The following is a 144179-nucleotide window of genomic DNA, read 5'->3' on the forward strand; positions in this document are numbered from 1 at the left end:
TAATGATGTTTGATAGAAATAAATAAAATTATCGCATGTATCACGTAGATAATATAATCAATATACTAGTTATTTTCAACATAAATCTTTAGGCGCAATTTCTGAAGTCAGTACGGTAAAAAAAGAAAAATTGGGACTTTAACTACAGTTTTTTTATTGTTTTTATGTGAAATATAAATTAGTATAGCTGGCTTTAGTATTGTTATTTATTAATTGAAATTTCCTATTTTACGGTCAAAGCAAAATGTATGACGTGTGGAAATTTTAAAGTAACAGAAAAGAAAATTAATACCATTCGAACTAGTTCGCATCTTATAAATTCACCAATCCGGTATTTTCAAGATGAATATAACAGACTTCTGGAACGGAATAACACACGTTTGCAGACACTGTTTGCTTTAATGCCTTAGCCGTTTCAAACCATTACAAACTTGAGGTTCGCAAATATTTAATTTCGAATTTATACACAATATTAATCAAACTTCGTAAGAACAGTCTAGTGATATATCACCTCAGAAGTAAACTGGCCAGCCAAGAGTCAATAATCAACATCTATATTTTGATTCACGCAAATTCATTACTGTTTGCCATTGCAATGCCAAAACGAAAATTTTTCACTTGAAGAAATGTGTCACAGTTTTTTCCGAGGAAGGATATTCATATAAAACGATTAAAAACAATAAAACAAAGACAAAGTATACGACATTTCATTATTTTTTCCAATGTTCCCCGTGAAACAAGAAAATCTCACAAAACAAAACGTCTAGGACAGCAACAAATTCCAAATCTAACACTAAACCACACTATGGTAATGTCCTCCTCCGCAAACTGAAGACTATGATTACGAAAGAGAACCTTCGAATCCAAAACGTCATTGTGATGTAATTAAGCACATTTCCTGTTATCATTAAAAATAAATGTAATAAGGACTTGATGTCGATGACGATTCAAGGTTTCCAACCATACCTCGACATTAGCGGCTGTCTTTAAAGACTTTGTTGTTTTTTTTATTTTCGCGCAAAGCTACACGAGGGCTATCTGCGCTGGTCGTCCGTAATCTAGCAATGTAGGACTAGAGGGAAGGCAGCTAGTCATCACCACCCACCGACAACTCTTGGGCTACTGTTACCCATGAATAGTGGGATTGGCCGTTACATTATAACGCTCCCACGGCTTAACGGGCGAGCATGTTTAGTGCGACCGGGATTCGAACCCGCGATGTTGTTTTGTATCGTTCTGTAAAATCATTACTTTTGAGCAACGACTACGACTGGAGAGATATAAATTATCGAACTACAACAACTTATCGATAAAATTTTAGTTCCACAAATAAACAGAATTAAAACATGTTTTACTTGTCAAAATAATGATATTTCAACTGGAAAGACCAACATTCGCCAGCAAATGCATCACGTTTCACCTAATCTACCTTATTCAACAGCAGAAAATGGTAGTGTTCAAGAATAAATAATTGGGGCAGTCATAACTTATAGTACGTACATTCAGTAAGATATACATTTAACGCAGTACTAACTGGAGACATACCGTGTTTTTCCGATAATAAGACCTACCCATAAAATAAGACCTAGTGTGATTTTTGGGGGTAGTTTTAATATAAGCCCTACCCTTAAAATAAGCCCTAGTTAAGAGTGGCAGGAAGAGGAAAGAAATAAAAAAAAGTTAATTTATTAATTAGTTTAATAGTTAGTTAATTAGTTTTGTTTAAGTATTGATCAAATTGAGTTTCTGAACGTTTTTCGTAATTTCTATTTATTTAGAGGTCTTATAATTTTTACTTTGTAACTTCATTTTTTTAATATATCAAAATAAGACATCCCCCGAAAATAAGCCCTAGTGTCATATTTTGGAGTGAAAATTAATATAAGCCCTGTCTTATTTTCGGAGAAACACGGTATCTGTGAGAAAAATGTATTTTAAGATAATAAATTTGAACCTTGTAGCACACAGGGAAATCAGTCTCTGCATAAATACAATCTTTTCACAATGATAAAAACTTCACCGTAATTTTTAGGTAAATAATACGTATTCTCAGGCATAATATGTGCCATTACCCGCTATTAACAAGACTGGCTGGGGTACCCGTACACTGGACGGAAGTTACGTAAATTCATAATTAATGAAAGGTTATCTTAGGATATGAAAAGCTGATTCATTTATATATAATTGAAAAATTATAATCATTCACAAGATAAACCCAAAACATCCATAAAAACAGGAAAACACAAAATGTGATACCCTAAATTTGAATATATTTCTTCATGGATCCAACAAACCTTCCTGCAAAATTTAGTGAAGATCTGTCCACACCCTGCGAAGTATTTACATGGACATACAACAGACAGTCTTATTATATTTATATAGATGGTACCAGTGCATTAGACCTGCGTGTGATATATTCATGACGTAATATTTACACCCTGAGAATGGAGAAAATTAAAATTATCTGTAACAGAAGACGGAGACAAAACGGGAGATTCGTGACTACTATTGCAAATCTAAATGTATACAGAATAAAAACTTTGCGAAGTTGGGGTTGCACATCGCGAAATAACTTTTTTTTTCAGTATCATTCAAGCAAAAGTTCCATTATAGTGTGATGTACTTCCGTATGGTTTTGAAAAGTGTTACGTTTCAAGAATAAATAAAATCAAAAATAACAATTGTAACGTTAAAACGTCCCTTATGTGATGTTATTTTACTGTCTACTGACTGACAGACAGACAACACACTACTGTGTATAATGGTGCGAATAGTTAAAATAAGTGCTCCCTCCATTTAACCTTAGGCTTTTTTTCGAGGAAATACTAACCTTTTGTAACGTTTCATATGCAGACTTCTCTAGGTTCAGAGGTTCCTATTACATGCATTGAAGTTTTGTTTTTATTTCCTACCTTTAACCCTACAAAAGGCATAATTCCTAATCTCAATTTGTCTTATTTATTCTGTAGAAGTTATTGCAAGGTATCTTTATGCTAAGTCTCATTTGGATTGATGAAAGTACGATAGAACTTCAGGACTAAATGTTTTAGTTATGGTTGTCCCATAACCTACTCTTGGAACAAGGCCTAAAGAAAATAAACCAAAATATGCATACGTCCTCCAAATTTCACAAAGGAGAGCTGAATAATTATAAATGTTGGAAAGAAGAAAACAAAACAAAACATTGGAAGTACAACTTCCACCCGCCAAATACTACGGAGAAGACATAATCATCTCTGATCTGTGGGCTTTGTGAGAGCACAGTTGTTTCAAATTTCAGGCCCGGCATTGTCAAGCGCGTAAGGCGTGCGACTCGCAATCCGAGGGTCGCGGGTTCGCGCCCGCGTCGCGCTAAACATGCTCGCCCTCCCAGCCGTTGGGGCGTATAATGTGACGGTTAATCCCACTATTCGTTGGTAAAAGAGTAGCCCAAGAGTTGGCGGTGGATGGTGATGACTAGCTGCCTTCCCTCTAGTCTTACACTGCTAAATTAGGGACGGCTAGCACAGATAGCCCTCGAGTAGCTTTGTGCGAAATTCCAAAACAAAACACAAAGTTTCAAATTTCAAGTTTAGCCTAAAACATAAGCCTAGCTTAGCGAGTTTAACGCTAATTCTTAAACAATTTTCTTTGGAATTTTAACTGAGACTAAATATAGTTTTATATAATCGATCTCTGAAACTCACAATCAGCAAAAGTACCTTTAATAGTTCCTTTACAAATTTTAATAATTATTCCGTTTCAAACGCTTAGCATTTCATTCCTAACTGTTGCGCTAATTTCGTACCTCCGGAAGGAATTTTAGCCTATTACGCACATCAAGATAAGTATCATAACATTATCTGTCAATTCGTTTCGTATAATTATTTTTAAATAAAATTTCACTATATTCTATAATTTATTATGAAAAATATTAATAAATTAGTAATAAAAGCTTGCTTGCCTCTACAAAATGTCACTGGACGTTTTAGGGTATCGGGTATTGTTTATGAAAATTTACTAATTCTCATAAAACAGAAATTTGATCCAGAGATATTCAGAAATATACGTAATTTATAATAATGGATATTTACATTTTGAGTAGCTTTTCATCTGCTAAATTCCCAAGTAACCGACTTATTAGCTACCTTAATTTCTGGAAATAAGAACTGACCGATTTCTAAAAATTGATGGAATAAAAAAAATTGATAAAAAATCTTAATAATTTTAACTTGAATTAAGTACGGTTCGTGCTGAATAATAAAAATAACTAATCATTCACAAATATAGCCACTAATGGAAATAAGTATAATATAGGATTATTATGCGAAAAATATTTTAAACATCCAGTACTTAGTACCACAAATAATGAAGCCTCAGAACATTTGACATACACTGTATTCTATTAAGAGTATCTGAAATATTTACATTTTATAATACAAGGCAAAAAAAACACACAATAATAACAAAAATCAGTTTACTCCCATTATATTCTAATTTTGTAAGTGGGAAATACGGTTAATAAAATTTAAACTTCAAAAAGTTAGCGCAAAAATTAACCATGATATAACTAATTTTTAATCTTTCAAAATATCGTACATCTAATTAAATACTTCTATTCATTTATTTAGTTGTATTTTCAATACATTTATTTCAAAATATCATACTAATAATCAAGGAAAAGTTTAAAAGGCTGAAACGTTTTAAACTTATCTACGCGGTTCAAACTTGCCTTCACCCGCCATATATTAATGTTTAGAACTCTTTCGCCTTGCTCAAACATTGAGTTGTTATGACAATGTTTTGTTGTAGTAATAACATAAATTTTTACGTACTTTCCACATGATTTACAAAAAGTGACTTCAGACTTAAGCGACTAGAACACTTACAGAACGCTAACTGAGAGCTTCAGTTGCACTAAAGAACCTTGGTTTTTGTTGTTTGTCGCAAAGCTGTACAATGGGCTATTTGTGTCCTGCCCACCGCCGTGGTTCCTGATTTATAGGATTTATCTTTTAAATATCAAAACTTTGGTGTGTGAATAATTGTTTCTTTGCTTGTAGTAGTAAAACATATGAATTTTATGTTAACATAATACAGGTAAACATCGATATAAAACGCATCGATAAAGCGCGATAATCAGTTGGGCGCGATGGGGTCTTAGGCCCCAAATTTTTTTGGGTTTCTACAGAGGCCGCCGCTTAATATTACCACTGCTTAATGTAATCAGCCGGTTAATGTGATCAAAAATCAAAAACCAAATCCACTTCAATCTTTTTGTATGGTTTTCACGCCGCATATTGTGATCAAACCCCGGCCTGCATGTAATAATTCCTGGCGCTGTCAACTGCAGTAAAGTACATAATCTGCCAGTCATAGGATAGCTCTCAGTGCGTAGGCAAGAAGTATCAAAACTTTATTTTCATTAAAACCACAAGTCATCCTTGATCGACCGATGGATGACGAAGGATGAGTCATATACACTCATACACTAGTGACAGTGGCATGAAGTGCTGCAAACGATAGCGTCAATGTTGAAACACTCGCACTTCGGACAGAGACCCAGACATCAGGATACAAGCAAGTCAAAGACAGAGCAACTTTACTTTTCACCTGTAACTGGAGCGGCACCCACAAGATTCGACCACTACTCATTGGCAAGTTTCGACAACCAAGATGTTTCCATCACCTCAACATGAAGACACTACCACTTGACTACAACAGCAGCAAAAACGCATGGATGACAGCAACAATCTTTGAAGAATGGTTTCATCAGGAATTCGTCCCAGCGATCAGGAAGCACCTCATAACACAGAAGAAAGAAGAGAAGGCTGTACTACTATTGGATAAATGCCCAGCACACCCGCTGGCAGAGAACCTCACCAGCAGAGATGGAAAGATTACCGTACTCTACTTACCCAAAAAACACCACCAGCAAGATTCAACCACTTGACCAAGGGATCATCGCCAGCTTCAAGAGAGAATACAGAGCTCAACTGGTCAAAGCCATAGTCGATGATATCAGCAACGTACCAGAGTTTTTGAAGAAGATGACCATCAAGGACGCCATCTACATGAGCAGCATAGCATGGAACAAGATAAGCCAGAGCACCATCATCAATTGTTGGAATAAAGGACTCAAAGAAGCAGCACCAGAACCACAACCAGAACCAATAGAAGAAAAAGATGACATTTTCCATGGATTTACAGCAAAAGAAGTAGCAGAGGCAGAAAGGAAGTTTGTAGACTACCAGGATGGACTCCCCTTGACAACCCTTGTGAAGCAGTGGGCCGAGATTGACGAAGTAGCACCAGTTACCCAGCCACCCCTCACAGATGAAGAGATCCAGAAAGCAATAGAGAACCCAGCGGCAGCACCCACAGATTTTACCACTCCAGGTGAAGAAGAAGAAGATGACCCCATTCCAGAAGAACTCAGGAATTGCATCACCTCAACTCAGGCAGTACAGTACACAGAACAACTTCTATATTGGGCAGAACACCACAATCTAGGAATTTGCAAGATACTACAGATCCAGGACCTAATGAGAACTGCGAAGAGGATGCGGAACCAAGGAGATAGACAACAGACACTTTTGGAGGCTTTTGAAAGAAAGAAGACTACTGAGTAACTAAAAATTTGTGCATTTCAACTTGTTTTATGTGCTTACTATATTTTATTGTTATTAAATTTTTTGAAAAATCCGTTTTTGTTTCAGTACTGAATTCGTATTTTAAACTTTGCCATGACATTTTTTTATCTGGTAATTATTTGACTTCAGTTTGTACTTAGATTTTAATAATTAGTAAATAAATTATCAAAATTAATTACTATATGTATTAACTTTTAAAATTGAACTAATTTTAATCAGCGTCTAATCGTAAAAACGATCACATGATTGCTCTGACGGAACTACTTTTAGAATATCAGCCCCCATCAAAGTAATGAATTCGATAAATTTCTTTAGAATTCTGCTTTTTACATTTAATTTCAGTCTTAAAATTGAGTTTAATAAATAAAAATAAATTTAAAAAAATGCTATATCATTGGTGTAAGTAGTTTTGTTTGTTTTTCTTTATTTCACTACAAAACGCGTAAATTTTGCATTATCGCTCACCCCGAGGGTAAAAAAAAATATAATCAAATCGGTATAAGGCGCAATCAGATACAACGCGGTCGAATTTTTTGGACCCCAACTAGCGCCTTATATCGATGTTTGACTGTACATAAGTTATCTCTGAAGAACAACATGTTTCGTTTCAATATGTTTTTAATAGATGGCGCAGTGTGTAAGCTTTTAAAGTGACCAGTTTTATTGATAGGATAACGCCATTAATGAAAGAAAACATTATTTCATAAAACTAGCCAGAAAGTATAAGTTGAGAAAAACATGTGCTATTTATATATATAAGTTAAGTTTAAAAAATGGCTACTCGAGAAGGAATAGAGAAATTAAGATTTCCGATTCTCATCTACAAACAAAAGTGACAACCATAACATATGATGACGTGTTTATGTTTTCATGCAATAGAAGTACTATAAAAAACAATTACTTCTTTTATAAAACAAACAAGTTAATAAAGAAGTATTATTAAAGAAGGCTTACCTGAACTTTAATAGCGTTTTAATTAGTTGTTTTCTCTGTTCTAAAAAACGCACCTAAAATGAACTAGCAGACACTTTGAACAATATATCAGATTACTAGAGTGAGATAAACGCTATACACAATCTGTAGAATACTCCAGACGTATATTACTCTTAACATTGAGGTATCCTAGTTTAGTATTGTTGTTCCATAAGGTCTATAGTCCTTACACTCATATTCATTATGAAAAAAGTGTTCTCACTATAAAGGTTGTTGTTATAACAAATGACTTATATAAATATTGTTCCGATAAATAGTCTGTTTGAGTTTCCAAGCTGGAATGATGAGTTCTGGATTGAGCGAAGTGCGTCGTCGGCAATGAAAGTAATGAATATGGTGTGATTGGAATACTATTCTTACGCACTTGAAAGCCCCTGATGGGCTAGATATAGAATGCAGTGTTGAAAATATATTATACCCAATGATAATAATAGTGATTAACGACAAGTAGAGGTTTCTCGTTGTTTTCATTCTCCCTCTTTTGTTTTTCTAATAGAGGGAATATCCAGATCCGAAAACATACATGGAGAATTAAATGAATGTATTTAATTTCTGTGGTGTGTTATGTCACGTGGTAGACAGACATCACGGAAATAATATATAGATTATAGCAGTTTAGTTTCAAAATATTTTTAGTCAAATATAACAGTGTAGGAATAAGATGACGTTTTCGCGCAAAGTATACACAGATAAAATTAAATAAAATTCTGATAATATACAAAAATCTTGTTCAAGGTATTTCCAAATAACATCTGAGACTGTAGGTCATATCCTTTGCCGTCAAAGGTCGTCGATGCTCCAATTAAATATAATGCACGGATACACTTGATATATTTTCATAATCATGTTTATTGGGTTATATGTGTAATCATATGTACTTTAGATTATATTATCGAATGAAATCACACAAGTATGTAAACAAAAACAACTTAATAAGCAAGATGAGATGCACAACATGTCCTGTGTGATTGTACAAACATATATTTTAAAATATGCTACAACAACTAAATACAACGGTAAACTGAATAATCCGAGATTGATTTAACTGCATTATGTTCTCTATATTGTCACGGATCTTTTCAACTTTGAATTAAACTATATATAATATTTCTTAATATTATAAAGTATTAAGAACATAAACGCATATTTGCCAAAAGTAAAATAACTTGGAACCTGAAGAGACAAGGCATTACACCTGGTGATAAAACTAGAGAAACAAATATTAGAGAAAAGAGAAAACCTTAAAAGCGAACGTGTACGTGCTTCTGTTTAAATAACAAAATAAATTTTCTAAAATCGTAAATAGGTCACTTTTTACATATACATGTATTTCAAACAATACCTTTAAAATATTTATAACAGAAACACTGAAAAGAAACGAGCCCGACAAGTTTTGGTTACAACCCACTTCACTCGATTAGCCTATCATTCTTCAGTCTTTCCGTCACCTCATCTCTTGTTCCACCAGACAGATGTTGAGCTTGCCGGAAGGGCAAGTAGGCTGACTTACACATACTGCTGTCGCATACGCGTATGTTGGACAGTCTCCACGTGAGCAGATGGGATTTAAGATATCAAGACTAGTAGCTCAGTTAGTTGAATGATCCACCGAGACTGCTATGCAAATATGTATTTCGTCAGCCTATTATGTTTGGGATATAAAACACTGTTGAGGCATTATTGATAGTTAGAGCCATTGAATGGAAGTGGTAGTAGTGTGAAGGGATTTGTACTGGAAACACTATTAGCTACTTGTTACAAGCATTGTGTTTTATATTGTAATAACTTGAAAATTTTAAAGATTTTAACTTTCGAGAGTGCAGTGTGAAACGCTGCCGCTGTAATAGAACGATGTCTGTTTTAATGCCAAGCGTAAGTTTTTGTTTTTTGTTGATTTCTTAATAAGATTTTTAGAATTATTAAGTAATTTTTGAACTTTTTCATGTTGTTCTTTCGTGAATTATGAGTCAACGGGCACACACGCTGCAGTAAGCAGATATCACGTGGCGTAAATGTTTATGCCCCGCCCTGCTCGCGCAGGGACGGCACGTGTTTGTGCCGGCGTTTTGTATTTTTTCCTATGATTTAATAATTTTATATCTAAATAGCTGCAGTGGTAAATAGATAGTTAGCTTTTTCTTTCGCTACAGCTGGTAAATAATTCTATAATTATCGCGCTTCTCCCTCTGTTGGGATTTAAGTACTTGTAATTTCTACAGTGTACTCTCTTTAAATGACTTGAGACTTCCAATTTATAGACTGCATACATTCTCAACTTTATGATCACGTTCGTTCTGCCCTTGAAATCTGAAGTCCTTGAACATTGCTTCGAAGATAAATGACAGTTCTATGTCTACTGATTCTTGTTTAAATTCAAGCTTACTATCGTTATTGCAAACGTCGATGTAAGGAATGGAAGATTTAAACGATGACTATTTTATAATAAATGTATCTCGTTCTAAAAGCAGAACTTCGGAACTTTTTAAAATCTTGTTTGTGGCTATTTTTTTAACTTCTTAAATCTTTGTTTCGAATAACTAATGTTGCTCTCGCTGAAAGTATAATTAGGCCTAATATTCATCTTTCTAGGCTTAAACTATGTGAATGGAAGTAACATCGAAAATATCTGCATTTTTAACTTTTCTTTTATGAAATAAAAGTCTAGACATAATTCAAGGTTCAAAATAGTTTGAAGTTTTTTCGCACTTCAGTAGCATATTTTGCATTGACTTGAAGTTGTATTCCTCTTATGCAGATACAAAACGATTCACCTGATACAGAATGTAAGGCACTATCCAACGAAAATAGTGACGTAGCTGGAACATATGAAATATTTCAACGTATAAATCAAATGCTGGATAACACGTTGGACTTGACTTGTTATACTGAGCCTGAATTTAAAAATGATAACCAACTTTCAGGTTTGTACTTGGACCACCATTTAATGTTTGTTTTATGCAAATGAAACAATTAATTACATATACTAGTGTAGAATATTGTCGTAAAGTCTCCAGTTGAGATGAATGCATGTAACTTGCTCTTTTTAATTAAAATTCTCAAACATACCTCTAACACCTTCCTAATATTTCATTTAGGAAAGTGGGTGTAGTAGGTAAAACTTTTTTTTATAATGCTGAAATGAAACTTTTTCCTTTTAATTATTAAGGATTGTTTACAACTGTGATATTAACTTTTTCGACAAGTATTTTTATTCTTAACTAAGTTAACCAAAAAATGGCTTATTGTAAACTTTCATTTCAAACAAAACTACTTTTTTGAACTTGCACTATAATATTCTGTTCATGTATAACCTACTATATAGCTGCAGCTTGTATTATGAAGTTTCATTTGCAGATTCCACAAGGGGAGAACTCTTGGGATTAAATGGAAGAAATAACAGTACAGGTAAACATTTTGTTATTATATGGGAGAGGTAATTTCACTTCTCTCATTATTTGTGTGAGATGGAAGGGAAATATTACATATTTTGTGTAATATACATGTTAACTACCAGGCTTCTCCTGATCAATTGGTTAAAGCAGTTTATGTCTCCCCCCTCCCCTGCTACCAAACATGCTCCCCATTTTGATTATAGCAAGGAGGGACATTTTATGTGAAATAAGTAACTTTCTACTTATTGCCAAACTAGTAGCTCAAAACATTTTGTGAAGAGTGGTGATATCTTGGCCACCTTCCTTCAGTCACAAACAGGTCGTGCTGATACATCTTGTGTAACTTTGTGCAAAATTTCAAACCAAACTCTAGTAACTGAAATGGATTATGTCAACCTATTTTCCCATGTACCTTCTCCAATTTACCTACAAAATAAGGGTGGAAAATCTGTTTCTTCCTTTCCTTTTAGGAGTTGCACATATTACAATAATACTGTATATAGAGATCTAAATATGCATGCCTCTTACATTTTTTTTTTTCATTTGTTTAGCAGGTTTCCAGAGCTCTAGCATTTTAGCTAGCCCCTGCTCCAGTAGTTTCAATTCTGGATTTCTCCAGAACTCTCTACCACCTCGGAGCTTAGCAGCACCAGCTCCTACATCTTCATCTTTCACTAATGATGTTGTAGTTTGCAATCAACATGTAAGAACACTGAACTATGGTAACTTTAAATATCCAGATGTTGGCTCCTCTTTGAACAGGATGCTTCAGCAGGGTTCAACTGGTATGGGCTTACTTCGGCCCATTAGAGCTGCTTCCCCTCCTGTACATCATGTTGGGTAGGTCAATACAGTTTTTTTTTTTTTTTTTTTTCTTCTCCTTAGAATTTTTTTTTTTATGCTTAAATGTGAGCTCTAATGATTCTTATTTGTAAACTTTCATTTCTTTGAACCTGAGTCTTGTCTTCCTTTTTTATAAATACTACTTGGAATTCTCCTGACAGAACAACTTCATTAATGTCTTTCGGATATCTTTTTAAGATGGAAACCTTTGCCTATTGCAATGGTTTATATATATATATATATATATATATATATATATATATATAGTTTTTATATCAAATTAAACTTTTCTTTTCACACAGTGATCAAGGAAGCCCAACATTAGAACAAGCTATCCTCATGGGCTGTGACGGCTTCCGAGAAAACAGAAGTTCTTCACCTACAGATTCTGACACTAGTGGAATTAGTAGCGTCTCGGACTTGAGCAGTCTTTCTGATCTTATGGTAACTTATTTTAACCACTTCCTGTTCTCACTTAAAATCCTGTGGACTTCAAACTTTTACTAACTTGTATAAACAAATGTTCATCTATAGTAATCTTCATAATACCTAAAGACAACTAGTGGCCCAGAAAGAAACTACTGAATTGATTTATTTTAAGTTAAAATAACTCTAAATTTAACCATTGCTTTAAGTCTGTTCATTGAAATGGGGTATTTAAATTGTATAACTTTTCAATTTAGCACTTCTAAACTATGTACTATACAAGCTTGGTCATTGTAATTTTTGTTTTTTGTACTATAAACAGAACAGTCTCAGTCTTGGAACTCCAATTAGTAATCTAAATCCTCTGGGGGCAGTTGGTTACCAAAATGCTCTGGGCAGCAATCTAGTAAATAGGCCAGAAGAACCTCCACTTTTTTCTTCACCTTTCTTTTCTGATCGAAGATGGACAAATGTTAACTCTGTCTTTGGTTACAGAGAAATGGACACTGTTGAACATGCGGCTAAGATTTATAGAAATTCTGCCTGTGTGTATTACATTTCTCTAACTTATTGTAGACTTGTATTTTTTTGAAATGTGATTTGTTAAGGTTTAACTTCTTAATATTCTTAATTAAATATTAAGTCTCAAGAATTTTGTTAGAAATCTACTAACACGACCTGTAATTTGAAAATTCAAATTAAGAATAGAACTTAATTGATTGTGGTCAAGTAACAATTAATATAATTTGCATGAAAAAGGAAATTAGTCTTTTTACTATCCAGGTTAACTAATGGTACAACTTTTGTTCAGTGTTTAGCCAAGCCACCTGTACATGGAGTGGTCAACTTCCTCCAAGAATCCACAAGAATCCAGTATATTCCTGTAAAGTATTCTTGGGAGGAGTTCCTTGGGATATAACTGAAGGTACAATTTATCTCTTTTTAGGACTTCTATGAACTTCTTTGTTTATTCAGTAATATTTAAGAAACCTTAATGACTTAGATAACAAAGGGTAGTGTGAATAAGTCATTTTTACTGTTTCCCTAGCCAGCATAAGTCAAACTTCCACTGAACTCCTTAACTTGTATGTGGTATAATATACCCTTTAAATACTTAAATGGTAAATTACTCTGAAATTTCCTTGCTAATTTCTATTAAAGCTTCCAAAACTTTGTAAAACCTAATTATTTTCCATGACAACGTTTTAACATATCTGTAAACCTAAGACTTTCAAGTGCTGGCTACTAATGATAGTAATTTTGTATTCCATTACCTTTAGAAATTTAACTCAATTTTAAAGTAAAACTTTGCTCTAAAGTGTGTAGCGTACTTTTGAGATCTTTGTCGGTATTGTATGTGCTATTTTTTAATTTTGAGTTAACAGAAGTGTAATTTTCTCTCAGCTGGATTGGGAGAAGCTTTTGCACCTTTTTGGACCAATCAAAATACAATGGCCTGGCAAAGATGGTAAAAATCAAACTTATCCACCCAAAGCTGGTTATGTCTACATTATATTTGATTCTGAAAAGTGTGTAAAGTCCCTTCTACAAGCCTGCACACACGATTTTAGTAATGGTGGTAACTGGTACTTCAAGATCTCTTCTCGCAGAATGAGGTGCAAGGAGGTAAGACATGCCTAATCCATCTAATAGTGAGTTGCTCTATGTGACAAAGTAAGCTAAAGAAACTCAAGTCTTATTTCTCCTAATTTTATAGTCAATTAATATTAATTTATTTATTTTTTTTTTTTTTTTAAACAACAAAAACAAACCAACTAACTTTGTGTTATCAAACAATATTTATAGATACATAGTTTTCCTTAAGATGAATATTTATGTAAACTATAAAGTATACTTGTCTCTTTATGATTTTGAATACTTTTTTCTTTTTTACTTGAAGTTTCCAAGCATTTCTCCTAAATGCTACATGAATAAAGTGGGAAATCCAGTTCTAACTTAAACTACTTTTCATACTAATGAATTTTGTCTTTTTTAAAACCTGTATTTACTTGTTAATATTCATATCTCTACTAAATGTGCTGGAAATCTAAAACTTCCCCCTCGTGTTTGTGTGAAATGGAACACTTTGCAAACGGATTTTTCTTTATTAAGCTGTATGGAGCTACTTTGGCACAGTGTTTTAAACTGAATAAATGTTTCCTCCTTAATTATGCTAAGTTGTGTTTCAAGTTATCTTTTTAACACAAATTTTGAAGTGGCTGATCCTTTTTATAAATACATAGGTTCAGGTAATTCCATGGGTTATTGGTGATAGCAACTATGTCCGTTGTCCATCTCAGAGGTTAGACCCCAGCAGGACAATTTTTGTTGGAGCTCTCCATGGAATGTTGAATGCTGAAGGTTTAGCACACATCATAAATGACCTTTTTGGAGGTGTTGTGTATGCTGGAATTGATACCGACAAATACAAGTATCCCATAGGTAAAAACAAATTGGTTTAAATGATGTTTCTCCTTCTATTTAATGGACGTGTTGGTCATAATTTTTAAATTACTTTTGTGTGCTTGTCTTTTACGGCTTGTACTTAAACCCTTTCTTTCACTCATGATGTACACTCTGCAATATTAAATTGATATAGTTTCTTTTCAGTATTTGGATGGGGAAACTCCTCCTGGTTGCAACTTTCTTACCCCTTAATTTGTTTTTCACTAGGTTCTGGCAGAATTACTTTCAACAACCAAAAGAGTTACATGAAAGCTGTGTCTGCTGCCTTCATAGAAATTAAGACTTCAAGGTTCACTAAAAAAGTTAGTTTTCATGTTTTTTCTACTTTAGTGTTTGTTCTACAAAAATAAACTGAACATCTGGCTTAAGTTTTTAAACTTCTGCTGTGAAATTAGCAGTTAACTTCTGTTTCTAGATAAACAGAAGGAAACAAACATGTCTTTTGTATGTGTACTTGTAACTTGCCTGAAAAATGGATAAAACCTGCTCCTGGGTTCTAAACTATGCTTTTGTTTTATTTTGACTTGTATGCCACAAACTATTCTCCTACAAAAAGGTTCAGAACTTTCTTGCGATTTTATCTAAAACTTTTTGGCTGTCAATATAACCGATATAAATACAGTAATACTGATTGATTTTTTTTTTTTTGGAGTATTAGCTCTTGTTAATTCTTTCAAATATGGATTGTTTTATTTTTTTAAACAGGTACAAGTGGATCCATACTTAGAAGATGCAATCTGCTCCAGCTGTCAGTTGCAGCAAGGACCAATCTTCTGTCGAGACTTATCTTGCTTCCGCTACTTCTGTCGAGCTTGCTGGCAATGGCAGCATTCTTTGGACTCCACCCGAAGCCACAAGCCCTTGATGAGGAATAACAAATCTTGTCGTTTGATATAAGGGGAAGTGTGACCAGAAAATTAACTACACATATTCTTCTTTTTGCAGAAATTTATATGCTTTTGTTAAACTTTAAATTTTTTATTTTGCCACAAAGTAACTGATGTAGTCAAATTGGGCTTAGTTGATGACCTAGTTAATGTTAAAGCCCTCTCGGTTAAGTCTTGTTGTTTTATGTTGGGCACTGTTAACTTAAGCTGTTATGGAGTGTTTTAAATAGGCCTAACCCATGTTTTATGTTGATGTTTTGTTTTTTGTACATAGTTTAACTTCTCCGATATGGAAAATAGTTCTAAAATATAAAATTAACATTTAAACTGCAACCATGGCTCCCAAAATTTATTTGCAAATTCCAAACTTATGTATAATGCATTCTTACTTCTGGTAGCACTCCTGTATCCAGCAATGGAGTATGCTTCTCAGCTAAACTTTATCCACCAGGGAACTTATGTTTGTTTTTAAAACTGGTCAATTGGAACTCTTTTATGGATTATTAATGCATTTTGGAACCCCTTTATATTTAATCTAAACACAAGTGAGCATTTCCTTTAGACCTATTGGAGGGCTTGTTCTCGTAATATTTTTAGACATGCTGTTGGATTCTTGCATTAGTTGGTTACCACTTGCTATGTTTGGTACTTTTTTAATAGAGGCTCTTCATCCATTTTGTATATCTCTTGTAAGCCTTAAATCTTATTGTGTAGAAATTTAAAACAATTTAACTGTAGTGCTTTAAAATTATTGCATTGTACTTAACTTTTTAGATTGAATTCAGAACTTTAATGTTAGTAGCTCATCACTTTTAACCTGAACCTCCCCCTGTAGTTAACGTATCTTTTTTCTCCCAAACTGTGACACTTTTATTGATTTATAATTTTGTGCCATTTAAGATTTCTGTTGCACATAACTGAATGTGTATTTTTGTTGTTTTTTAAGTAAATGACACTTACTGTGCCTTTTTTAACTTTCATTATATTAGTTTAAAAACTTCTAAACTTAACATGCAACTGACAAGTGATATATTGTGTACATTCCCTACTGGGGATAAGTGGGTAGGGGGAAGGATATAATGGTTTTACTCTGGTTTAACTGGACTTTTTATAGAAAAACTATTTGAAAGAGGATAATTATATTCAGGCTCTTCCTCAGCATATTACCATCTACTTCCAATCCATTCAACAAAGGTTTCTTTACCAAAAAAAAGCTTTAGCTAGGGAAACCTTTATGGCTAGAATTCACGTGATAATGACAAGGACTGGCAATGGACAAAATTTCGTTTTCTAACTACTAACTTTCTCCATTCTGTAGTCCTAACTTTAAAATTTTGAACTTTTTATTTTCAATGATTTGTAATTTTTGGTTTCTTGTATAAAATAGCTTCTTCCGTTTTTTGCAATACGGATATTAAGTAGCATTCCTTTTGTTCCCAGTTGTCAATGGTCTTTTAAAAAAAAAAAAAAAAAAATGCCAGATGTAATTTTGAGGACTACAGAAAATGGACAACTATCTTGTTTTTGTAATTGTTTAAAGATTATAAATAAAGCAGTGTATGGGCAAACAGTTGTGTTATTTTAGAAACTCTAACTTTCATCTTGGGTTACTTGTACATGAAATATAAAATGTTGTAAATTCTTTACAAAATATACTTTAAACTTGTTTATGTAACATTTGGCTTATCTCTCACTGATACAATAAATATGACAAAACAACAGTTCTTAATTAAACACCTGTAATTGTTGTTACAGCTGTTGCACAAGTCCTTTTTACTGAGGTACAAAGTAAGTTGCATTTTTCTTTCTTTTTAATACATTGTTGTTTTTCCTATTATCTTTTTAAGGAGTGTCCACAACCGTTTTTATATATATATATTTAATTGGAAAACCTTTTTAAATGCATATAAATGTGTTTATTGTAACAAAACATCCCTTTAGCTATAATTACTAAAGCTTTGTTAATCAAGCCTTGCACATGTTCATTTAAGGTTAATTGCTGCCTTCTAATCAATAGATCACTTACACAAACATTAAAGCTGTTTGTGATGACAGTAAACAATTGGTTGACTATCGAAGTTTGTATTTCTTCCTCATTCATTCCTCAGTAAAAGATTTCTTGGAAGGACAACCTTTCTGCAAGTGTGTTAACAGTTTTAATACTAAACAGTTTTAGTAGTCTTGTCTTGTTGATGGTTGAAATCCTGTAAGCTACTTGAGGCTTGGACTGTGGGTGTACTTAAATTGTTTTAATTATTCAAGTATGCTAATTTCCCTAAAGACTTAATAAAATTCTGTTGGCTCTACAGGGGTAAGGATAGTCCAAGCAGGAAATTGTTTTGGAGGCAAATGTGAATTATTTGAGTACAAGGGAATGAAAGTCATCATGTAAAATAAAGCTATTTTTAATTATAAATACATGTATGTATGTGTCTTATATATATAAAAGATCTTAGACAGGATAGAAAGAGCTGGGTGTATAGAACCTGTTATAGGTTAAGAGAACTTTGCACTATAGACAGTATAAAATAATGATTGTCTTCAGACGTGCTTTTTATACATGCATGATTTATTGATATCTCCTATACTTTCCTGTAATGTACTTTTTTTTTTTTCTTTCTCATGAGCAGACATATCTGGATGATCAGAACAACAGGTGACAAGTACTAATGTTATGTACAATTCTAGAAGTTTTAAAATTTAAAACAAAGTATTGTCTAAACTTGTGCACACACAGGTGTAGCTGTGTGTGTGTGTGTGTCAGTTTTAAAGTTGTGCAGCCCTCAAGTGCCCATTAGAATCTAAGGTCTGGACCACCTAAGCTGAAGTATAGTTTTTGCATCATCTGTTCCTGATGCCAACCATTCCAAGAAGTAATCTTGCTCCAAGGCTTTGGGTCCTTTTTAGTCCTACCCTTAAATGTTAGGGACAAAATCTGCTTTGCCTGTCTGATGCAGACCTCATATTTGCCAAAGTGTTTCACCTCCAAGCTCTTTAACACCAGGTTGAGATACTCTAAGTATTGAGGGGGTGAAATAACTGGTATATGCAGAGACATCAATAATTAAATTAGAAGTAGGTTCCTAGATATGAATGACTGGATCAGTGAGTTAGCTCATCCACCAACTTTCTCCAACCAAAGGTTTCCACATGGTCTCTCTTGTATTATAGAGAATTTCTTAACTGCCGCAGGATTTGCTAGTTACGTCAGTTGGTGCGTACTGTCTAGGCTGCTGGCTAGACCGTATTGTCTGATAGGTTTGGTATACAACTGGTACCTCCAGTTTCTCAACTCCTCTTGACTACAACTGTAGTTGTGTTACGCTGGTTGACGCCGTGGTGGTACATACTGATTCCAACCAAGAAACTTGGTAGCCACTGCAGTCACCTCATGTATTCGTATTAATATCATTTCCTGCTTGTTATACCTGGTTACATCCCAAGACTTAAAATGCCTATCAATCCTCTACTCGTACAATAATGTACGTTGTATGCGTAAAGATATCTCTGAACGGCTGGTGTTGGTATTAACACTTACTGATAAGCAGAGAACAACGTTTCGACAGTCCTAGGTCATTTTAAGTTGGTTTTTGGTAACCTGGAGATGACCTACGAAGGTCGAAACGTTGTCCTGTGCTTATTAGTAAAAACGTTAATACCTGTACCGGCCGTTCCGATACCCACTTTCAGTTAACTGGGTTTTTCGTCATCAAGAATGTATGTGTAAACGTTTTTTAGAACAGAAACTTCTACAAGGAAATTACTTGGATTATAAATAATCTCCAGTGTGATATTAACTAATTTTAACGTTTGTTTTCACACACGGATAAATAATTTTAGAACAATTACGATTTATTCAGTAGGTCATGTTGCTCTGAATTACATATTTCTATCACATTTATTTTAAGCATTTGAATGGATAAAATGTATATTTGAATTCAAACTAATCTCCATTTATTTAACTAGTATTTTTATTAATAGTGATACTAAAATTGAATTTTAATGAGGTTAAACAAAAAAAAAAAAACGAAAAAGTTGTTTTGGAAGAGTATTTTCTTGTATCAAATTTTGAGTTTCACTAATTTTCCGACGAGCATCAGATGCGCAAACTCGCAAGTAACAGAAGATGGAATCGCTAAATACATAAATGCTATGTAACCGATATATCGACAGTTATTTGAAACGTAAAATGACACGTCTGCATGAATGAGAAATTAAAGCATTATTTGTTTGTTTGTTTTTGAATTTCGAGCAAAGCTACCCAAAGGCTATCTGCGCTAGCTGTCCCTGATTTAACAGTGTAAGAGGAAAGGCAGTTAGTCTTCACCATCAACTTTTGGGCTACTCTTTTACCAACGAATAATGGATTGACCATAACATAACGCCCCCACAGCTGAAAGGACGAGCATGTTTGGTGCGATGGGGATTCGAACCCGCGACCATCATATTATAATCCGAGCGTCTTAACCCAGCTGACCGTGCCGGACCAAAAGCATTATTGTAACAAATATAAGGAAGCGCAATTGGCTCAGCTAAGCAGACGAAATGTCCGTCCAATTGACGAGGCTTATTAAGCTCCATTGTTTTCTTTCCTTCACGATTCATTTTGTAGAATTAAAACATGTTTTTCTTGAAAAATTTCTTCACGTGACATTTTTCAGTAAAAAAAACTGGTAAAACTGCGCATTAATTCATTAAATAAACTCGTTTCTTTTACCAGGCAGTAGTATTAACTTGTGACTTTCGTTTTCATAGATCGCTTAACTGACGCCATATTCAGTCAACAAACGATATTAAAGTGTCAATCCTTTTAATTTAGATGTCATACTATATATTATTGCACGTACCACCATTTTGAGATACGTTTTTACTTCAAGTGAGTTTCTCGTCATCAATAATTAATCTTCCCGAACGACTTTCTTGCGCTGTAACAGAACAGAAACAAAATAACCGAAAAATTAAATTCTGTCATCGAACTAGGTATAAAACATATGCCTGTATTTTTCAGTGGCCAATAATCACACTATTGTATTTAGTTTTTACCATCGTTAGTAGTGCTATCACTTTTTGTAAGTATAAACTCGATCAATTCCTAGTTAGCCAAATGTTTTTGATTTCAGTATTTTGGTTTTAGTGTCACTTGCTTTATTAAGAGCTAAGCCTAAACAATTTAAAATTACTTTCAACACGTAGGCCTATAAATTTAAATATTACAATGGTTTTAATAAAAGTAGGTTATTCCGAAAAGGTTTAGGTTTTGATTAGACAAAAAGAAGACATTCCCATTATTTTCAAGGTCGAGGGGCTCGGCAGGGCCAGGTGAGTTAAGACTTTAAACTCGTAATCTGAGTTTTGCGAGTTAGAATCCCCTCAAACCAAACATAGTCGCCCCTTTCAGCGGTGGGGGCGTTATAAGGTGATGGTCAATCTCATTATTCGTTGGTAAGAGTAGCCCAAGAGTTGGCGGCGAGTGGTGATGACTAACTTCTTTCCCTCTAGTCTTACATTGCTAAATTAGGGACGGTTAGCGCAGACAGCCCTAGTCTAGCTTCGCGCGAAATTAAAAAAGCGAACGAGGTCTCTGAACCAGATCCGTAACTTGACCCAAGACAATGAGAGTCACCATGAAGAAGTTAACTTGCAAATGTAAATACAACAATGAAAATAAACATGTTCAAGATGTGGTTGTAAGTGTGGCGGCTTAAGTGTAGCGATTAAGTTAAACCGTGGTTCCAGGTCGGACGAGGGAAGAACTCATTCAAAGATTCCACAATCAATTTCACATAACTATGTAAATCAGAGATTCATCAATTTATTACTACATTGACACTAAAAACGAAACAAAATAGGCACAATAATTTCAATATTTTATGAAACTAAGGGCGCAGTAAACCCAAAGGTGCAGTGTTGAAGTTGAAGCAGACGTATTGCTAGATGATTTCCCTTACAACTCTCAAATTTAAAACTATTTCTACAATGAAGAGTAAATATATGAAAGATAATGTATTCCAGAGAGATTTCTTGTCATTTTTCATTAATGTTTAGTTTTTTGGCTTTGGAATTTATCAAGCTTTTTAAATTGTGGTATTTCAAATTAATCCCAAATCTCCGGTTGTTGGACCGACTTCCCTGTTGACCATCCTACGTTCAGTCCTAAAAGATGCTGGACTGGCTACAGTGGAACGTGTTAAATGTTTTTCAGGGCTATCTAATGATTTTTAGTGTTTTAAGTGCTCAATAAAGCATTATCTTTATCTTTCAATATTGATTAGTCTAGTCTTTTACAACTTGAAGTATTTCAAACATTTTTTATGTAAACTAAACCAATTTCATACCACAAAGTTTGGCATAACTTACATCGTTGGAGGCTTTTCTGCTAGCCAAAAATTACATTAGTTTCCCAGGTAGCGTGAAGCGCACATGTGTAGATAATAAAGAGCTACAGATTTACAGTATGTGTAGATTCTCGGGTAGATGTGTATCTATTAAACAGTCGTTTCGTTCTGGCGCTCGTGGTAGCATTTTACAGAACAATGTTTATCTAAGTTTATATTCATGACTTAAACAACTAATGTATCATCTGATACAAATTTACTGTTAATATTATTATCTGTTTGCAATTGAACACAAAACTACACAATGGGTTATCTGTACTCTTCTCACCACCAGTAGTGAAACTTTGTTCATGGCAGTATACGTCAGCAGACATGTCGTTGTGCTATTCTAATATAATTGGGTGTTGGTAGAGCAGTGTGAAATGTTTTATTCTGGTAGATTAGACCATTTTTGTCTTTTTTATATTACACTAACACCTTCGAATTTCGCTATTCATTATTGGTATCAGTATAATTCTAAGCTGAATTTTTAGGTATTCTTGTATATATTTTGGTTTTAAACAAAAACGTTCGTATTTAAACGGAGGCTAAGCCATCATTTCTCCTTCGATGTACCTACAAGCGGAGCCAAACATAAATATAAACCGCGGTTTCTGGAACCAGGGGCTTGTACATTTTTTTAATTGTTTGTTGTTAAGCGAAAAGCTACACAATGGGCTAATTGTGCTCTGCCCATTGCGGTGTACAAACCCGATTTTTAGAGCTACAAACCTACATATTTACCATTGACTCACTTAGGGGCTTATTTGCAAAGTTGTCATAAGTTTCACTTGAATACTCATTAATAAACTAACGCAGAGGTTACGACTTAACACATCATGGAAGTATATCGTTAATATTTTTTGAATTTTAACAGAAGTTAGTGCTAAGGTCAAACAACGTGTGTGCGTTTTCTTAAAGCACAGCCAGATCGGGCTATCGGCCGAGTCCACCGAGGGGAATTGAACCCTGATTTTAGCTTGTAAATTCGTAGATTTACCACTATATCAGCGGGAAAACCAAACAATCAACGAAGACGTCAGAACTTTGTTTTACCACAATACTTGATGTTATTGAAAACAATGGTAACTTTCTTCCCCCTTCGTAAAAAGAACGAACTCTTATTTTTCAAGTTTGCACTTTGTTGTAATGAGCCTCAAAGTAGGGAAATATTTTTCCATAAGTCCTAAATAATAGGAGAGCGTTACTCTATTACTATTAGCCATTCTTATGAATAGCATGACTAATTCGTGGTTAACTTATTCATGGGTGATGTATTTAATCAGCTACTCGCAGAGTCTAGAATAATTTGTTACACAGGAGTTTGGTTTTTGTCACGGATTTATAGATAATCCTGGTTCAATATATTTACACAGCAGTCTTACTAATACGTTACAGCTTTTCATAAAGATTGCTATATTCGTGTAACTGTACACACAACCACGTGGATCATGTTTGATTAAAGGTAAATCAGCTCTGAAAGGTGCGTGTTTTGCATGAGCACACATATTTATAAACGTAGTTTTCTAGACTATAATAATAAACATACAGTTCAAGTTGTAAAGTTTTATAATAAAACGGAAACATCAATTATTAATAAGGTATAAGTTACATCGTGAATTATTTAAATGTATAGACGGCGTTGATTTGCTCGTGCAACAGTGTAGTGGGTACATCAATTTTATGCGGACGAGAGCTGTCTTCAATAGGCCGAGAGATTATTGTTCCAATGGTAAGACAAATTATTATACACAGGATAACATTTTATCAAATAAGAATACATGGTTTTCTTTTTAATGAAACCGACTCGGCTGTGTATGTTTGATTCATGGAAGTTGAAAACACTTTAAATAAAAACATTCGGTGCATGTATTTAAGGAGCATTTTTTTTATCATTATTTATTACGGGTGTAAGATAACAACTAACTGATGCTGCCTGTACACTAACTTGTCACTTTCCATTTGTGGCTAAGCTACACTTTTCTCCCAAAATGATAGAACAGGGAATTGTTCTTATATTCATGGCAAAGTTACTAATGACCACCTGCTGCCATCCCTAGTTTTGAACTACCGACCACAGCGAAAACAAGCAGTAAGCGACACCCTATCATTCACCATCCATTATCTCTTACGATGCAAAGGCAGCTGAAAGTGTGGATAATGTTTATGGTGTTACATTTATTATAATTGCCAGATTCAAAATCTTTGAGTTAGCACTACAGCAGAACCCCACTTACCTGGACTTTCCACAATGACAAAGGAATATTTTATTGGTGTTGTTGTTCAAATTGTTGTACGTAGAAGATTTCAATTCGTTGTCAGTTAACTTACTCCATCTTTGTTTTACATACCTTAATGTATTAGTTATTTTGACTTTCATTTCCTTTAAACATTTTTTTCTTTCTGAGCTATAAGGATTACAGCGTATTGTACACGTAGTTCAAAAAATAAAGGTCTCCATAGTTTAACCATAAATGGTGAGGTTGACGTGGGTCGTTACAGTTCGTAAGAAACAAGACAGGTGGAGCTTTAGCAACGTAACAGTTGGCATTAATTATATTGACAACTAAAACTAATTCAAAACAGAAGCACCAGGGCAACAATTATAAAGATTTTTAGTCAAGTGTTTAAGAACCTAAAAATCCTGTACACTATTTTGTCACGCAAACTGTAGTAGTTTAAGTGCATAAAAAACAAATGTTAAAATACTGAAATATGATATTAAATTTAAATGCCTTCTAGAAAAAATGAAATTTGGGTTTAAACATTTAAGAGAATAAACTTTATCAAAATAAAAATGGTGGAAGAACTTGCTGCTCTTGTTTAAACTTGTATGTTTATTCAGTATTAGTAAACTTCCTTTGATAAAAACCTGTTGATGACAAATTTGTTGAAACATTGTATATTTATAACAGTTTCTTTCACATTTGTACATTTTCAAGCTGTCTCTAAAGTTTTTCTAACTGTAACAAGTTTGTATTCTCCACTTTTGTGTTGTTCTAAGTATTCTCTTCCTGTCAGAAATGGTTTTCACTTCTGTAGTTATAAATACACTATACTGTAATTAATTCCCAGAAATCATAAACTAATATAGTAGCACTTAAAACTGATAGTAATATACTAAATGAAACTTGAGAAATACAGAGCACTATTAACCACACAGATATTGTTTTAAAAACTTATATTTGATTTAAAAAAAACAAACTTATAAGTACAAAACACACAGTTTTAATCACATATTATCTTGCATGTTTATAATATTGATGACTTATACAAACAAGATGGTAGATTTCTGTTTTATTTATTTTCCTCAGCAAGGAGTAATCTGACTACTAATGCTTTCAAGAACAGTTTAGTTCAGTAACTTTCACTATGAAAATTTTGAAAGTTCAGATGTACACGTGAGAAGCTGCTCTTCATCTCGTAGCTGCTCCTAAATGACAGAATAATGTAAATCACATGAAGGTCTAACATTACAATAAATCTACAATTAAAAACAAAATTCTGCCATTCACACTAAACTATATAACAATGACATGCTGACATGCTGAAATTAGTGAAAACTACAGTAAACTTAAGCAATAAAGGAATACTGTGAAAATAATAACAGCTTAAAATAAATTATCTTCAAAACTACCCAAACACATCTGGTGAACCATCATAAACATTGACTCCAGGTGGAGACAATAAAAATGGACAAGAACACAAACTGTAGAAAACTTTGATATCTTTCACAGGATCTCTAGTTCTAAGAACTACTGGGTATGTTTCAGAAAAACAGTATGCTAAAATGACACACAGAAACACCGTCTGCTGCTGCTTCTGTCAATAACCTTATCTATGGTCTTTTAAAGACAAACAGTAAATCAAAAACCAACTTTAACTTCAAAGAAAACGAAAACAATGACTATATTTAAATAAAATTAGTATAATCAGGTGATGTCCAGTTCTAATCCACAATGAAAAGTTTTTTTTTTTTTTTTTTTAAATTTCATGCAAAGCTACATGAGGGCTATCTGTGCTAGCTGTCCTTAATTTAGCAGTGTAAGACTAGAGGGAAGGCAGCTAGTTATCACCACCCACCACCAACTCTTGGGCTACTATTTTACCAACAAATAGTGAGATTAACTGTCACATTATAATGCCCCCATGGCTGTTTGGTGCGACAGTGATTTGAACCCGCAACCCTCAGATTATGAGTTTAATGCCTTTACCCACCTGGCTATGCTGGGCCTAATGAAAAGGTAATATTAACTATTACTTTATACTAGAAGTTATGATTTAAAGAGTAAACCACTTACTGATCTAACAGTAACTTATAAATACTATGTTGAACATATAATGCCAACATAGTACTGTTTTAGAATCATCAAAAATCTATACTGAAGTTAAATTTATTGCAGTTTTTTTTCATCCTTTATGAATTATATTGTCATTAGAATCACTGTTGTCATTCCAATACAAAGTAGATATGATTTTAAACCTCCAACAACAATTAAGTTATAATTAATTGTTATCTTGTCTTTTAAAATAACTGAGACCTCTCTGGGCAAAAAACTTTACTACAGAACCTGTAATGGTTTGTCTAGTAATACATAACTCTATATGACTTAGCTGTTTATCATTTTGAAAAAGGACTGGCTGTCATCTGGAAATAATATTCACATTTTTGTGAGGACTTTCTATACATTAATAACTAGTCTGGCTTTTCAAACTGCAGAATAAATATCTTAGCAACTAACTAATTCTCATAACAATACACAAGTACTGGATCAAAAACTAATACAAAGACAAAAATAAAACAAAACCAAGCAGTAAACAACCACAGACTTAGTCTTCCCTTGAAACGAAATTTTAGATCTTTTATGAAATGTTGACAGACTGTACTTGAACCAATTTTTCCCATATCAACTTTTGAGATTTAAGTTTTCAAAACTACAAATATAATATTAGACACTAATGGAATGTCTGTACTGTTAGAATTATATACGAAGCATCTGTATCTTAAACTATATAATTGGAACTTAAAGTTGTGGTTTACTTTTGCAGTTCAAGGACCTGTTCCTTATTGAAAATACATAAGTAAATGGAGAAAGTTATGAAATTCTTCCATTCCAATACATCAAGGAGGTAAAGAAATATATAATGAATAAAACACAAATGTTACAGAAACAATAGTCATTACTGATAAACCTGTTCATACATTGATGGCTGTATTTTAAATGTTTTTTTACCCACAATAATTAAACCCTCATTTAAAATCATTTAAAAAAAAGCATAGTTATTAAAATTTAATTGTATTTCTTTAAAAAAACAACAACTAATAGTTATTAAAATTTAATTGTATTTCTTTAAAAAAACAACAACTAATATTTCCTTGTGTGCCTCTATAATACTGAATCATGTGTAGTTAATCTAAACAGCATAAGTAAACACACCTGCCAAAGCTTTGTGTCCAACAATTACTGTTGATCAGTAAAACTAGATAAATAATTTATATCCTAACACTCGCCTCAGTTAATTTAACATATTTTCTGGTGTCTTCCATTTCTTCTTCATCTTCAACCATCTGTTGGAGCTTTCTTTTATAACTACAGATCCAACATACAATACTCAGAAGCTCTTTCTGGTTGTCAATAACAGAAGTATAAAAATAATTTTACTTAACTTATAATAGAAGACATACAATAACTTTATTTATTATCTTTATCTATAACAAAATATTTGGAAGAGGAACACAATATTTTACACACCAAGCCAAGACTTTTAAACCAAAACAAAAAATTTTTTTCGTAAATACAAACATCTGAACAATGACTCTAACATTTAATCTAAAACATTTACCAACATTTTGCAACTGTTCAGCACACATGTTGGAAGAATGCCTTTAAAATTATTCGAGATTTTCTAAAAAAATTCTATAAATTTGATTATTATTCTATCTCTAGAAAGTTAACTTAAGGAAGACTATATAATTCTTGCCCATGTCCACTCACAGTTAGCTGAACAAAATATATCTGAATTCCTGGAATCTCTTAAAAACTAAGCAAATTATTACTTTTAGCTGAATTATCTCTCTTTCAAACCAATCTTTCTCAATTCAATACTTTTCTAGATAAATAAATAAACAAAAAGAAGAACAACTTTGACTATTTTTGTTTTCAAACTTAATTTAATGTGGATAAAGACTTTACAACTTAATAACAGGTTAAGCTGAAATGTCAATAATATTGAGAAAGGACACTGCATTGTCATAAATAATGTGGTAGTTATTGTTAAGTATAATGGCTGAAGGTCACAAAGTAGCCAAGATATCAAGTTTGAAAAAGTTGCTACAGTTGACAGTTATTTTCTTAAGTTTGGTTGATTTGCAGCTGAAGGTGATACTATATAGCTAATGTTATATCTAATAAATTTGTAGTTAGGAGGTCATATGGTAATCCAGCTGATTAAATTTTGACAAACAATTGATTGCCTAGAGTATCACATCTTCCAAAAAGTTTTCTGGGAACAAGAGTTTATTTCATAATTAGGAATGTACGTTGTCTTTGTGTCACATTTAAGTGTGAAATTTGTTTTCAGAGCATGTTGTGTGTGTCTGTGGTTAACTTTCACTTTTCAGTTTCACCTTCTTCAAACATTAATCAACTCTTGTGGTAGATGTAAATCATCATGTATAGATGAAGGAAACAGAAAATGTTTCACAACCTGACAGTTTTTTAATAAAACAAATTCTTACACTGAGCTGTCTGGATTGTTTTCTTCATTTCGACACTTCTCAAGTTTCTTCTCAATTGCTTTAATTTTATCCTTTGGAGGACATTCAATGTTTTTAACCATCATCCAAATATCTGCAAAGATGAAAAATACAATTTTATACATTTGCTAAAAGAAAGAATTAGAGAATCATGTTTAATAAAGAAAAAACAGATAAAACACCAGGAAGATGTGAATTAATTTTAAATACATCCACTAATTGAACAAATAAAGAATCTGTAATAAATGTTATAATCTTTAGTTTTTGACACAGGTCTGTAGGTTTAAGCTACATTGATTTAAGAATTATTTTTCTTTTCTGTCATGTAGAGATTTTTTACAATTGGGGAAGGAGTTGGTTTGTTTTGAATTTTGCACAAAGCTACACGAGGGTTATCTGCGCTAGCCATTCCTAATTTAGCAGTGTAAGACTATAGGGAAGGCAGCTAGTCATCACCACCCACTGCCAACTATTGGGCTACTCTTTTACCAACGAATAGTGGGATTTATCATACATTATAATGCCCTCATGGCTGAAAGGATGAGCATGTTTGATGTGATGGGGATTTGAATCCACAATTTGGGAAGAAGAAACTTGCTTAAGATATCTTGTTTACAACACTGAACATTTTGTATTGTGTGTGTTAACAAAAAAAATACAAACAAACTGAAGAAAAGGAAAGAACACTGATATCAAACACACATGCATCCTTATTTACCCCTAGTATTTTGTAAAATATACATATCTGAGACTCAAAACTATGGGTCATGGTCTTTTTATGTAATGCATCTGGTACACCTCACTTCAATGACCAAGAGTAATTAGCCATCATGCTATGTTCCACCTTTCCTGTTACCTCCTCTCCATTCCCCTGATGGGGCCAAGATTTTCAGGGAAATAGTCAATATGCAATTGTAAGAAATGAACTTTCAACCTCATATTATAACCAAACTCTGAATTTATTAAACTTGTTATTGACAGTATTTTTGTAATTTGGACCCTTACTGTGTCCAAAAATAATTGGCCACACAGATAGTTGAAACATTTGTCATCTTTGCCCACAACTTCCACAAACTGCTTCATCAAGGCCAGTTTTAGGTGAAGTGGAGCTAATAGGACTTTCTTTGTTCAACCAAATTTTCACATTAAATAGTTTTTGATCCTGGTATCAGACTGACTTGGCATAGTCATTGCTTCTTCCTCCAGTGTTTATTTTGTGCTCTTCTGTTCCATTCACACATACAAAAAGTTTGTTTGTTTTTTGAATTTCGTGCAAAGCTACTCTAGAATTATCTGTGCTAGCCATCCCTAATTTAGCAGTGTAAGACTAGAGGGAAGGCAGCTAGTCATCACCACCCACTGACAACTTTTGGGCTACTCTTTACCAATGAATAGTGGGATTGACCGTCACATTATAATGCCCCCATGGTTGAAAGGGCAAGCATGTTTGGTGTGATGGGAATGCGAACCCATGACCTCTCAGATTATGAGTCGCACATCTTAACCCACCTGGACATGTCAGACCAAAAATCAAGAAAACTTTGTATGCCTTATTGTTGACCAAACAACATACAAAAAACTTTATAGTCTCCACAACGTAGTCAGCTATGTTCTTTGTATTTGACAATATCAAGTAAATTTGAGGTTTTTTAAGCTTCTTTCAAGTGAACCAAATGAACAATAGGAACAGTTACAGCTGTAACTATTGTGAAGACCTATAAGACATCTTTTGGAGAGAAATAAATGAACAATCACTACTCACTTCACTCATAGAGACTACAGTTCTTGGCATTGCAAATAAATCAGCAATATTGTTGCAATAAACCAGTGAATATTCTTGTAAAAAGTATGAAACAAACACTTTCTTATGATTTCTGTACCAGTAAAATAATGTCTCTGGAGAAAATAGGTTTTTAGTCTGATGCCTGGGTCTCAAAATATCTGAAGAATCCTTTGGAAGGCCCAAATCTCTCAGCGAATCATCATTCACCTTGTATAAAAAGTTGTGGTTCACTATACATTTTAGGTTGAAAACAATTGCTATCATCATTTCTGTTGACATGAGATCAAACTGTATCAACAGTCTCCAGTGGAGTAGCTATAGGTACATGAGCTCCATGGGAAGCACACTGAAGAATCATAGGAAATTCCTTTTTATTTCATTTGTTGAGCACATTAAATGAGCAAAAGTAGCAGTCATCTCTGTGGTTTCTAGGCTAACACCAAACCATTAAATTGCAAAAGGTAAAGAATTTTTCCTACCTTCAGTCTATTTTCAACTTTGACACAAATGATACAAACATTGTGTAGAACTATCATTTGTTTTGGTCTTCAAGTTTTATTGCAAAATGTTGAAAATACGTTTTTTTTACAAATTCTGTGATGTTTTACCTGTATTTCTTTACAAGTTTACCACAAATATATCAGAATATGTTTGGGTCATTTACACAACCTCTTGTTGCAAAAAGTGACTAAATAAATATTGTTCAAAAGAAAAAAAATGTCAAAGTGCATCCACAAACATACTATCCAGAAATGACACATCATGTGGTCTGCTAACTATTTATATACTAAAGGGTGCGTTTCTCATGGGTGGTAGAAAGATTGATTAGTCTTAAGTTGAGCTAGAGAAATCTATAGCCAGTAGTTGTCATCATTGTAAGCATAAACAAATTTGTTCAAATTTGAATGAAAATGATTCATTTATGTAAGAGTACATACGATGTTTTGTGAAAAATCTGTACTTGATGAAGAAAAATGGGCTATCTTCTGAATCAGTGTAGAACATGTGGAATGTTCAAGACAAAATTATTGCAAGTCTGTTATTACAAATACCATAATGCATTGAGAAGAATTATTAAAACTGAACTTTTAACAATATTATTAGGGTTTTAAAATTATACAAATTTTAAATTAATCCTCTACAAACTTCAAAACATATATATACATATTTCTATTGTAATACCCAAGTTTTCTAGAGAGAGACCCATGTAGTCCTGAAAAGGTATTAGAACGTGATAGTTAAGATAAACAAGGACAGGAAGTGAGCAAAATGTTACAATATTGGTAAAACACTTTGAAGCCAACTTTGAAACTAACAATCAATATTATTTACATTAGACAAAAACTTATATGACACTACTTTGAATATAGATTACATTGTATCTATGGGCTAGAAAAACTAAAGTGAATCTCATCAAACACTAGTTTTATAGATTACATTGTATCTATGGGCTAGAAAAACAAGTGAATCTCATCAAACAATAGTTTTATAGATTACATTGTATCTATGGGCTAGAAAAACAAGTGAATCTCATCAAACACTAGTTTTATTGATTACATTGTATCTATGAGCTAGAAAAACAAGTGAATATCATCAAACACTAGTTTTATTGATTACATTGTATCTATGGGCTAGAAAAACAAAAGTGAATCTCATCAAACACTAGTTTTATAGATTACATTGTATCTATGGGCTAGAAAAACAAAAGTGAATCTCATCAAACACTAGTTTTATAGATTACATTGTATCTATGGGCTAGAAAAACAAGTGAATCTCATCAAACACTAGTTTTATAGATTACATTGTATCTATGGGCTAGAAAAAAGTGAATCAAAACACTAGTGAATCTCATCAAACACTAGTTTTATAGATTACATTGTATCTATGGGCTAGAAAAACAAAGTGAATCTCATCAAACACTAGTGAATCTCATCAAACACTAGTTTTATAGATTACATTGTATCTATGGGCTAGAAAAACAAAAGTGAATCTCATCAAACACTAGTTTTATAGATTACATTGTATCTATGGGCTAGAAAAACAAAAGTGAATCTCATCAAACACTAGTTTTATAGATTACATTGTATCTATGGGCTAGAAAAACAAAAGTGAATCTCATCAAACACTAGTTTTATAGATTACATTGTATCTATGGGCTAGAAAAACAAAAGTGAATCTCATCAAACACTAGTTTTATAGATTACATTGTATCTATGGGCTAGAAAAACAAAAGTGAATCTCATCAAACAGTAGTTTTATAGATTACATTGTATCTATGGGCTAGAAAAACAAAAGTGAATCTCATCAAACACTAGTTTTATAGATTACATTGTATCTATGGGCTAGAAAAACTAAAGTGAATCTCATCAAACACTAGTTTTATAGATTACATTGTATCTATGGGCTAGAAAAACAAGTGAATCTCATCAAACAGTAGTTTTATAGATTACATTGTATCTATGGGCTAGAAAAACAAGTGAATCTCATCAAACAGTAGTTTTATAGATTACATTGTATCTATGGGCTAGAAAAACAAGTGAATCTCATCAAACACTAGTTTTATAGATTACATTGTATCTATGGGCTAGAAAAACAAAAGTGAATCTCATCAAACACTAGTTTTATAGATTACATTGTATCTATGGGCTAGAAAAACAAGTGAATCTCATCAAACACTAGTTTTATAGATTACATTGTATCTATGGGCTAGAAAAACAAAAGTGAATCTCATCAAACACTAGTTTTATAGATTACATTGTATCTATGGGCTAGAAAAACAAGAGTGAATCTCATCAAACACTAGTTTTATAGATTACATTGTATCTATGGGCTAGAAAAACAAAAGTGAATCTCATCAAACACTAGTTTTATAGATTACATTGTATCTATGGGCTAGAAAAACAAAAGTGAATCTCATCAAACAGTAGTTTTATAGATTACATTGTATCTATGGGCTAGAAAAACAAGTGAATCTCATCAAACACTAGTTTTATAGATTACATTGTATCTATGGGCTAGAAAAACAAAAGTGAATCTCATCAAACACTAGTTTTATAGATTACATTGTATCTATGGGCTAGAAAACAAAAGTGAATCTCATCAAACACTAGTTTTATATACATTGTATCTATGGGCTAGAAAAACAAGTGAATCTCATCAAACACTAGTTTTATAGATTACATTGTATCTATGGGCTAGAAAAACAAAAGTGAATCTCATCAAACACTAGTTTTATAGATTACATTGTATCTATGGGCTATGAATCTCATCAAACACTAGTTTTATAGATTACATTGTATCTATGGGCTAGAAAAACAAGTGAATCTCATCAAACACTAGTTTTATAGATTACATTGTATCTATGGGCTAGAAAAACAAGTGAATCTCATCAAACACTAGTTTTATAGATTACATTGTATCTATGGGCTAGAAAAAAAAGTGAATCTCAAAACACTAGTTTTATAGATTACATTGTATCTATGGGCTAGAAAAACAAAAGTGAATCTCATCAAACACTAGTTTTATAGATTACATTGTATCTATGGGCTAGAAAAACAAGTGAATCTCATCAAACAGTAGTTTTATAGATTACATTGTATCTATGGGCTAGAAAAACAAAAGTGAATCTCATCAAACACTAGTTTTATAGAACATCTCATCAAACACTAGTTTTATAGATTACATTGTATCTATGGGCTAGAAAAACAAGTGAATCTCATCAAACACTAGTTTTATAGATTACATTGTATCTATGGGCTAGAAAAACAAGTGAATCTCATCAAACACTAGTTTTCCCATTTGATCTATTCCAGTCTGTATTAACAAAGCATTTAAGAAATAATAACACAAATGTTTTAAGAAATAATAACATTTGTGTCAGTATTTGCTTCAGTAAAACGAATGTTCAAATTATAACAGTGAAAATACTGATGACTGATGAAGCCTTCATGATAAACACTAGGTTTTTAGTTACCAGTATAACCACAGACCAACATCGTTTGAAAATGTTGCATTTTATTTCTATGGAAATTAGATGATATAATATGAACACCATTACACAGAATACCTGCATAAAAAACATACACTTTGGTGAAAAAAATTATACTAGATATTACTGATTCAATAAATGGATCTATTAAATCAAATCCTTCATACTGGAGAACCAAGAGTTTCATAAACTTACTTCTAATAGCTTCTTGAATGTAAGCCTGTTTTTCAGATGGACTGTCTCCAAACAGTATTTCTGTTATGTATCTATTAAAAAAAATAACCATAGAACTGTATCAATAATAGCATTTACAACAGAAATAGTTTTGTTGCTGTTATTATATCACAAAAAATATTTAATATATAATGTAAATTTTAAAAGTAAAACCTTAACAGAACTTATATTTTGAATTAGTTCTACATGTTATCTTGAAACTAGTTGTAATTATAACATATTTCTCATAGTTGAACAAAATGAGTTACTGAACCATATTACTGATCCTTCAGAATGAATTTGTTTAGAGAACACATAAACCCCAGGAAGCACTCATGTTATATGCTTTCTTACTCTTTTCTAATTAACTTTGTGTTTTCTCTGACATCATGAGAGGATATACAAACAGAGAGAGAACAGTGAGCAACCCTCCCCTCTTGCAGGATAGTTTACTGTAATGAAGATATAGTTCACACAATGATCAGTATTGTGTGTTCAGATATGAACTTGGTATGTATATTCCTGTATGCAATTTACTAATCTAGTTAAAAAGTACAAAAACTAGTTTTAAGGTGTCAAGACTAATCATTTGTATTAATTCATAGACCTTTAGAAATCAATGTGCATATTTGATGTCATGTAGTACTTTAGAGATAAGAACATATATTAAAATGAAAAGGCTAAAAATAATTTCTTAGTACATGGTAGAATTCTTTACAAGTCATACAATGAAAAGCAGAGATGATTTCCTAGCATTAGTTTATGATAGTAAATATATGATGACAGGTTTGATAAAGATGCTGCTTCACTTAATCCCATTGTTACATTTAAAACTATTTAGCTCAGTTTTAATAAACTCTTCCACATAATTTTAATACTATTAAATATATACATATTTCAATTATATCAAGTTTCCTCAATATTTAACTTCTGCATTTTATATGCTTAGACTTTATATCAGTTAGTATTACACTGAGGATACTACAGTATTTAATAAACACGTTAGTGTGTAAAATGCAACTATGAGTGTCATTACAATAATTAGCTTGTTCTGTTTAATTAGGAATAACCTAACTGCAGTTTGTAAAAACAAAATATATAATATTTTCTTGAGAAGTTCAGCTAAGCAAAAATAACACAAAAGTAAAGAGTTGGTTTGGTTTGTTTTTAATTTTGTGAAAGCTACACGAGGGATATCTGCATTAGCCATTTCTAATTTTGTCTGTCATGTTACAATGCCCCCATGGCTAAAAGGGCAAGTATGTTCAGCGTGACAGGGATTTGAACCCAACAACCCTTGGATTACGAGTTGAGTGCCTTAACCGTCTGACCATGCCAGGCCTTCAAAAGTAGAGTCGGCACTGCTTGTGGCTATATATGACACAAGTAACTATCAACACATCATTAATTAGTCTTAAAATTTCTGCAAAGCCAAATGAGAGTTGTCTGCACTAGCTTCCCCTAATTTAGTGGTGACAGACTTCATGGAAGGTAGTCAGTTACCATCACACACCACCAATTCTTGGGCTGCTCTTTATCAACTAGAAGTGGGATTGACCACTATATTATAATTTCTCATTACAAAAAGAGCAAGCACTTTTTGGTGATGAAAAATTCAAACCTACAACCCTCAGACAAGCACCTTAACCTCCAGGCCATTCCAGGGCTCGTTATTAATTGAAGTGTTTGAGACAACGTTGTACGGTTATCAATAGACACAAATAAAGCTGCATAATAACCGAAAACACAACTTATGTAAACATTAGCAAACTTGTACAAGAAATTTTGTTACTATAATTATCAAGGTAATACCATTTTTTCAGTAATAGATATTTTAAAAATACATTCAACATGGAAAGCTTGTTTGTCTGTAGTTAAGCACAAAGTTACACAACATACTGTATATTTTGCTGTGCCTTCCACAGGAACCAAACCGTGGTTTCTAGCATTGTAAATCTGGATAACTATCTCTGTGAAACTGGGGTCCCAAAAGCAAAAGATTCAAGACAGTACGATTCAACAAACATTACCTTTAAATAAATTTCAGAAATTAGACACTTCATGTACATAAGAATATATTCAATGAGTAAATACAAACGTATAACATGGGCCATATGCTATCTACTTCCATTTTTCACCCACAGGATTTTAAGGCATTCAATTGGACAAAGTACAATTTCCTCATGGCAGCAGCTACAACTAATAATCTTACATCAAACACATTTAATAATGGCCAAAATCTGCTGTAAATAATCTGTATTTAGTATCTCTTTGCCTGGATCTAAAAGTGTTTACAATAACAACTGCATTGTTACTGAAACTATTAACAATGTTTGCCAAAATTAATTTGTTTCTTTGCTGATAATATATATATTTTCAGTAGAGGTTAAAGTCACATTATAAATATTTTACTTACCTTTCCAAATTTTCTTTTAGTTTTGTTGATGCATAAAGAACTGCAGCTAAAGCAATCTGAAAGATTATAAAAGTACTTGTTTTGGTTACACTTGTAAACACAGGTGTCTCTACAGTATTCCAGAGAATTCCTTACAATAGTGATTCCCATCTTTCTTCCTACTGGAGACTAGCTTATTTCTACCTCTGAATTTCACGGACCACTTCATACACTATTCATCAAGTACTTTTAAATTACATTGTAAAACATTATATTTTCTAGATTTATTTTACACAATTTGTTTCCAACCATCTTAAAGACCGACTGTTATCTTTCTGTCACCTGGCACCAATTCATGGTTGAGAACCATTGTTCTACACAAGAAATTCATCCATATCATGTTTAACATGGTATATTACTGAAAGCACATTAGAATATCACTTAGACTAGCCCTAGATGTCTTGATAAAGTCAGAAACCTTTAACCAATAAACCATTTCCTTCCCAGGATAAAGAAATACTGATTAGGTAAGTTGCATATGTTTTTATCTATATTTTTGAACTTGGAGAGAACAGCATAGTATACTTGTTTATTTCTTCACTCTACATGCAAAATATTTGGTGTTTAAAAACGATTTCAACATGTATATGTAAGATATGAAATGTGTACTATTTGTTTGTCATTTCTGTTTTACACAGCTTAGTTTATTTGTGTTTGAATGATGGAGATATAAATTAAAAATAAAAATACAACACACTCATGCAAGGGTAAATATATTAAATATTTAACCCTATGAGCAGTTAGTTGAAAGTGTTTTTATTGTTAAAACATTTAAAATTACCTTTCTTTTCTGTTTAGAATTAAACACAAAACTATACAATGGGCTATCTGTGCTCTGCCCACCATGGGCATTGAAACCTGGTTTAAAATGTTACACATTACCTGAGAAGGGGCATAAAGCAAGCAAGCATCAGTTGAAAATGTTCTGTCCAGAAAATCATCAATGAAATGTCGGAATCTTTCGGGATCGGTCACTTCTGGACATCTTGTCTACAAATTAACATTAAGTCTTAACAGATGTAAAAAATAAGACAAACTTTTACTGTAAATATCTCCTTGCAATTTGTCTTTCTTGAATCATCAAAAGGAAGATAGTATTTTAGCAAATGATCAATCAACCATATATTTTTCCACAAATATAAAACAAACTAAAATTGTATTATTCTCATAACCCAAAAATGTGTTCCGTTATTAAAGTACCCACTACAACTTTTATAAATGAAAACCCGCCTTCACTATTCATTGTTTAGCATGACAATTATAAAAATGAAATTCCTGCATATTTTTCTTTCTAGTAAAAAACAAAAAAGAAACAAACAAAATGATGCAAGCAAACTTAGAAAATGACCATGTTTACATTGGAAATTTATTCTTTACAAACCTTTATATCAATCAAAAACCCTTCCACTGGCCTGAATGGGTTATGAATTGTTAGGTGGTAATTTAATTGTTGCATTAGAAGTAGTTCATTGTTTAAAATAATGTCCGACGCTTTTACTCTGTCTCCTTTTATGTTTGCCACAAACTGTGTTATTGACACGTTAAATTCTTCCACTTTGCAGGCTAGGTAGACACAAGTTGCCCTGATAAAACAGAAAAGGTTATTTTGTCTTACAGTTCAGACAAACTTTTGTTACACAATAAAGCAACATTTCCTGAGGAACCAAAGCATGATAACGAAATGGTTTGCAAAATGTTCACCTTTAACTAACCAGTTTTAGTTTTTTTTACTGAATACTCAGATAGTGTTTTAAAGTGTATATACGTTTCATTCCTGGAGAAGTAATAGCTTATTGTTATTACTTGCTTCAAACTTTAACCATGTCAATATGAAAGACAAAAACAAGAAACCCTATGAGCCAAGCCCTTTAGAATTATAGACCTTTATTCATATAACCACTACCATTTTACCCCTGATAAGAAATGTCTACCTTTTGCAAGTGCTTGGTTTATAAGGTTTCTTATTTTTGTCTTTCAGTTGTTTTCTTAGCATCACAAATAAATCGCTATGCATTAATTCCAAAAATAATCTTTGTTATATTCACAGCTTTACTCCTAACAAGTGTTGTATTAACATAACAGTGGAATGAAATAATCTTTCTTATATTTACAACATTACTCCTAACAAGTGTTGTATTAACATGACAGTGGAATGAAATAACTTTGTTATATTTACAGCTTTCCTCCTAACAAGTGTTGTATTAACATAACAGTGGAATGAAATAATCTTTGTTATATTTACAGCTTTACTCCTAACAAGTGTTGTATTAACATAACAGTGGAATGAAATAATCTTTGTTATATTTACAGCTTTACTCCTAACAAGTGTTGTATTAACATAACAGTGGAATGAAATAACTTTGTTATATTTACAGCTTTACTCCTAACAAGTGTTGTATTAACATAACAGTGGAATGAAATAATCTTTGTTATATTCACAGCTTTCCTCCTAACAAGTGTTGTATTAACATAACAGTGGAATGAAATAATCTTTGTTATATTCACAGCTTTCCTCCTAACAAGTGTTGTATTAACATAACAGTGGAATGAAATAACTTTGTTATATTTACAACTTTCCTCCTAACAAGTGTTGTATTAACATAACAGTGGAATGAAATAATCTTTGTTATATTCACAGCTTTACTCCTAACAAGTGTTGTATTAATATAACAGTGGAATGAAATAATCTTTGTTATATTCACAGCTTTCCTCCTAACAAGTGTTGTATTAACATAACAGTGGAATGAAATAACTTTGTTATATTTACAACTTTACTCCTAACAAGTGTTGTATTAACATAACAGTGGAATGAAATAACTTTGTTATATTTACAGCTTTACTCCTAACAAGTGTTGTATTAACATAACAGTGGAATGAAATAACTTTGTTATATTCACAGCTTTACTCCTAACAAGTGTTGTATTAACATAACAGTGGAATGAAATAACTTTGTTATATTTACAGCTTTACTCCTAACAAGTGTTGTATTAACATAACAGTGGAATGAAATAATCTTTGTTATATTCACAGCTTTCCTCCTAACAAGTGTTGTATTAACATAACAGTGGAATGAAATAACTTTGTTATATTTACAACTTTCCTCCTAACAAGTGTTGTATTAACATAACAGTGGAATGAAATAACTTTGTTATATTCACAGCTTTACTCCTAACAAGTGTTGTATTAACATAACAGTGGAATGAAATAACTTTGTTATATTTACAGCTTTACTCCTAACAATGAATTAACTTTCATTCTTCTTGTTTGATTTTTATTGATATTTAATCTAATTGGACAAACTATATAAATAAACTGTGATAATGTTTAATGGTTAAATAAAATATTAATAATTATAATACATTAACCCCTTAAGTGTCAGACTTTCAATGGTTAAATAAATTAACAATAACAATACATTAACCCCTTAAGTGTCAGACTTTCAATGGTTAAATAAATTAACAATAACAATACATTAACCTCTTATGTGTCAGGTTTTCAATGGTTAGATAAATTAACAATAACAATACATTAACCTTATGTGTCAGGTTTTCAATAGTTAAATGAATTAACAATAGCAATACATTAACCTCTTATGTGTGAGGCTTTTAATGGTTAGATAAATTAACAATAATAATACATTAATCTCATGTGTCAGGTTTTCAATAGTTAAATGAATTAACAATAACAATACATTAACCTCTTATGTGTAAGGTTTTCAATAGTTAAATAAATTAACAATAACAATACATTAACCTCATGTGTCAGGTTTTCAATGGTTAGATAAATTAACAATAACAATACATTAACCTCATGTGTCAGGTTTTCAATAGTTAAATGAATTAACAATAACAATACATTAACCTCATGTGTCAGGTTTTCAATAGTTAAATAAATTAACAATAACAATACATTAACCTCATGTGTCAGGTTTTCAATGGTTAGATAAATTAACAATAACAATACATTAACCTCATGTGTCAGGTTTTCAATAGTTAAATGAATTAACAATAACAATACATTAACCTCATGTGTCAGGTTTTCAATAGTTAAATGAATTAACAATAACACATTAACCTCTTATGTGTAAGGTTTTCAATAGTTAAATAAATTAACAATAACAATACATTAACCTCATGTGTCAGGTTTTCAATAGTTAAATGAATTAACAATAACAATACATTAACCTCTTATGTGTAAGGTTTTCAATAGTTAAATGAATTAACAATAACAATACATTAACCTCATGTGTCAGGTTTTCAATAGTTAAATGAATTAACAATAACAATATATTAACCTCTTATGTGTAAGGTTTTCAATAGTTAAATAAATTAACAATAACAATACATTAACCTCATGTGTCAGGTTTTCAATGGTTAGATAAATTAACAATAACAATACATTAACCTCATGTGTCAGGTTTTCAATAATTAAATGAATTAACAATAACAATACATTAACCTCTTATGTGTAAGGTTTTCAATAGTTAAATGAATTAACAATAACAATATATTAATCTCTTATGTGTCAGACTTTTCTTGAATATTAACGAAAAAATTTTTATCTGTTGTTTTTGTAGCAGTCTATATTTATATGTAAATGTTAAGTTTGTACACAAAATGTACTTGGTAAATAAATGTTACACATCTCTATTTATATATTATTTTAATGAAACTAAAGAATAGGACTGCTTTTCTCCAGTTTATAATCCATACTAAGAAAATATTTTAATAAAACTCAGCACAAACAATTTTCAATGTCATCTACTCAGCAATGATAGTAAAACAAAATTTGTGAATACATTCCAGCCAACTTATTAAGAATAAGTCAAGAAATTGTTTGTTTGAATCACCTCAGGAATTAATATTTGTTTTTAAATAGAGGATGCATGAGTTTTCTCAGTCAAGTCAGAGAAAGGGTTAAAAAGTAAATCTTAAGTTAATTACACATTATCATACCTAGAAAAACAATTTCAATAATTAAAAAAATCTAATAATACAAAATTTGTCAGAAGATGCTTACAAAGTATAATTACTTCTAGTTAAACAGACGTTTATGCCATAATTTCCTTGTCATTTCGAGGCTCATGGCTCGGATGCTTTTTGTCATCAATTACTTCACACAATGGTTGGAAGAAATACTTACATGATGTGCTTTGGATGGTAATCCATCACCGAATTATGAAGATAAAATCGTTTGAAATAATTAAGTGATGTTCCCTGTAAAAAAAGATTATTTTATTAACTAATGTAAACAAACTTTACTTTCACCAATCAATGCTAATCTGGACTCTAGTAAGCAGGGGCATAGATTTTTTACACCCGATAAGGGGATGATTTTTGCAACCACTTATGTGGACTGTTCAATATGCAAATTGGTAATCTCTGACAACATGAACCTGAAAGCTGTTGCAGTCACAGAGTAATCTTATTGCCATGATACTTGCATGTATACTTAGGCCTATTGACTGATACTTACAAACTATCGCTTAGATCGAAAAGCTTAGAAGCACGCCTATATTAAAGATGCACATTTCGGCTACTGTAAAAGCCTACATCTAGGCCTAATTATGTAATTCGATTGGTAAGATCACGAGAATCACAAGAACAAACACACAATTTGTAGGCCTGTGATGCAATAAAACAATTCAATAGGCCAAACTGTAGGGGGGATGATTGTATGCACCATACCCCCACCTAAAATGAAGTGAGGATGTACACCCCGATCCCCTCAGGATCTACGCCCCTGCTAGTAAGTGTTACAAGTACACAGTGACATCGTGTTAGGGAACTCTTATGAAAAAAGTGGATTTTTGTGGTCTGACATCACATTATCGTGACTTATCTTGTCCCAAACTAATTCCCCCATCCCTGCCACGCAGCTGTAAACATTTTTTTCTTTTCTTTTTACTTACTAGAAGAACTGCAAGTTGTGTGTTGAGTATGACATGGCAGAGAATGAATAAATACTGAAATATCTATCACAGAATTATAAAGTATTATTAAATGCTGTCACACATCTACTTGTATTTTATCAAGTGAACTTGATCATATCAAAAGCAGACAGCACAAACAGCAGGTCATAAATGAAAGTGCCAATTGTTTTTATGATAGAAATGATAGATTAATAAATAAATGGTTAAAAAACACATCAACCATAAATAATTAAATGAATGAATTTCTGTTGATAGACACTTGGGGATGTTGGTATTTAAACTATTTTAATAAAAATTATGGGCATGAATGTATGCGCTTTAAAATTTTCATGGTGGGCTCTGTACAATATACATGCTTTTTTGTCTACACATTTGCACATGTTAAGCATCCACACAACTTTTAATACAGCATGTGCATGTTCTCAAAATTCAGTAGACTTTTAGTAAAAATTACAAGTATCTTGTGAACACAAAATCAGATTTTTAATGAAATATTTCTACGAAAGATTTACTTGCAAAAATAGTCTCTTTCATTACTAGTCTGAGTGCAAAGTGATTTCACGTTGCAATTAAAAATATTTTTTCTCCCTCCCCAAAAAATTGGCTGATGTCTTATCTTAGTTCTTTGTTTCCAAAATTGAACATTAAAAGTTAATCTGCATTGAATGAATTGTGATGTTTTTGTATCAATAAAACAGTTTTGGTGGCTGAACTAAGACATTAAACTGTTATGACTTTAAATGTGGCAAATTATGTTTAAATGTTTAGCAGACCTTTTTTGTAATATACCTCAAGTGTAGAATACAAGCCACTTTTTTCATGTGTTTTCTAGAGTCATAGCTTTTATAAACCATTAAAATATTGAGGGTATCATATTTCCTTAAAAATATTTAGTAAACAAATTCCCATACATTTTAAAAGTATGGAGAGCGTATTAAACCAACAAATCTGTTTATATTTCTTTACTTACTACAACACTTCTTGGCATTGGAGGTTGAAACTTTTTGCAGAAATCTCTTAACGTGCATTCAAACTGTTTACACAACATCCGTTCTTCAGCGGGTGTGAGGAAACAGCTAGGTACTACGTCATCCTAGAGATAAACAACATAATAGAGAATATACTTGCACTTACCAGAAAACAGCCAGGTACTATACCATCCTAGAGATAAACATTACATAAAATATACTTGTGTTTACTGGAAAACAGATAAGTACTATACCATTCTAGAAATAAACATTACATAAAATATACTTGTGTTTACTGGAAAACAGATAGGTACTATACTATTCTAAAGATAAACATTACACAGGATATACACGTGCTTATCAGGAAACAGCCAGGTTCTGTCTATCATAGGAGTAAGCAAAATTACTCAGAACATAAATAAAATTGTTGCAACTCATTCATCATGTCCATAAAATTGAAGAAAATTACGGTAAACTCATCATTATGACCCTGGAGTTTATGTACATATGTATCTAGATTTAGTACAGATCACTATGTTTTCTCAACCATATTTTGAATACTTTAAATTGTGTAATGAGTTGCATTATGGCATTTCTGTTTCTAGGTTTTGCAGAAAACTATGTCCATAAGTTATGGAATGTCAATTCTTAGAAGTACTGACCTGTTTTTTATATTATTTGTTTCTACTGGAGTCCACATATTACAAATATACTGTGCAGTTTTTACACTTTTGTTCAAGAGTAAAAAAACAATAAAACAATTTGGTAAAAATCACTCAGTTTCTACACAACAAAAATGTAGAAGCTCTGTAAGAAATGATAGGATTAATTAAACTTTTCTTTAAATGTTTGTATGCCACTTGTGTTATCAACCAACAAAATAATAGGCCCACAATAACACGACCCATAATTAGTTAAAAAAAATGAAATTAAAAACTGGTCTGTAATTCTGAGTTCAAACACTTAAAATGACTGACTGACATTTTAGTTTATTGTATCATATGACCCTTGTACACCATCACAGAATGAATTTACTTACTCATATTGCCAGTCTTAATGGTACCAAAGTCAGGTTCAATTTAGCTCTGGTATTAAGTCTTGGGAAAACAAACTTCCTTAACCCTAAACATCCTCTCACAATCACTGTACCATCTTAGACAATGATTATATTGTAAACAGTTTCATCATTATCCCCACAAGATAAGCAATGTTATATTCTGGCTTGTACTGATTTGACTTCAAAATAATTTATGATTAATTGTTGGCAATAGCCAGTATGGATACACTTGCATGCACTTATTTGCCCTACCACCACCACAACATCCTCCTAAAGATACTAACATAAAATATGTTGTTGTTTTTTTTGTCCTTGTTCATGGGACATCTGATTGTTAGTTACTTCAATCCATAAATACTGTATGGCAACTGTCAATCTTCTGAACTCAAATGTTAGCAGTACTATGTGACAATCAGTGCTCTTCACACACTTTTATATTTTCTCTGTTTCTGATGTGTCTTCTTTTAACTTCACAAGTTTTGTTTTCTAGATGTCTATGAGACATCTATGTAAGTCTGACCACAAGTGAACAGGAACATGCAGAACTCACTGGATTCATGGAGTATCAATTGGCATTGTGCCTTAATGGTACAATACATCTTGGTTGTTTTTCCACAAACTCAAAGATAGCAAATATGAGCCTTTTGTAAAAGCATATTGAGAAGAACAGTCCTGTTATCTAGTGTATCACACTAAACATGTTCATATATAAAATGTTATATATTTGTGTGTGTTTATGTGAAAAGTTTATGGTGAAAGCTCTTGTACAGATGACAGCATGTTTATTGTTCTTTGCATGCCTTACTCTTGAGTTTCCAATATTTGAACCGTTCAAGCAATAAACCTCTCTTACAGCAAGTAAATGAATAGCAGTAAATGCATGAGTGACAAGATACTGTCTTTAATATAAAAGTTTTGGATGTTTCTTTGAGGTTTAAAAACCATTCTCATATTAATTTGTGGATGATTTATCTTGATAAGTTTTTTTTTAGTAGTGTGTACCAGTGAGTAGATATGGTAACACATGGGTCACAGGACACAAACATTTTGTGCTAGCTCTTTTCGGTGCTCTATTCATAAGAAGTTACACTAGACTTTTTTTAATCACTCTGGAATAAAGCTCTTAAAATGAGAGTCTAACCAAGAAAACGTTTTTTTGTGTGTGTGAAAACTCTCAACTTGAAATAATCTGTATTTAATAACTTTCATATCCAGAACAGGTAATTGTGAGTTACTTTGTACTTTAACAGTAAATTGAATAGTGGTATTTTGTTTATTTAGGTAATCATAAAACAGTTTTGCTGTACTTATTTACTGAAAAAAAACCCACAAATGTATCATCTATGTATTTTCTGTATAAAGCTGGTCTGTATTTTTCCACATTTTCACATGAACTGGAACTATTCATTTCCTTGCTACCTTGCTATAAGGTATATTGACTTGACTATTCAAACATTAGAAACACTGATTGAGGAACATTTGAAAAACAGTTGTCAAGTTGTCATCTGTACAAGAGTATGAATAGTGGTATTCCTATTCAGAGCAACCACTTTTCAATCACTGATTCAGTCAATCGTTAGAGTACAGTTGGGGTCAAAGAAACCATCAAGACTAAGATTAGAGATTAATTTAAAATAGATATCAGTACCATTAATGAAGAAAATGTATACAAAAAATCAAATAATTCAACAAACAATTAAATCAAAATACAACTGGAATGAAACCACCACTAACCTTTTCACATCTTGGGTGAAATGGAAAACCTCCCACCTTCATATGTGCATGAGCACACACACACACACACACACACACACACAAATAACCCTATGAAATCATAATATAGCATGCACATAACAACCTCTATGTAGGCTGATTGGTGTGTCAAGCAAAGATGGAATTGGGGTTAATTGGATGAACCCTTACTGGTTGCAAGATAAAGATGCTAGGGCAAGCAGTACTTGTCTTTAAGATGTCGTTTTGCACTCCTTTAATGATCTCATGCACTGGCACAGTATTGTTTGTGAATAACATGACCATATTGTAACATTTTACAATTAGCACAATAATATAAATCAATACTGTAAAAATGCCTAATATTTACACTATATACATCTTTTCCTACTATGTTCAGGTATTGGGGCGACATCTACAGGTACAAATACAAACATATATCAACTCGGATTTTAAACAGTGGCAAAAAAAACCCTTAAACATCATGTGATGTGCAAAGCAGTGAAAGGGTTAATTTAGTTCAAAAACATGAGTCAATCAACTTTATCGTATACATTTGGAGAATGTAAACATGAACTTCAAATAGTATCTTGTGAAACAAGTAACTTATTTCATTAAACTTATAGATTAAAGTAACAAGGAAAAAATACATTAAACAACTGCAACTAGAAAACAGAGTGCACATAGTTTTGCAAAAAATAAAGAGAGAGAGAGAGAAGAATTATTCATTGTAACTTCTTTCTTTCCAAAATGTCAGTCAAGACTCCTCTAATAATACTGGCATTTGTGGCAGTTTAAAAAGTGAAGCTCTCATTAACTGGTGTCACATATGCACTAGTAAACAAAGATAGTTAAAAATGAATATATGTTATGTTGTACGACTACAACAGAAAATGTCAATATTTGGTTATTTTAAACAAAGACAAAATTCCAGATGGGATATTAAGTATACCAAATACACTGAGCTTTGTTTCATATTTATTTTAGGGCTGCTGCTAATTTCATAATCTGTGAAAAAAATTTAGTAGCAGGTGAAAACTAAAACTCATCTGAGACTCAAATATTTAATTTACAGAGCTAGTTAGGTTTCACTATAAATATGTTTAGGCAATTGATAGAAAGTAAAAGGAAAATGACAAGGTACAACACCTTGTTTTTTTCAGAGCTAAAATAACAAGGTTTGAATTCCCTTGAACTCAGACAAACAAGGCTATCCCCTATATTCAAGGTTTATCAGAAAGCCAGATAGAGAAAAATTGGTTGTGTCCCAAATATACATGTGGGTGCCTCAAAGAACAAAGTAACAAAGGGCTTCATATGTTTTTAATCTATGTAAAGTTTTACCTGAAGAGTAAGTTAAGGATTGTATTTGATTCAAAACAATTGACTTTATAAAATGAAATAACTAGGTTTACTTATCTTGTAAATAACCATGATGAGAAAAATAAGCGAGTCAGTATAAAAGTGCAGTTTGAGTACTGCTTAGCTTCCATGTGGTCAAAGACAATAAAAATGGTGTACAAGCAGCAGCGAACACAGAAGCTGTAGAGGGGATTCTGCACGCAACCACCGAACCACAAAAACCATAGCAGAGCTCACACAGTCATCTGATTTCAAACCCTCTGTATATATAGGAATGGAAGGATGGTTCAAAAGATGTTCAGCCAACAGCAGACAGTACTTACAATTGGGAGTATCTGCTTTTCTTAGATGACTTACAGACAGGTCACATCTGGAGATTATAAGAAGCCATGGTGGGATGGGCTGACCAATGGATACAGCAATGTTATCCAAGGACAAACCAAATTCATCCAACTGTGCCCAGATATGAAGGCCAAAAGGAGCAATGGCAGACCTCTATTCTGAAAAAGTATGGCCTACCGAGGAAAGAAAGCACAACCCTAGGTGGGATGTTTTGGTAAGGAAAGAAATTTCGAAACATACAGTAAAGACAGTTGCAAACGGCAAAGGTGCAAAAAAGGTTCACGAGACTCTATAAATAAGCTCTGAACTGAGGAAGTGCAAAACGTCCCAGTGCAAAGCCAAAGTCCTTGATGATGGATAAGGTCTAGCATATTTAAGACTGATGGTCTGGCAGAGCCATAGACCAATGATCCATAGTCGAGTTTTAATCGAATAAGAGCACGATATATCTTTAGCATAGAACATCAATCCACCCCCAAGTGGTGTAAAAGAGGACATGGAGGATGTTCAGTGCTCTTGTACATTTGACCCGTAGCTGCTTGATGTGTGGTATAAATGTCAACTTTCGGTCAAAGATAAGTCCCAAAACTTTGTTTCAGAGACTAGAGGTAGCACAACTTCACCAATACGGAGTCCATACCCAGTGGCGACAAACGTGCATGCAAACGGTTTCAGAGAGAGAGGAGTTAAAGCCATTTGCTGTGGTTCATTTCAGTAAACAATTGAAGGCATTCTATAGCTGCTGCTCAGTATACCTCATGTTTGACGACTGACATGAGATGTAAAAGTCGTTGACATAGAACCCGTTTACAACAGTGAGAGAAAGTTGTTCAGTGATGGCATTAATTTTTATACTGAAAAATACTCAGTACACAGCCTTGTAGAAAAGAACGGGAAAGTGTTGAACCCACACTAACTCGGAATCTCCCGTCCATTAAAAGGTTTTTAATAAGTATGAGCAAATGGCCCCGTAACCCATATAAATGGAGGTTTTGCAAAATGCCATACCTCCATGTTGTATTATAAGCCTAATGTCAAAGAATATTGAAACAAGATGTTCTTATTTAAAAAAAGCTTCTCTAATTGACATTTCTCAAGTTGAAACAGGTGGAGAACTGTCTTCAGAACCCACACTTGGTGGATGAGAGGAGGTTGTTTGGTTCGAGGAACCAAACAAGACGAGCATTAACCATCCTCTCTAAGGTCTTACAGAGACAGCTCATCAAAGCAATTGGACGGTAGTTTGAAGGAATCTTGGGATCTTTCCCAGGCCTTGAGAAAGATAAGATAATAGCCTGACGCCAGGCATTAGAAAAAACATTCTCTTGCCAGATCTGCTTAAAAATAATCAGAAGAATAGCAAGAGAAGCAGGACATAAATGGCACAGCATGACATAGTGTACATCATCAGGTCCAACAGATGTACTGCCAGACTGATGAAGGGCCAGTTCGAGTACCATCAGTGTAAAGGGACGATTATAATCATAGAGACAATCAGCTCAAAAAGAAAGAGGTGATTGCTTTGCTTTAGTCTTGATGGCTTAGAAGGTGGAGGAAGAAGCAGAAGTGCTAAATACCTGGCAAAAACTTTCACCTAGAGTATCGGCAATGCTCTGGCTATTAGCTACTTCTTGGCCATCAGAAAGCAAGATTGAGAGTGGGGACAGAATGATATTGCCCACTGACCTTTCGTATCTTGTCCCATATGACTTTGGAACTGATGGTAGAAGATATGCTAGTTATGAACTTAATCCAAGATTCTTTCTAGCGTTGACGTCTTACCCACCGAGCATGTGCACAGGCCTGATGGAAAGTGATGTGGTATGAGTGTGGGATACATCTATGGAAAGTATCCCAGGCCCGTTTTTGAGCCTTCCATGCCATGTGATATCTAGGATTCCATCACAGACAAGGATATTGTGGAAAACTTGTCAAGGTTTTAGGAATACAATTAGCAGCTGCTTGTATAATACAGTCAGTTACTGCTGCCAGTCATCAATTGATAACTTATAGACGATGACAGGATCAAGTTTTATAAGAGCAGTGAAAGAGAGCCAGTTTGCATGATCCAGCTTCCACTGGGGCACACAGATCAGGTGGCATAGATCATGGCCAGTCTCTCTCAAAATTATAGGAAAATGATTTCTGCCTTGTGGATTATTGTGATCCCTCCATCAAAAATGGGAGAATAATGAAGGGGAGCAAATTGAGAGATCAATAGCAGTAAAGGACTGACTAGGTGCATGAAAACAAGTAGAAGAACCAGTACTGAAAAGAGAAAGGTTGTGATCAGAGAGCATACACTCTACAGAGCAACATCTCCTTTCAACATCAGTATTTCCCCAGAGGGGATGATGTCCATTAAATCCCCCCTGGATGAAAAAGGGAGACAGCAACTGTTCGATGAGAGCATCAAGGTCTGATTGATTATATGTCTCTCCAGGTGACAGATAGAGAGAACAAACAGTGATGGTATGACCCAAGGAAACACGAATGGCAGGGCCTCTAAGGGTGTATTGAGTGACAAAGACAGGGTGGGCACATGCTGATCAACCAATAGTGCCACCCCTCCATGCACTTGTCCATTACACAGCCTGTCATTTCTGTACAAAGAAAATCACTGAGAGGCAACTGTATAGGTTTCAGAAATGTTTCCTGTGAGGAAAGACATACAGGATGGTAGGAAGCAATCAGTGTTTTGATGTCATCCAGATTAGACTGTAAACATCAACAGTTACATTGTATCAAGGTGGCCATTTTTACTTACGTGTAGGTGAATTGGGTGGAGTACCCTTCTGTTTACAACCACATCTTTTTTCTTTACTGTCTCTACTCAAGGGAGGTCTATCAACCTCCATGGATCCTGCCCTGGGTCGATTGGGCAGGTCTTTGCTGTTGGAAGAGGATTCCAGTGACTGAGGACGTGAACGAGTGATCACTTTGTATCTTGAGGTGGGAGAAGAAGATGTATTCGAGGAAATGCCTGTACCTGGAACCAAAGGAAGTGTATCAAGGGATTTGTTTGGAATGTATGTAAGGGAGAGAGAGATGGGTGTTGATGTTGATTCATCTACTTTTTTAACCATGGAGGTCCAAAGACTTCATTTGTTTTGAGAACGATTTTTTTGGAGGCACAGAGAGATCTATCTTCACTCCTACTGTAGTTGTGGAATAAGTGCAGCATCATACATCTGAGATGAGGTGATGGACAGCAACATTCGAGCCTCAGGATAAGTAATGTTATAAATCATTTTCAAATGCTGCACCTCTTTTTCTTCCAACCATTTAGGGAAAAAACAAAAGTAGGATGGGTGAGAGCCATTGGAACTGATGCAATTATGGTCCATTTCACAATCATAGGCATTGTGGTCCTTGCCACCACAATGAGCACAAGTCAAGGAACCACGACATGATGTCTTCAAGTGACTGAACTGCTGACACTGGAAACATCTGAGAGGGTTTGGAATGACATTTGCCCTAAAGGTTTGTCTCAAAGAGAATGTAGGATAAGAAAATGAGGTACAACAGGTGTTACAGATGTTGAACATTGCTACTCAGAATCTTCAAGACATGGTCATTCACCTATGGACTGTTTTTTCACTATTTTAAGTTTTTACTTGGAGAATCCATAATAAAAAAAGAATTTTCAGTGCCCCCTGACCCAACCCACCATGGAGCCCTACGAGGGGTGCACTAAAATGTCAAACAAGGACACTGCAGCAATGCCAGGGTTTTGTGAGCACTATACCCAAACACCAGCATCAGATATAATGTCCACAACATCTATTGAGAACATCCAACAGTGGTACTTGGCTGACCCTAACCCAAGTGGACCAGCCAAATGATCAAATGGGGGTTACCTCAAGGCTGCCTGTCTACAGGAGTTCAAGGCCAAAATGGCATGTTTGGTTTGGACCCCTCAACCACCAGGATCCTCTCCTCCCCTTCACTGGTTGCCACGCATAGCAAACACGTGGGTGGATATTTGTTAACAATATCATTAGGCTTAGCTAACTACATTTATATGTATATTAAACATTGTTTGAAACTGTTTGTGATTAGTGTAAGTTAATAACAAAATAAAGAGAATTTCTCATGTTTCAAGAAATATCAGAAAGTAAACCAAATTTAAATTCTATAAAAGCATTGTGTAGATGAGAGAAACTGCCTTTTATGATGAAAGTATTACTTGTTTATAATTACTAAAAAAAGTTATAATAGGAATGTATTATTCAAATATTTATTTTTTTAAAAAACTCCCTTCATTTCCAATTGTAAGCAAAATTTTCTGTTTGTTCAAAAATACTGAAATGTTTCACAATCCAAAATTTGGTAAATTTCAATGTTAGTATCACTTAGTTTCTCAAAACTCTACATATTAATTTACAAATTCTGTTTTGAAAGTATTTGACCAAATTAACAAAGCAATATTCAAAATTTTTTCACAAACCAAGTAAAAACATTTGATAAAATCATTTGTGTTATATAAAAATGACTTCAAAATTTACAGAATAACAAGTGACAAAAATAAACATTCTATAGTGCAACCAGCTGATAAAGAACCTCCTCCGTTAGGAAGTAAAACTACATGTACTTTAAAACACTGAGATTAGTTTTGATTTCAGAAATTTCACTGAATCATGTTAGTCAAAGAATCTCACCTTTGTACCTCTCCTATGAGCATCAATGAATCGTTTATTTGCTTCATCTCTTAACTTTGCCAGTTGCTGTTCACTGGTAAACAGCCAATACTTGCATTGTGTACTACTTGAAAACATGTTTCTTAAAAATTGATGCAATCTCTGTAAAACAAAATATTTTCAGCTATGGTATCATCTGATACAAGGTTTTAACAGTTATGACAATCATGACAAATAATCACCCTAGATTACAGTGTAATTAACTGTTCAGAAAATCTGTATTTAAACACAGGCTTTTGAACAAGCAATTGCTCAAAATAAATAACAATACATTTTGATTTCACTTGTAAAATGGCCCCATATTAGGAATCTAAATTTAGATTCTTTAGAGGTAGAAACAACAATGTGTTTGCAACTTAGTGTGGAAACTGACTTTTTGATTTGTTTGTTTTAAAATCAAGCACAAAACTACACAATGGGCTATCTGTGCTCTGCCCACCATGGGTATCAAAACTTGGTTTTTAGCAGTGTAAATCTGCAGACATACCACTTTGTCACTGGAGGACCTGATATTTTGAAAAAAAAAAGATGCAGTGTTGTCAACATACTGTAAAATGAAAACTTTTCTTAACCCAAACACACTTGTAAGTATTCTTTATAAATAAACATTTTTTTTTTAAATTGGGGGCTAACTTGTTTGAAACTACTTAACAGTAACTGCTACACAAAATAGCATTGTTTAACAGTTAGAAAAATTTGCATAGCATTACAACAGTCTTGGATTAAAAAAACAACAGATGAAAATAAATGCATCATATTACCTGAAATCTTGAAAAAAACAAACATCTTTGAAGTTAATTATTATTTGTAAAGAAATGTTTCAATTCTATATCTCCATGAATTCCTATCCTTGGAAATCCTATTGTACATGGTTTTTCATTCCTAAGCCTATTCATTTAGTTTATTTTCCTACTGAAAATATAGTTATACTCTAAAATAGAAATCACACCTTGTTTTCAAGTACATTATATATACACACACACAGTCTATATTTTAGGCCTAATTCTGTAAAAATATTTTTTTCAGGAATATTATTACTAAACTGAACATTACTTACCTTTGTGAACTATGCAACTAGAATTGCGTAAGTTAGAAATAATTCATAAAATCTCATATCCAGGCTTTTTGTTTGGTGTAAAAAACACAGACAGTTTGCACTACACAAAGGTAATTTAAAATGTAATTAGGCCTAATATAGGCTGTCAGTATAATGTGAAATGATGGAATTATTCCATGCTTATTTATGTATTTTAGTGATTTCCAATCTTAAGCCTCAAATTTAAAAATTCAAGTTATTTTTATTTCACAACTAATTTAAAAATAGTTATTCACTGATCTTAGATACCCAATTCTAAGCATTTTTAAACATTTACACCATTTCAAAATGCACACTAGATGTATTCTAATACAAAAAATATACATGAGCACTGAAAAAAACCAAAAAAAACACCTGTTACAAATTACAGTAACTTACCGTTGCACATACATATAATTTTTAATACGCTATAATATTTAGCTTGACTTAAAAATAACACAAAACCCATTCTTACTGCATATATGTTTACACATTTTAATTTGTATAAATAGTGTATTTTTAAAGTATAAAAATTCCAGTAATGTAAAACAAGTTCCATTATTTACTAATGTCCCACAGCAAGCTGGCTCTTCAAGTTACTTTTTAATATCTCGGTTATACAAGTATAACATTAACATTTTTTATATAGATTATTAGACCTATTTACAAATAAGTATCTATTATTTCAGGTACAATTACTTGAAGTTTTACATCATAATTCTCACAGAATTCTTGTGTTATAAATTTAAAATGTCTTGTGATGAAAACATATCATGATTAAAAACTCTAAATTTACTGTTTGGCAACTTGTTAATAAGAATGTTTATTGACCTCTCTAATGGCATTAATAAATTAAGTACTCAATGATAAAGTATAAAATATAATGGAATATACCACGATAAAGCTGAAATAATTGTAGCAAAGAAAACAACTTACAAGTGACAAACAAGATTTTTTATTTTGAGGTGGTAAAAATAAAATGTTAAGAGGATGCTCAATAAATGAAAAAATCTTAAATTTATCTAAATTTTTAGTAAAATGGTTAAAATATACCAAATATAACACTTTACAGAACTGTATTTTGTAACTGAGCCAAGACAAGTTTGTTGTACACAAAAGTTGAAAAATAATATGAACAATATGCCCAGTCTTTTTCAGATCTTGTCCCCCCCCCTGACACTTGGCATCCATACGTACTACCAACTCTATACAAGTGCAAGTCGTAAAAGAATGCAGTTTCACGTCCCAAGAAACACGCCATTACTATATTAATGGTACCAAATGTTCATTACATCGTTAAAATCTAAATGTAGAAAGACAATGTTTGCCACTTTTACATTCTAACTTTAAGTATAAAGAAATGAACCACGACTTAAATCAATTTATTTCTTCTGACATAATCATGTTATACATGCTCTACCTCATACCTCAGTTTCCACTGAAACATTACAAGAGACCCGCTACTAGCAGTAGTACACCAACCAACCACTGAAATTAGTGCTTCAGTATAACTACAAAATTCAATCTTGGATTAAGAAACGTTCTTATGGAGGTGCCTAAACCTAAAATTAAAAGTAACAAAAGTAAAAAATGCTGATTATTTAATTTATCATACGTTAAACTTGCAATCTAACAGTTCAGATATCAGTGATAACTTCTAAACATATTTACATGAAAAATGTGCAATTTCAATTAAAACACCATTACCGTTTAATTAGGTATAATAATTAGTAATCCATTTAGAATTTGCTTTTAGTGTATTTTGAGTCCTATACATTTGTGCAGTAAGTGCGCCCTCTTTAGCCTTGAAAACCTAAACTAAATAATTTTGTAATACCTAAATTGTTTAAAAACTATTATAATTAAAATACACACAAGTTGACTAATAAAGGTTAATATATGTTTCAAAAAGATTTAAATACATTACCAATAATTCATGAAAATTAATTTGAACATTAATCGAATGTTATTTTGTTAAGTTCGTGAATATCAAAATTGTAAGTATATTTAAGTGCGAAAGCCTCTAAATCTGTTCGTGTACGGTCTTTTCCACCTTGAAGTCCTCCAATGGCAGATTTGTTTTTGAATTTCCCACAAAGCTACTCGAGGGCTATCTGTGCTAGCCGTCCATAATTTAGCAGTGTAAGATTAGACGGAAGGCAGCTAGTCATCACCCCCCCCGCCAACTCTTTGGCTACTCTTTTACCAACGAATAGTGGGATTGATCGTCACGTTATAACGCCACCACGGCTGAAAGGGCGAGCATGTTTGGCGCGACGGGGATGCGAACCCACGACCCTCAGATTACAAGTCGCACGCCTTAACGCGCTTGGCCATGCCGGGCCCCAGTGGCAGAGCACAGATAGTCCGTTGTGTAGCTTTCTGCTTAATTACAAACAACAAATACAACACACACCTTCAAAATTTACCTCAGAGTAGTCAGTTAAAACCCACTAATTGAAATTCAAAGAGAAGTTTTACACTGAACTGTGATCAAATTTGTTGTACAGAAAGAAATAACTTTTATTACAAACTAAAATAAAATTTTACACACAGTAATGTGAAAAAAATGTTAGGAATAGTCAAGAATTAGATTTCATGTTACTTTCAAAGAACAACGGAAGATAAATCACAAATAAAACATCAAAATTGTATTAATCTTCACATAACTCAGTGAAAGTGTTTGAGTTCAGCAAACAGTTAATGTTTTTTGCGTCTCTCTATTGCTTCATCATCTGCATTGTTGCAACATATTTAATCAAAGTGTTCTTCAGAAAATTTACTCCAAATGTCTCTGATACACTTCAATAAGGTTTCTTTGGAAGCAACGTTTTGCAAAGTTTTTATCTACCATATCCCAGATTTTCTCAATTGGGTTGAAAACGAGTATCTTTGAGACATATTACACCATTTGAATGACTCCAGCATTACATACTTCACTGTACTTCATTCAACTAGAACCCTTATTACATACTCTTGGTACAAGTATGCTGGAATTCTAAATAATGATAAGTGTTCTCACCCTGACTCTTTCAGTTGTCAACAGGGATCAGTGAAGCATTACTATAATGCTGAAGTTTACATTTAGTAACGGCGTGGAAGAATTAGCCCCATAAAAAGGAAAGATTGATAAAGTATTCTCTTGTTCTAAAATTTTGCACAGCACTGTAGAAAAAAACTAAAAAATACAAAGGCAGCTTATCTAATGAATATGCTGAATTGTTAAACGACGTGGAAGACCTATAGTAGCTTCTTTAAATAATTCAATGTGCTCCCCCTTGTAAGTTACATTGAACGTGAGATAAACAAAGGCAATAAATAATTAATGCAAGTTTAATTAAGATTAAGAAATGTGCGAATACTTAAACTAAGCTGTAACGTTCTCGAAGGTTAAGGTTTCTTCCAATATAAAGTTTCTGTTGAATAAAATTAATTAAAACCGAGTTAAAGAACACCGATCACAAAAAGCTCACGTTCTTATTTTTTAATTTCCTCATCTATAACACAGATAAAATGCCTTTTAATTATATATACTATGCAAAAACATCAGGCAACCTGATAAATGTTTAAGTAAGCAAAAGTGGCTTGGTTTGGTTTTCGCTTGTATACAGTGTCATATATAGGCAGGGGCTAGAAGGGGTTTAGACCCAGGGCTCATGATCTTAGTTGAGATCCCACTGATAATTTTATTCCATGTAAAATGACTTAAGAAATAGGGTTCACAAAAGAAAGTAATTATTTCTTGGACCCACACATCCTTAAATCCGCCACTGCTTGTTTACATATTTCTAATTATCATCTGAGGCTCATATGCTGTGATGTTACAGTTGTGGTAGATGTCCTGTTTACTACAGTACTTGATATAAGAGCTTTAATATTGCGCACATAACTAAATTTAATAATTATTTACGAATAAGATATTTTACATGTTTAAAATGCGTTACCTTTTTCTCGAGATCCATATTTACAAGAAATGATAAAATTGTTTTCTGAAGATCATTTACTGTTTAAATGAAACAGCAAGTGGATTGCCGTTATGGTTCCCCAGCGGGACAGTAGCAAATATATAAACTTACAACGCTAAAATCCGGAATTCTATTTCCCACAGTGGACATAAAAGATAGCACAAAATGGCTCTCCCCCTAAAACAAATAATTTCACGCAAAGCTACACGAGAACTATCTGCGCTAGTTGTCCATAATTTAGCAGTGTAAGACTAGGGAGAAGGCAGCTAGTCATCACCACCCACCGCCTACTCTTGGGCTACTCTTTTACCAACGAATAGTGGTATTGACCTTCACTTTATCGCCGTCACATCAAACATGCTCGCCCTTTCAGCCGTGGAGATGTTATAAAGTAATCCGCGACCCTTGGATGCTATATGACGTATGAAAACTTTAAGATCAAAACACGTAATTCTATTCTGAGTTACCAGGAAAGGCGTTGGAAAGTAGTGTTAGAGAGAATTTTTTTACAAAATATATATATATATTATTTTACAAAAGGCTTGTAATGTTTAGTAAAATCTTATCATGTTTCGTAAACACATACGTAGTGAGTTTATAATTAAAGCAAACAGTTGTTTTGTATAGCCTCACAGATACAGGGCGTTCAATGACTACGGCCCGGCATGGCCAGGTGGTTAAGACATTTGACTCGTAATCCGAGGGTCGCGAATTCGAGTTCGCGTCACACCAAACATGCTCGTTCTCTCAGCCGTAGGGGCGTTATAATGTAACATTCAATCTGACTATTCGTTGTTAAAAGAGTAGCCCAAAAGTTGGCGGTGGGTGGTAATGACTAGCTGCTTTCCCTATAGTCTTACACTGCTAAATTAGGGACGGCTAGCGCATGTAGTCCTCGTGTGGCTTTGCGCGAAATTCAAAACAAACAAACCAAACAAATCAATGACTACATTGCTGTGTCTGACAAATACCACACTGTCATTGGGCACCGTCTCATAAAATAAAAGCATGTCAAAACAATTCCGCTCTAACTATGCTTTAAATATCTTAAGCTAATACAACCACAGGGTAGTATTTTTCTTTGTTCATACCATTAAATTCACAAAATAATATTACATGAATTTCTGCAACTAGTTTCTTTTAAAATGAAATTTCAAATTCACTGAGCTCCTAAAGCTCCAAGTCGAACATTTTGACACATTTTCTTACCCCTGATGAACTTGGTTTTGTATACAAAAACAAACTACCGCTGAACATAGAAATATCTATCATATTCTTCAAGTCAACTTGCGACAATAAGAGAGCTGTGAATTGTTGCAATATAGTGTTAGGGACAGCTGTGAATTGTTGCAATATAGTATTCGGGAGTGACGTGGATCGTTAAAATATGGTGTGTGTGGTTGTGTGTTTTCTTATAGCAAGGCCGCATTGGTCTATCTGCTGAGTCGACCGAGGGGGATGAAACCCCTAATTTTAGCGTTGTAAACACGTAGACTTGCCACTGTACCTGCTGGGAGCTACAATATTGTGTTAGGGAAAGCGGTGGATTGTTAAAATATAGCGTTAAGAAGAGTTGTGGAGTGTTAAAGTGTAGTGTTAGGGAGAGATGTGAATTGTCACAATATAGTATTAAGGAGAGCTATGGATTGTTAAAATATAATGTTAATAAGAGCTGTGGAATTTTACAATATAGTGTTAGGGACAGCTGTGGAATTTTACAATATAGTGTGTGTGTGCTTGTGTGTTTTCTTATAGCAAGGCCGCATCGGTCTATCTGCTGAGTCCATCGAGGGGAATGAAACCCCTGATTCTAGCGTTGTGAATCTGTAGACTTACTACTGTACCAGCTGGGAGCTACAATATAGTGTTACGGAGAGCTGTGGATTGGTAAAATGTAGTATTGAGTTCTTAAAATATAGTGTTAGAGAGAGTTGTGGATTATTACAATATAGTGCTAGGAACAGCTGTGGATTGTTACAATATAGCGTTAGGGACAGCTGTGGATTGTTACAATATAGTGTTTGGGAGAGTTGTGGGTTGTTACAATATAGTGTTTGGGAGAGTCGTGGATTGTTACAATATAGTGTTAGGGACAGCTGTGGATTGTTACAATATAGTGTTTGGGAGAGTTGTGGGTTGTTACAATATAGTGTTTGAGAGAGTCGTGGATTGTTACAATATAGTGTTAGGGACAGCTGTGGATTGTTACAATATAGCGTTAAGAACAGCTGTGGATTGTTACAATATAGTGTTTGGGAGAGTTCTGGGTTGTTACAATATAGTGTTAGGGACAGCTGTGGATTGTTACAATATAGTGTTAGGGAAGAGTTGTGGGCTTAAAATATAGTGTGTGGGAGAATCGTGGATTGTTACAATATAGTGTTAGGGAAGAGTTGTGGACTTAAAATATAGTGTTTGGGAGAGTTGTGGATTGTTAGAATGTAGTAGTGGGGAGTGATGTTATTTTGTGTAAGCAGCTACATTGGTGATTTTACGTCAGAATTATTAACATTTGGTGAAACAAAAGTACGAAATCAATTCAGCTAGAAATAAAATATACACATATACCTGTGCAGTATAAACGGGTTCTTTAAAGATCTGTGAAACATATTTTGGAGGCTTAAACCCAACGTGTTTCAATAACTTTGGTTACTTTATATATAGCAACAGACAAACAGACTTACCTAATTATAAGTTAATGCACGACAATTTTACGACAATAGTATAATGGTGTATAAAACCACTCATCACAGGTAGTAACATCATCACTTTCATGACGCATCCACAATTTGAATTGTGTGGGGAGTATTTTATGTCGTGATACAGATTCAAATTCGGTTTAGTAGCTCTGTTATCCCAAACTTTAACCAGAAGGCCAACGCTCGCCATTTTGCAAGTAAAGTGCAGGGCGGACGTGAGATTAAAATTATTGATAAATCAACTGGCTTCCCAGTGGCTCAGCAGTATGTCTGAGGACTTACAACGCTAAAAAGCGGGTTTCGATACCCGTGGTGGGCAGAGCACACATAGCCCATTGTGTAGCTTTGTGCTTAATTCAAAAACAATAACAGATAAATCAAGTGATGCTAAGATTATTGATAAATCAGATATTAAACAAAAGTAAAGTTTAATATGGAATTCCCTTCTGACCGAATATTTTTGAAGAATTTTCTATAATAAATTTGGAAAACATGGTTATTTTTAGCACAGCTTGCACAAGTACATTCTTAAACGTAATCAAAATTTACGTTTATAGGATTCATCAAATCTTATAAAATAAGTAAACAATGTTTAAAGGTAGTTAAAAATAAATAACTAAATAACTGTTTGATTCTGGGATTAAAAGAAAACCGAAATGAAAAGAGACTTGTTTTGGAACTCCGAATGAAGTATATACTTAAATAAAACTTTATTAAGGGCTTAGAGTAATCATATACCAGTAAAGCATTTATGGAAAAAGCCTGTAATTTAGATTTGAGCTAAAAACCTATGTGTCGAAATGCAAGTAAAGGAAAAGAGATAGCGCGCTTCCTGTCAGAAAACTGACATACTTCCGATCTGCTGTCTCTTTTTCCGGCTTCATCTAACTTCTGTCAGGGTTTGTTCCACGAAAATTATCTCAGCTTAGTTACGGTAGGTTGAGATCAATCGCAAGAGTACGCTTCCTCACGTTATCGTTCTATTGACTAGTTTATATTTGAGCCTCAGGGACATCATTTTATAATTTAGGCCTAGCAAAGTGCGTACCACTCAGTCATCATGTCGATGCGAGTTCTGTTCATTTTTGTTTTACTTCTTGTTGGATATTCATTTGCTTTTTCAATTAAAAGAGGTAAACGATTTATGGAGTTTAATGTTAATGATTATTTTGATAGATTATCTTTCGCGAACTACTGTAGGCGTGTTTTTTTTCTGTGATAAAATTATATCATTTCAAAAATTGAACTATCAAAATTATCAAATTCATAAATAGATGTTCAAGCTGTAGTAATAGTGTTATGAAGGTTAATCAACATTAAAACATAGCTTTTGAAGGAGATAAAACTTTTTTTTTTAATTTTGTTTGTTTGCATTTTAGCTGCACAAGAGTGTAGCAGTTTTTAGCGTTCACATGTTACGTAGCATGTTATACGGAACAGTACTATAAAATGGTTTGAAGTTATTATCATTGTGATTTGGTTTATTTGTTGGACCAAGGGTGGTCATGTTCATTGGATGCGATAAAATACTACGTTTCGTTTGCTTGTTTCAAAAGTTCGCGCAAAGTTTCATGAAGGCCATCTGTGTATAGCGGATTTAAGGTTCTGTGGGCCCAGGGGCTGATCATTTTTGCGGGACCTGTATCACATGTAATTTTAAATAGAATAAAATTATCAATGGGATCCCCATTAAATCATTGTCTCTGGGGCTAAGCCTCCTTTAGCTCCTACCTAAATACGCCACTGTATAGCAGCCCCTAGTTTCGAATTAATTTCAAACTAACGGGCTAGAGGGAAGACAGCTAGTTAACAACACTCCCCGCTAACCTTTGGGCTACTTTTTTACCAACGAAGGGTGAGACTAACTGTCCCATTATAATGTAACCACGGCTGAAAGAGCGAGCATCTTCGGTGGACGGGGATTTGTACAAGCGATCCATACACTTAGAGCCCCTGTCTAAAATTTAGATTGAGAACACGTTGATAATGTGACACGACGGGTAACGAACTGTAATGAAGTGATTGGGTAAGTAATTTTCAAAATGTGTTCAGAAGATCTTATTTCGAAAGCTCTTGTATCACCAGTTTAATACGCTAGTGAAATATCTTAATTAAAAATGGTGCTCAACTTTCTTTCTTTAAAGTTCTAACGAGTTTCTTAGTGGTGCAGAAAATTCAAACAGGAACCAAGCAAAGACGAATTGATGCCTTTGGAGATCACTCCTCGGGACATCTGTCACATAGAAGTTCGTGAAATGGCTACCAGGTCCATTAATTTAATACTAGACTTGTTTCTAACACCGTATTCTAAACCTTAAAGTAAAGTGTCAAACTGCTTGGAATTTCTGATTTAGTTAGAAATAATACGGACCGTATTTAATCAAGAAATTAGTACTAGTAGAAAAATGATTAAGAAACCATGTTATGTTGTATAATTAATAAACTGCGCTTAATTGTAGAGTTATGGAGCGTTAATTGTGGAAACAAAGTCTCAGTCATCGACTCTCTTTGTTATCGACATTTTATATGTAATAATTATTTAAAGTTACTACAATTGATACCTTTTGTTTCAAAGATTTTACAGACGAGGAAAGGGAAAATTTATTAGACAGACTTTTCCGAGATTACGATGGTCATGTCAAACGATATTCTGAAGATGAAGATGAATTTAAAGAAAAAGCTCGTGCAAGATACGTGACTTATCCAAAAGGGTTCTGGGGTGCGTATCGACCCCAGAAGAAACGATTCAACGATGTGAGTAAGGTCGTATAATACTGGCATCCTTTCTGTTTATTACATATAAACTGAAGAAACGCTAAGAAAAAAAAACAAAACTGTTGGAATAATCAGTTTCTGTTCTGTTCCTTTGATTTTGTTAATAATTACCGCAACGTTTCCGTGTAATTTAAAAGGAACGTGGAGACAATGATTTAAGTAATTTATTATATTAGTTGCCTTTAATTACATTCTAACCCAAAAAGTTCTTAATTAAAGAAGCATACCTAATGAAACTCACAACAAGTGAATCTCAAAGCTGCTACCTTGAGTAAATTACCGTATTAAATGAAATAAAAAATTGTTAATAATTAGAACAGCGCACCCTATTAAACTCACAAAATCGTTGATATGAAAACCATACTTCCTTTACATGTATGTTAAGAATAGATGACCAACTTTTCTACGAAGTTCCTAAACATTGTTTCAAGATATCTGTTGAATTATAGGCTACTTTTTATATTATTAGGAACCATCAGAAAAGGAATTATTGAAGGAAGTAAGAAAACGACTAATTAATGGTAGGTCTATCTATCTTACCAGTAAGTATAATATAAGTTATAGGAATATTTATAGCATGTGATCGCTATAAACTAATTGGTAATGACCAAGTACTGATGTATTTAATAAAATAAAGGTGCCAAACAGTAAAACTGACAGTTTTTAACATTAAAAATTGGGTTTCTATTCCCATCTTAGGTATCCCATTGTGTGATTTTATGATTAAAAACGAAAGCAAATAGAGTGAATATATCACAAGTATAAACCCCTCACAAACAACTCTTAAAGTTTTATTTTAGAAGAACGAAGACGTCTCTGGTAAACATAAATGTTTGTAACGCTAAAATTTGGTATTCGATTTCTGCGATGAACAGAGCGCTGATAACACATTGTTGGACAGAGCACTCATAACCCATTATGTAGCTCTGCGCTAAACTGAACAATATTCATCTGAGGTTCAAAGACCTTCCAACACGTGGACGATGTTGTAATTGAGCACAAACTTACAAAGTTTCAAAAATAAATTTGGTTTGTTTGTTGTAAGCACAAAACTACACAATGCACTTAACCTACCAAAAGTATAGAAACGTGGTCTTTGGCATTATAAAACTTCAGGCCTATCATTGAGCCCCTGGGGGAAGGGAGGCATAATTTTCGGATCAGAACGCTTGATTACTGAAGCATAGTCGTGTCAGTATATCTATCTACAACAGCAGTTGCTGAAATAATAAAAATATCTAATTTTAAATTGATCACAGTATTTCCAAAACGAAATTTTAAAATAAATAACACCAGGATTTTCTGATAAAACATTCGAATCTACATTTTTTCCCGTGAATGTCTGGTTGATAAACATTAAGTAAAAAAGGTGAAAGCTGTTTGTAGCATGTCTTGATTCATACAAAGATAGACAGAACAAGTTGTTTGTAGCATGTCTTGATTCATACACAGATAGACAGAACAAGTTGTTTGTATTCACGATGTCAGAAAAACACGTAAGTTTAAGAAGTCTCGACACAAAATCATTAAAACCGTATAACCTCAGCGCTTTCGACAAGTGGACCTTTCTTCAGGGATTAACTGTGTGCTAAAATAGAAATGAAACATGAGATCTTCTAAGCGGAAATTTACAAGGTTGGTAACTGTGAGACAGAAATGTACCAGGTTGGTAACTGTGAGACAGAGCTGTACCAGGTTAGTAATTGTGAGACAGAGATGTACCAAGCTGGTAGCTGTTAGATTAGACAGAGCTGTATCAGGTTGGTAATTGTTAGACAGAGCTGTATCAGGTTGGTAATTGTTAGACAGAGCTGTACCAGGTTGGTAATTGTTAGATTAGACAGAGCTGTACCAGGTTGGTAATTGTTAGATTAGACAGAGCTGTACAAGGTTGGCAATGTTAGATTAGACAGAGCTGTACCAGGTTAGTAATTGTGAGACAGAGTTGTACCAAGTTAGTAATTGTGAGACAGAGATATACCAGTTTGGTAATTGTGAGACCAGGTTAGTAAGATAATAGTTCTGAAGAAGAGTAGGTAGCAAGTCATATAGAAAATTCACAAGAGAGTCATGTGATGAGTAACTCATTTCACATTAGTATTGTATGTATTAGATTGACGTTAAAGGAGTATAATTATCTCAAGAAACCATGTTTTTGATATGTCAGGTTTTCGTCAAAAATATAACTAACAACGTGATTATAACAAATTGATAGATGACAAAAACAAAACAAAGACTACAGGTTATATCTTATCGTGATTATGATCTGGTAAACACTGCTGTATGAGAATGATTATCGTGTATCAATTTGGACATTCTCAACATTTAGCATTTCTTGATAAAGGATATGTGTGTATTCGTACTGTATTACTTAATTTAATTATTAATCAGAAGAGCATAATAAATTATCTGTATGAAATATTGGGTTAGAACAATGTTAAAGTCAAAACAACAGAATGGGCTGTCTGTGTTCTGTCTACTGTGGGTATCGAAACTCGTTTTTTAGCGTTATAAGTTGGGTTAAAATGCTTTGACGTACCCATTTAATGCACAGGGAAGACATAAGGGTCGCATTTGAGCGCCGAAACCATGTGTTATTTTCTGGGGTTAGGTTCCAGGAATGTACAAGCAAGATTTGGTGAAAATCGGCCCAGCGGTTCGCCAACTATAAGCAAACACACGAACATACAAACTTTGGTTAAATAATGGTTTATAATGTGTGCGTTTTAATTAAAACATCGACCCGGCGTGGCCAGGTGGTTAAGGCCCTCAACTCGTTATCCGAGGGTCGCGAGTTCGAATCTCCGTCACACCAAACATGCTCACCCTTTTGGCAGTATAGGCTTTATAATGTGACGGTCAATCCCACCTATTCGTTGGTAAAAAGTAGCCCAAGAGTTAGCGGTGGGTGGTGATGACTAGCTTCCTTCCCTCTTGTCTAAATATAGGGACGACTAACGCAGATAGCCCTTGAGTAGCTTTGCGCGAAATTCAAAACAAATCAATTAAAACATCTTACATTTAGAGAAAAAAATAATTGAATTTGTAATAGTTATGCTGTTATAGGCACTCTAGTGGCAGGCAAGACGGTATCAAATATTTTAGTGTTCATGTCTTCTCGTAAGAACTTCCTCAACATGGGACGCTGAAAGTATTTATACTCATCAATTTAAAAATAATTTGGCCAGATAGTTCTTCAAGTATTTCGTCCACAATGTCGGTAAATGCCGGTTTTCCGAAACGTTTTACATGTTTGAGCTTCACTTGTTACGCTGAAAAAGTAAGTACTACGAATTAAAGTCGCAGAGATGACTTCAAAGTTCAGTCCTCGGGAACAGCGAAAATATCTGTTCATTCATTCATGTGTGTCCCTAATTTAAATTACGAGAAACAGAAGACTAATCCCGAACCTCAATGCTATTATGTGATACTGACGCTCGGTTATTGCGTCATTACGTACATTTCGCGAGTATGGAAATTTAACATTTAGGTTGTGTTTTTGGAATTAATAATTAAATTAGGTCTGTTTCTTTTGAGTATTCGCGCAAAGCTAAACAATGACTATCTGCGCTAGCGGCTCCTAATTTAGCAGTGTAGGACTAGAGGGAAGGCAGCTAGTCATTACCACCCACCGTCAACTCTTGGGCTACTCTCTTACCAACAAATAGTGGGATTGACCATAATATTATAACGCCCCCACGGCTGAAAGGGCAAGCATGTTTGGTGTGACGGGGATTCGAACCCGCGACCCTAAGATTACGAGTCGAGTGCCTTAACCACGTGGCTATGCCGGGTCGACTACAAAGAAGACAGTCAACAACGCCCAGCGCCAACTGTTGTGTTGCTCTAATGATGGGATTGGACCTTTACATCTTAAATAACGCTTTAAAATGAGAAAGTCACAGACAAAATTTTCACTGGTGTTAACAAGTTAGTTGTGAAAATAAAGTTCACACTCAGAAAACGTAGTCATATGGTTTGTTTTTGTTGAAGAATAAACAATTTAAGTTTTGATATCATTTAATTTGTATATATTGTATATTTGTTTGAATTTCGTGCAAAGCTACACGAGGACTATCTGCGCTAGCCGTTCCTAATTTAGCAGTGTAAGCCTAGAGGGAAGGCAGCTAATCATCACCACCCACCGCCAACTCTTGGATTGCTCTTTTACCAACGAATAGTGGGATTGACTGTAACTTTATAACGCCCCCACGGCTGAAAGGGCGATTATGGTTGGTGCGACCGATTTTCGATCTCGCGACCCTCGGATTACGAGTCGAACGCCTTAATCCACCTGGTCATGCCGGGCCCCATTTGATTTGAACTTATTTATATCAGGAGTTAAGATGTGCCAAATAATAATAGGAAATATGAAATTATGCTATAATGAAATATTATATTCACTGTTGTCGTTTTTAGCGTAAGGCTACACATTAGGCTATCTGCCGTTCTTTTTCATCGTGGGGACTGGAACCTTGAACTTTACCGTTGTAACTCCGTAATTACCGCTAACCCTTTGGATACATTCAACTAAACCTATTCCATAATGTCCATAAATATACATATTAATCCCATTTTTATTTTGTTTGATTATAAATAGTTTGAATTTTCTGGTACATTTATTTATTGAAGTGAAAAATGAATCTTAGTAGAATTCGAACCTTCTAGATCTGATTTTTCTTTCTTCTAATATTTTAAAAAATGTATGTATAATTTTAGAGCCTCTAATAAAAGTGTTTTACGACGTAACGTACTTAAAGCGAAGTTGTATTTGAAGGTGAAGATATGAAAATTTAAAATTAATACGAAAATACAGTTTGACTACATAAACCAATCCCTAAGACTCGAAGTTAAAGTAAGTTCATGATGTGTGGCGCAGTTTTACGTATTTTTCTTTTTAACAGTAACCGCATGATATTTGATAAAATAAGCCTATTTTGGAACAAAATTTAGTGACCCTTACAGGGGAATTTAAAGCTATGTTACTTATGGCTCGCGCGTGCATCGAAATAGCGTTACTTCGTTTTGGTTTCGTATGTTTAAGTTGTTCGTGCTAGTTCGCCGCTAATGCATGAACTTCTCACGTTCTTGAACTGGTTGAAAGTATCACCGTTTTCATTTTTCAGAAGTCCAGAGAACTCTTAGTGACATATCTACGTGTGAGTATATTTTTTCTATATTTTCACACGTACCTTTCTAAAATAGTTTACAATTTTTAAAACCGTCTATGAACTTCAAATATTAAATTCATTAAAAAGATTGATCACAGTATTGAAGGAATATTGACATTTTCAACGTAAGTACGTTCTTTGTAGTAGCTACTCAGTGAAAATGATTTTTTTTTGTAATAAACATCTGAACGTAGCAAAAAAATATAAACTAAACTTTGAGTTATAGCAAAATTGTATCAGTATAATTACATTAACAGCTACAAGTAAGATAAATTGTTGTTAATCTTTAAAATGTTAATATTGTATTTTAAAAATATTTTTATCGCAGGTAACTCTTTATTTAAACGTATTAACCAAATTATTTGTTACGTTTCGGATTTCTTGTAATTTCCACGTCAGTGTCTCTAAAGGTCTTTAGTGATGACCTTTCTAATTATACCAGCGTTTACCCTTAGTGATTAATTTGGTTTGATTTTTCTTCTTAATTGCTAGTTAGGGGGCGCTCAACTCGCTATCTGAGAGTCGCGAACTCGGATCCTCGTACGGAATATGCTCGTCCTTTCAGCCACGATGAAGTTATTATGGCACAACCAATCCAACTAATTCGTTAGTAAAAGTGTGGCCTAAGAGTTGACGGTGGTTGGCGTTTACTAGCTTTCCCTCTGGTTAGCCTGCTAAGTTTTGCTAAAGTAAAAACAAATAACAAAATATTCAAGTAATTGAAAACATTTCACAGAAAAGTTTCCTGTTATTAAAACAAGTGGACTTGTTTTACCGCCACATTGGAAAAGTATGAAATCCATTGTTTAAAACACAGTATTTTATTTAAAAAAAACACATTAACATCTCATATAATTATTAATGGAAGAAGATAAGTTTCTGCGTTTGGACAAAGTTTAGAAGCTTAATTAAAATGTATGTATTTAATATTATCTGAACTACTTACTAATTTTGTCATAATTTCAGCACTGGGTAAACGAACTAGTACGATCAATGACATTTATTTGAAAATGCTTTCGGTTACAAAAACAAAACAGCTGTTGTTGTTTTTACAATGTTTTGAACACTATTTAAATATTTGTTTGTTTTTAAATTTTGTGCATAACTACACGATGGCTATCTGCGCTAGCCGTCCCTAATTTAGCAGTATAAGACTAGAGGGAAGGCAGCTAGTCATCACCACCCACCGCCAATTCTTGAGCTACTCTTTTACCAATGAATAATGGGATTGATTGAACCATTATAATGCCCCTACGGCTCAAAGAGCGAGCATGTTTGGTGTGACGGGGATTCGAACTCGCGACCCTCGGATAACGAGTCGAGAGTTAAATATTGGGAAGTCAATTTCTACTCATATATTGATTTTCGAGTTTATTTTTTGTAGATGAACGTGTAATGAAAGAAATAAAAGAATCAGAAGAGGTAAGTTAAAGAATTTTAATTACTATTTGAACGTCGGATGTATTTAACGTGAAGTCACGTTTCTTTAGAAACATTTAACGAGACGTTTTCATGTGTGTAATGGCTCATCAACAAAGATGTAACATGTTTTTAGACCTTAGAGCTCTGTTGTTTTTAGATTTCAGATTGACGCAGTATTAAAATATGAAGCCTTTATTTGCAACTAGCGAAAACGAATCGAATGTCTTATTTCTTTGTAATCAACATTAAGCTATTAAACAATAAAATAATGTTAACTTGAGCGACTCATGTTTCGTGTTGGAAATACTTAAAGAAAAAAACATGAAAAAATATTCTGAGTTTGAGGAACCACGAACGATGTTAATATTAAATATTTTATTTTCCACTAATATGGGTTAAATAAATGAAGCTGTCTAACACGGTTTGTGCACTGGATATTTAACTTGCATGAATCGAGACTGTTCTGTCCTTCTTGGACCTGTTTTAGGCTTCAAATAAACTATCTGGATAACAATGGACTTAAAAACTAACATTTTATTTTCTCTTGAATATCTTAGCTTTGATATTTAATTTTATATATTTTGTTGTTTGAAAAGTGTAATATTGTAACTACACAGTCCATGGACTGTAGCTTGATGATCATGTGACTCATGGACAATGATCTCGTGATTCCACATTCTATTGTCTGTAATTTCGTGATCTATTACCTGTAACTTTGTGTCTTTGCTGTCCAGAGACTATAAATTCTTGATTATGTAGTCCACACGTCATGACCTTGTGACTACCCAGTTTATGGAGTTTAATTTCGTGAACCTGAGTTCTTGAACTGTAACTTCGTGTCTCTGCGGTTCATGGACGATAATTTGGTGTTTCTCTGATCCATGGGTCACGATCTTGTGACGTCACAGTCTCTGGTCTATAACCTCGTGAGTGTGAGATTTATTAATTGTGACCTCCTGATTCCACTGTCCATGAACAATCGCAAAATAATTAAGTGCTAATACAGGAAAATTGTTTTTTCTTTCAAATTTCAGGATGAAGATGTGCGGAACTACGCTTCAGGTAAACTTGTTTTTGTTTGGTTTATTTTTTAATTTCGCGCAAAGCTACACGAGGGCTATCTGTGCTAGCCGTCCATAATTTAGCAGTATAAGACTAGAGGGAAGGCAGCTAGTCATCACCATCCACCGCTTACTCTTGGGGTGCTTTTTTAGTGGGATTGAACGTAACATTATAACGCCCCCCACAGCTGAAATGGTAAGTGTGTTTAGTGTGACTGGGATTCAAACCCGCGACCTCCCTGTAAGTAAGTGTCTCGAGATAAATTAGAGTTGCTGATTGGTTTATTTTCCAAGTTTCAGGACACACAATCTTCATCTATTTTAATTTGTTTTCAGCAAGTTTCAAAATATTGATTTCTAAGAGACTCAGCTCCCTTTCTTATAACACGAATTATCAGGAGTTTAAATGTATATGAGATCTGGGGTTTTATTCCTACAGCGGCGAAGTGCAGATAGCCCGCGTTTAACTTTACACTAATAAATTAACAAAATACGAGTCAAACAGGTGCCAATAATGCCTTCTATGTAAAGATTTCCAATAATCTGTTATACTTTCGCATGAAACCCACCATAATTTATGATAACACAAGTTAGAGATCAACGTTTATATAATTGTACTTTGTTTAATTTAATACATTGGTGCGAATTACGTCGAAAACTAACAGATATGGATGCTGTTATGTTTTAAAACAAAAAACTCCAGTTGTATTTGTTCTTTATATATTTCAGTAAATTAAAGTAAAAAAAATCTGCATTAAAAAGTCATTTTTTAACCAAAGTTCTTAACTGAATATATTTTACTTATACAACCTTGTGACGTGATGAAAATTATAATATTAGGTTGTTCAGAAATAGATGCCGTTTTGAACTGCGAAACTTGGAAAAGTATAAACCAGTGTTGTAAAACATGCTTTAATTAAAGTAAGCATCATTTGCTTCAACACACTTTTGCCAACGTGTAATGATGCTGTTTATGCCCCTGCTGTAGAAATCAAAGCTTCTATGGTCAATGAACTCCTTGAAAGCTTCTTCTGCAGCTGCCTGGTTTTGAAAGTGTTTATTGTTCAAAAAATTATCAAAGATCCTGAAAAGATAAAAATATCTTGGGGAAAGTTGTGGGGAATAAGGTGGATGAAGCAGAACCTTGATTTCCAATTCGTCCAATTTTTGGAGCGTCATCCTTGACAGGTCTCATAACGCCGATTTTGTTGATCTTCAGTCAGCTCATGCGGAACCCACTTATCCAACTTTTTCATCTTTCCAATCGCACTCAGGTGGTTGACAATACTTGATTTGCTTATGCCTGGCTTTTCTGCAAGCTCACGTACTGTTGTGCGAGGGTCTGTCTCAACTGCTTTCCTTAACATACCTTAAGGATGGTTTCCTTACACGACCTAGATGGTTTCCTTACACGACCTTTGTGATCTTCAAGACTTTTATCTCTATGTCGAAATCAATGGAACTAACGTTTAACTGTACGTTCAGTAACAGATTCATGGCCAAATGCCTGGTTAATGTTCCGTGTAGCTTCGGTAACTTTTCGTCCAAGTTTGAAGTCGTAGAGAAAAATCAGACGAAAGTCATTCTTGTCCATGCTGTCTTTGGTGTTGCGAAACTTACTCTGAGTGGAGTTTGGAGCTTACATCTTGTAAGCGACAAACGTTAGATTAAACCAATCAACGATAAGTTACTAAGTAATCAGCTTCTAACTGTCATAGTGAGTATTCGGACATTCATTTACGGACAACCTAATACAATGAAAGGAGTTTTGTACATAGGTCTGATAGCTAGCTTATAAATATCTGTTGAATATAGTATATTTTAATTTTTAATTTAAGGTATATATAAATTAGAAAAAAAAATGAAATATATGAGACTTATAAATCTCAATATTTTTTTCTTTTAAATTTAGACGAGGAAGCAGCTGAAGAAAAGGTAAGTCATCCAGATAATAATGTTATTCACTTTCATGGTACTCGAGTTGATCAGAACGATCTTCATATGTAGAATGTATAAGATTAAAAAATACTTGTATCAAACACAGGCCTAGCATGGCCAAGTGGTTCAGGCTCTGGACTCGTAATCTGAGGATTGCGGATTCGTATCTCCGACACACCAAACATGCTTGCTCTTTCAGTCGTGGGGGCGTTATAATGTTATGGTCAATCCTACTATTCGTTGGTAAAAGAGTACCCCAAGAGTTGGCGATGGGTGGTGATAACTAGCTGCCTTCTCTCTACTCTTGCACTGCTAAATTAGGAACGGCTAGCGCAGATAGCTCTCGTGTAGCTTTGCGAGAAATTCAAAATAAAGAAACAAGAAAACAAACAGTGCAGATAAACCATTGTGCACCTCTTTAAGCGACCACCCCTTTGATTGTCTCAGTTTTCGAACTCGCTCACTTTACTTTGGATACACGATAATAAACACATTTGACTCTTGTTCCATAAGAATCAACTTCGTGATTGAGGTTGATCGACAAAAGAAAATAACAATAGATCACGTGACCAAGCTAATAAATTAAAATGAATTATGTTGATGAAAAGTTAAAACAATAAATAATCATTTGTCTCACGACGAGAAAATAACACAATCGAAACGTTCAAGTTATAGGATGTTTATTTGGCTAAAAACGAAGGGGAATAATGCTTTCGATATGATACTTGGAATAACGAAGAAAATTATTAATTTTATGTTTCTACAGAATAAAAACTATTAATTTTATGCTTCTACAGAATAAGAACTTAATTTTATGTTTCTACAGAATAAAAACTATTAATCTTATGGTTCTACAAAATAAAAACTATTTATTTTATGTTTCTACAGAATAAAAACTATTTATTTTATGTTTCTACAGAATAAAAACTATTTATTTTATGTTTCTACAGAATAAAAACTATTAATCTTATGGTTCTACTGAATAAAAACTATTTATTTTATGTTTCTACATAATAAAAACTTAATTTTATGTTTCTACACAATAAAAACTTAATTTTATGCTTCTACAGAATAAGAACTTAATTTTATGTTTCTACAGAATAAAAACTATTAATCTTATGGTTCTACAGAATAAAAACTATTTATTTTATGTTTCTACAGAATAAAAACTATTTATTTTATGTTTCTACAGAATAAAAACTATTAATCTTATGGTTCTACAGAATAAAAACTATTTATTTTATGTTTCTACATAATAAAAACTTAATTTTATATTTCTACACAATAAAAACTATTAATTTTACGTTTCTACAGAATAAAAACTATTAATTTTATGTTTCTACAGAATAAAAACTATTAATTTTATGTTTCTACAGAATAAAAACTATTAATTTTATGTTTCTACAGAAGGAAACTATTAATTTTACATTTCTAAACAAGAAAACTTATGTTTTTACAAAAGAAAGCTATTAATTTTACGTTTCTAAAGAATAAAACTATTCATTCCATGTTTCTACAGACTTCATACCATCAGTTTTTGTTGAATTTCGCACAAAGCTACTCTAGGACTATACACGTCTGCTTACTTCATTGTTACTCGTGGAGAACTCTTTACCAACTAGCAGTGGGATTGACCACAACACTATAACATCTCCATCGCTGTAAGGAAGAATATTTCCTCTCTGTTTTCAACATAGGAAACAAAGTTAATTTCACAAGTTTTAATCCAGTTTTCTTGTCAGATTTTTTAAATTTGATGTCCATGCTATAAGATAATTGTATTATATATTTTAGGTTTAACGTTTTTATTCTTGATGGATACAAAAGTAAGTCATTTCAGAACCGAGAACAATGGTCTACACTGAAAATTACGGTGTGACCCTATTTTTTCCATTTTTTCTAAATTTAATAAAAAATTCCTGAAATACAACATGCGTGCATTTTGACATAAAACATATCTTGCCTTCTGTCACTTTAATTCATGGACATATAAAAACTTTACATTTTTCTTGTCGTATTGCAATTTCTCTTCTTTTGGTCTCATCTTTATAACTTTTTTTGAGGAGTAAGATATTGAGCTTTCAATAATATTGCGAGTCGATATTTTGACGTGAAATGTTGTTACATTCTTCAATAGCATTTTAGAAATTCTAAAGTATAACCACTTGTTCTTCAATTTCCTTTCAAAAACTGATATATAAAAAGTATGAAAGGTATATTCCTGTTTTTTGAGTACTGAAACATTTTTAGTTCGACATTTTTCACATCTTTTTATAGTAAGTGCTCTGAAGGTTGTTGTTTGTTATTAAGCACAAAGGACTATCTGTACTCTGCCCACCACGGGTATCGAAACCCGGTTTGTAGCAATATAAGGCCGCAGACATGTCGCTGTGCCACTGGTGGGGAGCTGCACAGAAGTTTTTTTTTTTAATTCGCGCAAAGCTACCCGAGGGCTATCTACACTAGCCGTCCCTGACTTAGCAGTGTAAGACTAGGGAAAAGGCAGCTAGTCATCACCACCCACCGCCAACTTTTGGGCTACTCTTTTGCCAACGAATAGTAGGATTGACCAAAACATTATAACACCCCTACGGTTGAAAGGGCGAGCATGTTTGGTGTAACGGGGATTCGAACCCGCGATCCTCGAATTACGAGTCGAGTACCTTGACCACTTGGCCATACCAGGCCCTGCACAGAAGCTACTGGTATATTTAAATTTAGTAATGGCAGCTACCGTTCCATCCATAAGCCGTCTACTGCGCTGAAGTCTCTGAGTTTGAGCGTGCTATAACACCGGTTTTTGTTAATCGTACTATAATGTAATTCTTGCTTATATGATACTAGAAAAACTTTTTTATTACACAATGTGCAACTCCAACTTCGTGAAATTTTTATCCTGCGTGCATGTAGATTTGCAATATGAGTCACGATCTTCCCGTTTCGCCTCTGTTTCCCTTCCCGTTACGGATAACTTTATTTTTCTCATTCTCATCAGGGTGACACATGACGTCCTGAATACGTCACACGCGGATTTAATGCACTGGCTCCAATTATTATTAAAAATAATCTTTCTACTTACTGATCTTCCAAAAAATAACTTTAAGAGTAAATAGGTAAATCTAGAAATGTTGTTACGCTTACTTGAAACTCGCTGTTGCAAAGAATGTGAAGATTTGATCCCAAAACAAACATTATTTACTTTTTATTATGCAAGAAGAAACACGTGAACCATCTTGTATGTTATAATTTTATATACAGGAAAATACACTTCTCACCAGAAATCTCACTTTTCATTAGCGAGCCCCTCGGTGTGGATTCCTGTACGTGGTGAGGGGACCTCACAGGGAAGGTTCTGTTTTTTCAGGTTATCTCCTCTGGGATCTAAACATCCACCCACGTGTTTGCTGTGCGTGGCAACCCGCGAAGGGAAGTAAAGGATCCATAGCACACCACTTTGGCCTTGACGAGCGACCTTGGGGTGTCCCCCTTGGGTCAGTCGGTTGTTCCACTCGGGCTAGGGTCAACGAAGTCCTAGTGTTGGATGTTCTCAACAGGTGTTGTAGACATTGTATCTTATGTTGGTGTTTGGGTATTGTGCTCACGAAACCCTGGCGTTGCTGAAGTGTCCTTGCATGACATTGTTATGCGTCCTCTTGTAGGGCTCCATGGTGGGTGGGGTGAGTAGGCATCGAAATTTTACTTTTTTGTTATGGATACTCCAATTACAAATCTTAATAAAATAGTGAAAAACAGTTTATAGGTAAACGACCACATCTTGAAGATTCTGAGCAGCAATCTTCATCATTTGTACCACCTTTTGAACCTCATTTTCTTATAGTGCATTCACTTTGAGACAAACCTTTAGGGTAAATGTCTCCCTTTTTCATCCAGATGGGACTAGAGGGACTTGCTGGCTCTCCAAAGTCAGTAAAGAAGCTTCAATCTGGTGACATATTGGTGGAAACATCCACATCTCAACATAGTGAACTCGTCTTGCATTCAAAGGCGATTGGGGATATACCTATCGGGGTTACATCTCATGCTACTTTGAATTCATCACGATGATTTATTGTTGAGAGGGATTTGAAGAACATCCCAGAGTCAGAGACTCTCGCTGGTTTCTCCACCCAAGGAGTTTTTACAGTGAGGCGTCTATCGACTCGCAAAGATGGAATTATGGTGCCGACCAATGCCCTCATTCTCACATTTACGTCACCACGTCCGCCTGCTACCATCAAGGCAGGTTATCTTAAGTGCAGAGTACGGCCATACATTCCAAACCTTCTCAGATGTTTCCACTGTCAGCAGTTCCATCACTCAAAGACGTTATATTGTGGTTCTTTGATGTGGCAAGGACCATTATGCCTACGAGTGTGAAACGGACCTTAATTGCTTGAATTGCAATGGCTCTCACCCATCCTACTTTCGTTCTTGCCCTAAATGGTTGGAAGAAAAGGAGGTGCAGCATTTGAAAACGATTTATAACATTACTTATCCTGAGGCGCGAAAGTTGCTGTCCACCACTTCATCTCGGGTGTATGCTGCTGCACTTCATTTCACTACTACAGTGGGAGTGCAGACGGATCTCTCTGTGCATCTCAAAGAATCGTTCTCAAAACAAATGAAGCCTTTTGACCTCCATGGTTAAAAATTGATGAATCAACTTCAACACCCATCTCTGCCCCTTACAGACACTCGAACAAATCCCAAGATCCACATCCTTTGGTTCCAGGTAAAGGCATTACCTCGGATACATCTTTTCCCACCCAAAGATACAAAACAATCATTTATTCGTGTCGTCAGTCACTGGAATCCTTTTCCAACAGCAAAGGCCTGCCCAATCGATCAAAGGCAGGATCCATGGAGATTGATAGAACTCCCTCGAATAAGGACAGTAAGAAAAAAAACGTGATCGTAAACAGAAGGATTCTCCACCCAATTCGCCTACACGTAAATAAAAATGGCTACCCTGATACAATGGAACTGTCGAGGTTTACGTTCTAATCTGGATGACATCAAAACACTGAATGCTTCCTACCATTCTGTATGTCCTTCCTTATAGGAAACATTTCTGAAACCCGCCGATACAGTCATCTTTCGGCGATTTGCTTTGTACAGAAATGACAAGGCTGTGCGATGGACGAGTACATGGAGGGGTGGCACTATTGGTTGATCAGCATGTGCCCACACTGTCTTTGTCACTCAATACACCCTTAGAGGCCCTGCCATTCGTGTTTCCTTGGGTCATACCATCACTGTTTGTTCTCTATACCTGTCACATGGAGAGATATATGATCAATCAGATTTTGATGCTCTCATTGAACAGTTGCCGCCTCCCTTTTTAATCCTGGGGAACTTTAATGGACATCATCCCCTAGTCAGTCATTTACTGTTATTGATCTCTCTATTTGCTTCCCTTTATTATTCCCCCTTTTGTCATAGAGGGTTGACAATAATCCCCGAGGCAGTAATTATTTTCCTATAATCTTGAGAGACTGACCGTGGTCGATGACACTCGACCCGCGTGCCCCAGTGGAAGCTGGATCAGGTAAACTGGCCCTCTTTCACTGCTTTCACATAACTTGATCCTGCCATCGTCTGTCAGCCATCAGTAGACGACTGTGTGGCAACGGTAACTGACTGTATTATACAAGCAGCTGCTTAATGTATTCTTAAAACCATGACAGGTTTTCCACTATATCCTCGTCAATGGTGGAATCCTGCCTGCTACATGGCACGGAAGGCTCAAAAACGGGCCTGGGATACTTTCTGTAGACATTCCACATTTTCAAACCGCATCGTTTTCCAGCGGGCCGTGCACATGCTCGATGGGAAAGACGTCAACGCTAGAAAGAATCTTGGATTAAGTTCATAACCGATATATTTTCTACTATCAGTTCCAAAGTCATATGGGACAAGATAGGAAAGGTCATTGGGCAAAATAATTCTGTCCCCCTCTTAATCTTGCTCTCTGATGACCAAGAAGTAGCTAATACCCAAAGCATTGCCGATACTCTAGGTGAAAGTTTTTGCCAAGTATTTAACACTTCTGCTTCTTCCTCCACCTTCTAAGCCATCAAGACTCAGGCAAAGCAATCACCTCTTTCTTTTTGAGCTGATTGTCTCTATGACTATAATCGTCCCTTTACACTGATGGTACTCGAACTGGCCCTTCATCAGTCTGGCAGTATATCTGTTGGACCTGATGATGTACACTATGACATGCTGCGCCATTTATGTCCTGCTTCTCTTGCTATTCTTCTGATTATTTTAAACAGATCTGGCAAGATAATGTTTTTTCTACTGCCTGGCGTCAGGCTATTATCTTATCTTTCTCAAGGCCTGGGAAAGATCCCAAGATTCCTTCAAACTACCGTCCAATTGTTTTGATGAGCTGTCTCTGTAAGACCTTAGAGAGGATGGTTAATGCTCGTCTTTGGTTCCTCGAACCAAACAACCTCCTCTCATCCACCAAGTGTGGGTTCTGAAGACAGTTCTCCACCTGTTTCAACTTGAGAAATGTCAATTAGAGAAGATTTTTTTAAATAAGAACATCTTGTTTCAATATTCTTTGACATTGAGAAGGCTACAGAAAGAAGGCTACAATTACGCTACAGAAAGTCCTTTACATCTTGAATTACTGTAGTTTTTCTCTTACTGCTGAAGACTAGATGTAAACATTGGTTTTATGCTTTCTATGTTGTTGTTTTTAAACTTTGTTTTACCTCGACTTCCTTTTATGAATTTTAATAATTTTACTTTTAACTTTTGCCAGATGTTTAGTGCATATAATCTAGCTGCTTTGTGCTATAAAACACCAAATTAACAAACCAACTAACCAATCATTAGCGAGCAAAAAATTACATATTGGATAAAATGAGATTTTAGTTAAGCACGACAGACATTTTGACTTACTTAGCTGTTCGTTGTTTGTTAAACGTTATTAAAATTCACTTTGAATCTCGCGCAGCTACACGGGGGCCAACTGCGTATCGCCGCACTTAATTTAGCGGTGATAAACTAGAGGAAAAGAAGCTAGTCAACATTATATATGTAAAAACGACTGGTATGGGTAGAGAAAGCACTATGTAGAGGAGCGAACAACGTTTCGACCTTCTTCGGTCATCGTCAGGTTCACAAAGAAAGAAAGAGTTACTAACCGGTAGCGGACCACATGTTTGAAGGCGGTTGTGTAATTGTGTGTAGGAATGTAGAGGGCGTGCTTAGATGTTGGATTATATTTGTTAATATAGGTATAAAGGTGTTATTTTGTATTGATTTATTGTAGGCTTGAGTTGTATAAGTAAGGCTTCTTTAATTTTGCGTTTGTTTATGTTTGTTTCTTTATTTAGTACTTGGGTGTTTTCTGTAGTTATGTTGTGTTTATTTGACTTGCAGTGTTCGAAAACGTGTGAAGGTGACTTTTTGTGTTCTTTGAATCTGGTTTCCATTTTTCTACTTGTTTCTCCAATACAGAAGTCGTGGCAGTTATCACATTGTATTTTATAAATAATGTTGGTGTGGTGTTTGTCACTGTAGTTTTACATAGTATAGACCTTAGTTTTGTGCCGGTTTTTCAATAAATTAACTGGAATATTATATTTTGTTGCTGGTTTTTGCCAAATGTTGGTTATTTTTATGTTGATGTCGAGAATATATGGTATGCAGCAGTATATGGTTTCGTGTTTTTTTTTAAATTGTGAGATATATTTAATTTTGTTAGTTGATTTTGCTTTCTGTCTAGGTGTGTGCGTATAATGTTTTCTACGGTTTGTGGAGGAAACTTATTGATGTTGATGAAGTATTGTTTTATTTTGTCTAATTCGTCGTTAATTTTATCTGGTGAACATAGTTTTCTGGCTGTGTTTATTTGGTTTCTTGGTATGTTGAGTTTTTGTTTTGTTTCATGTGCTGAGTCCCAAGGAATTTATAGTCCAGTATGGGTGATTTTTTTGGTGGATTCCTGTTTTAAATTGTGTTTCGGTTCTTGTGATTTTGGCATTAAGAAATGATATTTGATTTCTTTCTTCCTGTTCAAATCTGAAGTTAATGTTGGGATAGGAATCTGATGAATGAGATGGCTGATGTTACATATTTGGAGTATGCCCATTATATGTATTCACCAAGATTGCAATTAAACGATTCAACGTTATTGGTTGTAGTGGACAATTTGGTTTATGAGGTTTGGGGATGCCGTATAATTGTGGTGTGCGTGAGTCGGTCTTGCGTAGGTAGGAATAAAGTGTTTTTGAAATTGTGTTGGCTTTTTAATCTTAGTAGTATTTTGTTTAGTTGCGTCTCGTGTGTCTTTGTTAGATTTGTGTGTATTGGTTTAAATTTGTTCGTGTCTGATAGGATGTTCTTCATTTTTTCGATGTATTCATTCGTGTTCATTATGACTATAGCATTACCTTTATCTGCTTTTAGAATTTTAATATTTTTGTCTTGTTTTAGGTTTTTAATGGAATTAATGTCTCTTTTTATAAGATTGTTTTTTAGCTTTCTGTTTTGTAAAATTATGTTGATGGATTTGTGAGAAAATTTTTTGAAAAAAATCGTATATTGACAGAAACAAGTAGAAAAATGGAAACCAGATTCAAAGAACATAAAAAGTCACCTTCACACGTTTTCGAACACTGCAAACCAAATAAACACAACATAACTACAGAAAACACCCAAGTACTAAATAAAGAAACAAACAAAAACAAACGCAAAATTAAAGAAGCCTTACTTATCTAAGCACGCCCTCAACATTCCTACACTCAATTACACAACTGCCTTCAAACATGTGGTCAGCTACCGGTCAGTAACCCTTTCTTTCTTTGTGAACCTCACGATGACCAAAGAAGATCGAAACGTTGTTCGCTTCTCTACTAGTGCTTTCTCTTCTCATATCAGCCATTTTTACATATATCATTTTCTCTACAAGTGGGTTTTCGCGTCATCACGGATTCAAGCTCGTCAACACCACCCACCGCCAACTCTTAGGCTACTCTTTTTTTAAAGAATAGTATGATTAATTCTCACGTTATAACGCACCCACCGCTGAAAAGGAAAGATCATATTCGGCGACAGGATTCAATTCCGCGACATTCATATTGCGTGTAGAGTGCCCCAACCACCAGGCTTTATTATCGTAACTTGTCTCGTAAGTCTAAACTGTTATCGTCGGTTAAATTTCACAAACCACTACCCAAAGTTTTTCCTTGTTATTAATATTTTGGTTACCAAGACTTTGCCTCACATGGTTGATGGGAGTCGCTCAGGTTTCTTCCCAGAGAGGCCTGGCATGATCAGGTGCTTAGGGCGCTCGACTCGTAATTTGAGGGTCGCGAGTTCGAATTCCAGTCACACCAAACATGCTCACCCTTTCAGCCATATGGGCGTTACAATGTTACAGTCGATCCTCCTATTCGTTCGTAAAAGAGTAGTCCAAGAAATGGCGGTGGATGGTGATGACTATCTGCCTTCTTTCTAGTCTGTCACTACTAATTTAGGGATGGCAAACCCAGATAACCCTCGTGCTTTGCGCGAAATTAAAACCAACCTTTCCAGATATTTTCTTTTCTGACGTTACTGTCAAAGTTTTCTATTATTATTATTGGTAGCCAAATACGCTCTTATTATGTAGTCTGTAGGATAACATTGTGTATTTTACTTTTATTTTTAGGCATCACGCAAGGAAAAACCGAAATCCAACGTTTTGAGTGAACGGGAGATACAAGAACGACTGAAGGAAGGTATATATCCACACTGTTTTACATTTAACTACAGACATAATTTTAATATTTTGGTATGTGTTGAATTTCGCGCAAAGCTACATGTGGGCTGTTTGTGTTATAATTTTAATGGGAGCAAAGCCTTTAAATTGTTAATCCACATTAGCATAGCTAAACTTTAATGTGCTTAACAAGCAGAAAAATCAGTATAAAAATGTTACCAAATGAAGGGAATACTTCGTATCTTTTTTGTTTTATCAAAGCACATAACTTGGTTTGGTTTGTTTTGAATTTCGCGCAAAACAACACGAGAGCTATCTGCGCTAGCCGTCCCTAATTTAGGAATGTAAGACTAGAGGGAAGGCAGCTAGTCATCACCACCCACCGCCAATTCTTGGACTATTTTACCAACGAATAGTGGGATTGACCGTTACATTAAACGCTCCAACGGCTGAAAAGGCGATCGTGTTTGGTGTGACTGGGATTCGTACCTGGGACTCTCAGATTACAAGTCGAGTGCCTTAACCATCGGGTCTTGCTGGGCCATAACTAGGTAAAGTTGATTATTAGAACATTTTTTTCTGTAACGTTCAAATATGATCTGTTTAGTAAACTGTAATTCATATAAATTGAAAACAAGTTGAAAAACAAACAAATGGCCAGGTGGTTAAAGCACTCGACTCGTAATCCGAAAGTCACGGGTTCGAATCCCCGTCACACCAAACATAGTCACCCTTTCAGCTATGGGGGCGTTATGTGACGGTCAATGCCACTATTCGTTGCTAAAAGATAGCCTAAGAGTTGGCGGTTGGTGGTGATGACGACTAGCTGCCTTCCCTCTAGTCTTACAGTGTTAAATTAGGGACGGCTAGTGCAGATAGCCTTCGTGTAGCTTTGCGCAAAATTCAAGAACAAATAATAACACATAATTAGGTATTAATGTTTATTTTTTCAAGTGCTGTGAGAAATTACCTGCTTTGTAAATTTTATTTGGTTTTATAGAAAAAGAATTTTATATTTAAGAATAAACAACAATTTTTTCTGATAAAAATATAATACACTTTAGTCATAATATAAATAGGCCCTCGTAAATAAACCCTATTTCGTGACTTTTACCGACTTACGCATATGTTTGTAAAAATTACGTCATTTGTAGATCTTGGGAGGTGTATGCACAATTAAACAATCACGAGCCACATGCTGAGATTTGAAAAATCGAATGGTAAACGTTGACGTATTTTGAAAAGAAACTTGTGAGCACACGTAATTTGAAAATAAAAACTATTCAGTCGCGTTTAAGCGAACGTGGATTGTGTTCGGAACACGATAATAAATGTAAAGTAATTAAAGGATATAATCCTTGATAGAAAATTGAATAAGGTTTTTGAAGTACAAACTTTGGAATTCAGAAAAAGAAACAAACTGAATAAATAAATAACAGAGGATTTCTAAAAGAAATTAAATATTTTGATGCATAAAAATGAAATTTTTACAATGAACTTACGATTACGTATTTTGACATTTTTATATTGAACTTACGATTACTTATTTTGACATTTTAATATTGCACTTACGATTACTTATTTTGACATTTTAAAATTACTTATTTTGACATTTTTATTTTCGATTACTTATTTTGACACTTTTATATTGCACTTACGATTACTTATTTTGACATTTTTATATTGCACTTACGATTACTTATTTTGACATTTTTATATTGCACTTACGATTACTTATTTTGACATTTTTATATTGCACTTACGATTACTTATTTTGACATTTTTATATTGCACTTACGATTACTTATTTTGACATTTTTATATTGCACTTACGATTACTTATTTTGACATTTTTATTTTGACTTATTTTGACACTTTTATATTGCACTTACGATTACTTATTTTGACATTTTATATTGCACTTACGATTACTTATTTTGACATTTTTATATTGCACATTTTATTTTGATATATTGCACTTACGATTACTTATTTTGACACTTTTATATTGCACGTACGATTACTTATTTTGACATTTTTATATTGCACTTACGATTACTTATTTTGACATTTTTATATTGAACTTACGATTACTTATTTTGACATTTTACTTACGATTTTATTTTGACATATATTGCACTTACGATTACTTATTTTGACACTTTTGATTACTTATTTTGACATTTTTATATTGCACTTACGATTACTTATTTTGATATTTTTATATTGCACTTACGATTACTTATTTTCCCAGTTCGAATACCACTTTTTTATTGATATTACCTCATTTTAGTTTTAGCTTTGATTGAGAATATTATAAGAAAAGAGAAAAACCGAAAATACGCGCTATTGTTCATATGGATTTTATTTGATAATGAACTTGTTTAATAGTACTAATAAAACAATAGTTGTAATTAAATTTCCGCCTTAATTTTAGAAATCCAAAAAGAACTGACAGAAATGGATAAGAAAAGCGCAGATGATGGAGATAGAAACGTGAAAGAGAATTTTCATCTAAAAGCACGAGAACCTAAAGCCCTGGATGAAGATGAAGATGACTTGGAGAAACGTCTTTTGAAAATGTTCATGTAACATTTTCTGGTAAACAGTTTTGTCACTTAAACTAAAAAGATACAAAAACAACTTTTCACTCCTAGAGATAGCACCTGAAAGCTACCGAAATATGTGGAGATCTTTAATGGTAGCCATCGGATAAATAAATATTTATTTTCTGATTTTAAACGTTCGTACTTTTAATCTTTTTAACCTTTTTGCAATGAATTATCTTTATTAAATTTCTAATTTCTATTAGCTCTACTTACAGATTTGTATGTAAGAGGAACAAAAAAGATACTGAAATGTTCTTATGCCTTCAAGAACTTCGCTTTTTTCTTTTCAGGAAGTGTGTTGCTACGAATTAGCCTTTCATCTGGACTTGTGACGTTGTTGCGATAAAAGTATATATAAATTACTGCAGATAATAATGTTAATCTTCATAAAACTTAGTGACAACTTCTGTTTTATTAATTTTGGAAAGTTAAATTGGCAAGTTTCACACACATCTCTCTTATCACAAGTGTGTGTCGTGCGACTTTTCTACTTTAGTAATAATAAACTTTAAGTAATTGAATAAAATAATTGAAACTTCTTAGCTGTTTAGTTTACCATGTAATAAATTTTTTGGTTAACTTTGAGTTTACCCTTGGTATTGGCTGTATTTGTTAATATCTAACACCAGCAGTTTGGTTTTAGTTCTTTGTCATAAAAAACTAACATTATAGTATATTGACTTTTATATGTTATGTGAATGATATAATAAAAGGAAAAGTAAAGCTCTGAGAGAAAGTATCTACATTATTAATGCATTAACTACTCCTTTAGGCTTAGACCAGTTTAATATATTTAGTCCATATGATTTGAAGCACTCTAAGATATATAAATCTCGTAATACATAAATATAAATGAAACTTGTTTGAGCAAAACTAGAGTCAACTAGAAACTCTTCAAATGAATCGGTTGTTATAGAAGGATAAACTGAGTAAAGGTTCTGTTTTATCAGTTATTATAAAAGGATAAACTTCGCACATGTGTTTTATCAGAGTTATTATGAAGGATAAATTTAGTACATGCTGTGTTTTATCTTCTTAAATGTAAAACTTGTGAAGAATAATTAGTGTATCCAAAAACAGTAAAGTGAATATTCCATTATAAATTAAAAATATTTTTTAACAATGATGTAAGAGGTGCACACCCACTTACATTAAGATTTTATTTGGTATTGGGCACAACATTTTGTACATATAACCAACAAAAGAAAAGTAATAATTGAAACATCCAATAAAAGCTATCGACTTAATGTTATTGCGTCTACTCAGAGAAATGAGCAACCAATGGCGTTACATACACTCGACTGGCGTCTACGGAGTTGCTTTTGTAAGCGAACGTGAGTGATCTTTAAATTACCAAGCTGCGAGATAAAGGCGTCCAGGATATGACATTCTGAGCTACTGGAATGTGAAGACATGTTTTGGTCTCACTATTTACTTGTCTTATTTCTCGTAACACTGTTAGAATACTTACGTTTGATAGGTGAGAACATCTATGTTAAAGTAATTAAGATTATTTTTGCTCTTGTTGGCTGTTTCTTCAAGATTACTGTGAGCGAAAGACTTAAAAATGCGATATTCGTTCAAATTATAAGACCAACTGACTTAGGTTACCAATAGCACTGAATGGTGTTTTTAAATATCGGATCTACAACTACATCTTTCCCTTCTCCGTTAGTTAAAATATAATCTTGGTAGATACAATATTCTATGAAATACATTTTATTTAGTATACAAGTTATTTGGGTTTTACACTAATTTTCTATGATACGTTTTCTTCAGAAGAAAATCTAGGTAGCAGAAGTTAAACTAAAAATGTTCCCGAAAGAAATTTTTTGCCTGTCTAAATGTTCTTTGGCAAACATATGAAGTCATTCATCGAACTGCTTTCAGTGTCGATTCATATAGTTTTTCACAACACATCTTCGACAATTTTTACGGAGTTTTTCTTAGATTCTGTTGACTTGAATAAAGTTAAAATAATCATGAAATTTATTGGTCGCAAAATATGAGTGCGTCAAATATTGTTGCAATTATTAAACCCACAATTTCACTATTATCCGATAAAGCCTCTAAAAATAAGGTTAGCCTATTTGTTTTTGTTTTTATTGATAAGCTTAAATATATATTATTTTCTTCAAAGATGGCATTCGCTGAGCCTTTGCTTTGGAAATCTAGTTCTATAAGTAGTTATTCTACCCACTACAAATTTAGTTTCATGGAAAAGCTATTAACCTCGTGTAAGCTCCTTGCTTCACTACGCTTCAGGATCTAATTGCGTTGGTGTAAGCTTGAAAAAAGTTGAAACAAGCAAACAGGCTAAAATTAAGTCTTAACTTATTATTGCTTGTTCGACTTTTAAACTTTTTACCTCTTATTAAATAAACTCGTTACTCTAATACATACACATGTTTTGAAGACAATCAAAAACTACACTAAGTCAGAGCAGCAAATCGTTATTTCGTATTAAGATACGTTTCGGCTTCAGCTGAGTCTAAATAGATAGAATTAATGAAAAACAAAAGGAAGATAAATTTAAAACTTTACCCTAAACATTTCGTTGCTAATTAGGTTTAAAGACACCAGTCGTATCGGCGCGGAAATGTGAAGTGTTGAACTCACCAGTTCACTGCAGTTCTAGCACTGAATCAAAGAATGGTTTATAATAGTAAGTTAGATTACAGGATTCCAGAAAAGAGAAGAAATCAGTAAGTTTGTAAAAGAGAAAAGGAAATATGAGAAAGAAAATCACCCAAATTTATGAATTACTTACGTTATGGAATTCGTTGTGCTGATAAACCTTAACAAAAGCGAAACGGTTTTAGTTTAAACAAATTTCAGCGAATCTCGCGAGTGCATAAAACACAAATTAAATATTATTGGAATTTAGGATTCCTATACTCTCGATTTTTCAGCTTTAAGAAAAACAATTTTAACAAACATAATAATTCATCTTTCCTCACAGCTAGCTAGCTACCTCAGTCAGTCTTCGATGGAGAGTCTTCCTATATATATATATATATATATGTATATACGCATGCATTTCTCCTATTTTCCAATTACACTACTGTTAAAAAACACGTTCACTGTATACACTACCGTCTTTTACTACTCACTTCATAACATGTCTAGTAACATTTCTACTCAGACTCTTCACCAATTGGTCCAAATTGTTCTCGCCCCTGTCTCCCATGTAGTGATGACTACTAGATTTAGAGCCTTCACCCATTATTTCTTGTCCTGTGTTCGCACGTTCGTTTTGGTTATGGACGAAGGGTGTTTTGGTGGTAACTGTGATATATTTTTCTTCCTCTAATTGTCGAACTAGTTCGTCATCAAGCACATGATGCTCATCATCTCTCTGTGCGACAGGAATTACCTTTACATTTGTTTCATATCTTCCATCATCTTGTTCGTTTTGAAAACCAGTGGTTTGGCTGGCTGGCACTGTTTCTTCAGTCGTCCTGTAGCTCGCCTCCTCATCTATACTTCCTAATACTTCAGCTGGAAGGACTGGCACTGGTTCTTTTTTACTATCTGTGGCTATTTTATCAGGACCGTTTGAATAAATATCAGGAAGGTCACTGGCAGAAGGCGCCACTGTTCTAAGGTTTTCTACATTGTTATTTGCTGCTATTTCTCCCTCAGCAGCGCCCTCTTCGATATTCATGTCGGAGGATTCTTTAGGATCTATATGATGAATGTTTATCACATAAGTGTTAAATATTTTTAGATTGTAATAAAAAATTTGATTTTTTAAAATTAAAATAAATGAAAATAGTAGTTTATTGTATTTTAAAACATACAATAATTTCTTTTAAAATATTAAGTGAAATTAGTCAGTTACTCTTCAACTAATGTTATAAAAAAAAAACTTTTCATTTCAGCCAACGTTTCGCCATTGTGGCTTCATCAGGACTGGTAACACAAGAACTGTTCTTCTTTTACTGGCCTTGATCAAGTGGTAACGGCGAAACGTTGGTTTTAAAAAAATTGTGTTATTACCTGAAAAGTAAATGTCTTTTTTTTTCCCAATTTTATTGGCAAAATCTCTAAATCCTTTTAGTGTGCACTGCAAATTCTGAAGATAACAAAATATTCACCATTAATTTTAAAAATATTCGTGATGGGCTGCTCATTGTGTAACTTTGAAGTTAACTAGAAGCAAACGAATCCTTTACACATCAAGTAGTCCTATTGGTGATGAACGACATTAAATTGCCATTCAGAGACATAACAATGATTAGAAATTATCACTAGAAGTTGAACACGTTACTGTGTGTTAATTTAAGAAATGAAAATGTCTGTATTATTTTCAATTAACTACCTAAACATATGGATTAAAGTCCTACTACTACCTAAACACATTGATTAAAGTCCTACTACTACCTAAACACATTGATTAAAGTCCTACTACTAACCATCTAAAGATTCCTCCTCACGTTTCAGGATGGTTAACACATCTTTTATTCCTCCAACTTTCTCCAGTAAGTGGATCTAAAAATGTATATACACATCCCATAATAACATCTGTAGAATTAATTAATGATTATCACTGTTTAATTTCTGTAGTGTATATCGGAATGTAAAATACATTTTAGTACTAATAATGAATGACTATCTTGTTTTTGTTTTTGAACTTCGCGTAAAGCTACACGAGGGTTATCTGCGCTAGCCGTCCATAATTTAGCAATGTAAGACTAGAGGGAAGGCAGCTAGTCATCACCACCCACCGCCAACTCTTGGCTACTCTTTTTTACCAACGAATAGTAGTATTGACCGTTACTTTATAACGCCCCCATGGCTGAAAGGACGAGCATGCTTGGTGTGATAGGGATTCGTATTACGAGTTAAACGCCGTAACCCACATGGTCGTGCCAGGCCTGAATGACTTCATTACACCTAAATTGGTTATTTTATCTTTAATTGCACAGTCAATCGTTTCGCGTTACAGCTTCTTCGGGAATTACAGCCAAACAAAAACTGTAAATTTGTAATATTTATTGGAACAGTTTTTCACATTAATCAGACATAATTAAGAAAGTATTCATAATTTTGTCTTTACAGCAAAGTGGAATATCGGTTGCTGTGGGCACAATCCTGAAATAGAACTTGATTATTTCGAGCATGAAAAAATAAGGTTGTTTGGCCACGTGTAAACGAAAACGTATGGACACTGTTTTCACATGAATAATTATAATATATGTAATTTAACACAGTTCATTACAGCTTTCAAAAAGTTCCTTTTTATCATCTATATTCTAAAAACAAAGAAATTAAAGTATTTCAAATTTAGAATATTTAATATTCACATGTAAGTAGTGTCTGAATATCGTTATACTGTTGTGTCTATCTGTGTCTGAAACTTAACACAGTGTAACTAGTGTCTGAATATCGTTATACTGTTGTGTCTATCTGTGTCTGAAACTTAACACAGTGTAACTAGTGTCTGAATATCGTTATACTGTTGTGTCTATCTATGTCTGAAACTTAACACAGTGTAACTAGTGTCTGAATATCGTTATACTGTTGTGTCTATCTATGTTTGAAACTTAACACAGTGTAACTAGTGTCTGAATATCGTTATACTGTTGTGTCTATCTGTGTCTGAAACTTAACACAGTGTAAGTAGTGTCTGAATATCGTTATATTGTTGTGTCTATCTGTGTCTGAAACTTAACACAGTGTAACTAGTGTCTGAATATCGTTATACTGTTGTGTCTATCTGTGTCTGAAACTTAACACAGTGTAAGTAGTGTCTGAATATCGTTATACTGTTGTGTCTATCTATGTCTGAAACTTAACACAGTGTAACTAGTGTCTGAATATCGTTATATTGTTGTGTCTATCTGTGTCTGAAACTTAACACAGTGTAACTAGTGTCTGAATATCGTTATACTGTTGTGTCTATCTGTGTCTGAAACTTAACACAGTGTAAGTAGTGTCTGAATATCGTTATATTGTTGTGTCTATCTGTGTCTGAAACTTAACACAGTGTAACTAGTGTCTGAATATCGTTATATTGTTGTGTCTATCTATGTCTGAAACTTAACACAGTGTAACTAGTGTCTGAATATCGTTATACTGTTGTGTCTATCTGTGTCTGAAACTTAACACAGTGTAACTAGTGTCTGAATATCGTTATACTGTTGTGTCTATCTGTGTCTGAAACTTAACACAGTGTAACTAGTGTCTGAATATCGTTATATTGTTGTGTCTATCTGTGTCTGAAACTTAACACAGTGTAAGTAGTGTCTGAATATCGTTATACTGTTGTGTCTATCTGTGTCTGAAACTTAACACAGTGTAAGTAGTGTCTGAATATCGTTATACTGTTGTGTCCATCTGTGTCTGAAACTTAACACAGTGTAAGTAGTGTCTGAATATCGTTATACTGTTGTGTCTATCTGTGTCTGAAACTTAACACAGTGTAACTAGTGTCTGAATATCGTTATACTGTTGTGTCTATCTATGTCTGAAACTTAACACAGTGTAACTAGTGTCTGAATATCGTTATACTGTTGTGTCTATCTATGTCTGAAACTTAACACAGTGTAACTAGTGTCTGAATATCGTTATACTGTTGTGTCTATCTGTGTCTGAAACTTAACACAGTGTAAGTAGTGTCTGAATATCGTTATACTGTTGTGTCTATCTGTGTCTGAAACTTAACACAGTGTAAGTAGTGTCTGAATATCGTTATATTGTTGTGTCTATCTGTGTCTGAAACTTAACACAGTGTAAGTAGTGTCTGAATATCGTTATACTGTTGTGTCTATCTGTGTCTGAAACTTAACACAGTGTAAGTAGTGTCTGAATATCGTTATACTGTTGTGTCTATCTGTGTCTGAAACTTAACACAGTGTAACTAGTGTCTGAATATCGTTATACTGTTGTGTCTATCTGTGTCTGAAACTTAACACAGTGTAAGTAGTGTCTGAATATCGTTATACTGTTGTGTCTATCTATGTCTGAAACTTAACACAGTGTAACTAGTGTCTGAATATCGTTATATTGTTGTGTCTATCTATGTCTGAAACTTAACACAGTGTAACTAGTGTCTGAATATCGTTATACTGTTGTGTCTATCTATGTCTGAAACTTAACACAGTGTAAGTAGTGTCTGAATATCGTTATACTGTTGTGTCTATCTGTGTCTGAAACTTAACACAGTGTAACTAGTGTCTGAATATCGTTATATTGTTGTGTCTATCTGTGTCTGAAACTTAACACAGTGTAACTAGTGTCTGAATATCGTTATACTGTTGTGTCTATCTGTGTCTGAAACTTAACACAGTGTAACTAGTGTCTGAATATCGTTATACTGTTGTGTCTATCTGTGTCTGAAACTTAACACAGTGTAAGTAGTGTCTGAATATCGTTATACTGTTGTGTCTATCTGTGTCTGAAACTTAACACAGTGTAACTAGTGTCTGAATATCGTTATATTGTTGTGTCTATCTGTGTCTGAAACTTAACACAGTGTAACTAGTGTCTGAATATCGTTATATTGTTGTGTCTATCTGTGTCTGAAACTTAACACAGTGTAACTAGTGTCTGAATATCGTTATATTGTTGTGTCTATCTGTGTCTGAAACTTAACACAGTGTAACTAGTGTCTGAATATCGTTATATTGTTGTGTCTATCTGTGTCTGAAACTTAACACAGTGTAACTAGTGTCTGAATATCGTTATATTGTTGTGTCTATCTGTGTCTGAAACTTAACACAGTGTAACTAGTGTCTGAATATCGTTATACTGTTGTGTCTATCTATGTTTGAAGCTTAACACAGTGTAAACTGAGCTACTAATTTTTCGTTAACTGATAATTTAATGGTATTTTCGCTCGACTAAGCCTAAGTTTTTCTGTAGAGCTGCTTTGCAACCCGTGCTTACTTATCCAGGGGTTGTTTACTTGTTACAAGATCCTTAATAAAATATAGCTTGGTAACCTACAGCTGCTTATTGACAGTTCGAAACAGAAAAAATAAAAAAAAAAATAGCGTACAAACAAAAATATAGCGTACAAACAAAAATATATATAAATAATATAATGTATATATAAAGAATACAAGATATATATAAAGAATATAAAATATATATAAAGAGTATAAAATATATATATAAAAAATATAAAATATATATAAAGAATATAAAATATATATAAAGAATATAAAATATATATAAAGAATATAAAATATATATATAAAGAATATAAATATATATATAAAGAATATAAATATATATATAAAGAGTATAAAATATATATATAAAGAATATAAAATATATATAAAAAATATATATAAAGAATATAAAATATATATAAATAATATAAAGTATATATAAAGAATATAAAATATATATAAAGAATATAAAATATATATAAAGAATATAAAATATATATATAAAGAATATAAAATATATAAAGTTTTAAATTGATTTTTCACTAAACCATCTCAGTTTTAATCTGTCTTAAAAATATAAATAGTTCAATTTATTATATTGTAACAATTCTCTGTGCGTACGAAAATGACTGCATTAGCTCAGACTGTTCGTTGTTTATGAAAAACGTCCACTATATTTGGTGTATCAACAATTTCTTGTATGTATCCACGAAAGCACTTGCATTAGCTAAAACTATTTGTTGACAGTGAAGATAAATATATCCAACTCATCATTTGTCAAAGTCTGTATATTTGTCTGTCCGTTTATAACCAACGAACCAAACCTGGCACGCACCCAAGAGTGCCCGGGAGAGTAATCTTAGAATGTGTGTTTGTGTTTTTTTTTTTAGCAAAGCCACATTGGGCTATCTTCTGAGTCAACAAAGGGGAATCGAAACCCTGATTTCAGCGTTATAAATCTTTAGACTTATCCCTGTACCAGAGGGGGACAATCCTATGGTAAACAAGAGTAAATATTTTTTTAGTACACCCATAAAACTTCAGGAGATATAGTTTCTGTAATAGCTACATTTTTACTTATGTATAAAAAAAAACTATCCATTATATTACCTTTCCCCAGGAGTTTTTAATAAGACAATTTTTATTGTGAAAATTAATTTCTTTTGATTGGTTACTTCAAGTTCGTAACCGATGTGTATTTTAGGTTATACACATAATAGATAAGCGGGGAATAACTGTAAATACCTATAATATTGATTCTAAAAGACGTCATTGACTGATTTATGCTCGTTAGTATTAGCATATAATTGTTAGTTTTATTTTAAAAAATACTGGAAAATAACTAGACACGAATCGTTATTGGAGCATGATGCAAATCAGGATTTGACTAGTTTATAAAATCATTGTTGAAATACGCTAAGAATCGTTTAATTTATTGTCATAACGTAAAATTTCAAACATTAAAGATCTTACCTTCTTTAGGATCTGTTTAAGAATCTTCTTACGAAGTATAGACTGAAAAGAAAAAAAAAAAAGTCACGTGCAAGAGATAAGAATTACAACCTGAAACAGGTGTTATCGACTTAACAACGATTGTTCGAACCACAATACAATTTTTAATTAATAATTTAGAAACATTATTTATGATATGTGTGTTTCAGTTGTTTTGTATTAAGGTATCAAAACGCGGTTTCCAGTGGTATAAGACCGCAGACATAATAATTATATTATATAGTTACACATTATTGGAGTTTGAAAAAGTGCGTGTTTTACAGTTACAGACCTCAGGGTTTTGGTTTGTTGTGAATTTTGCACGAAGCTACTCGATGGCTATCTGCGCTAACCGTCCTTAATTTAGCAGTGTAAGAGAAGAAGGAAGGCAGATAGTCATCATCATCCACCGACATCTCTTGGGCTACTCTTTTACCAAAGAATAGTGGGTTTGACCGTCAAATCATAACGCTCCCACGGCTGAAAGAGTTAGCATATTTGGTGTGATGGGGGTTCGAACCCCTTCAAATTACGAGTAGTTTTAAGTTCACGCGATATTAAAGTATATTATTCACACTTTAAGCTATGAGTGTGTTATAAAAGTGGCATTCAATTTTTCGTCGTGGGTGGCAGAATTCTGCTTACTGATCATCTCCCCTCTGGTCAGTAGTTCCAAATTATAGACGATGGAAAACAGTCGTAGTTGCTTTATCGTCAATACGAAACAAAATTTCAAAATTAGGGTCATCATTAGACCTAATTGTATTATGGTACACGTGAAAAATCATTGTTATTTTAATATTTTTAAATATAAAAATTCAGCCGCTAGGACTAATGTGTCAAAATAAATTCAAATACGTAAATACGATTACTTAAAAACAGTGAAACAATATACTATTACAATAAGTGTATCATGAACTCAAGTAAAGAAATAAAATGTCCTCGAATTAAAAGCGATAGAATTTCTTAATAGTAACTTATAGAACTAATAAGCAGTTGAAAAATCTGGATCTTAGCTTATCTTAATTAAATTAAAACACGATAAGTTATTCAAATTCGCCGTTAAATGGTGTTGCAATACAATAATTTATTGAAACTTTTACCACCAGGGGTCACCAAGCTTTGATACAAGTAGCATTGCAACGATTGTGAACGTCAAAAGCTTTAGAAAACTAAACGGTATTACTAACTATTTACCCTTTTATTTATGAACATATGTATAATTAATTATTGTTTTCAGGATGAAAGTGGTAAACGATTTTCATACCTTAGATACTGAGTTTTGATTTACCATTTTCGGCAGTTTAAGAACAGTTGATGTAGGCGTAGCTGCTGTAGTAACACTTGTCGCCAATAGGTGGTTTCTTGGCGGCACTCGAATGTTCGTAGAATTCATACTAGGGTTTACGGGTTGACTGTGTAGCTGTTGGACTAATTCATCTTCTTCGGGTTTCAAAAACGTGGACGTCTTGTTAGTAAGTTTCAAACTTTTAAGTGACATTTCAGCGTTGTTGCTTTCGGGATGAGAACCGTGCCGTGTCCAGATAGCGCTATTAGGCGACGGTTGCACAGCAACAGACTTATAAGCCAGTGAATTAGGCTTAAGACGAGTTAAAGATGGGCGCTCCATCTCTGCAGCCAGACGACCTAGACGATTAACGAAGGCTTCCAGCCATTGTTTTTCTTTAATGTCTTTAGCTCGATGCAACATATCAAGGGCTTCTGCCAAAAGAAGTGAGGTTTTGTGGGTGAAAACTTGGGGATAGTCGTGATGGACATCAGTTGGTGTCCCGGGTTGTGATTCATCCTTCAATAAAGAATACTTGTTAACAACAGAATATTTACTGTTCTTATAAAATTATTTTACCATATTAATAAAAGATAATGTAGATGGAAATTGATGAATTATGCCCTGGTGCAAATGAAAGAAAATATCCAAGAAATGATGTAATTGAGATACCTATCTCACGCAAATGAAAGAATTGTCTTCTAGAACTATCTTAGAACTGATTTAGTTAAGATAATTGAGGAGACGAAAGAACCCCTTCGCGGAAAACTTTCTATATTTAAAGTTTAGATTTTTAGTTAAATTTCGTTTCACGAAAACCGCTTACTTCCAATATACTTCGTACTCTCTTTGCTGAGATTGATGTAAAAACATGCCATTAATTATTTTGTAATTACAAACTGGAACCCAAATGGGAGAAAAATAGTTTTCTTAAATGAGAAGTTTTGATCATTCTATGTTTTGGTTTTTATAGCCTAAATCAATAATGTAAAAACATTGTCATTGTACATGTTTAGGTTAAGATAAGATTGTGATTCGTGGTTTATTATTGGTTTATTGAGTTGTTTTATTATTAAGATGGTTTGGTGGTAACGCTATTACATTTATCAATATTATCGAAACCTGATATTAACTTACTTTGATATTTCTTATAACGTTTCCATGGTTTCTTATAAAGTTTTCATCGTGAAAAGAGTAACCTATAAAAACAAAGGATCAACAAACGTTTGTTATTCAACAAAAATATCCATTAATGATACACAGACAGTCATATAATCAAATATAAATGTTATTACCTGCCAGAAGTATTTTTACAGCTATACCGGAGACTTACCTTTACACGAGCGGTATAAGAACTGAATTCATTTTTTTTACTTATCAATCTACACTAACTCACACAAAATATCTAATATATGCTGGAACTTAAGAAATATTGAATAAAAACTAAAGTTAATCAAAATATATTTTGAGATTTAATACAACGACAAGAAAACATAAAAATACGATAAACTATTCAATAGACCAAGTAAAAGATGAAAACCTTGTACAAAATTGTTTTTCAGTAAACCTAACAATTCGAGAAATATGTATTATATAAATAAATCAAACACTTGGGGCAACTCAGTGGATCAAAGGTTTGCATCCCACGTCATTACTTCCTTATAACCCTTCTTCTGTATTAACAAAATATACGCTCAAAGAGCACGTGATAAAAACCTTTAAAGACGTCTAAAATATTCAAATAACTTACATGTTAAGTTTAATTGGAAGACAGAAAACAAAACAAATATTGTCATTTATGGATTTAGACACTGAGTAAGCACTGCTCTTGCTGGAGACAAGTATAAACAAGTTTGTTGTTTTTTAAGATACTTCAGAATTGTGCACATAAAAAATACTATTAATAATCGAGTAGAAACAAATCCACGATTTTTAAAGTTCTTTAGAACGTTCTTCAAAGAACATGCCGTAACAAAATCACATCTCTTTAGAATTAGAACGTTTCTTAATGGCCACGTCGTAACAAAATCATATCTCTTTAAAATTAGAACGTTTCTTAAAGGTAACGTCGTAACAAAATCATATCTCTTTGAAATTAAAACGTTCTCTAAAGGTCACGTCGTAAAAAAATCATATCTCTTTAAAATTAAAACGTTCCTTAAAGGCCACGTCGTAACAAAATCATATCTCTTTAAAATTAGAACGTTTCTTAAAGGCCACGTCATAACAAAATCATATCTCTTTAAAATTAAAACGTTTCTTAAAGGTCACGTTGTAACAAAACCATATCTCTTTAAAATTAAACGTTTCTTAAAGGTTATATCGAACAAAACCAGATCTACTTTAAATTATTTGAAAACATTACTTGGAGATTATGTTGCAACAAAACCAGGCTCATGACAAACCAAGATTACAACACTAACACTCTGTAAGAAGCCAGTTACTGCCCATGTTATCGTCCACTAATCATGTTCAGAATCTCCTTGTAACTAATTACTACTGAAGAAAACTCGTAGCATTAAAGTAGCTTCTTTTATATATCACAGAAGCATTGAAAACAAGAGACCAATTACGCAGTTTTGTATTCAAACTACGAACGAATGAACGTTTCCAAGCAAGTAAGTTTTTCGTTGGTATTTTCATAAGATATCTAAAAATATAAAATACAAATACGACGTATGTTACTATCTTAAAATCCCCAGGTTAAATAATATACAAATTAAAAGTTAATAAATCTTTAGGAAAAAGTGACATTAGTTTTGCATTAATTATGTTTATTTAATGGAACATAATCGTTTCTTAAATAAATATAGTTTTAGGCTGAGTTTTTAATATTCCATTGTTTTGTAGAGGGAGTTTGGCATGACGTGGTGATAACGCGTAATGCATAGATGTTAGAGGTAACGTCTGCAATTTTCATATAATTTGCGATAAACAAACACCTCAATATAAATGAAAGCACGAGCGAGTTACCATACAGTCAGAGAATTAATAAGTGATCCGGTTATTCAGATGGTGAGTACGTCAGACAGCCAGTTGCTTAGTTAATTACTGAAATCGTATTACTGATCGAGTGTGCTAACCAGCCAGCCATCTTTGAGAGAAATTTTTAACAGGTATTTAGCAAATTAGTTTTATTTGTGAGGTAGGCCTAACAACCAATGTAGCTTGTACATTATGGTTTGGTTTGAATTTCGCGCGAAGCTACTCGGGGACTATCTGCGCTAGCTGTCCCTAATTCTGAAATGATAAACCAGAGCAAAATTTCTTAACCTTTTTTTGGGTCACGGACTCCTTTGAGAATCTAATACGAAAGTTATGGACTCCATCCCCAGAAATACACATAAACACATACACACACAATAATTAAAGAAAGATAATTTTATTTTGCTCGTGGTCCATTGACCCCTTGTAGCCCTTCTATGGACCTCTTAGGAGTCTAGGAACCACCTGTCAAGAACTCCGAAGTAGAAGGAAGATAGCTAGCTAAAACTGCTCTCTGCTTACTAATTATTGGCCTATTCTTTAAACAAACAAACAAACAAAAAATAGCGAGATTGAACATCGCACTGTAATACCCCATACCACTGAATGGGCAAGCACACTTGAGGACGGAATTTGAACATGTAATCTGCAGGTTGAGAATTGAGCACTCGAACAACTAGTCGATTCCAAATATTTTCTTGTAGTAAAATGATTTTAGTCACATTTTACGTTTAGACTGTACCAAGTTTTCATGACGAAGTTTTGTTTCAAAAGATTTGTTTTATTTTTATTTTAAGTTAAACAGATTAAGACTTTTCCAGGGAGCGTAACAAAAATAAACTTCAAATAGTTGCTGCTCTTCGGTAGCTTAACAGTATGACGTTAAAATTCGGGTTTAGATACTGTCGGTTGGCAGAGCACAGATTGGCCGGTGTATAAATTTATGCTTAATAACCAATAAACAAAAAAGTAACCACATGATAGAAACAACATCTGATACATTTTCCAATAAAATAATAATTCATCAATTTTATATTTTTTTTGTAGTAAGCCTCAATGAACTGTAATATCGTTGTCTACCACATAAACAGGAACTAGGATTTTTACGTTGTAAGTCTTCATGGGACAACACATTTATAAGCCCAAGATTGTCCTAACTTATTTTTGTTGGCCTACTATGGCCAGATGGCTCGAGCGCTCGACTTGCGAACTAAGGGTCGCTGGTTCGAATTTCCGTCAAAATAAACATGTTCGCCCTTTCAGCCGTAGGGACGTTATAATGTAGGTCAATCCTACTATTCGTTGGTAAAAGAGAAACCCAAGTGTTTTGGCGGTGGGTGGTGATGACTAGCTGCCTTCCCTCTAGTCATACATTGCAAAATTAGGGACGATTAGCGCAGATATCCTTTATGTATCTTTGCACAAAATTCAACAAACAAATGTATTTTTCTTACAAATAATTAATTAGTAAGGTATTGCAACAGTTACCTTATTTATTCTTGTTGAAATGTAAGAAACCAAATGAGTAAGTTATATTAATCCAGCACTTAATTATTTATCGAATCTTTAAATGTGAGTGACAAACCCAAAACTATAAATCAGAACAAAGTAACAGCGATAATTATGGTTCTGTAATTCACTTGTTTTAGTGAAGTTCTTAAACATGCTTAACGCCTGTTTTTAATAGATGCAGACATGGATGTTCGTACTCAGAAATACAGGAACACATCGTTTCGTCTGTTGTCAAAAATGTTTACACAAAGTGAAACTAATGTGGCCAGCTAGGATGTAACGTTTTCTTTGGTATCTGTAACAGCTCTTAGAAGAGACATTCGATCGGTTGTTTGTTTGTTTTACAGCAAATCTACATTGGGCTATCTGCTGTGTCCGCCGTGGGGAATCGAGCTCCAGTGTTCAGCGATGTAAGTCCTTAAAGTTAGCGCTTAATAATACTTATGTTTGTAATTCCTCATATGTTTTCTTAACCCTGAATTTTGGGCTTGTTTGTATAATGCTTACTACTGTGAGATCCATGGTATGTTATAATACTCAGTTAGTATTAGCCCCCACGGCAGAGATTATAAGTCGAACTCCTTAACCCACCTGGCCATACCGGGCCGGATATTTTTGACGTAAAAAATAAAAGTGAAATGATATGGTTTTGCTGACCATATCAGCAAATGAAGAATAGAAGAAAGTTTGGTTACTGACCAACTAATTATGAAAACTTTGGTTGAAATTTAAACCGATCGAATATAAATATTTTTATTCACTTACAGACTAAAATCGTGGATTATTTAAGAAAAAAATGTGAGGTGTATATATATATTTATTTACACACATACATAAAAGGAATTATAGGTAAAGATAAGAGCTCACATTTACTAAGCCAACTGTCTCTGTCGACAACGTTTGATAGAGTGGACCTGGTAGTGGCACATCAGAACTTGCTAGGAGATGTATGACACAAAATGTCAAAGGGTTACTTACCATTCCGTTAGAAATGATTGCGGTTACCATAGTCACGATGTAAAGACCTTGAAAAGTTAGACATCAATAATTCGCGTGCCTGCAAAACATTTCTTTCCTCCTTTTGCGGAAATATCAGAGATTTATAATACTCAAGCCAAACGTAAACATTTATTTAACCTCAAGCTTTTGAACCATTTGGCCAGAAGTTTTCTAAGTAAACTAGATCTACAGAACTTTTCTCACATTATTAATAATTGGATTAATTTTCTACAGAGTTTTCATGCAGAATACCTTGTGTAAAGAGATTGTGAACAGGTTAACCATAGAGTAAATACTCCTCTTAAAGACTCTCTGTAATTAAGCACAAATATGCTCAGTTGGCTTTGTCAATTGCGAGTATCGAAACCCGGTTTTTAATGTTGTAATTCTGCAGACATAACGCTGTGCCACTGGGAGACTCACCTAAAGAGTGAGAGGTGTAGTGTATAATATTAAGAAACTTAGCTAATGGAAGATAACAATTAAAATACACGATACTTTTGTTGTTTACAGTCTTACGATACGATAACAGTAAAATGAGATTCGACCGATGTTAAAACGGAACATTTTTTAAAGCAAGTACCCACTCTAAATATTAGAAGATTACATGTGATGACACTGGAAAACATTTGATAAAGGTCTGTGAGTGGAGAAGACCGCTAATAAATGGCAAATCAATGGACCGATTGTCACCAGATATATCAGGTAACCTTGGGGCTCCCCATTCTGAAGTGACATATAACGATAAGTGTCCAGATTTGATCATCCCTTCCCCATACCACACTTTAACGATAAGTGTTCAGATTTGATCATCCCTTCCCCATACCACACTTTAACGATAAGTGTTCAGATTTGATCATCCCTTCCCCATACCACACTTTAACGATAAGTGTCCAGATTTGATCATCCCTTCCACATACCACACTTTAACGATAAGTGTTCAGATTTGATCATCCCTTCCCCATACCACACTTTAACGATAAGTGTTCAGATTTGATCATCCCTTCCCCATACCACACTTTAACGATAAGTGTTCAGATTTGATCATCCCTTCCCCATACCACACTTTAACGATAAGTGTTCAGATTTGATCATCCCTTCCCCATACCACACTTTAACGATAAGTGTTCAGATTTGATCATCCCTTCCCCATACCACACTTTAACGATAAGTGTTCAGATTTGATCATCCCTTCCCCATACCACACTTTAACGATAAGTGTTCAGATTTGATCATCCCTTCCCATACCACACTTTAACGATAAGTGTCCAGATTTGATCATCCCTTCCCCATACCACACTTTAACGATAAGTGTTCAGATTTGATCATCCCTTCCCCATACCACACTTTAACGATAAGTGTTCAGATTTGATCATCCCTTCCCCATACCACACTTCCGAGCATCTTTTATGAACTCTCCGTAAGAGTTCGTCAGCTAATATTAATTTATTTAGTAGCAAAGCTACCGCAATACCCGAAAAACACAGAACAGGAAAACAACAACTAAACAATTAAGGGAAGGTTAATTTATTGTTGAACTATGTATCAATCTTAGGATGTTTCGTAGTAGTACATGGAATTGTCAGTTTCTTTTCGGATTAAGTATTGGTTCTGTGAAATGTCCGATAACACAGTCCTCAATAGTTCTATCGTCATGACATTAAAAAAAAATTACAGTAATTCCTGTACGTTGAATCCGAAAATAATATCAGTTTTTATCCATTACAGATTCTTCACAAAACGTCATACGTACTTTCACATAAATGTATCATTTTCACTGAAATCGGGTTACATTTCGTTAAGCTTAAAATGTTGACAATCAATCGAGACGTTCTAAAAATCACAAGAAACACACCACTAGTATATAAAGGTTATATAACAGTTAACAGGTCGCATGACATAACGTATCATAATCTCTAGAGACAAAAAGGGACCTGATGGTCCATCTCAGCTGTCCCATCCTCTAAACCAAATTAAAACTATTAACAAATATAATCATCTCTTATCATTCATGTATCTATCAAGCTTTCTTTTAGATTCACTCTAATTTTACTGTTTCCACAACATCCGAAGTCAACCCATTCCATAGACCAACCACCCTATTTGAAAAATGAAAATGTCTTAGGCTTCAACCTTGTCTAAATATATCTGTGTCTGCCTCCTAATTCTACAATTCTCGCTGTTAAATATAAAACATGTTGATGTATCAATACTATCGATTTCCTTTACAATTTTAAATAATTCTCTGAACCCTTTCCAACAATTCAATGTCTTTTCTAAGGTAAGAAGCCCAAGACTGAACACAATACTCCAAATGTAACCTAACCAGTGACGTGACCTATACAACGAAATTATTACCTCTTTTGACTTGTATTGAATATATATGTAGATACAACCTAAAATCCTATTTCCCTACTACTACTAGGAACAGTACAGTTCTTGAACGACTTCACAAACTGATCAACTGTTACACCAAGATCCCTTTCTGTCATGACACTCTTATGGTTATTTCCATTCAAATTATATTGATAATTCAAATTATGATAACTCACATGCGTTATCTTGCATTTATTATAATTAAATACCATCAACCATTTATTTGTCCAACTACTAGATGATCTAAATCATTTTGGTAAATCAGCAACGTTCTCTTCACAGCCAGCATCACCGAAGACATCGATATCATCAGCAACCTAAAGTAATTTATTGACTATTTCTTCATCTATGTTATTAATGTAAATCAAAACAGCAATGATCCTAAGACTGAGCCACAAGACACACCACTTGAAACATTAAACCAGTTTGGCTGAACCCCATTTATAACAAACCACTGTTCTGTACAATTAATTAACTTATCATCACATCTAAAGAGATAACTTTCTTTACAAGCCTCTTTTGTGTCACTTTATCAAATGTTTTCTGAAATTTAGATACATCAAATCTACATATACAGTATAAATCATATCAAATGATTTGTAATACAAGATTTTTGTTTAGTGAAACCGTGTTGACTATCCGATAAACTTCTAAACTTTGCTAAATGACTTTGCAAAGTATCTTTTATAAAACTTTCCAGAACCTTTCTCACAAGCGGTGTAAGGCTAATAGGTCTCTAATTACTGGAACAACATCTATTACTTGTCTTTAAGAAAGTAGTGACGTTAGTTAATTTTCAATCTGTTGGTAATTGTCCACTATTCAAAGACTTAAAATTGCTCGTAAGTAGCTCACATATCCAATCCTTGACTTCCTTTACAATATTTTCTGGTCCAGGAGTCTTATCATTCTTTAAACTACCCAATTTTATTTTGAGATCAGAATTTATGGTATTTTCTTGTTCAACTCTACATACAAACTAAACATCCTCACTATTAGTTTTTTCAAAGTGCATGGTGTTCCAGAGTTTCCAAATAAAATCCATTCTTTATACCTATCGCGCCTAAAACACTGGGAATGCTTAACTCACAAACTAATCTTAATCATTGTATTATTTGTAAAAATAAGATAAACAATCGATACTATAATTAAATACCAGTATCGTATTGTTAACACTTTAAGTCAAAGTTTGACAATTAACTAGTTTTTAGACCATGTTTATAAAACAATGTATTTAATTTGTCTTACAATCTCACTGCAAGTTAAATTATAACTAAGCCTAAAGAACGTTATGCGTACTAAGTTTAATCTAATGTTAGACTACAAGCTACATTACTAACATCTAAATTATAAACTTATATCTACTATTTTAGTCCTCAACCATACAAAATATTATTTTTGAGTTGTAATTTCTAAAGATAAAAACAAATATTCCCCAGTAGCACAGCGGAATGTATCTGAACTCATAACTGCTAGAAATCTGGTTTCGATACTCGTGTTGGCCAGAACACAGATATCCAACTGTGTAGCTTTATGATTAATTCCAAACACTCACTCATTTGTTAAGGATAAAAATAATAAAGCCAAATAACTTTAAAAAATATACTATATTATGACAGCTTTTTAACGTCTTTTCTTTTGTAATAGTGTCATATTTGAAAAGTATTTGTTTTTGAATGCACTTTAATATTATTATTTGTTCATCGCTATTGCAACGAGTGGTTGTGTAAATGACCCAAACACATTCTGTTATATTTGTGGTAAATGTGTTGTAAAGAAATAAAGTCAAAACTTACAGAATTTGTCGAAAAAGTGTATTATGCATATTTTGGAATAAAACTTGAGGTCATAGACTTCGCATAACGTTTGCACAGTTTATGTCAAAGAGTTAGGACAATGGACTAAAGGTAAGAAAAAGTCTTTGCCTTTCAGAATACTAATGATCTGGTGTGAGTGTAGAAACCACGGAGATGACCGCTATTTATACTCATTTAACGTGCTAAACACTCAAAACAAAAAGGAAGTTTCTTAACCAATCCTTCAATTTGCTATAAGACCTTTTGCTCATGGACCTAATGTACCTGTACCTACTACACAAGACACTCTTGTTACAGTTTCATCTAATTCTGAATCTGATGTCAATAGAAATTATGGTAAGGATTGCTTTCAACTTGAAACGTGGGGTAAGCCACAGTTATAATACAAGGTGAACTTAATGGTTAAGTGAAAGATTTGGGCCTTTTTAAAGATTTTTCAGATATTTTAAGATCCAGACTTCACGCTAATAACTTATTTTCTCCAGGGACAACATTTTACTGATACAGAAATCATGAAAATGAGTTTAAACTATACTTTTCTTAAGAAATTTCACTGGTTTATTGGAACATTATTGCTACCAGTGCTAGGAGTTGTAGTCTATAAACCAACTGAGTAGCGATTGTTCATTGATTCTTCCAAAAGAAGTCTAAAATGGTATTTATTTACCCTCACAATAGTAACATATATACATTTATTCCTATTGCTCATTCTGTTCAGTTGAAGGTAACCTACGAAAATCTTCAACTTCGTCTTAATAAGATCAAATACAAAGAATGTGGCTGGCTAGTTTGTAGGAACTTAAAAGTCCTTCCTATCTTGTTCAGTCAACAATACAGTTATACAAAGTTTCCATGTTTTTTGTGTAAATGTGACAGCAGAGTACGAAATCAACACTGGACAGAAAAGTAATTGCTACGCAAAGTCGTCTTCATGTTCAATGTTTGCGATAATTTGGTCGACACAAAGAAAGTACCATTACCTTCACTTCACATGAAACTAGCCTTGATGAAGCAGTTTGTAAAGGCCGTAGACAAAGATGACAGACGTTTTAAGTATCTGTTTCACTGTTTCAGAAGCGAATCTTAAACAAGGGATTTTTATTAGGCCTCAGATTAGGATATTGACTGGATGAACAGTTCGAAAGGACAACGAGGAAACTTGAAAACGAAACATGGATTGCCTTTAAGAGATGCTACTGACAAATCTTTAGGAAATAACCAGGGACCAATTTACAAAACATATTGTGAACAGCATGTTTAATAAATTCAAAGAGTTGAGTTATAATACATTTCTTACACTCACATATTGACTTTTTCCATGAAAATCTTGGTGCCATCTGTGAAGAACAAGGGGAAAGATATCATCAAGACATCAGGAAAATGGAGAGGAGGTGACAGGAAAGGTGGAACATCAGCATGATGGTTAATCACTAATGGTCATTGAAATGATATGTTCCAGACACACTACATGAAGGACTACAACATGGAGTTGTGAACAAAAATACAAAAGATCAATGAAGATACATATTTGTTTGACATCAATGTTCTTCCCCTTTCTTCAGTTTGTTTGTGTTTTTGTTAATAAACAAAATAACAACAAATGTTCGTGGTGGTAAACGAAATAATAATTTGATTTACGTTTTCTTTTCTTCGCGATTTGTAACAAATCCTTATCTGTGTAACTGAGTTACGAAGAATCTGTTATTAAAACCAAAATAACTTTCATGAGGGCCAGATGGTTAAGGTGCTCGACTCGTAATCTGAGGGTTGCGGGTTCGAATTCCCATCACACCAAACATTCTCTCCCTTTTAGCCATGGGGACATTATAATGTTACGGTCAATCCCACTCTTCTTTGGTTAAAGAGTAGCCCAAGAGTTGGTGGTGGGTGATGATGACTAGCTGACTTCCCTCTCGTTTTACACTGCTAACCTAACCTAACCTAACTAACACAGATAGTCCTCATGTAGCTTTAGCTCAACATTAAAAAACAAACAAGTTTCTTGAAATTTTATTCTCAGGCCTGTGTAATACTCACATAACTTACGTAAGAATCTTTTCTTTTATTCGTTTATCTAATCATGTATTTGTTTTAGCACAAACAGCGCAATGGAACCACCTGCCTCGTTCCACTGAGAATTCAACGCGAAGTTTAGCGTTATAAGTCCACAAATTTACCGCTGAGTCATCACGGGATAAAATGGCTCTAAATACTAAACTACAATATTACCTCGCGTGTACACACACACATACACGCATGTATGTTTCAAGGCCAAAAGATAAAATGAGATTAAAAAAAAATAACTGAAAAATAAATTATTCGTAGGTTTGTTTTGTTTGTAGTCAGGCAAAAAGTTACATAATGGGCTACCTGTGCTGTGCCCACCACAGGTATAGAAATCTGTTTTTTTTTTTTATTTAGCGTTTTAAATACGTAGATTTAGCACTTTGCTAGTTGGGAATAAATTATTTGTAGGCTCACAGGCGAGTTAAAGTTGTTTTAGATTTTAAGGGGTATACTGTGGTAAACATACCGCTGTTTTAAACAGACAACAGTAACTGTTTTCCAGTAAAAATAAACAATAAAGTAAATTCATGATAAGAGATAAATCACTTAACCCTATCGTTATAGTTACGTATCATAACAGGAAGCAATAATCTTATAAACGAGAAGGTTGCTTTGAACCTGCGGGCTTATTAAAGATTAGGGGTTTGACACATAGATCTAGAACAAAACAACAAAGAATTTTTTTGTGAAATGTCTGTAACGTAAACGGTTAATTTATACTAGATGTCCAAGCAAAAGGTGATATATATACAAAAATAGCGAGATAGAGATGAACAGGGGGTTCATTTCGAGCATTTAATTTCCACTAATTCTACAAATGGGGTTCGAAATCGGTGTGTTAGCTTTGGTCATGTAGCAACAGATATCTAGAGAAATTGTAATAATTAGAAAAAATATCAGATCTCTCACCTGAAGGAAGACCTGTGGTAGCTGCAGTAAGAACAAAGCAAAACAACATAGAAGGTCTGAACATGATGACTCGAGTGATGGCTTGTTTTTTTAAACCACCTTCTTTAAAAAAAAAATACTAGCAGATTAATGTGTCGCTGAATCGGTCAGCAAAGCGTAAATTTGGAAAGTTTGAGGTTTTGCGTCTTCACTGTGACCACGTCTACGTCAGAGTTTACTGCAGCGGTTCCAATTCTATGTTCCTCAGCGAGAATTGACGGACTAGTCGATCGAATACCGATGACGTCACGAAGATCAATAATCTGGGGACTTTGAGCACGTGCAGCGCGAGCTCATTAAGTGCTTATTGACGACGTTCGTTTCAAATATTTTTTGCGTCGTACACATTTTTTAAATCCGTTTATTAATTACAAAAATTATGCTCAAAGCTAGCGCAACAAACATCACGTTAATAGCATAATATAATAACAGCCTGTAACTCTCAATTACGTAATATTTGAATTTCGTTATTTAGGCATGCATATATCTTAGGAAAGCTTTCTCCGGCTAAGGTGTGACGATTTAAGGTCTATTTGAAAATGTTTTAAATAAACAAATTTTAATGTTTTTATCTAGACAAATAGGAATAATCATTGTTTAATAGACACACGTGAAGTGATGGAAAAGTTATATCTACTTAATATTGTTGATTGAAATACATTGAATGTAATTATTAATGAATAAAAGTGTCATAAACTTCAGAAAAATCTTTCAAAGAATGTTTATTCGCGAAACGTTTCGGTTGCACCTCTACCAAAAGCAGAACATTACAAAACATCTATGCACCTGATGGTATAAAGTCGAAACGTTGAACAAATAAATTAAACTTTCGACTATCACGCGAAGTTCACTATCGTTTCAATTATAGACTGAAAACAAAAGCCGTAAACAGATATTGTTTTTGAATTTCGCGCAAAGTTACACGAGGGCTGTCTGCGCTAGCCGTCTCTAATTTATCAGTGTAAGATTAGAGGGAAGGCAGCTAGTCATCACCACCTACCGCCAACTCCTTTACAATCGTATAGTTGGAATGACCGTACCTTAATAACGCCCCTACGGCTGAAAGGGCGACCATGTTTAGTGGGACGGGGATTCGAACTCGAGACCCTCGGATTACGAGTCGAATGCCTTAACCATTTGGCCATGCCGGGCCGCAAATGGAGATGATTCAGTAGTTAATAATATATTGTTGAATGTACAAACATCCACTCTATATAAGATTGAATAATATATTTTTGCAGCTATACAATACACAAAATATAGTTACCAATGTTTTGCTGTATCTACAAATATGCAACAAAAAAGTGAATAATGTTCCGTATTTGATTCTTCAAAAATAAAATAAAAGGGTTAACTCACGTCTGGCCGGGCGTAGCCAGACGGTTAGGACGCTGACTTTGTAATCTCATGGGCGCGGGTTCGAATCCCCGTCATACCACACATGCTCGCCCTTTCAACAGTGGAACTGTCATTTTCATTATTTGTTGGTTAAAAAACTAGCCCAAGAGTTGGCGGTGATGGTGATGACTTGCTGCCTTCCCTTCTGTTTTCCACTGCTAAGTTAGGGACGGCTAGCGTAGATAGCCCTCGTGTGACTTTGCGCGAAATCCAAACCAATCGATACCCGTATTTAACAGAGCACAGAGAGCCCATCGTGTAGCTTTGTGTTTGATAAAAAACAACATTGTTTACAGTGCTGTCTTGTATTTAAAGCGTCATCACACATAACAATGTCGTCCCCACGAATGATTAAACTACTTGTGCATAAAGTACATTCCGTTCTACTTAGGGTCGGCTAACGTAGATAGCCCTCGTGTAGGTTTGCGAGAAATTCAAACACAAAGAAACAAGAACCACGTTGGAATAAGATTTCAGTACGAATTAACTTTCGAATCTCTTTCTCTCCAGAAATCATATTTAGGCTATCCCCCGCTAGTACAGCGGTATGTCTCCGGATTTACAACGCTAAAATCAGGGGTTCGATTCCCCTCGGTGGGCTGAGCAGATAGCCCTATGTGGCTTTGCTATAAGAAAAATACACAAAAATACATATATTTAGGCTAAGGAACATTGCTGAGAAAGCGGCGCGAAGCGACTCGAGCGTTAGTCAGACTAACTAATTCTGTTAATATAAGTAATTTATTACACCAACAATTGTTTAACAGTGTGCACGTTTCTTCTAAGCCGAAAAAAAAACAAACGATTGTAATTAATTATACGTCTCAGAAGACCTTAGTAATAAGCCTATTAAGTTTTTGAAACTACATTACTTATCTAGTTTTACCTAGTTCCTTAACGTTTTATGTTTTTGTTTTCAAGAATAAGTGTATGTAATATTACTTCAACAACACTATGCCCATCACAAGTTCATATAAATAGTTTTCCGGACATTATTGCGTTTGTTTTATCCTAGCCGTGTTTACGAATTCTGTAATGAGCGAAACAAAGGTAACGGATATGTTGGACAGTGTGATTCAAATAATATTTTTTTTTTTTTTCTGTCGCACGCTAATAGCTCAACTTAGGGCTTATAATGCTAAAGGTCGGGTTTCGATACTCGTGTCGGGTACAGCAGAGGTAGCTTATTGTATAGTTTTGTGCATAATAACAATATACTGCCACACATACATCCTAGCTTACTGGAATCTAAGTGGGAAAAAAATATGAGTTAGTGGTCCGTTTACATGTGGAATTGTAACGTTTTTCTACGTCAGTATCTTGCAGGACTTTTTTGCGTTGTTACAACGCTAGGTCACTGTTCTCACAATGTCGCTGTTTTGCAAGACTGAGTTTTTGTGATATAAGCGTTGTTTCTATTGTTACATTTCACATGAGTTGTGAGACTAAACAAGTCGAAGTAGATAACTATTGTAAAATCGATACACGTAAATTAGTTGAAAGTCGAATGAATAACAGGCGTTTTAATAAAAACGTGATTTGACTTTGATGCGATAACTTGGGGCTCTTTAGTACTATAGTTGGGATAATTATCAAGATATGTGAACAACTTTGAAACGTTTCTTTACCAAAGTGTTTATAAGTGCTTAGTTTTCATTACACAAACAGTTTGTGCGACATTATGGATAGTTTGTCTCCGTATCACGTAAGAGAAGAACTTATAACTCTAAAATCAAGGTTTTGATCCCTGCGATGAATACAGTGTTGGTGTGTAGCTTTAAACATTTAACTAAAAACAACAAAAAGATACGGTGTAGGTGTGTAGCTTTACACATTTAATTAAAAACAACAAAAAGATACGGTGTAGGTGTATAGCTTTACACATTTAATTAAACACAACAAAAAGATACGGTGTAGGTGTGTAGCTTTACACATTTAATTAAACACAACAAAAAGATACGGTGTAGGTGTGTAGCTTTACACATTTAATTAAACACAACAAGAAGATACGGTGTAGGTTTGTAGCTTTACACATTTAATTAAAAACAACAAAAAGATGCGGTGTAGGTGTGTAGCTCTACATATTTAATTAAAAACAACAAAAAGATACGGTGTAGGTGTGTAGCTTTAAACATTTAATTAAAAACAACATAAAAGATACGGTGTAGGTGTGTAGCTTTAAACATTTAATTAAAAACAACAAAAAGATACGGTGTAGGTGTGTAGCTTTAAACATTTAATTAAAAACAACAAAAAGATACGGTGTAGGTGTGTAGCTTTAAACAGTTAATTAAAAACAACATAAAAGATACGGTGTAGGTGTGTAGCTTTAAACATTTAATTAAAAACAACAAAAAGATACGGTGTAGGTGTGTAGCTTTAAACATTTAATTAAAAACAACATAAAAGATACGGTGTAGGTGTGTAGCTTTACACATTTAATTAAAAACAACAAAAAGATACGGTGTAGGTGTGTAGCTTTAAACATTTAATTAAAAACAACAAAAAGATACGGTGTAGGTGTGTAGCTCTACATATTTAATTAAAAACAACAAAAAGATACGGTGTAGGTGTGTAGCTTTACACATTTAATTAAAAACAACAAAAAGATACGGTGTAGGTGTGTAGCTCTACATATTTAATTAAAAACAACAAAAAGATACGGTGTAGGTGTATAGCTTTACACATTTAATTAAACACAACAAAAAGATACGGTGTAGGTGTGTAGCTTTACACATTTAATTAAACACAACAAGAAGATACGGTGTAGGTTTGTAGCTTTACACATTTAATTAAAAACAACAAAAAGATACGGTGAAGGTGTGTAGCTCTACATATTTAATTAAAAACAACAAAAAGATACGGTGTAGGTGTGTAGCTCTACATATTTAATTAAAAACAACAAAAAGATGCGGTGTAGGTGTGTAGCTTTAAACATTTAATTAAAAACAACATAAAAGATACGGTGTAGGTGTGTAGCTTTAAACATTTAATTAAAAACAACATAAAAGATACAGTGTAGGTGTGTAGCTCTACATATTTAATTAAAAACAACAAAAAGATGCAGAGTTGGTGCGTAGCTTTAAACATTTAATTAAAAACAACATAAAAGATACGGTGTAGGTTTGTAGCTCTACACATTTAATTAAAAACAACATAAAAGATACGGTGTAGGTGTGTAGCTTTACACATTTAATTAAAAACAACAAAAAGATACGGTGTAGGTGTGTAGCTCTACACATTTAATTAAAAACAACATAAAAGATAAAATGTAGGTGCGTAGCTTTAGACATTTAATTAGAAACAACAAAAAGATACAGTTTAGGTGTGTGGTTTCACACATTTATTTAAAAACAACAAATAAGATAAACTTGAAAGGATCCTCGATAAATGTTGTAACATTTTAAAAATTAAAATTCCTTGAGGTAGTTTAAGAATTACATAAAAATATTATGTGGACAATCGTTTTTTCTCTGATATTGTTTTAATTAAATATTTCAAAGATGCAAAAGATTCGTGTCTTGTGTAACATCTCACATCATCTAAGCTCTTCCTTGCCCTGAACAGTTGCATTAATTCTGATCTTGTCAAAAAGTGGAAAATTTAACCATTAATATACATAATAAGGTTTCTGGGACAGACAGTATTTTCTTGATGGTGTTAAAGGAGGTTAAAGATTGAATACTTTAACTTCCAGCTGTTAGTTTACTTTTTAAAGAGTGGGCAAGTTGACAAGTAACTGAAAGTTGCTTAATGTAACATCTTTATTCAGTTGAAGTAATAAAAATTCTCCCTGTAATTATAGATCCATTAGTCTTTCATCAATAGTGGGAAACTTTTATCAAAGTTTGATAAAAGATTATTTACAGAAATTGTTTGACAGAGTTTTGGTTTTTGGAGAGTCAGCATCGTTTTACTCGGATAAATTCTTATCTTTATGATATTTTGACATTCTTTGAAGACGTTACTGCTAACGAAGGTGAGAACATGGGTGTGGATTTGGTAGACCAGAAATTTCAAAGAGAATTTGACAAGGTGTCATATAAAAGTTCACTCTGTAGCTGTGACGTATTGATTGGCTCATTGCATGGAAATATGGCTGGATTAAAGAAAACAGAAGGTTCTTACAAATGTTGTTTAGTCAAATGATTGATTAATGTCACAAGTGGGGTACCCCATGGGTCAGTGTTAGAACATTTACACTTCTTGATATACATCAAAGACCTACATGAAGGATTGGACATAAATTTGCTGATAATATTAAGGTCTTGTTTGTTACTGGCTGTGAGGGGGATATTGCTGATTTATAAACGGATTTAGATCATTTAGTGAGTTTTAAAAATAAAAGGCATATGTTTTTTTCATTATAATAAATGCAAGGCCATGAAGGTCAGTTACCATAACTTGAATTATAAGTATAATTGGAATGGTAATAACGTTAACAGTTCCATGAAAGAAAAGGATCTTGGTGTCATAGTTGACCAGTCTGAAGCTATCCAAACAGTGTGCTGTTGCTAGTTGTAAGGCAAATAAGATTTTAGGTTGTATCTAAAGGAATACTGAATAAAAGTTTAAAGAGGTTATAATTTCAGTGTATAGGTTATTGATTGAGCCACACGGAATATTGTGTCCAGTCTTGAGCTCCGTACTTTGGGGGAGGACATTGAATTGTTAGAAAGGGTCTAGAGAATGGCTACTAGGAAGATTCATGAGATGGGAAAACTGTTGCACGAGAACAGGGTAATATCTCTAAAACTGTTTCATCTTTATTAAAAAAAACAAACAAAAACGTTAGAGAGGATCTGATTGAGGTTAAAATTATAAAAGGGAATTTGCAGTATTGATGCGTCTTTATTTTAGTAATAATGAGAATGGTAGAACTAGGACGTCACAAGAACACACGTGTTTCAGGATAAGACTCATCTTCAGCTAAGACAGTTTTATTTTTTTAACGGGGTTGTTGGCTTTTGGAACCAGTTGCCTTCAGATGTGGTGGGTGTAATAAATTTAAAACATACAGATCCTCTTAAGATAAGCTACGAGATATATAGATTATCTTAACAAAAGATACGAAACACACAGATGCCCTTAACATAAGGTACGAGACATGTGGATGACCTCAACATAAGGTTGGAGAATGCATAACATGTTGTGTGTAAGTTTATTATTGATTTTTAAATTCGTGTAAAGCTTCTCTGGGCTTACTCTAATCGAACAGTGGGAGTTGACTGTCATACTTATCACGCACCTACAACTTCAGAGACAAAGCGTGAATTTGTTGTAACTGGACGCAATCGTGGACCCTCTGGCTCACAGTATGAATACGACAAACATTAGGCCACAACCGGATCTAGAATAAGAGTGTTACCAATAATTTATTCATATAACGTGCAGTTAAGAAGTGATTAGCAATTACGATAATCTGATCAATATTATATTGAGAGATCTGTGGACTTGATCAGTTAGACGATAGAAAACAAAGGGATGTTGAGAACTCGCAACTCTCAAATTAACTTAGATAGATATGTACCTTCTAGGTTGGACTTTAATATGTTTTAATTTCTAGCCAGTGGAGCTAGTGACCGTTTCTGTAATCCTGGATAAAAAATACATAATTTAATTGCTTACGTACAACTTAAGACTTTTCCATTTTATTATTCGAGTTTCTCTCTGTGCTTCTAGAAAAATCTTCAAATCAAATACAACAAGAGAACCAAGAGAAATATGCCAATAGAACACGCACACACACACACACAACTTAATTTGGATTAACGCAGGTTAATTTGTTTGTTGTGAATTTTGCATAAAGCTGTACGAGGGCTATCTGTTCTAGCCGAAGTTTATTTAGCAATGAAAGAGTAGAGAGAAGGCAGCTATTCATCATCAACCGCCGCCACCTCTCGGGCTACTCTTTTACTAATGAATAATAAGATTGAGTGTAACACTCCTACAGCTGAAAGAGCGACCATGTTTAGATTCGAATCCGGACCCTCAGTTTATGAAACTGACTCGCCCTAACTACTAGGCTGGGCAGGCCCAAGGTTTTAATATATATGTTTTAAGATATTAGAAATAAGCCAATAAAGATCACAATAAGATTACATATTATTACACATATAAATGAACGAGCTAAGCTGCTTGGCTATGTTTATCTTTTTTGTTGTCATTCAGTGGGTGAACTATAAGTTTATCAAAGTTAAACACTAAAACTCGAGGTTTGATTTCCCTTATTCGAGAGGGCGCATATAATCTATTATTAACTTTGGACTTAAGTAGACAAAGAAACAACTATTTTAGTTTGTAAACGGGTTATCCAAGTTTAATAAAAGTGGATTCTATTGTTGCGAGGGAAAGAGATGTTTAAGAACTATTGATAAAAGCTTTATTTATGTAGAAAAATAGTTTACTTTGAATGTAATGCTTAGCAATTACATTACGGCGACATTCACAAAAATTAGTATAAAACAAACCACTTAAGAAAAAAGTAGATGGCTTTAAAAACTAGCTATATGATTAATACATTAATTAAAATCTACTTGCTTATTATTTCAAACGTTTATATGTTACAAAGATATACATATGTATATATACAGCTACAGGATAAATTAATGAAATATACATATAAACTAATGGAATTTACATGTATAAATGTAAAATTAGTGGAAAATCGATCTGTAGCGAGTACAGAAACGCTTCACTAAATATTAATGTTAAACAGTTTATTGTTACTGGAGGTTTAATTGATATAATTTTGAGAGCCGTTAATAGATGGCAGATGACGTGATCTATGAAACTATCGTTTGTTTGTTTGTTTTTCTGAATTTCGCGCAAAGCTACTCGAGGGCTATCTGTGCTAGTCGTCCCTAATTTAGCAGTGTGAGACTAAAGGGAAGGCAGCTAGTCATTGCCGCCCACCGCCAACTCTTGGGCTGCTCTTTTACCAACGAATAGTGGGATTGATCGTAACATTATAACGCCCCCACGGCTGAAAGGACGAGCATGTTTAGTGCGACCGGGATTCGAACACGCGACCCTCGGATTAGGAGTCGAACGCCTTGACACACTTGGCCATGCCAGGCCATAACTATTGATTGACGTTAAATAGATACACGTGAGGTATGTGTATAATATGTTTGCATACATATTAAATAAATATTCATGTAAAATTAATTTAATTTCAAGTAACGTTCTTCTTTCTAGGGATTTTAGAGAAAATATTGAACTAGATTCTCTGATTTCTCATATTTTGTTTGTTTTTGAATTTCGCGCAAAGCTACACGAGAGCTATCTGCGCTATCTGACCCAAATTTAGCAATGTAAGAGTAAAGGGAAGGTAGCTAGTTATCACCATCAACTGCCAACTCTTGGGCTATTCTTTTACTAACGAATAGTGGAGTCGACCGTAACATTATAACGTCCCCACGGCTGAAAGGGCGAGCATGTTTGGTGTGTCGTGGACTCGAACCTGTAATCCTCAGACTGCGAGTCGAGAGCCCTAACCACCTGGCCATGAGGGGCTCTTCTGAGATTTTAGGGATGGCATCTGCTTGGAGTGTAGCTCTAATAAAGGGTTGAGTGTAGAGGTCGAAACATTGTATTTTGTATACCCTCACCTACGTAGTGTGTACCTGTGATGAAGATCTCAGTAAAAATTGTGGCACGTGCGGTCCATAAATATTTTATTTGAAAATCAGAAAATAAGTAAAGAAATCAAGATTAACTTCGTAAGGATGGAACATATGTTTTTATGTTCTTTTCTTTATGAAAACACTTTTCTAGACTGTGGAAAGACAAACAAATTAATTTTGGAATACATGCTTTTTTCATTTGAATTGAAATTTGTGCTAAATAACAAATACAGAAAAAAAAGACAAAGAGACAAAAAAAAAAAAAAGAAGCGAAACTGTGGTCTATAGCAGAGAGAGATTAGCCAAATAGTTCATTAGGCCTATACGTTGCAGATTATATATTCAATATTTCCTTTAATAAAAAAATATATATATCTATTATTTGATTATTAAACAGTTGTTCCACCGTATAACATAGAATAATAAATTAGATATAATGTCATAATATTATTCACACACGTAAATTAGTTTAGTCACTGTATGGTAAGCTACAAAGGAATCACAAACCATATAAACAAAAAAAGGAACGTATTAAACCAGTGTGTGTTTACAGCATTACTTGTATAAAGGAAATAATTACGCTGTTATTTTCTAAAAATTCATTTATTCCTTTTTCGTGTTGCTGTTTTCTTTCACAGCTTGTAAGTAGCAATAACAACAACATTAATTAAGGTAATCCAAGAAGAGATTATAATGTACATATAGTTAAAACCGCTAAACGAAGTTTGAAAAAACACGAAGTAATAGAAAATAGGCTTAGCGTTAATCTGATTAACTTAGTTTCCGAGCAAACTACTAGAGGGCAGTGAACTCCCTTTGCGATACGTCAATTTCTCTTGCAAAACGAAAATTTCGTGTAGACGGTATTGATGTCCGTTGTTTACCTTTTCTTGTCACTTTTACCTTTCCATTTTTAGTTTATTACAGCAAGAGGGGAATGAAACCGTTGTTAAAGTCCATTGACACTGCTTAACAAGTCGAAACTTTTATGTCTCCTTTCGATTATCTTTACGTCCTGAAATCCAGGCGCTTAACCCAGGAAATATATGAATTGCATATGGGATTAAGTGTACTCCTTCAATTTAAGATAAATTGTATGTTGCCTAAGAAAACTGTAAGTCGACTTATCAGTTTACAAATACCAGTATTTTCTTATAAATGGGCAAACCTGCTGTGAGATGTAGTTGTTGATTTATTAAATATATACGAGAATTTATATTTCCACTTCAGTTTATTAGAATTAAATGTAGCTATGAAATGTGTGGAAATTTTATTTATTACTAAGCGATTTAGTAAGTCACCAGGTGGTACAATGGTAAGTCTACGGGTTTACGACGCTGAAATTAAGGGTTGATTCCCCTTGGTGGTCTCAGCAGATAGCTCGATGTGGCTTTGCTATAAAAGCAACACACACACGCACGATTTAATAAAATGTAGGGAAACCTACATGCTTCCATGTACGTTTAATAAATTAACAATTATGTCTCTCAGTATTGTTTGTTTTGAATTTCTCGCAAAGCTACACGAAGGCTATCTGCGCTAGCCGTCCCTAATTTAGCAGTGTAAGAGGGAAAGCAGCTAGTCATAACCACCCACCGCCAACTCTTGGGCTACTTTTTATCAACCAATAGTGGGATTGACCGTAATATTATAACGTCTTCACGGTTGAAAGGGCGAGCGTATTTGGTGTGAGGGTGATTAGAACCCGCGACCCTCAGATTATGTGTCGAGCGTCCTAACCAGCTGGCCATGCCGGAACCCATGTCCATTGCTAATATAAACAGCTTGTCAAACACTGTTATTCCTATCATATTTCAGCTGATCATAAGAGCCATAGCCTGGCATGGCCAAGCGCGTAAGACGTGCGACTCGTAATCCGAGGGTCGCGGGTTCGCGACATGCTGGCCCTCCCAGCCGTGAGGGCGTATAATGTGACGGTCAATCCCACTATTCGTTGGTAAAAGAGTAGCCCAAGAGTTGGCGGTGGGTGGTGATGACTAGCTGCCTTTCCTCTAGTCTTACACTGCTAAATAAGGGACGGCTAGCACAGATAGCCCTCGAGTAGCTTTGTGCGAAATTCAAAAACAAACAATCATAAGAGCCCTGGTGGCAGGAAAAAGACCTCGTCTGCATAGGATATAGCAGATATTATGTGACTAAAATATTATTACAAGTTCTTCTTTACTTTAACTGAAAAGCTTTTATTAATAATAGCAAATGTACCTGCTCCAGAAATGGAATTTATTTTATTAACTTCTCGGGGATGGTGGGGTGGCGCGCGGGTGCGTTACTCGGCATGAGTAACAAAGAAGAGTGCCAATAAAAATGGCTGTGAGAGTCGTACAAATGAGTAAATGAATAAAACAAATGGTCTTAGAATTTTTCTCAGACGTTCTGGAGAACTAACGTTTTATTCTGGTCACAAATTGGAAAGTTCTGGTTATGTCAGACATAATCCGCTTTGTAGCAACATTTGGAGATGCATCTTTCTAGTGATCCTGGTGACGACCAAAGTAATCATTTGGTTGGGCTGTCCACTGTGTTTAACACAGATAATCGAACCCTGGATTTTAGAGAAGCTGAGTTCTTTATGATAACTAAATCAAACAACTTGTTTTCTCATTCAAACTCACAAACGGCGTAAGTGTATGAATATTTGTATATATAAATACAAATAATAGTGTTAAGTAACACAATTGTAGTTTGTTAATTATTATGTATGTTGCTTGTATCTCGGACATGAATTGTATAATTTTTCCCACAAAGTTCTTGGCGTCATTACACACTAATCACGAAATTTCTGACGTCACTATATATTGACCAATCACAATATCTGATGTGAGCAAGTTCCAATCACTCTTGATTTAAATCCAATAATTTTTAGTAATCATAAGGATGTAAACATAACTCTAGAAACTTAAGTTCATGCGATATTTTTGTAGAACAAAAAGATTTAAGACGTATAAACGATAATATAAAACTGCCATGTCACGTGCGTAGAAATAATATTAGGTTGTTCAAAAAATAATGGCTGATTTGTATACTAAAATTCCAATATTTCAGACTCTAACAATTAATAATGAGGGACAAAGTTGTACATCATTTTTTATATGAATGCAAACATGGTCATGATACATCATAAACATCTCAATATCAACCAAACATGGGAAGAAAGAACTACCTCTGAATACAGTACAGAGTTGGTTCCAAGAGTTTCGTAATAAAGAAATGAGTTTTGAAGATAAGGAGGGCAGAGGACGTCCTTCTGCTGTTGGAAACGACCAACTGAGAGCATTAGTGGAAAAAAACCCGTGCCAAAATGTTCGAAAGATATCACAATTTCAGATCATCTCAAGAAAATTGTAAAAGTGAAAAGCTTGACAAGTGGGTTCCACACGAACTAAGCGAAAATCAGAAAAATTGCCGTTTTGAACTGTGCTCTCTGCTGATTTTGCGCGACAAAAACGACCAATTTCTTGATTGAATTGTTACCTGTGATTAAAAGTGAACACTTCACGACAACAGAAAGCGAATTGCGCAGTGAATCAACCATGACGAAGCTTCAAAGCACTTCCTAAAGTCAAAGTTTCACCAACAGAAGACTATGGTCACTGTATGGTGGTCTGTGGCCGGTATTTTCCATTACAGCTTGTTCAACCAAGGTCAGAATATTACTGCGGAAGTTTACTGACGAGAACTGGAAGGAATTCATAGAAAGTTGTGTGAAAACATGCAAGCATTAGTAAATCTAAGAGGACCAATCTTGCTTCATGATTATGCTTGGCCACATCTTGCTCAGTCGACACTTCAGAAGCTCATCGAATTGGACTATAAAACATTATTTCATTCCTACTCCCCAGACTTATTCAATCATTTGGACAACTCATTACAGGACAAAAATTCAACAACAGAGCAGCAACAGGGAATGGCTTTAAAGAATTTCTGAGTTCTAGGATATCAGAGTTTTATCATCATGGCATAAATAATCTTGTTTCTTCTTGGCAAAAAGTTTGTAGATTCGCTTGGTTCCTATTCTGGTTAATAAAGTTGCTTTTGGATTTTTTTTATTTATTATTAAAGTAAAATTTTAAAAGTTGCCATTATTATTCAAACAACGTAATAATTTTGTTTTTGGCGGTTTCAACTTATCATCTCATTTGTCAGTTTACATTCCAATAAACGAGGAAAAAACATTGTGTACAACTACAGAAAGTGACGTGTGATACTTAAAAAAGAAACAAACAATAAACTCGAATGGAATAAGAACATTGGAAGATATATAATTATTAAAATGTCATTGTTCACTTAACTAATGTCTAGATAGTAAATGGTAATACATATATATATAAACTTTTGTATCTTATCATTTCGTTTCTAATTTTACTCGAGGATATAAGAGAGGAATTTTATTAATATCTACAAACAAGTTCAAATTAAGTCGCTTTTATAGCTGTTAGGAACATTAACCAAGACAAACAAAAATGTGAAATAAAAAAGACAATAGCAGATGTTGTTGAGGAACGACAGAAGGTAGCGAACCGATAAATTGAGTCTCGTGTAAGTGAACTAATTTGTTCTAGTCTAAAAATCTATAAAGAAATCAACCATATATACCGTGGAATATTTTAAAAATACTCTCTTTACCTCAAGTCACTTGGAGAAAGATGTCATGCTTCGTTGTCCAAAATTATTCTGACTTCTAAAACTGTCTAGTTTTTTCAGTTAAGTCAGGTCTAGTAGTTTGCTTCAGCTATGTCATGTTCAGTAGTTTACGTGAGGTTAGGCACGTTTAGCAGTTTACTTCAGCTAAGTCATGTTCAGTAGTTTACTAGAAGCAACTCATGTCCAGTATTTTACTTCAGGTAAGTCATGTTCAGTGGCTTACTCCAGATAAGTCATGTTTAATAGTTTACTCCAGGTAAGTCATGTTCAGTAGTTTACTGCAGGTAAGTCATGTTTAACACAAGTATATGTTGAATGAAAATAGCTTCTTCAGTCCGTTTTGAACTTTCTTTTTGCTTTGTTTATTTTAACCTAAGGTTTATCTAAAATGAATAATTAATTAATTAATCCGTCACATGAACTGATTTTTCTGTTACACACACGAAATTTTTAGCATAATTTGTTCACGATTTTGGTTGGTGAGTGTATTTTAAGAGGAATGTTTAGATTTGGTAGTCTAATAAGTTCGTTATAATTATCTTCAACTCGTTCGTTATAATTATCTCAGGTCACAACCTGACAACTCTGAACCTGACGATTCGAAATATACTCAACAAGTGGGTTTCTCGTCATCACTGATTATCTTCAACTCGACTTAATATACTGAATGTATTTTTAGTAAAGACTCTTGTCAGCATAGTATAAGCAGGTTTTTGGATCATATTTACAATGGGACGGTTAAAATTCTTGTCACTATGGTGGACATATTTCTAGGAGATTTTTATGGACCAGAACTACAAGCGGACAGTTTCTGGCTCCGTACTAAGTTTAGAAGGACTCAGCATGGAGCCAAAATGTCGTCCAGAAACTGTCTTCTGACACTTCTAACCCATTAAAATCTTCTAGAAGCCAAAGTCTTTGATGTTTGGATATATCACACAGTTTGGTTCTCAAACAAATATAGGTTTCCCTGCTCAGTTGGACTGATTTTATTAATTCTGACTATCCGAGTCTGTTGAGGGTCAAACTCTGTAACTCCTAGCGGTAAGTTTCTTTATTAATAATATTTTAATACAGGTAAGAAAATGTATCTGTATTAACTTGAAACTAAACTTCAAATTATAAATGATTGTTTGTTATTAAGCACAAAGCTACACAAAGGTCTATCTTTGCTCCGCCCACCAGGTGTATCGAAAACCGGTTTCTAGCAGTGTAAGTCCGCAAACGTACCACTGTACCACTGAGGAACGATTTCAAATCACCTGTCATGATTTAGGTGTAGCGATTCACTAAAAATAAAATAGTCAGATAAAAGCCGTCACAAGAGTTCTGTAAATCAATTATTAAAACGAGACCGACTGTTACTTCTATAATGTGCCTTCAACTGAATGTACAGTCATCACAGATATCTAGTCTTGGTGCGGTATTAAACACGGGTATTTGGTCTTGGTGCGGTATTAAACACGGGTATCTGGTCTTGGTGCAGTATTAAATACTGGTATCTGGTCTTGGCGCAGTATTAAACACTGGTATCTGGTCTCGGTCCAGTATTAAACACTGGTATCTGGTCTTGGTGCAGTATTAAACACTGGTATCTGGTCTTGGTGCAGTATTAAACACCGGTATCTGGTCTTGGTGCAGTATTAAACACTGGTATCTGGTCTTGGTGCAGTATTAAACACTGGTATCTGGTCTTGGTGCAGTATTAAACACTGGTATCTGGTTTTGGTGAACTGTTATTTGAGCGTTAAGCCAATTGTTTACAGTTTCATGCAGCAGTAAAATGTTTAAGTGCAGTAGCAGCTGTTAAACATTTGTTGGTAACATTAGGTTTAACAAAGTTTATATTTCCTTTTAGGCGTGTTTTTATTTACTAATTTAAGTAAGAATTTTAATTTAGGCACTAAACTTTTTTATTGTTTAGTGTTTCATTTTGTGTATTCTTGACACTAAGAGCTGGATAGGTTGGTTGTCATAAAGACAGGACTTGTGGCGGATCGAAACGATGAGTCACGTGGTATCAGCTCACTAGAGATAAACTATATGTTCACTCACGGAAGACCGAACGTATAATGAGTAACAAAGAAAACAAAATTCGTAAACGGCCCAAAGACTTAAAACTTTATCGTGCGTTTATCTTTAATTCTGGTGTAATGCAACGAATAGCTCGTTCCATCTCACAAACTTGGAAGCGTGACAACCTACGTGGCCATGTCCTTTCTAAGGTGTCACTTATTTCAATTATGCATTTATAATAAAACATCCTGTTCTTGAAACATGTGCCCTATATTGTTGGTGGAAATGTCGTGTGACGTAACGGAAGTGTATCTATACGTTTTGTGTTTGAAATTTGGATTGGTCAATGTTCACGCGACATTATTTTCATGTGGACCTGTCCACCCCCACATAAACAAAACCTATGTACACACTGACTTTATACAATAGTTTTTACTCTGAACTATTGTGACGTTCTTGCTTTTAATATTAAGTTCCTGATGTTGTGGTATACTTCGGTTTAGAACTGAATGTTTTAGAATAATGGTAGTACTCTAATTAAGAATTGAAGAGATAAAAATCAACAACTTACGGTCACTCTCCACGGATAAAACCAACAATTTACGACCGTTCACTTCGGATAAAATCAACAAGGTAGAGGGCGCTCACCACGGATAATATTAGCAACAATAGGTAGGTTAATATTGGATGTTAATAGCTAGAATTCTAGCTGTCGACATTTAAAATACGTTTCTATAAACTATTTATACATTAAATTGCGTGAGTCCATGACTTTGTTGGCTAGAGTGGCGGGAAAACGTTTGAATCACAACAACAACAATATAGATTATAATTAATTCCATTAATATACTTGGGATTGATCACCCTCTTCATGGCTTAACAAAAAGTCTGAGGATTCATCACGCTAAAATCCGGGTTTTGATACTCGCGACAGACACAGCACATTGTATAAATTGATTATTTATGGAAAAAAAGATTGAGAGATTGCTAATGGAAACAGTTTTTAATGCGACAAAACTGTGCTATAGTAAAAATGGGTGTACTGATCAAAACTGTAAAACAACAATAATGTTAACAGTATGTATGTTTTTACTCACAGTTCGAGTTGCAATATATTCAGTGTTAAGAGATGTTAGACTGAGCCACCAGACGTCTGCTACCAAAGTAAACAACGGATTTTCGAAGGAAGCTAGTTACAATTTATCCAGTAACAAGCACAGTTATAGTTTAGCCAACAACGAAAATGGTTATAGTTTAGACAACAAGAACCATGGTTATAGTCTAGCCAACAACGAAAATGGTTATAGTTTAGACAACAAGAACCATGGTTATAGTTTAGCCAACAACGATAATGGTTATAGTTTAGAAAACAAGAACCATGGTTATAGTTTAGCCAATAACAAGCACTGTTATACATATTATTCAGCCAATAACGAAAGCGCTTATAGTTTAGCCAGTAACAAACACTATTATAGTTTAGCCAATAACGAATATGGTTATAATTTAGCAAATAGCAATAACAGTTATAATTTAACGTTCAGATGTATTCTTTCAATAACACTGAAATTAAGGTTTAACTCCTGCAATGTACATAGCACGTAGATCTCATTGTGAAGCCTTAGGCTTAGCAGTAAACAAATGCATTGTCTGAAAAGAAGGCCAGTACAGCTAAGAAGACAAAATTCAGAATGTACGTGTAACCCCCTTCTTATCCGAGGTTTATCTACAGAGATCATTTAGTCATGAAGATAAACAAATATTAGTACCAAGCGTGTAGTATTAAACTTCAAATGTAAGCAGGTTAACATTTAGTTCGTTTGTAATTAAACACACGGCTCCACAATGGGCTGTTTGTAATGATCCCATCACGGGTATCGAAACCCGATTTTTGTCGTTATAAGGCGTGAGACGTATTGCTGAGCCACTGTGAAGTCCCAGATTAATAACTAATTGATATTTCTCCGAATTATTTGGACTAATAATTCCTTAAAAATTGATAATATATCTTTATAATGAGTAACTTCGTGAGTAAAAGTTTATCTTTGGAGAACCGATGTTATAAAAAAATAACAGTTTTGATGTGTCGGAAGACATGTGAAATATAAACAGATGAATAACCAAAATATATTTTCTTAACATTAAAAATGACAAAATACCAATAGAAAATTATAGGATTAAAGTACGTTACTATTTTCCTTAATTATTTACTCATTAGTGCAGAAAATTCTTCAGTCTTCTTGTTTCAAGTAAATTAATATATAGTTGGGCACAAGATGGCGTTACTTATGCATTCTTTGATTTTGTAAAATACGAACAGGAATACCGTTTCGTTGTCATTTTTCAAGTCGTAATTTATTGCTAGGGATCAGAACAGTGGCCAGAAAAAAATATTTCTTAAAATATTGAAGCGCTAAACATTTTTGAAATTATTTCTGTTGAAGTTGTAATTCATATTTAGCCCTATCTCTCTCAAGTCCAGCATGCCAATAAATTAGTTTCAACTGAGCCATGGCTCTAATAAAAGTCAAAGGTCAGTTTCTCACGAAGAAGCACGTGCTCCTACTTGTATAGTCTTGATTGTTTTATGTTGACCTTGCATGGGTTGGTCGAATGTTCGAATCCCATCATCGATCATGTTCTGCACATTTCAGCCTCCCAGTGGCGCATCTTCAGACTCGCAACCGTTAAAAGCTGGTAGGCAAAGCACAGATAGCTCATTGTGCAGCTTTGTGCTTAATTCCAAAGAAATAAACTGCACCTTTCAGCCGAGGAGGCGTTATAAAGTTACGGTCAATACCAACACTGTAAGTATCCCAAATGTTAGCGATGGGTGGTGTCGACTAAATGTCTTCCCTCTAGTTACCACTTCTTAATTAGGATTTGGTTTGTTTCGAATTTCATGAAAGATACACAAGGGCTATCTGCGCTAGCCGTCCCTAATTTTGCAGTCTAAGATTAGAGGAAAGGTAGCTAGTCACCACGACCCACCGCCAACGAATAGCGGGATTGACCGTCATTTATAACGCTCCCACGGCTGAAGGGACGACATTTTTGGTGCGACGGGGACTCGAACCCGCGAACCTTAGATTACGAGTCGAATGCGTTAACCACCTGGCTATGCAGGGCCCTTAACTATGGACAGCTAACACTAGTAATCTCTCGAGTAACTTAGACCTAAATTTAAAAACAATATCATACGTTATGAAGATCAGATATTGATGAGCCGACTCGAACTTCAGCAAACAGTCTGAATGACAAAAGGGAGAATATGTTGATTAATGTTCTAAACAATAGTTTTAATTTTTTTTATAATCTAGATGTTCAAAATATTTAGCAATACACTGTGATTTATACGACTACAAACCTAGTGGCGTTATCCAGTGGCATAGTGGTAAGTCTAGGGAATTATAACTCTAGAAACCAGATTCGATACATGTGGTGGGCAGAGCACAGATAGCCCATTCTGTAGCTTTGTGTTTAATTACAAACAAATAAACAATAAGAGATGCATATTGTAAGAAAAGTTGGAAAGGATCTTCCGTTTTCATTCTATTTTATGATGAGGTAGAGATTTTCAAAGCTTTGCTCATTTGTTTAGAACATAACGATTCACTGTATGTTCTATTTCAAAAGATAAAGTATATCCTAATCTTACAGCTCATGTTAGTCATGTATTCGAATTATAATTTCTTATTTGTTTATTTACAGAAACCTGACTGGCCTGCAGTTAAAACAATATGTGTATCATATTTTCTATAGTGGTCGTTCTAGTGGCTGGACTTATGTTACAGAAATCAGAAGTGAGCACAACATATATCTCACATCTATCTAAACATTTCAAATGTCCGCGAAACCAATTTTTTCTGTACCCATGCGAATGTGTAGCTGGTGGTCAAAGGGGTGTGTCCGTCTCTTGTGACAATGCTAACTTAGCTATGATAGCAGTCGGACTAAATAATGTAAAACAACCTTTCGAAACGATTGTAATTAGAAGATCGGACATTAAAAGACTTTTCGGTGGACTATTCAACAACTTGATTTTATACAATCTTCAAATAACTTACAACAACCTTCAGGAGGTCTCAGAAGAGGCCACAGAACCTCTTAGTGCCACTTTGGAGAGTTTAAGTCTAGAAGGTAATCTTCTAACGAAGGTCCCAGTTTTAGCAATCAATAAAATATCCAACATAACCTCTTTAAACCTGGCACACAATCAGATCAGTGTCATAGAAAGCCAAGCTTTTAGCAGACTACTTCGTTTAAAAGAGTTAAGACTTGATCATAATCAAATAAATAAAATCGACTCACGTGCCTTTAGTGGTCTCCACAGTTTGGTTTCTCTTCACCTTCAATATAATAACCTTACGAATTTTCAGAGAGCATTATTTGTCCCCTTAAGATATTTAAAATACTTGGATTTTTCTAATAACAAATTCAAAACGTTTAGAAGAAGCGATTTTAGCCGTTTACGAAACTTGTGGTTCCTGAACTGTTCAAATAATTATATTAAGAATGCACCACTCTCCATGTTTTGGAGGAATATTTATCTTAGCGTTTTGAATATGTCAGACAATAAACTTGAAACTGTGAACAGTTTCTTGTTCCACGGTGCTCGTGCTCTACGTAACCTGTACTTACAAAGAAACCGCATTAAAGAGGTCTCTGGAAATGCCTTTTCGAGGACTCGCCACTTACGAACTCTTGATCTAGAGGGAAATCTATTGGAAGAATTAAATCACATGACTTTTAATAAGTTGTCAAGACTTGAACACCTTGACCTTAGCCACAATAAAATATTAAAAATTCCATACAGTGCCCTGAAGGAGATGTTTCAGGTTAACATGGATCTCAGCAACAATCACATCTCTACAATCAGTGAAGGAGCTTTCCAGTTACTGAGGAACGTTTCAGTGTTGGACTTATCCCACAATAATCTGACAGAATTGAATAATCTAGCGTTTCTCGCGTGTGACATCGCTGAAATCCGCTTAAACCACAACCACCTATCGGAAATTTCACTGACAAACTTGGCTGGTTTAAAGATTATCAACATTACTCACAATTTCTTAACTGAGATAAACAGCAAGTCTTTGAGAGTCCAAAATCTCCACGAGGTTCACACACTTGACCTCAGTCATAACAATATCTCAGAGTTATCAGGATATGTCCTTGGAAAGTTTACCAGCATCAGACATCTTTATCTGCAACATAACCAGTTACAGGCATTGGAATACGAATCGTTTGGGTCTCTGAGGACTCTATTAGATTTGGACATGAGTTACAATAAGATATCAGAAGTTGGTTACCGGACTTTCACAAGAATGTCATCAATCAGAATACTGAATCTAAACAACAACCAAATCCAAAAAATGATTGGACTTCCTTTAAGTCTCAGTGAACTGCACTTGGAAAATAATGAATTGAGTCATATTCACCCTGGAACGTTTTCTAGGATGAGCTCTCTGCTTAGACTGTATCTGGACCACAACAACTTGTCTGGTCTGGAACGAGGGACTTTCAAAAACTTAACTGTGTTAAATACACTCTCTTTGGGCTTTAATAACATAGAAGAAGTTCCCTGGGAAGCGTTAGAGGAACTGAGTTCATTGCGTAATCTTTATTTTCATAACAACAGAATTACCTCTTTGAAAGAAAATGCTTTCGGTAATTTGCTAAGTGTTTCCAACTTACAATTGCAGTTTAATAGCATCCAAAATGTAAGTGTAAATGCCTTCAGAAGAATGTCACAGCTTCTGACATTGAACATGAGTTATAATAGCATAACATTCTTGCCACCAGAGGTCTTTAAAGGACTGATAACACTGCGAAACCTGGATCTAGCTCATAACCGACTTTCTAAGCTACATAATAAAACCAACGGGGTTCTAGATGACGTAATATCGATAGAAAAGGTGAATCTGTCTCAAAATCGATTTTCAATCATCACAAAACAAACCTTTCCCAATTCTAACTACATTCCCTATAGACTGAGATACGTTGACTTAAGCTACAATTCCATAGCAACTGTAGCCAAAACTCTTGTAGATGGTCTCACGAAGGTCGAATATCTAAACTTAAGTCACAACGTGATAAACAGAATAAAGTCACGTGCCATGGAGAAGATGACCCGACTTCAGGTTTTGGATTTGTCATATAATCGTTTCAAAAACTTCCTCAACGGTTGCTTCAGAAACTTGTCTAACTTATCTCACCTTGACGTAAGCCACAATCAACTTACTTCGTTCGATACCAGAGAAATGGACGACATGATCAAACTGAAGACGCTGGACCTCAGACACAATCAAATTTCCTTCTTTGATGAAGAATTGCCACAGAACACGAGACAAAGTTTAACGGTTCTTTACGAAGGTAAGAACATTCTAACCAACCGTATTAGCTTTTTATCTCAATCAGCACTTCCACATTTTGTTAAAAATATTTAAAACATTTAATTATCATTGACTTCCCACTGTGTGTATGTGTGTTTTCTTATAGCGAAGCCACATCGGACTATCTGCTGAGTTCACCGAGGGTAATCGAACCCCTGATTTTAGCGTTGTAAATCCGTAGACTTACCGCTGTACTAACGGGGGACAACTTCCTAGTGTTAGTTCGGTTTGTTCTGAATTTCGCGCAAATCTCTACTAGGGCTACCCGCGCTAGACTAGAGGGAAGGCAACTAGTTATTACCGCCCATCGCCAACGCTTTGGCTACCATTTTACCAAAGAATAGTGGGATTAACCGTTACATTATAACGCCACCATGACTAAAATAACGAGCATGTTTGGTGTGACGGAGATTCGAATTCGCGATCCTGGGATTATGAGTCGAGTGCCTTAACCACTTGGCCATGCCGGACCCTCCTTTCATAAGACTTCGCCCACTGGTTGGTCAGCGGTAAGTTTGATGACTTACAAAGCTAAAATTTGTGTTTAGGTACCCTCTGTGGGCACAACACAGATAATCTGTAGTATATCATTGTGCTAGTAACAAACAACTCATTTTTATTTTGTCCTGACATCTTTCAGAATTATCTGGATATTTTTCGGATATATTTAATTATTAATGTTTATAGTTAGTTGTTCTGTCTTAGTTTACATTATATGTACGTAATCGAAACAAAATTATATTTATAGGTGAAAATTGTCTTGTTGGCGCAGCACATATAGCCTATCGTGTAGCTTTACGTTTAACAACAAAGAAAGACAAGTGAATCGTTTACATGACCACTGACAATATTAATTAAATCCAGATAGAATATCTGATAAGTAATGCACAGTTGATAACATACACTACAATTTACGAAGCTAAAATACTTGCTTCTCTGCTGTGGAGATTACTTGCTACACCACTTTTCTGCGACGGTTACAGTTTTTGTGGTTGTTGTTCGTTTAGCGACTGTAGCGCCATCTGATTTCTCATAAAATTCATAATTTAGTTTGAGGTCAACAAATAAAAAAAGCAGAAACATTCAAAATAATTTATAAATCTACGAAATAAATACCGAACTGGGAAATGATACAAATAATTGTGCTAATCCAGTTACCTGCGTCACAGTCAAAGGAGTAATAAATATTCCTTGAGTATTATGAATAAAAGCAAAACAAAACGATAAACAAACAAACAAAAACTATACCTTTTATGCAAATGTTTCGTATAAAGTTTTAAAAGATCGTGACACAGGTAAGTGCTAACCCGAGACACGGTAAAGGATTTCCTTTTCTTGTCACGAAAGTCCTACAAAGACTTTGGAACTCCAGAAGTCTTCTTTTGGAACAACAATAATAATGTTTATTTACAGTTTGTTAATTAATACACGTGATTTATTTTGCTTACTTAGCTAAATGACCACAACTATTTTTTTGTACGTTTGTGGAAATAAATTTTTATCTCATAACGGTTTCATTAGTCGTATTAGTTAGTAGTTTGGAAACAGCTCTTAACCTGTAGAAAAAAAAAATCTCAACAACTATATTAACATTTATTAAATCGACCGTTTAAGAACGTGAAACTATATCTCTGTCTTATCCTTTTGATGTTATTATTATATCTTTTTCTTCAGATAATCCGCTGCACTGTGACTGTCGTTTGATGTCTTTAAGGAATTGGATTGTCAACCATCCAAAAGCTACACAGTGGAAGAATGTGACATGCCGAAAGCCCGAATTATTGGCTAATAAACTGCTGACGTCACTAACGGACGCGGAGCTTCAGTGTAAACAGAATTTAAAACTTGGTGGATTCCATGTAAAATCAGATCTCAAGTTCCGGTACGTAGAGCGGAAAGGGCCTAATTCGGTACGATTTGTGTGGTACGTCGTCTCCAGAGAAGACGTGGCCGGTTTCAGTGTGGTGATCCGTCAACAGGCGACTGGTAGCGTTTACACAAAACTCAATCTGCCTTACCAACTTCGAGAATACACTGTAAGCAATTTGAACGCTCACGAGCATTACCAGATTTGTATGAATACACTAGATTCCAGTGGTCTGCCACGAAACCATTCTTCTCCGAAGTGTATATCGACCAACGTTGTAAACTCCAACACTGCCAAAGGAATTTTTTACTTTTCAAAATTTCCTCTGTACGCTGCAATGAGTGTTATAATGATACATGGATTTTCTTGTTTCGCAAATCGGTGAGAAAATACTCTCTACTTAAAACGTATTCAATGTGAGTAGCAATCTTTGTTGCATATTTAATAACATCAAATACAAACAACAGATGGCGCTACAAAGATAACGGCTTCTATGTTGTGTTTAAGGTCATAAATAATAATGGCTTATAATAATTATAATTATTGATTATAGTAATTCAACAAATGAAAGCCACAAAAGTGGTTATTGTATATCGTATATTCAAGAGTTTGTTATTAAAGTTAAGTATTAGCAGGTGTTTTATATTAGGTTGAGGAATAATTCGTGAGCGTTTTTAAATAATTTCATTCAAGCATTACATGCAAGACTATACAATACTTCAATGCATGAACACATTACACCCAAAACATTTATTATGATACTTTATTTCATGTAATACCTAGGTATATAGTATGCATTGTTGTAAACGAAATTGCAAGAAATTAAATGCGAAAAGCAGATGGTGTCGAAAATGCTCGATTTTGTCCACTTGACATTCCATTTAATGAGCTGAAAATGAAAGCAAAAATTAAAGACATATGAAAATCAAACACACCATCTATTAGAGCAAAAAATTATCTACCAAATGACATGAAATATTTGCGAAAGCGTTTCATTTATGAATATATTTTTATAACTTGGAAAAACGTTCACGAATTATTCCTCAGCCCAATAAAATACATAAAAGAGTTAGACATAAAAATGAGTTCACCAGTGTACTGACTTGAAACGCCAGGCAGCGAGTTTCACTACCCGTGATAGGTGGGAGCCTATTCTGCAGCTTTGCACTTCAAACATAAAAGTGATTTTTTTATTTCTGATTCAACAGCTAAAAACAACTCGTTTGTGTTAAAGTCCTGCAACTGTTCAATTAGATATGAATCGATGGAAAGTATAAAAACATCAATACAGATAATAAGTAATGAAAGATGTCTTTTGTTAGAAGTAGCGTCATCTAGCGGCCATTTTGAGTTAAAATAAAAATACAACAAACCCTACCTATGCATCAATCGGGGCACTACGTGTTATAATATATTCGGTGGTCATAATAACTGGATATCTAATAATTGTTTTCATTTTGTAAAATTTGTATATAACCGTATACAGTTCTTTATTTTGTAATGTTTGTATATAACCGTATACGGTTCTTTATTTTGTAATGTTTGTATATAACTTTATTTTGTAATGTTTGTATATAACCGTATACGATATTTATCATCTTTGTACTATTTCCAGTTGCGTTTGTACGGTGTCCTTAATTACTAGATAATTATGACTAAAATCTTGGTTGGCCTGAGAAACTGTGATTTATTTTATTTAGTGCGTTAAGGTAAACGATGCTACAGAGATTTTTAATAGAATAAATAATTTATTACTTTAGCCACCATTTTGTAAAACCATTCAAACTTTAAGCTTTAAGACAACAAGAAAATATATTGGATATATTTATAACTACGTTTATAATTTTTTAAACCTTAATGAACTAATAAAAAGAAAACTGATTTTTAATACATCTACAGATGCTTATAACGTTAAAAATCTTGTTTCGATCCCTGTGATGGGCGGAGGGCGCAGATAGACGAACGAGTAGCTTTACTCTTAACAACACAGAAATATATAAAAACTACTGCACTTATCTACTGCATCCCCTAATTTTGGACTACTGACGAGAGTGAAGACAGCCAGTCAGCACCTTCCATCATTCACTCTAAGGGATTTACTGCCACGCTTATAACGCATAGAATCAAAACAGGTTTGCGGAGGACAAAGTTCTACCAGAGGGCGAACCTTCACCTTGAGTTGCACTTTCATGTCGTTATTTGTTGGCCATAACTATGAGGTGTTGAAATACACGAGAAAGGTAAACACATTTCTGAAACTACGAGAAAGGTAAACACATTTCTGAAACTACGAGAAAGGTAAACACATTTCTGAAACTACGAGAAAGGTAAACACACATTTCTCTGAGAACTACGCATACTCATCACCAATCAATCAATTGTACGTTGACAACTAGTCATAGAAACGAAAATATTTTCTGGAGCTGAAAAATTAACATGGAAAGTAATGTACAAAAATTTGTTGTTTAAAATCCAACATTTAATAATAAATGTAAGTAAATGTATATATTAATATAACTTTCATCTTAGAATCGTAGTTTTATAAAATGCCTTACGTTCTAGTGTCAAAATATCTAGCAAAAAATAAAACAAATAAAACATATTTTCTTCTCGCATTTATCTCTCAAATATTAGTTTGTGCTACAAATAAAAAACATCAGCATAACTATCGTTTATTTTACCAGTTCTCGTATTTTATTTGCAAATTTCATATTTCACAAAACGTTGAAATTGAAAGTAATGTAATAGACAATTAGATTAAAAAGAAACTTAAAATGCAGCCAATAAGATTTAAAAGAAACTCAATATATAAGCAATAAGATTTAAAAGAAACTCAATATGTAACCAATAAGATTTAAAAGAAACTCAATATGTAAGCAATAAGATTTAAAAGAAACTCAATATGTAAGCAATAAGATTTAAAAGAAACTCAATATGTAAGCAATAAGATTTAAAAGAAACTCAATATGTAAGCAATAAGATTTAAAAGAAACTCAATATGTAAGCAATAAGATTTAAAAGAAACTCAATATGTAACCAATAAGATTTAAAAGAAACTCAACATGCAGCCAATAAGATTTAAAAGAAACTCAATATGTAAGCAATAAGATTTAAAAGAAACTCAATATGTAACCAATAAGATTTAAAAGAAACTCAACATGCAGCCAATAAGATTTAAAAGAAACTCAATATGTAAGCAATAAGATTTAAAAGAAACTCAATATGTAACCAATAAGATTTAAAAGAAACTCAACATGCAGCCAATAAGATTTAAAAGAAACTCAATATGTAAGCAATAAGATTTAAAAGAAACTCAATATGTAACCAATAAGATTCTTTATTTAATAACTTTGTTGATTTTTTCTTGCTTTTATTTTCAAACACACAAAGTGATTCAAAGAATGTGTGAATAAAAGTCATATTTTTGAAATACAAAATAGTGTTCACGGACCAAGTATTTTGAGACTTAATCCAATGTCGTAGAGCACTATTTCACGTAAATTAACTGAGTTTTTTTTTTTTTTCCTTGTTGTTGTTTGGAAGAGGAGTTTTAATAAATGGCGTTATTATCTCTCAACAGAGAGTAAGAAAATAACCCTTTCACAGACTCTGGTCTGAGTGGTACTGATTAGGTCGGTGCTGGCAACGAGAGTATTTTTTTCACCCAGAAGAGACACGCCTACGAGAAGGATGATGAGATATTAGGGTTGATTACTGCTTAAAATATCAAACATAATAACAGGAAGCATAAAATCGACCAGAAGGCAAAAAAAAAAAAAAAAGATTTTTCAAAATTAGAGAAATGAAAAGTAATCCAACTGAAATTCGTCACTTCTACTTAAACAGAGATTGGATAAAAAGAAGTTACATACAAGAAAATATTTTCAAATTACACAGAATTCAACCTTCATTTATTGTTTTCTTCTTCTAAGATAACTTGAAATCGAAATTCTCATAATTAGCCCGGGTCTTGTAAAAACGGGCTATGATGGAAAAGTCGTTATTGTGACGTCACTCACGAGGAGGTTTCCTTTTTTATGTCTCCTTTGAGTTTGATAACATCAGTGAATAAATATAATTTTTCTATATTTATTAATTGTTGAACATCAGATTTCAAATACTTTTCGAATGATTAGAAACTTTAATAAAATGATTGAAAACTTAAATGTGTACAATTTCTCTCTCTCTGTTTTGACACGAGTATTTTTCTTATAACAAAGCTACATCGGGCTATTCACTGTGTCCACCGAGAGGAATCGAACTGTTAATTTTAACATCGTAAATCCGTAGACGCACCCCTGTACTAGCCGGGGGGGGGGACTTGGCTTGAGTGAAAAGAAGTACATTTCAATTCCGTCTGTATATCTGTTTCCTCAGGAAATTTAAGATTTTCTTGTAGAGTTAGCTCATGTGACATTAATAAATTGTTTATATAAAATCCATGACTTCTGTTTAATTTCATTATTCGTAAATAACAGTTTACAATTTGTGTTTAAACCCAAAACTACATAATGGGTTGTGTGGTCTGTGGCCTTAGTAGAAATGATCATTTTTTTTTTTTTTTTTAAATGTCACACACATCCGTCCCTAATTTAGCAGTGTAAGACTAGAGGGAAGGCAACTAGTCACCACCACCCACCATTAACTCTTAGGCTACTCTTTTGCCAACGAATAGTGGGATTGATCTCACATTATAACGCTCTTACGGCTGAAAGGGCGAGTATACTCTGTATGACGGGGATTCGAAACCGGGACCCTCAGATTACGAATCGTGTGCATTAACCACCTGGCCATGCCGGGCATATCAGGAAGGAATATAATCCTAAGTGTCAGCGTTATCAGCCACTGATTCATGGGTAAACTAGTAATTCACCGTATTAGTTTCAGGTTAACGCTACTGTTTCTACAGATTTATAATATTAAAAACTGTGTTAGACATGAAAAGGATTATTTGGGAAGTAACGTATTGTCACATTTATTGTTTTGTTATGTGTTAGAAATACGAACTGACCAAATGTATTCATATAGATCTGTTGTGCAAAGTTCCATTTTGTCTGGTTACAGGAGGTTTTTAACAACTGCAGAAAATGTACAGTAAAAGAAGAAAATCTAGATCAAGCTTTCAATTTCTACGTCGTGAAATCTCATACAAATCCGGTTCTTAATGTGTGAAATCCGTTATGTACACCGTAAATCTGCTAGAACTCGTATATCTTAGATTAGGCTTTTCAGGAAGGAGTTTTATTTTTGAGAAATTTGAATAATCTTTCAACAAAATGAGATTGAAAAAGAAGAGAAGTGAATCTGTGATGCAAAAACGATAAACGAAATTGAGTTTCCTTACTTACTGATCTTGTCAGAGCGATCATTTAATAGAACTCAATCAACTCATAGAGAATGCTTCCCAGAAGTTACTGCGCAGGTCACGTTCTAAAGTTTTGTCGTTTAACAATTAAACACGGGAAAATTCAAGAAAACAAAACTGTAGTTAGTAAAGTCGAAAATTTTAGGTGTTTTTTTTTTCCTTGCACTTTCTTTTTGGTTTTCTTTTAGCAAAGCCACATCAGGTTATGTGCTGATCCTACCGCGGGGAACCGAACCACTGCGTTGTAAATCCGTAGACTTACCGCTGTATTAGCGGAGAGCTTTAGGGTCGAAGGACCAACTGACGTGTCATGCTTTTAACATTTGTAGGGAAATAACAAACGATGTTTAGTTTTTCTAAATTTCACAACAATGGAGAAGTCATAATGCGTTAAATGAAATCATCTATTTCAATCTTTCAGAATGCTCAGTTTGATTGTTGTCAAGCACAAAGTTACACAACGAACTATCTGCTCTCTTCCCTCCACGGGTATTGAAATCCGATTTTTAGTGTCGTAAGAACGAAGTAATCACTGAACTACTAAGAGGGGACTGAAAGGTGTATATTCACAACATTTAATGAGTCCGTCTGTTTCGTCCATTATCTAATTTCAGTTTTGAAGTGGATCTTACAATGAAACTCACATCCACTGGTGGCATCGTTTTCCATTTATACACGGCCCGGCATGGCCAGGCGAGTTAATGCATTCGACTTGTAATCTTAGGGTCGCGGGTTCGAATCCCTGTCACACTAAACATGCTCGTCCTTTCAGCTGTTGGTAAAAGAGCAGCCCAAGAGTTAGCGGTTGGTGGTGATGACTAGCCGCATTCTCCCTAGTCTAAAACTGCTAAATTAGGAACGACTTAGCGCAGATAGCCCTCGTGGAGCTTTGCGCGAAATTCATAAAAACCAAAAACAAACCATTTATACACCTGGTAGTTGAGAAAAAAAGGCAAAAGAAAATTTTGTTCTACTTTCCACGTCTTCAGTTTGGTTACGCACGAGTTGTTGATTTAGTGGCCAACTTACAGTTTAATATTGTATAAAGAAGGCTTACGAAACTATTTCTAACAAGAACAGTAAACAGCTATTCAAAGTATTTCGGACTAATATGTGTAGCAGCGAAACTTTGTTTTAGTAGGATAATATATTGTGTTATCTTATAACACGCCGTTATTTATGGCTGCACAGGGGATTTACGAAGACTCTAATTGGTCCTTTTTGTTTCTCGTGACAAACTGCTCGTACAGTGTCTATAATAGCATCAACCGACGTGTCGTCTGACTAAGCCTAATGGATATAAATCGTGGTAGAGCATAGAGAGACGTTGTTGTTTGTGCTGTTTAAAATAAACACCGCGTGGAATATTCGTAAAATGCGATAATACCTGAAATAAAGACACCATAGATAAACACCAGTCAAGATATTCGTCAAATATGATAGTACATAAAACAAAGACACAACATTCTTTACGATATAATTTATTTCGTTAAGTTACACTACAGTATTCGGCTCATGTATATATTGTGCTCGTTTTAAAGGAAGGGTATGAAAAAAATCTTTAAAATAATCTTCCAAAGGTATGTTCACACCCATTCACGTAAACTGATTCTTATACATGAAAGATCCATGGTAATATAATCTTCCTTTAAATTGAGTCTAAAATTGTGAACTTTTGTTTAATTTTTAATCATCTATTTTTTTATGAAGTGAGTGACAGATATAACAAAAAATGATTTTTAAATATTTATATATCAAGTGAACTGAAAAAAATAAGAACCATGAAAACTCAGTTACTGATTTATATCCCAGGTTTGTCAGCTCCTGGTTACAGCTTTGGTATAGCAACTTCTTCTAAGCCTAAATCTAAAATTTATATACCGTTTCTTTGACTTATCATAAATACATTTTTGTGGTATATTTACGTGGTTTGTGAATATACTACTGTTAGTTCATTTTCTAGAATTGATAGCTATAACTAATCACCGAAGCTGCAAAGACTCAAATCTGTAGTTCTCCGAGACGAAAAAGAATTCCTTTGCAAGCATGTTCACACTTTACAAAAAAAAGTAATATAATAGCAAAAAAAATCGATTTAATAACCGAACAACAAATGTTCCGTACAAGATGCGAGATATATTGAGCAAAATGTCCTAAAATCAATCAAACATTCTACAGAAGGAGCAAACAGAACCGTAGAATGTGTGAACTTTGTAACGAATGAAACTTTCAGAACGTTGGTGTGTGAAACTTTTTGTAGAAGTTGTAACAAGTGAGACTTTTAGAACGTTGGTGTATGGGAATATTTGTCGTATTTTTAGCTGATTCAAAGAAAAGAAGGACATTTGTAAGAATATACGTATAGTTTGGACAAGAAGACAAAATTACAATGGTTCTTTCATTAAAGTTCTAAACATGACATGCGAAATAATACTTTTGTGAAATTTATATGCAAAAACGGCTCGTTTGGGCTGAGAAAACACTTTACATAGAAGAGCGAACAACGTTTCGACCTTCTTCGGTCATCGTTAGGTTCACGTTCTATGTAAAGTGTTTTCTCAGCCCAAACGAGCCGTTTTTGCATATAAATTTCTCAACAAGTGGGTTTCTCGTCATCACTGAATACTTTTGTGAGTTTATTGGAGTGATAAGTATGACGTCTAACAAAACAGCTGCCTCGGTGAAACTATTATAATACCACACCTGACATATGTACGACCGTTTCCTATTATAATACCACACCTGACATATGTACGACCGTAATACTTCAGACATATGGAATACCTTTGCCTTGATGATGTTATTGGAGCGTTTACGTTTAATTTATGACACAGAGTTTTTCTTTGTGAACTTATGCAAAACTACTTTTGACATATGATGCTCCCCAGGACACAGAGGTATGACTACATATTCACAAGTCGGATTTCGAACTCGTAGTAGGCAGAGCACAGATAGCCCCTAGTGTAGCTTTAGACAGATTTTCTATACAAATAAACAAACAATTGACATATGATGCATCCGTTGTCTCAGTACACGGTACGGCCAAGGTGGTCAAGGCATTCAACTCCCCACCTGAGGATCGCGGGTTCGAATCTCAGTCATACCAAACATGTTCGCCCTTTTAACCATAGGTCGTTATAATGTAAGGATCAATCCCAATATTCGTTGGCAAAAGAGTAGCCCAATTGTTGGCAATGGGTGGTGAGGACTAGCTACCTTCCTTCTAGGCTAAATTAAGGACCACGAACACAGATAACCCTCTAGTAGCGACCCGGCATTGCTATGTGGTTAAATTCAAACCCTCAAGTAGCTTTGCGCGAAATTTAAAAAACAAACAAATCATTGTCTTGGTGAACTTGTTGGACTGCTAAACCTGACTTGTGATACAGCCTGTTAGCCCTGTCTTTTCCCGCGCAGTCAGAACTTTTTAAAATCTGTGAAAAGTTTCATAAGACATTGTTGAAGAAAGAACAACTGGTCGTTTTAAGGTAAGAGAATCATTGGCGATTCTGTCGAAACGTCAGATAACATCGCAGAGTATTGATTTGATATAGATTTTTTTCAATAACGTATTGATTTTCTAGACGAATTTAGATTATTTTCATCATAATAGCTGTTGAAGTCCATCAATATAATTATAACATCTCCCTGGATTTATAGAAATGTTTTTTTCTAAAACAGATCTTCCTAAACATAAATTTTCCTACACGTCAGTTTCCCTAAAAATAACTTTTCTTATAGGTAATGGTTTTCTTATTTGTTGGTTTTTCTGAAAGTCTATTTTTCTATAGGTATCATTAAAAAAAACATTAGTTTCCTAGATATCAATTTCCCTACAAATTACATTTCAAAAATTTCAGTTTCTCTTGAAATGATTTTCTATGAAACTAGTTTCCCTTAATATTACTTTCTCTAGGAACTGTCTTTTCTAGAAGTTAGTATCTATAGGAATGAGTTTTGTTACTTAGTGATTTTCTACAATTTCGTTTCCCATAGTTATCACATTTACTATAAATTAGTTTCCCATAGTTATCACATTTCCTATAAATTAGTTTCCCATAGTTATCACATTTACTATAAATTAGTTTCCCATAGTTATCACATTTCCTATAAATTGGTTTCCCATATTTATCACATTTCCTATAAATTAGTTTCCCATATTTATCACATTTACTATAAATTAGTTTCCCATAGTTATCACATTTACTATAAATTAGTTTCCCATAGTTATCACATTTACCATAAATTAGTTTCCCATAGTTATCACATTTCCTATAAATTAGTTTCCCATATTTATCACATTTACTATAAATTAGTTTCCCATAGTTATCACATTTACCATAAATTAGTTTCCCATAGTTATCACATTTCCTATAAATTAGTTTCCCATATTTATCACATTTCCTATAAATTAGTTTCCCATAGTTATCACATTTCCTATAAATTAGTTTCCCATAGTTATCACATTTCCTATAAATTAGTTTCTCCACAGGTGTCAGATTTTTTAGATGTTATCACCCTTCATATAATTTTTATCCAGAACTTAATATTTGTATTTAAAATGTTGGAAAGAGTTGTTATTTTGCGTTTCATGTTGTCAATATTAAACATGGAAAGCCATATTACTGCTTTTAGGCACATGTTTTAAAATCTAGATGTTACAAAACGTATCACAAAATTTCAAAACTTGAGAGACAATCCTGCAGCTACAGTTTCTTGTTTAGTTAACTTTCGACGATCTTGAGAATGTTATGAAAAGGGGTTTGTGTAATTCAATAAAAACAACAAAATACGTAGATGACCTCACTCATTAACTTGAAACAAAATACGTAGATGACCTCACTCATTAACTTGAAACAAAATACGTAGATGACCTCACTCATTAACTTGAAACAAAATACGTAGATGACCTCACTCATTAACTTGAAACAAAATACGTAGATGACCTCACTCATTAACTTGAAACAAAATACGTAGATGACCTCACTCATTAACTTGCATTCGTTACGTAAAAACCAAGTATCCGGAAAAGGCAGGATATGGTTATACAGGTTATTGAATAAAATAATATCTATGTTTTTACCCACTGATTGGTTTCGTATTTTGTATAATGGCTTCTATCTTCCTACTGAGGCGGAGAGGGTATTTACAAAAATGTCCCCTCGAGAGAGGGATAAAGTAGAGATAAAAGTAATACCCTCTCTAAATTCAAATGAGGATCTAGTGCGACATTCCACAATACTTAGATTATGTGTGACAACGATTATTCTAAATCACATATACGATGGAGAAAGCTCTCCAACTCATAAAATGGATACATACGATGGGTAGAGACACCTGGTCAAACTGGCACAAGTTTTTATATGATAGACGTTATAAAATTCCTCAGCTTATCTAAGTAAATCTTCAGTACTTATGAAAGAGTTGAATTATCGCTTATTTCAACCACATCAATCAATCCCCCATTCTTTAACACTAAACAAGCTAGATGAATTACGTTGAATAGAAAATTCATTAGGAAGCAGGAAGAAACTCTTCCCTTGTTTATTAATTTCAACAAGATGGTTTGTTTTGTTTGTTATGAATTTCGCACAAAGCTACACGAGGGTTATCTGCGCTAGCCGTCCCTAATTTTGTAGTGTAAGACTAGAGAGAAGGCTGATACTTATCGCTGACAACTCTTGGGCTACTCTTTTACCAACGAATAGTGGCATTGACCGTCATATATAACGC

At 33.9% G+C, this 144179-nt stretch overlaps 5 protein-coding genes across 13 annotated transcripts; 3 read left to right on the top strand and 2 right to left on the bottom strand.

Moving 5' to 3' along the window:
* Nucleotides 1-9127: 9127 nt before the first annotated feature.
* On the top strand, nt 9128-17207 carry LOC143240831 (cytoplasmic polyadenylation element-binding protein 1-like). Its single transcript, XM_076483985.1, is given in 12 exon segments — nt 9128-9497; nt 10381-10546; nt 10980-11030; nt 11569-11857; nt 12163-12304; nt 12609-12831; nt 13098-13211; nt 13691-13716; nt 13718-13912; nt 14530-14728; nt 14960-15054; nt 15458-17207. Coding segments are annotated over 12 exon segments (1713 nt in total). The 5' UTR covers nt 9128-9476; the 3' UTR covers nt 15650-17207.
* Nucleotides 17208-25182: 7975 nt separating this feature from the next.
* Nucleotides 25183-61218, bottom strand: CycH (cyclin H). Of its 7 annotated transcripts, XM_076482200.1 has the most exons (13): nt 56084-56166; nt 55804-55938; nt 54359-54458; nt 53263-53403; nt 44112-44234; nt 42352-42425; nt 38591-38792; nt 38092-38199; nt 37171-37226; nt 34737-34807; nt 28753-28864; nt 27526-27604; nt 25183-25446 (listed from the first exon to the last, which is right to left on the bottom strand). In XM_076482200.1, exons 4-13 carry the CDS (start codon nt 53377-53379, stop codon nt 25384-25386), a joined length of 1005 nt encoding a protein of 334 aa, XP_076338315.1. In that variant the 5' UTR covers nt 53380-53403; nt 54359-54458; nt 55804-55938; nt 56084-56166; the 3' UTR covers nt 25183-25383. The 7 variants fall into 7 exon arrangements, with proteins under 7 accessions (XP_076338315.1, XP_076338316.1, XP_076338314.1 ...); XM_076482201.1 differs by lacking the exon at nt 55804-55938 and having other exon boundaries at nt 56084-56171; XM_076482199.1 differs by lacking the exon at nt 54359-54458.
* Nucleotides 61219-61904: 686 nt separating this feature from the next.
* Nucleotides 61905-86467, top strand: LOC143240176 (uncharacterized). 2 transcript variants are annotated; one of them, XM_076482205.1, is made up of 10 exons: nt 61906-62173; nt 63616-63794; nt 64285-64336; nt 68942-68974; nt 70371-70408; nt 71443-71470; nt 73382-73404; nt 83078-83147; nt 85566-85729; nt 86028-86467. In XM_076482205.1, the coding sequence occupies exons 1-9, from the start codon at nt 62101-62103 to the stop codon at nt 85718-85720; spliced, it is 651 nt and encodes a 216-aa protein (XP_076338320.1). In that variant the 5' UTR covers nt 61906-62100; the 3' UTR covers nt 85721-85729; nt 86028-86467. The 2 variants fall into 2 exon arrangements, with proteins under 2 accessions (XP_076338321.1, XP_076338320.1); XM_076482206.1 differs by lacking the exons at nt 71443-71470; nt 73382-73404 and having other exon boundaries at nt 61905-62173.
* On the bottom strand, nt 86381-109365 carry LOC143240173 (uncharacterized). 2 transcript variants are annotated; one of them, XM_076482197.1, is made up of 6 exons: nt 109083-109365; nt 97555-97616; nt 96421-96936; nt 95112-95153; nt 90156-90231; nt 86381-89424 (listed from the first exon to the last, which is right to left on the bottom strand). In XM_076482197.1, exons 1-6 carry the CDS (start codon nt 109144-109146, stop codon nt 88847-88849), a joined length of 1338 nt encoding a protein of 445 aa, XP_076338312.1. In that variant the 5' UTR covers nt 109147-109365; the 3' UTR covers nt 86381-88846. The 2 variants fall into 2 exon arrangements, with proteins under 2 accessions (XP_076338312.1, XP_076338311.1); XM_076482196.1 differs by having other exon boundaries at nt 96397-96936; nt 109083-109363.
* A 19179-nt stretch (nt 109366-128544) lies between these two features.
* LOC143236527 (uncharacterized) lies at nt 128545-133466 on the top strand. Its single transcript, XM_076474826.1, has 2 exons — nt 128545-131194; nt 132889-133466. The coding sequence occupies exons 1-2, from the start codon at nt 128563-128565 to the stop codon at nt 133464-133466; spliced, it is 3210 nt and encodes a 1069-aa protein (XP_076330941.1). The 5' UTR covers nt 128545-128562.
* The last annotated feature ends 10713 nt before the right edge of the window (nt 133467-144179 follow it).

The sequence above is a fragment of the Tachypleus tridentatus genome, chromosome 13 (assembly GCF_004210375.1).
Source record: "Tachypleus tridentatus isolate NWPU-2018 chromosome 13, ASM421037v1, whole genome shotgun sequence".
In the NCBI taxonomy this organism is placed as follows: domain Eukaryota; kingdom Metazoa; phylum Arthropoda; class Merostomata; order Xiphosura; family Limulidae; genus Tachypleus; species Tachypleus tridentatus.

What these genes read in the sequence shown, in the direction of transcription:
- CycH (XM_076482202.1), bottom strand. Translation starts at nt 53,379, where the DNA reads ATGTTTTCAAGTAGTACACAATGCAAGTATTGGCTGTTTACCAGTGAA. An exon ending in CTCATAGGAGAGGTACAAAG is followed by an intron (nt 44,235 to 53,262) that starts GTGAGATTCTTT and finishes GTTTATCTCTAG; the next exon opens with GATGACGTAGTACCTAGCTG. An exon ending in AATATGTTAAATTAACTGAG is followed by an intron (nt 25,447 to 27,525) that starts GCGAGTGTTAGG and finishes TCTGTCATTTAG; the next exon opens with GAGCAGCTACGAGATGAAGA.
- LOC143240176 (XM_076482205.1), top strand. Translation starts at nt 62,101, where the DNA reads ATGTCGATGCGAGTTCTGTTCATTTTTGTTTTACTTCTTGTTGGATAT. An exon ending in AAGAAAACGACTAATTAATG is followed by an intron (nt 64,337 to 68,941) that starts GTAGGTCTATCT and finishes TTCATTTTTCAG; the next exon opens with AAGTCCAGAGAACTCTTAGT. An exon ending in AGGAAGCAGCTGAAGAAAAG is followed by an intron (nt 73,405 to 83,077) that starts GTAAGTCATCCA and finishes TTTTATTTTTAG; the next exon opens with GCATCACGCAAGGAAAAACC.
- LOC143240173 (XM_076482196.1), bottom strand. Translation starts at nt 109,146, where the DNA reads ATGTTCAGACCTTCTATGTTGTTTTGCTTTGTTCTTACTGCAGCTACC. An exon ending in ACGTTATAAGAAATATCAAA is followed by an intron (nt 96,937 to 97,554) that starts GTAAGTTAATAT and finishes TCTTTATTGAAG; the next exon opens with GATGAATCACAACCCGGGAC. An exon ending in TGAGGAGGAATCTTTAGATG is followed by an intron (nt 89,425 to 90,155) that starts GTTAGTAGTAGG and finishes TTCATCATATAG; the next exon opens with ATCCTAAAGAATCCTCCGAC.
- LOC143236527 (XM_076474826.1), top strand. Translation starts at nt 128,563, where the DNA reads ATGTGTATCATATTTTCTATAGTGGTCGTTCTAGTGGCTGGACTTATG. An exon ending in TTTAACGGTTCTTTACGAAG is followed by an intron (nt 131,195 to 132,888) that starts GTAAGAACATTC and finishes CTTTTTCTTCAG; the next exon opens with ATAATCCGCTGCACTGTGAC.